Consider the following 144,179-nt stretch of genomic DNA (forward strand, 5'->3'; position numbering starts at 1 on the left):
CATACTGTATCAATAATTTCACAGGCATACAGTAAATTAAAATGTTAATATTTTATATTTTAAATGGTACATTCAATTAAACAAACAGTTCAATAAATAGACTCTTTTGTTATATCTCATAAGTCTTAACATTTTAATTTAAAAAAATGTGTGGGTGGTTTGTGCTATCAACTCCTGTGCTGAACAACTTTAGTAGTGGTGCTTTTGAAGATGACGTCCTCCATACAATATAAGACAAATTTTCAATTGGCTTTAATGATCTGAAAAAAACTTGTCAGCATAAAAACCTAAGTTTGTAGAAGGAAATCATGAGTGCACATGAGTGCATGTGCAACAGGGACGCTTTTTTCCCCTTCATCTAACTTGCACACAAAAATTTTGTAGGTATAATTATAGGTTCCTCGTTGAAAATTTGGCCTCAAATGTAAAATTTATTTTTATATAGGCAATGCCAAAGTATAGTCTCCATTCATTATAAAAGTGTGATTAAGATTAATGGAGAGTATGAAGTGAAAAGTACAGGCCACTTCTTTCCCTTTTCCCAGTTAGCTAGAGTCAGGTCTATGGATCAATCTTTTCCAGGCTTGCCAGTCTAATGTTCACTCTGTATGTATTCTGCCTTCCCATACACAGTCTATCCACTGTTTTCTTGGCCATCCTCTTGTCTCTGCCTGCAAACTCTAGTCTCAAATGCCTCCTGAACAGGATTCTCTTTATCCATCTTTTGTAGAAGGCCATATCGTCTCAGCCTCCTCTCGCTGCTCTCTGATACCACAGACCTTGGTCTCACCCCTGTCAAATGCTTTCTCCAAATCAAGGAAAGCCCAACCATTCTTGATGTATCCCTCCAGCTTCTTTTCCACCAACTGTCTAGCAATGACATACCATCTGCTTTCTTTTTTCCTTTTCTAAAACCAAGCTGCTCTTTTCCTAAAATGGCCTTCACTGTTCAGTGAATGCAACTATTTATGATTCTCTCTAACAGTCTCATGCTGTGAAACAGCATCTTAATTCCTCGGTACTTCGAACAATTATTGCATGTCTCCTTTTTGTTTGTATAGCAGTATTAGCATGGACTTTCTCCATTGTCTTGGGATTTTCTTCTCTTTCCAATCTCTGCACAGGACTCACATGAGCCAGTGTACTCCAACCTCTTTCAAGGATTTAATCATTTCCACCATGCCTTCATCCAGATCTGCTGTGTTTCCAGGTACCATCTTCAGCAGTGCAGCCTTGATGTCTGCATCTGATAGGTCAAAGCAAATTTTGTGTCACATTCACTTTACTTTTTCTTGATTTATCTCATGTAACATGTTTTGTTTTTTTCTCCTGGGCCAGGATTATGTGAGTTTCTGTGTACCCTCAAGTCCCAATGAAGTCCATCTAGTAACACCTGATCATCAGTAATAATCAACATTTCACCCTCTGCAGACAGCCAGCACAAGCCCTATGCACCATTTAAATGTCATTTTAAGGGCAATTTTGAGAACTTCAGTGGGATGTACATTTTGCATAGGCCTTGGTCTGACCGTCTGCACAGGGCATAAGTTTCACCCTTAGTAGCTGGGCCTAATCCAAGGCCTGCTGAAGTCTGTGAAAGACTTTTCATTGACTTTAGTGGGCTTTGAGCAGGCCCACTATGCACTTTTAAAAAAAACCTCACCATGTAGAGTTTTCTTCTTGTGAAAGAACTGATACATAATTCTGAACTATGTCTTTAAAACTCTGGTCTTTTTAAAGATCACAGTCTGTGTGTAAAATTAAAATTAAAAATACATTTGCTTCAGTATACCCAAAGCTCTGGTAACCCATTCCTCAGAACTTTGCCAGTCTTGCACGAGCTTCCACAGTGCAGACTATGCAAGGCTTTTTCTTACTTTTCTTTGTGGATCTAGTCTTATCCACTCAAAACCAAAAAAATCTGTGTGTGTGTGTGTGTAAAGGAGTTAACCTGCTTTCGAGGGTAATATCATACATTCCTCTCAGGGTTCTTTCACCCCAAATTCACTTATCTTATTTCTCTCAAGACATTTATGATAAGTTGGTTTTGATCTAGTGCTGTAGTACATACACAATGATCATACAGCAACCTAACTGAAGGTAGAAGCATAACCATGGGCTGTGGGGAAATGGAGGTGACATTTTATTTAGTTTGGTGAATTGATCAAGCATCCCTTTAACCCCTCCCTGCCTCAGAGAAAATGGCAAAATAAAATTGCCCTGAAAACTTTTGTGAGTAAATACCCTCACCCCCATCCGCCTTTCACAGGGATATTAACAGATAATTGGCAGTGTCTGACCAAATATTCCCATCTTTGTGCTGGGCAAAAACATAACCCATGTACCCAAATTAGCTCGAGAAATTTCCCATTTCTGAAATGATGGGAAGGCTTCCAATTCTAAATACAATCCCTGCCATTAGTACATGGTTCATTACATATCACTAAGTACATATGCAGAAATCTGAATAATTGCTGTGACCTTAAGGAATTACTCTTCACATCACATAAACTCTAACTTTGGTCAACCAAGATCAATTCATATTTTGTCATCCTACTATCAGTCAGAAAGAATGCACTTACCAACACAGTGAGCCAAAACTGTGTTCTCACCTATAACTACGTAATTCCACTGGGGTCAATGTGCTCACACAGGCATAACTGAAGGCAGAATTTGGCCATGTGACTATGTTAGAAGAATCAAAAGTATATTGAATTAAAAAAAATCCATGCATTGCAGATTATTCACACCTGCTTTCATAAAATACTCTCATCTATTTACCTCTATTTTTACCTGGTTATCAGTCAACACTGTAATAGCAAAATCCATTCCTTAAATGTTTCCTGCCTTCTGAATGAATGAAAATGTGTTCATTATTTCTGTCGGATCAGGGACCAGGTTGGTAATGAACTAGCTTTCCATGTCTGGATATGTGGCTTGTAGATATTTGTCCAGATCAACACCACCATCAAACACCCATTGAAGGTCTTTGCTCAGGAGACGCCCAGAAATAAAAGAGGTTAGAGCAGGAAAAAGAAGGTGGGTCTCCTCACAGGACAATTATGGGGGGAAGGTCTGGCAGTGTCTCCCCAATGAGTTAGCATATGACTTTTATTAAAATGTATCTAAAATTGTTTTAAAATTACAAAAAATACAATATAATTAGTCTGGACAATAAAACAAAACAGAGTTTGAACAAGGCTAGAAACTAAACTGGGTGATCAGTGGAAACAAAATGGCCAGCTCTGCAGTTCTCTCAGGGGAAGCATTAGGAAGATGATATATGGGCTGAGAAAGGAGAGTAATCTGACATGTGACAAACTGTGGACAACACATGCATGGGCTGTAATTTGTTAGCACTTTTGCATAGGATTTTCAAAAGCGCTCAGTGTAGTCATAATTCTGCTCCCATTGAATCAGTGAGAATTGTACTGTTAATTCCAGTGGAGTGGAGTCGGGCCAATGCTATGTGCTTTTGAATGTGCTTTTGCCAAAGCTGTATGGGCCTGATAGTTTCTTGCACACTAATTCTACACGGGTGTAACACCAGTGACTTCAGTGGGGCTATTACTAATTTGCACAGATGTAAATGAGAGCAGAATCAAGAAATCTAATAATAGCAGGGGGAAAATCTTTAAGATTTTCACTTACTGTTTGTTTTCATGCTTTAAATGTATTTCAATTACTTCAAAAAATACTTCCAAAAAGTACTGGTGGCAGTAGGGGCCACAATGATCCTAAATACTGCAATTTGAGCTAAAACTGTCGTGTAGCCTTGGGCACAGCTTTAGCAGTGTGTCTCCTGCCTTTGAAGTATTTCAAATGAATACTCTTAGAGCAAAGAAACCACTCATAATTAAATAGTAAGTTGCTTTAAAAGATATCTTACAAAACTGGTAAATAATCTAGGTTGAAATTCAAAAGAGGGTTAAGTGATACTGAAGTAGTGCATAGGCCTTGTGCTGAGGCCCTGCACAGAGGGGAAATTCACCTTTTGTAGGGAGTGGTTCTCATATCTACTTCAAAGGCAAGAGAAACTAGACTAAATTCCGTGTTCCACTCTGGCATCTCAATTTAAAATTGAGTTAGTTACTCCTGTTTTACACCCACGTGTGAGAGAGGAGAATCCGGTCCTCTGCCTAGCAAGAATTTTTTATAGTTGTAAATGCATGTGTTCACATCAGAAATGTCTGCTTCCAACTAGAGAACAGAACAATACCATGATCTAAATCAGGGGTCGGCAACCTTTCAGAAGTGGTGTGCCGAGTCTTCATTTAGTCACTCTAATTTAAGGTTTTGCATGCCAGTAATACATTTTAACATTTTTAGAAGGTCTCTTTCTATGAGTCTATAATATATAACTAAACTATTGCTGTATGTAAAGTAAATAAGGTTTTTAAAATGTTTAAGAAGCTTCATTTAAAATTAAATTAAAATGCAGAGCCCCCCAGACTGGTGGCCAGGACCCAGGCAGTGTGAGTGCCACTGAAAATCAGCTTGCATGCCGCCTTCGGCACGCGTGCCATAGTTTTGCCTACCCCTGATCTAAGTGTTCAAACAAAACTCACCAATAGTTCTTGAATTTCAAATATTTACAATACATTGCTTGTGAATGATCAGCTGTCCAAGGCTAATACTGTACATTGAAACTATTCAGTGAATAGTTTTGAATGGTAAATAAGCTTGAAAATCCAGTTTCATGACAGCATTCACCGACAGACTTTAAGATGAAATAGGATCCTGAAGTATAATGTAATCTCTCTCTCTCATCAATATCATGAAAATGTCTTCAGCACATTGTCCATCCTGTTTCCCCTGCTTTTCATAAGCAGAAGGAAGAATGGCCTTGTGATTAAGACATGATGAGGAGCTTGGAGTTCTGGGATCTATTTCCAACTCTTCTATAGCCTGCTCTGTGATCTTGAGCAAGTCAATTAACCTCTCTTTCTTTCACTTTCTCTTCTCTGTTAAACTGGGATAATAATACTCACTTACTTCAGAGGGGTGTTGTGAAAATAAACTTCATTCATATTGTGAAAGTGGATTGAAATCCTCAAATGGAAGCTGCTACATAAGTGCATGTTGTTTTGTTGTGTTGATTTATTATTTTATTGTTATATGAGGAAGGATTATATGGTTATGTGATATATCTGTGCAGATATACACTTATGACAGTCAGACGGTTCATAAATGTTGTTGGCCACTTAATTTTTTCTTTTATCCATTCCATTTATAACACCATTTATAAACCCAAGAAGCACAGTCCTGTTCCTATTAATGGCAGTGGTGACACCTCCATTGACTTCAGCAGGAGCAAGACCTAGCAGAGTAGAATATTGGATTCTTGAGTTCTTATGTAAATACTACTAGTCTCACTCTATCAAACCCTGGTGAGAGTAGGATTTTATTTGAACATGACAAATATGGGTTGTGTGAATGAAACTCCTAGATCCTAACATATGTACTTTCTGATGAATAAACAGGGCAAAGGTCACAGCTGTTCAGTAGGCAAAAGAAGACAAATGGGAGAAAACAAACAATCTCTTATTGTTCATATCTCAGTTCCTTTTTCATTTATTTTGTAAGCACTGAAAAAAAATACATATTTCACTTACGCACTGAAAGTGCAGTAAAAGCAGATAAAGATAACTGAAATTATTTTTAATAATTATTCATTCAAATCCGAATACAAGTGAATGATTCAATGAAATACATAAGGGTCTGTGACAGAAAGAAAATATTAACAGACATCAGGGAATGTACTGAGAACTGATCTTGCACCCACTGTCATCAAAATCAAAACTCCTGTTGACTTCAATTGGAGCAGAGGCAGGCCTGAATTTGTTTAATTTGATTCATTTTTTTAAAATTTGTGACCTCTTCCGTCACCAAAAAAATCGCTGATGGATAAATTCATGGAGGATAGGTCCATCAATGGCTATTGGCCAGGATGGTGTCCCTATCTTCTGTTTGCCAGAAGCTGGGAATGGGTGACAGGGGATGAGTCACTTGATGATTACCTGTTCTGTTCATTCCCTCTGGGGCACCTGGCCACTGTCGGAAGACAAGATACGGGGCTAGATGGACCTTTGGTCTGTCCCAGTATGGCCATTCTTATGTTCTTATTCAAGATTCTGTAAAACAACTTTAAAAGGCCAAAAAAGTCATTTCTGAAAATATCATAATTATAAGTGGTATTAAAAATGAAAAACAATCATTAAAAATGTCAGGGTTGTTTACTTTTCACAAGATTTGAAACTTACCCATTTTTCATATTTTTTTCAAAAGTTTTACTGAGATTAATATTAAAATCACTATCAAAATGGTTATCAAAAATTTTCATTTACTAAGAAGTGAGTAATTAGTAAACATTTTCTATAACCATGTCTGTAAAGATTTTGACAATGATTTTGATAAAATTTTGATATAATTTTCACAAAAAATAAATTTTAAAGAAAGCCAACAGTTTTTCATGAATATTTTTGTTTTGTTTTTTAAAATGCTGTTTTGTTGTGAAAAATTTCAATCACTTCTACTCATAATATACCATACATATTGTAAATGATGTAGTGCACAATGAATGTTTCAGGAGCCAAGTAGCTAGTTACTGTGCTAGCAACCTTGATGTAGTTTATGCGATGTATAGTAATATTTTTTTAAATGTGTATTTCAGCCACAGAGCATATTTTATGTGCTCCCGGCCACTGACACAAACTTTGACCAGACTGGGTGCAGGCAGACTGTATCCAACCCACACCATATACTAACAGTCTAGGACAGATCCTGTCAGTAACAGGTTGGTGGGGCAGACCTTCCTGGGTCTTGAAGCAGACACTATAGACTTTGGGAAATGCAAGCAAAGGCAGAAAGCCATTTTGGTATCCATCACTGGATGGACAAAAGAGACAAGAGCTCTTGTAATCTGAGAAAGATGGATCCTTCAGTTAAGGGGGTAGAAGTCTCTAGGAACTGACTATAGGTGAGAAACCTGCTTAGACAAAGATTGCACCTTGCTGAAGTTAAGTTTTAGTCACTAGATAGCATGTTTTGTTTTGTTTTACTTGTAACCATAGCTGTGTCTTCTATTCTTATTGCCACTTAAGTATCTGTTCTCTGTTAATAAACTCACCTTGTTTTATTACAAAACCATCTCAGTGCTGTGTATTAAACTGAAGGGTGGATCGTCAGTTAAACTAACAGGCAGAGGACTTCATAACTTCTGTGAATATCCAGTCAGAGAGATTGGATATTGCAGGGGAGATGGTTTTGGGGAGGCTCAGGATTGGAAGGGTTGTTGGTGTCACCCTGCAAGGAGAAACCAGGCTGGTGAAAGCCAGGGTGAGGCCACTGTGCTGAGAGCAGGCTGCTGATATCAGGACTCTGAGCCAAAGCTGCACAACACAAACACCCAGGTTTACAGGGCAGGCAGTGAGAGAGCCCCTTACTTTATCTGGGTGAACCCCCAAACCATCACAGTGATATTCTTCTGTTTTACATGGTTCGTCTGGGCAATTCGTTTCTGCCATAATTTTTTTTAACTGTTGTTTAGCACCTATATGTGCTTTATAAATTGACATAAATATTTGAAAGAATAGCACACGTATTAATATGTTTTCATTAAACTAAATACGGAAAATATCAATTTCCCTTTGAGCTCTCTTGCATGTTTAATTTTAGAATAATGTTTCTTAGACTAATTCTAGAGAAAATGGCAAAAAATATTGTGTTTGTTTCTAAATGTCAGGGGAATGAGATTACGTTTTATCATGACATATTTTACTTTAATTTTTTCTAGTAGGCCTTTACGACAAAGTATTTTAAGAATCAATTATTGTACGTATCATCAAAAATGCAATTTATTATTAAGAAAGACTAACAACCTTTCTAGCGTTTATTACTTCACATTAAATATTTATTAGGGGAAAAATTAGAAGTAGTAAGCACATTTCATTTCAATAATAATGAATAAAAGTATACCTGAAGTTAATTTTTACAAGATAGAACTAGGAATGCTGACATTTGAAGCCTGGACCTTCAGCACTGCAGGACAGATTGTTACTATTGAACTACTTGAACTACAGGACTAATAACATTAGTAGTCAGCAGGAGAAGGCTGTTTTTGGGGTGGGGAGGTGGAATGGGCTGCACCTAGGTCTGGGAAATGGTTGCAAGAAGCTCACCCTGATGTGATTTGCTCTCTCTTCCCTTCCCCATACACCCAGGGAATTTGGGGGAGCTGCCACCCTGGAGACTGGAGGGAGAGGGAAACTGGACCACTGATGCCATTACTAGGTGTGCTACAGCTTCTTTGGTAGCTCCCTGTGACCCCAAAGCAGCATCTGCTGCTGCTGCTTTGGTAGTGGCATGAGCCCTCAGCCCAGTCTAGAAACAGTCAGTGATTTCATCAGAACAGCAGTGCTGGAACAATTTTTATTGTGGGGGTGCAGAGAGTCATTGAACCAAACTGTAAACCCTGTATATAATGGAAACCATTTCAAGACAGGGGATGTGGGAGCACCCCCAGCACTCATAGTTCCAGCACCTATGTATCAGACTGCCAAAACTGCCCTGAGGAACACAAAAGAGGAGAGGAAATGGTGACTTATCACAGCCAAATCTGAATGGAATTATTGCATGGACAAAGAAAAGGCACATCTAAAGGGAACTCACCCTGCCCTATGGCAAAGGTTGGCTGCAAACAGAGATATGAGAGCCAGCACTAGGCATAAGCAGGCAAAGCAATTGATTAAGTACCCAAAAAGCTCAAAGGGACCCTGATTTAGTATTGCAACAAAATACTGTTAATTTAAGGTGGACTTTTAAAGAAGTGTATCAGTATGCGTTGGGTTGGGGTTTTTCCTTTGGTTTTCAAAAAGAAAAGGAGGACTTGTGGCACCTTAGAGACTAACCAATTTATTTGAGCATAAGCTTTCGTGAGCTACAGCTCACTGCATCTCACAAAATCTTATGCTCAAATAAATTGGTTAGTCTCTAAGGTGCCACAAGTACTCCTTTTCTTTTTGCGAATACAGACTAACACGGCTGCTACTCTGAAACCTTCCTTTGGTTTGTGGAAATAATGCAACAGGTATTTTTAGGGGGTAGGTGAGGGGTAAGGGGCCGGTCACCAAAAATATTCCTGCTCAGGGCTCCCAGTGGGCTGACTCTGACTCTGGTGAGAGCTGTTCAAAGGAAGGCCACAACAATCCTTCGCAGTTGAAAATGTGAGGCCCTCTAAGTTGAGGAGTCTCACTGAAGTGGCACTCGCATCCATGCCACACTACTAGCTGCCTCCGCTACACAGAGAGAGGGACGCTTTTGTTGATTTAGTGTGGACAATGCAAGGATGCCTGGCCAAGTCCGGCTTAGCTCTAGCTGCCTCCCTCCAGTCATCCCATCCCCGCCCCTCAGCTCAATGCACTGCCCCTACCCCAAGCACTGAGCACACACACACACCCCCATGGCTGCCCCTGCCTCATGCAATGTGCACATCCTGCCATGGTTGCTCATGCACTGCACATGCCCCACACCCCTCCCCGTTATCTCCATCCCATGCACTGTGCACATCCCGCCCGCCATCCCACCCCAGGGCCGGCCCAAAACATTTTGGCACCTGAGGCAAGGAGCTCAAATGACGCCCCCATGCCCCCTTGTTTGGCCAAAACTTTGAAAGGTCTCAATTCTGCCTACTTCCTGTTCTACTCCCTCATGGTACTGCTCTGCTACCTACCCCAATAAAGGAGAATTAACAACTTAAAATGCCTCATTCAAAAATTTTAAGTTACAGTTAACTTTCAAATGTCTGAACAGCAAATGTAACTTTTCTTGTCTGCATAGTAAACACTGGCATTTTTATCTGTTTGAATAATCAAAGTGGTGCTTTCCGTGCCTTCTTGGTTGCAAAGATCTGAACTGCTTCCTCCTGAAGGTCCACAGTCTGGGCCAGCTCATGCTCTATTGAGATAATTGCAAAGCCAACCAACCTCTCCTGTGTCATTGTGGAGTGTAGATGTGTTTTTTTTAACTTCAGCTTGGAGAAGCTGCGTTCTCCACTGGCAACTGTTACAGGAAGTGTTAGAAGTATGCGCAGAGCAACAAAAGCATTTGGAAAGAGGGTGGTCATCTTATTTGTGCACATACATTCCAGAACAGCCTTTGGAGTTGATCCTGCTGAAGTGTATCTTGAAAGGGCTTTCAGTTCATCACCTAAATTACTCGCATCAATACTGCGCATGTCATCGTGTGTCAACACTGTCTCTAGTGCCCTGCATTGCTGGGGTAGGTCTTTTTCAGGTATACTGAGGAGTTTGGGAATATCATACAACATCCCAAATATACTGCTGTGTTCCTTGAGCTGCATGAAATGTTCTTCAACTGACTGTGCTGCACAATCTAGCACCTGGTTAAAGAATTCGATTTTGAATTGTTGTTTGGGGTCTCTTATGGGATTATCCCGTGCCTCGTAATCAAAATGTCATCTTCTTCGGTGACTCTTTGTATTCTTGAATGGGTGGGAAAATAGCTTCAGTGTGTAGTTCCTCTGCCAACTTCTGTGCACTCTTCAGAACGTTTTGAAATCCCTCATTTGACTGGTAAGACTATAGGCATGACTTTGTTTTGTCCAGTTGTTCCATTGCTCCAGATATATCAAGGTCAACACCTTGGAGTCTCTTGCTTACAACATTTATTTCAAACAAATTTATTTATGCCACAACACTAAGCCACACAGAAATTTGAAGTTATGTATGTTTCAGGTGATTCCATTTCCCTCTGCCACTGCTCTGCCACAAACAGTTCCTGTCATAGCTTTATTCTCCATAATGGCAGCTATGGCATCATCTATCTTCCCAATTTGGTGTCTGACAGGCTTTATTGCCTCCACTTGACTTTCCCATCGTGTGGCACTCAGTGGTTTCAGTGTCAGAGAGGATGTTCCCAGATGTTGCTTCAAAATTTGCCATTGACGAGTTGATGCAGAGAAAAATACATAGATGCTTTGAATTACATTAAAAAATTCAGCAGCCTCACTAGAAGCTGATGCTGCATCACTGACCACCAAGTTCAATGAATGAGAACTGCATGGGACAAAAAAAGCTTGAGCGTTTAACTCTCGGATCCGTGTCTGCACTCCTCTGTTCTTTCCTCTCATGTTGGCACCATTATCATAGCCCTGACCTCTCATGTCAGCTATTGCAATTCCCATATCTTCCAGCTTTTTAAGAAGCATACTTGTCATACCAGCTCCTGTAGTATCATCAATGTCAATAAATTCTAGAAAATGCTCTCTGACAGTCACCATTGCAGGGACTTTTTCACTAGGTTCTGCTGCTGTTACAAAACGCACCATTAAAGCCATTTGTTCCGTATGGCTGATGTCAGGTGTGCAGTGCAGAATAACAGAGTAATATCTTGCTGACTTCAGATCTGCCACTATCTTCTCTTTGACTTTTGTTGCCAGTAACTGTATGATCTCATTTTGAATTGGTTTTTCCAAGGTAGTGGTGTGTGTACATTTCTTGGGTGGTGACTCTTCTTAGATGCTCCTGGAGTACAGCATCAAACTCAGCCATCAGCTCCACAGTTTTCAGGAAGTTTCCATTGTTTGGCACATACAGCTGATCTGAAGTGCCACGCAGTGCTAAGTTTTGGGTAGCAAGCATTCTCACAATGGCAATGAGCCTTTTCAGAACATTTTGCCAGTAAAGGGACTCTGATGCAATCTTCTCTTGATGCTGATCATCTATGGTGGCCTTTAACCTTAGTCTCATCTCAAGCTCTTTCCACCTATGGAATGCTCTCTGGTGATTTGCTGCCTTCTCATGGCATGCCAGATTTCTAGCCAGATTTTTCCAGTCCTTTGTTCCTGTAGAACCCAATGTGGCTGGAACATTAGACTGGAAGAATTTGCAACAAAAACAGTATGCAGCATTCTGGGGTTTTGAGTACATAAGCCATGGCTTCTCCACTTTGTCACCATTGGGGATTTCATGCCTGTAGTCTGTTGGACGGAAACTTCTATTTTCATTGTCTTTGGGGAACATGAAGTTTTTCACTTGCTGTGACCCATGCAGTACAAGGAAGTCCCTCAGGCTACTGCTCAAGTGGGTCCACAGTCCTGGATCATCTAGACTTAAGGAACTAAACTCAGCAGCAGCTGTTTCTTGTGCCTCCACCAAACTCTTCTCTGATCTACACTTTTCTTCAGGAATGTGCATGGTTACATCCATTTGAGATGACAAGATGGATGCTGCAGTAGCTGCCAGGTCACCTGCACTCTGACTAACTGGAAGATCAGGCATCTCCTCACCACTCACATCCTCACTGGGGCCAGAAGGCTCACCATGAATATTTGTGTTTATGTATCTCAGAAGAGCGCCTTCCTGCTTAGACAGAAAAGCTTCTGTTGCTTCCTTTCTTTTTCTGAATGCTGCCCCAGAAGGGGCATTTTCTTCTTTCACTCATGACTGCTGTTCTGTGCCAGCTATAAGAAAAGGAGTACTTGTGGCACCTTAGAGACTAACCAATTTATTTGAGCATGAGCTTTCGTGAGCTACAGCTCACTTCATTGGATGCATCCGATGAAGTGAGCTGTAGCTCACGAAAGCTCATGCTCAAGTAAATTGGTTAGTCTCTAAGGTGCCACAAGTACTCCTTTTCTTTTTGCGAATACAGACTAACACGGCTGTTACTCTGAAACCTGTGCCAGCTATAGTGGCTCTCAACACTCAACTGAATGGGAAAAATAAGCAGGTTGGTAGCAGGGCCTCAGTGAGAGGAGATATCAGCGTCTGAAGGGCCTAACTGGCTCCTACTACTTCAGTTGACTGCCTGTTCTCCTCAAGTGGGTTCAGGGAAGCAGCAGGAAACAGGAAGCTCCCTGAGAAGCTGGTGTTTAGCACCACCAGGAGCCTGGACTGATTGAGAGGTACATAAGAGGCTCCTCTTCCCCTCTCTCTCTACAGCGCCTGCTGCTTTGTTATTCCCTCTCACCTTCTGTCCTGCCTGTTATGTGTCTTGTGCCCTCCTTCCTCCAGCACAGCACTCCACCATCTCTGTGCATCTAGAGCAGAGGGAATACACATGCACCAGCAACAGATAAAATTTTCTACACTCTAGCTCCTCATGGCACCACCCCCACACTCTGGCACCTGAGGCAGCCGCCTCAGTTCACCTCAGGGTAAGGCCAGCCCCATGGCCACCCCTGCCCTACGTACTGCGCAAACCCTGCCCCCCATCGCTGTCCCTGCCCCATGCACTTCGCAAACTCAGTACCCATGGCCGCACTGCCCCGTGCTCACCCCGCCGCCCCCTTCCCGCGGACACCCCTGATCCCGCCCCTCCTCCATCGTGACGATGTCTGTGAGATGACGACTTCGCCACTCTGCACACGGCCCCCACCCTCCTCTCTCCACGGCTTCGGTGACGTCACGAAGACCCCCGCCCCTTCCTGCCTCGCCTTCTCTTCCTCCCCACCGCCACCCGCGCGCCACTGTGATTCCAGAGAGCGCGGGCGCCGGCCGCAGCTGCAGCGTCATCGCTGGCTCTGAGCGGCCGCTTCGAGTCCAGCCTCCTCCCTCCCGGAACAGCGCGCGGCGGCACCGACCGACCGACCCACCCACCCCAGCGCCGGTTTCTGCGCGTGCGGCGGCGCTTCCGTCCGGCCCCGGAGCCTCGCGGCGCAGCAGTAGCAGCGCGAGCCGGCGCGCGTTGTGTAGCAGGATCCGCCTCCCCCGCTCCCACCCCTCCTCCGCGCGGCGCGTCTCGCTCCGCGCTGCTGCAGAAACAAAGGAGAGGAGCCGCGGCGGCGCGAGCTCCTTGCCGGGCCGGGACTTGCCCCCGCTCGCGCCGGGACAGCCACCCCTCCCCCCACCCGCCGGCGCCTTTGTCTGGCCTCAGCAGAACCGACCACTCGCCCGGGGCCCTCGCCAGCGGCCTCTTCGAGCAGGTCAGTGGCGCCCCGCGGCCTTTGTGTCTCGGCCGGCCGGCCGGCCTTCGTGGGTGTGGAGGGGCCGAGCAGCGCGCGGGGGGATGGGGCTAGCGAAACGCTCCGGCCCTTAACCCGAGCTAGGCTCCCCCGCCTGTCCGGGGAGAAGGGCCCCCAGCCCCCGAGCAGAGGGCCCGGCCGCGGGGAGGGGGGTAACGAATGGGGCCCTTAGCCGGCGGACCGCGGCTGCTGGGAAGAACAAAGAGCCGGAAGGGGCTGAGGAGGCCGGCGGCACCGAGCGAGCGGCTGGGCGGCGTGACTCGGGGCTTTTGAGAGGGGCCCAGCAGGCCTGGGGCTGCCGGTGGCCGGGCGAGGAACAAGGCACGTTGCCGCTCTCGCGGCTCGGGCTTGAACAGCGCTACCCCCGGCGGGTGGCTCCTGCCGCGGGAGGCTGGGGGCGCCCTGCCCTTGCCTTTGTTTTTCTGGCCTGGCTCAGTTTTGTCTTTGTCCGTTTCGATCCATATTCTCCGCGTATCTAGGGAGCGCCTCAGCTCCCTTTCTAAAGCGCAAAATGCCCTGGGTCAATCCCGCTTCTGGGGGTCTCCTCTGGAGGAGGATGTCAGGATAAATAGAGATTTAGGTCAGCCGTCCCTTTCTGCCCTATCATTGACGCAATTCCCATCCCTGGGTTTAGTATTGATTTCGGTATAGCTTTGTTTTTTCTGTTCTCCTTTCCCCCTCCCTAAACCCGTTTAAAAATGTGAATGTATCTGGTGTGAATATTGCAGTTTGGTTAAAAAAGCACTTTTGCGTGGAGAACTAAAGTTCATTGCTGCTGTTTTATGGTATTTTGTGAAGCCCACTCCAAATTCATTGTTTGTTATGTTATTAAAGTGGCCTTGAGTTTAGTTGTAATTCACAACAAAATACCTCCTATGTAGTCTTCAGCATATAGTTATCAAGTATTTTCCTGCCCTGGTTTAACTTGTGTAACTAGTAGCTATCCGGGTTATTGTAATAGAATCGCTAGCTGAGCTAATGCAAGTTGCAAAACATAGTTCTTCCTGTAAAAGGAAACAACCAGCGAACAAGAACCTTAACCTTTTAATCAGTGTCTTCCTTCCACCTAAAAAGGAACAAACTGATATGCAGGCAAATGCTTCTGTTGAAACCACCCACCCAAAAATGCTGAGTACTGTATGTGTGTGTGTGCAAAGGCAGTGCAACAGCAGTCATCTTTTGGGCCTCAGATCATACTCAGCTGTTTTGTCTTTATGCTGTATGTTAAAAATGGTAATGGCTGTTTGAGATGACTAGCCCATGATGCTGCATTTTCTAAGTATAATTTAAGAATGTCTCCCTCTCTCTCTTCAGAGAGGAAGCTGTAATCATCCTGTTAATTGGATTTTATATTTCTCCATTACAGTGGGTGTATGCTTTGCTGCTTCAGTTCTGTGGGTTGTGTAGGAGTTGGCAACCTTTTGAGATATAAATAGAAGCTGATTTCAGAGGCCCCTGTTGACGAGGTTGTGTGTCTGAGCCTCTTGCTCAGCCTGTCACATTGCAGCCTTGTGACAGGCGGAAGCTAATGCATTCACCCATGTGACCTAAGCTTCTGAGAAATATTAAGGAAAGCAGGCACACGTGATGCTATTATAAGCTGGTTTTCTAAGGGAAAGACAGAACTGAATGTGTGACATTAAGTGGATGACTGCTAAATTGTGAGGTCCCATCCTAGTTGGGAACTGCTGATGTATGACAAGCAAAGCACTTCTGTTAGGTTTATGAAACCCATAGTCATCTCAAAAAGGAAAAGGAGTACTTGTGGCACTTTAGAGACTAACCAATTTATTTGAGCATGAGCTGTAGCTCACAAAAGCTTATGCTCAAATAAATTGGTTAGTCTCTAAGGTGCCACAAGTACTCCTTTTCTTTTTGTGAATACAGACTAACACGGCTGTTACTCTGAAAATAGTCATCTGAGCTTCCAAGTACATTAATCCAAAGGTACAAATAGCATAATTTAGTTTCTGGTTGATAAATACTTATTAAGGGATGATGAAGGTATATTTGTCTTCATACTGGTGAAGTCTTTTAAAGGACATGGTTAGTCAAGTGATACTTGGACCTGGTACAAGAAAAATGAAATGGTGCAATTTCTTTAACAGTCACTGTAAAATAACAATTTGTCCTTTTTAATTAGGGGCATGTATTTGTAGTAGGGAAAGAATGTGCTGACAGGAGCCATGAAAGTGCTTGTATTTACATTATATTCAAAACAACAATTAAAACCTAAAGCTAGATTTAAATAGCAAGTGGTAAAACATGTCTACAATATCTTCATTTTTAAGAGGAGCAAGTTGGAGTACTGGAGACTCATTCATGGATGCTGACATGTTTAGAATTATTAAAAGGAACACCACTTAATGAAAATTAGAATCATAAACTTTAAGGTCAGAAGGGACCATTGTGATAATCTACTCTGACCTCCTGCACTATGCAGGCCACGGAATCCCACCCACCCACTCCTGTAACAAATCCCTAACCTATGTCTGAGCTATTGAAGTCCTCAAATCATGGTTTAAAGACTTCAAGGTGCAGAGAATCCTCCAACAAGTGACCCAGGCCCCACGCTGCAGAGGAAGGCAAAAAAACCCCAGGGCCTCTTCCAATTTGCCCTGGAGGAAAATTCCTTCCCGACCCCCAAATATGGCGATCAGCTAAACCCTGAACATGTGGGCAAGACTCACCAGGCAGACACCCAGGAAAGAATTGTTTGTAGTAACTCAGATCCCACCCCATCTAACATCCCATCACAGGCCATTGGGCATATCTACAGCTAATAGTTGAAGATGAATTAATTGCCAAATTTAGGCTATCCCATCATATCATCCCTTCCATAAACTTATCAAGATTAGTCTTGAAGCCAGATATGTGTTTTGCCCCCACTGCTTCCCTTGGAAGGCTGTTGGTTTGAAACCTTTGTCTAATTTCAAGTCTAAACTTCCTGATGCCCAGTTTATATCCATTTGTTCTTGTGTCCACATTGGTACTGAGATTAAATAATTCTTCTCCCTCCGTGGTATTTATCCCTCTGATATATTTGTTAGCACTTATATCCTCAGAATATCTAAATTGTAGGGCCTAAAGTTACTATAGATTAGAAGAAAATATTTTCTGTATTTTAGTTCATCTGGCAGTACTTTGTATAGTCCACTGTTTCTGCTGTTTAGCTGATCAGTTCCATCTGCATGGGTCCTTAAAATAAATGAAAAATGGTTGTAAAACCACAATTTGGTAGAAGCCTATGACAGGTGTCAAAAAGGCAGGTCTTGTCAAGGTAATGAACTAGAGATCTAGATCAAGAGATGTCACTAACTTTCTGAGTGACCTTGTGCAAGTCACCTAATTTCTTTGCTTCAGTTCCAAAAAGGGTACATGTAACTGTTCCTTTTTGCCCCTTGGTGTGCCTTATCTAGTTTGTAAATTTTCTGGGTCAGGGATTTTCTGTGTATTTACAGTACTTACTCATAGTGGGCCCTCAATCTCCCTTGGAGCCGCACAGTGATATGATACTCCACTGTAGTTTCAGCTACTATAATATCCCTAAAGAAAGGCTTATCTTTGGGAGACGCAGACCTTTAATTTACAGAACTATGTTTTGGTCCATAGCAAGCACCTGTGTATCAACATATGTATATTGGGTTGCTGTGAACCTTAAATGAGTCTTTTCAAATATCTGTAATTCACTTTGGATGTAACTAGAGAGGGAGACACTAATATGGAGAGGCTGTTTTGTCAAAATATCTAGCTCTCCAAGTTTTAAAAAGTTCATTGTGCCCCAAAAGGTGTATTGTTTTAAAACACAATTTTTCTAGTGGCCCAGTCTAATATTTTAATTTGCCCTGGATTTATAGGAGATCACTTAATTATACTGTGCCCCTGTTATAATAATGCTCTTGGGAGCCAAGGGTTCCTTGCTATATCAGGTTTTCTACTAAACTTGCATTGCAGAGATAAATCACTAGTGAAGGTGAGGTATTTGTATTGTTAATTTTTGCTGTTTGTTATGCAGAGGTGAGGACTTTTATTATCCAATGCCAAACATGGGTACCTTTCTATAAATTCTTGAGCCAGAGTACTTTGCTGAGCTTATGGAAATGAGTAGGCTGTGTAAATGGGTGTATTTTAGCAGCCAATGCGTTTCTTGCAAGAGTTCTGTTCAAGTTTGTTGCAAATGCAACTTTTAAAGCACCGAAAAATAAATTCGTGATGTTTCAGGAATGCCTGCTGACCCTGTATATGGAAGATTCTGCACACATGTTGCTGCCAGTTAACATACAGTGTCAGCTTTCATACAAACAAGACTTGCTCTGTTTTGGAAATTACTTCTATAGTTAAAAGTGCATATTGAAATTGACCGTTGGCTAGTACTTGTAGTAAACTTCCCCACTCTGCTTTATTGAGTGTATTGCCAAAATACAATTTGTTAACTCTGAGTTGAAATTATCCAGGACCCGCATATCATATAAGCAGTGAAGGCAGTTTATTTGCTGCCTAGTCTGTTGATAAATAGATGATATTGATTTCCAGAATTGATTAGTGTACACAGATTTGGTGTGGTTTATTCAGCGGATCTGACTTCGGGAATAGAAAATACTCAAAATGAGTGACAGTGACACAGGTTTGTTTTTTTTACTGCTCAGTGATGAGTGAAGTGAATCTGTTCATAAGGGTGCATAATTACATGTACCCTTCTTCCAACCTACGTGATATCATTGAAATTTTTCTACTAGGATTTTAGAAAGGTATAACAATATCTATGCTTTCCATTACTGCAACTTTACTTTTTCTACAAATATCAGCATTCTTAACAAAGGCTACATTTGTGTTATGTAAAGATACTAATGACTGTCTCCTACAAACTATGATCGATTTTGGTTACATGCCAACTTTTAATGCAGTTATCTGGTTTTATTTACAGCACAGAGATGGCTCAGGAGACGAACCAGACCCCAGGGCCCATGCTGTGTAGTACTGGTTGTGGATTTTATGGGAATCCTAGGACAAATGGAATGTGCTCCGTCTGCTACAAAGAGCATCTTCAACGACAGCAGAATAGTGGCAGAATCAGTCCAATGGGTAAACTTCTTTATTTGGAGAAATGTCTGAGAAGATGGCAGGAATTGTAGGACAAATGTTGGAGGCAGGAACATCTGCAATGGCTATGCTGAAAACAAAATTATGTTGATTTGTACATTCTGGACAACACACTATACTTGGTGCCCCACCCTAAGTTTCTGCTGAGCACTTGATCCATATATTTAGATGATCGCTTTAGTTGTATTTCATTGGCATGCAGTTTTAAAGACACAGCAATCTAATCAAATATCAAGTAATTGGGTGAGAACAGCTAAACTAATATTATACATAAGTGTGCTTGAGTAGTTATTAATTTATATTCTACACGTTTACTTAACTTTCAAATTTCTATTGCATAGGAACAGCCAGTGGTTCAAGCAGTCCTACCTCAGACTCTGTATCAGTTCAGAGAGTAGATGCTAGCTTAAACTGTGAAGGTGCTGCTGGCAGCACATCTGACAAATTAAGGTAAGTTGTAGATTACTGTTTTGAGGCTAACCTGAGTTAAATCCATAAAACAAATAGAGGATTTATACTTAAAACAACTATGGTGTAGGTGAACTGATATCACCATTGTAGTTAGTTTCTGGAGGAATAAATAGCTGACAAACTGTCTCATGGAGAACTATGATTGACCGATGCTTTGTGAACTTAATTGAAGATTGCTGATGTAAGTGGTATACGATGTTTGGTATTAGACGGCTGGATATTGCAAGAACGCTTTCTTGATTCTTAGCTGAACAGCAGTTTGCTACATGGCTTCTTCAGTCTTCTAGAGCAGTATTTCTCATCCTTTTTGATACCAGGGACCAGCTTGCTGCCTTCCTAAACTGTGTTGGGGAGATCTTTGGGACCGGTACTGGTCCATGGACCAGCTGTTGAGAAATACTGCTGTAGAGTGAGTGAAGTAATTATTAAAAGAAGCATCTTTCATTACTTTCTTTAAATATGGTAGAAGCTATCTCTGTAGTGGCAAAACAAATAGTTTAAACTGCTGAGAATATTTAAGTAGAGTTTAGACAACACATACATTTAGTGTAAACTCAAAACTAACATGAATTGCTTTTTCTCATTGAATGTAACAGAAATGTACCTGTTGCCGCCTTGCCCGTAACACAGCAAATGACAGAAATGAGCATTTCAAGAGAGGAAAAAGTAACACCGAAAACAGAGACAACAGAGCCAGGTGTGCCATCAAATTAACTTTGAATACAACTAGTGGATTTTAGCAGAAGTTGACAGTTTATATTTTACCGTCTCTTCCCTCACCATCATAATACTGTCCTAGGAAAAATATTAAAAACTGAAGGTGGTGGTTCTGAATATTTGAGTGTACGTTTGTAGTGCAGAGAAAAATAGCTGGGGCTAAATTTCACCTTTGGGCATGCACACAATTCCCATTGAAGACTCTGACAAGAGAGCAAGTTCGGCTCTTAAACTTTCAGTTTAAATTTTGAAACACTTAGAATTGTACACTATTGTTTTTAGAATTGTAATTTTAGCCCTCCGGTTCTTTTCCCTTACAGGGCTAAAATGATAGAAACCTCTGTTGAAAATCTAGGAGAACCTTTGTCTCAAATTTCTGTTGGCTTGTGGACATAAATATGGCTTCTTGTATTCAGCCATATTAGAGAAGGAAACACAGCATTTTTGGAGGATAAATAATTACTTGAGCTTACTGGCTAAAAATTTTTAAGACTATATATTTCTTTTATAACTCTGTCCCAGGGCTGTGCTCTTAGTTTAATGCATGTGACAGACAAGTCTGTTGAAGGACGGACTGATCAAGCACCTGTGGAATAATTGATCCATTGTTCTTGAACTGGAGTGAACTTAATCGTTGGGCCATATTATGTTCATAATCCAAGCGGATGCTTTAGAAGTTGTACTTTTACGTTGGGAAGGTTACAGATACTTTACAATGGTATTATTTAAAGAAAAGTTAGAGCATTAACTTCTTTGTGAAAAGCAGGTCTACACCAACAGATACCAAGTTCTTGAACCAATATTTTTGTTAAACTGTCACACACAAGTTTGAATAATGTGTATATTATTCTACAGCTACTAACACTAATGTTGTCTTTTCCTTTCTCCCATTTGGTATGTGTCCTTCAAAACACTTCATTTAAATAGCTTTATAAAATTGGTATTTGTTTTGTAAATGCTGCCATAGTTTTAAACTATTTTTTCTGTGATACTTAGACAAAATTACCATTTTTCAAAACTGGAAAAATCTGAAGGTGAAGAGTCGCAGGAAGATTACATTAACTAGCCCTTTATTTCTGTCTAGGTTTTTTTTCCTGTTTGAGCTGCTTTGATGTCTTGCATTAAACTGTTTTGTATTCATACTTTGGCTCTGGCTATTTGGGATGTAAAAGAGGTGTATCAGTAATATGATTCTGTGACATGGATTGATAAATACAAGTGTATGTATTGCTCTGATGCTTTTTGGGGTGTGTACAGAGTTTAAGGAGACTTTTATAAGCTATGCAAGTTTCAGATTATCTCCTGTAACTTAGTCGTGTCCCTTTTTAACAATGCATCTTGAGGTCATGTCTGAGAGTGCCAATGAGGAAGGAAACAGTATATGTAAAATAAGGTAGTAATGACAGTGTGGCAAGTGAGTCAAATTGAAAATTCTTAACCATTTAAAATTAGTTACCAAATTGCAGAAGTCCTCTTTGAAACTGATAACTTGTAAGCTTCTGATCTCATTGGGGATGAACAATGACAATCGACACCAAAAACTATGCTATGCAAAAGAATACTTTAGTCTTTCTATGCTAACAGAAGCTGCATGGCGAAAGTTGCTTATAACCATTCTTAATTTAAAATATTTGTTATTAATTACCAGGCTAATAGCAAATGCCTCTGTGGAACTCAAAAGCCAGGATTTTTTTTGCAGTTTAGATGGAAAGGAACAGAAATTGCATACTGGAAGTACATGTAAATACCTGGAAAACCTTAGGTTGATTTTTTTTTTTTTTTTTTCCCTGGCACGCTTCCAGCGTATTTGGCTCTTTAGGAAAACTGCTCTCTGCTCCAGTGTTTTGTCTCCAGTCTGTATTCCTTAAACTCTACATATGGCCATTCAACGGGTATCTTAAAGCCAGTTTTGCCAGACCATAGAATCTAGCCTCCCTCTAATTTTTTGTTTTTTATCAAGTCTTTATATTGTGCCTACTATAGTATCTGAGCACTCTTCAAAACTGAATAACTTATGTGTAGACTGTTCACGTCTTTCTTTTCTTCTTCCATCTGGCAGCACCTAGGATTTCTTAGATTCTTTCCTCAGAACAGGAGGAGGGAAAATCCTGGGGGAAATAGTCTATGATAACACTGTATCAAGGAGAGAGGATTTGTTCATCTTAAGTCATGACCAGATTTAGGTTTATTGTCATCTGCCACTCTTTAAGAGAACATCACTGGGCAGGCTTGCTGAAAAGGCTTTGGCTGCTCCTCTCACTAATCTTGTCCTGTTTAAGTTCGATAGTCTGCAAGTATCACAGTTGTTTGGAGGGTTCATGATCACAAAGAAAAAAGATGGCCTTTGAACAGATTTGGTCAAAGCCCATTTAGCATCTTGAGGATAAATACTAAACTTAGTGGGTAGTCATTAGAGACCTGAGCACTAGTGTCATGTCCTTCAACTTTTATCGCATGTGGATTTGTGGGTGCGTGCCCAAATACAACAGTCTGTGGTCACAGATGCATGGAATACCATGGCGTGGGTCAGACTTGTGCCTGACAGGATGCAGTCTTCTGGCGAGCTATAGATAGAAAGGTGCTTTTCTTGCTCCTGTTGCTATTTGGAGGTCTAGTTTGAACTCCAAAACCACATACCATTTCATGACATTAGGAAAGAGAATTCTGTTGGAAAAAAACTTGTTGATATTCTCATTATTTCCCTCTACCCACCATCACTTCAGTTTTTCCAAGATTGAACTTCAGCTAGCTGCTCCTCCAGAAATAAATATATCCAGGTACTGTGACAAGTAGTGTGGCTATTACTAGCATTTGGGATGAAGATATTTTGAGTATCTGTGTATTGTAGGCTCTTCGGATTATGGCACCTGGCAATCTCTCCCAGAAGCTTGTAGATGTCAGAGTTGGGGAGAGAATGTGTAACACTCCATAAACAGTCTATCAAGAAAGGGTAAGCAAATAGGGCTTACCTGCATCTACATGTCCTAGTCTTTCAAGTAACTGAAACTTTTATCTGTTTCCATCTGTTTAATTTTATCATTCATCTAGACTGTAAACTGTTTAGGGTGGGAACTGAACGTGATGTATATGCTTAGCATGTTGTTTTCAGATGTCTAAGTGTTTGTTTAAACGAAGTCAAAACATACCTTCGTCAGACTTACTGGGTGTGAAGGGGAACCTTAAAAAAAGACATGTTTAATCATTTAAAAGGGGTGGTTTGCATTAAAGTCACAGAGTCTTGACCCTTGTAAAACTACATTGCACTTTTGGATTTACAGTCCAAGAAAAGCTTCTTAAATGAAACTAGACTCAACCGGGACCCCAAATGTTCATGGGAGAAACCACTGAAAACTAGCTTTAGAATGAGTCAGTTTAGCTATGCTACCTTTACTGCCATACTGAATTTACTGTAATACAAGAATGTCTAGGTTTGGCATAAATGTGGGCTGTTGCTCTTTTCTAAATTACTGTAGGAGTGTTCGTATGGGAAAGTGGAGAGCACTCTCGTAGGCAAAGGTAACTCTTCTCTCTCTGAGAATAGAGCTCATAGCAGGGAACTGTGTGAACCAATGATGTAATAGTCAGAAATGTAGCTGCTGTTGCAGTCTTAGGTCTGGCCTACACTAGAAAATTAGGTTGGCGTAATTGTGACTCAGGGATGTGAAAAATCCATACCCCTGTGCAGTGTAGTTAAGATAACCTAAGTCCCTGTGTAGACAATGCTAGGTTGACAGGATTCTTCCATCAGTTTAGCTACCACCTCTTGGGGAGATGGATTACCTACACTGACAAGAAAATCCCTTCCATTGGTGTAGGTAGTGTCTACACTGAAGCACTACAGTCTCATCTGGCTATTGTTAGATTGGAAAACCCATATTAATCTCATTTTATTACAAACAGTAGTGCTTTAATCTGGAATGTGTTGTTTGTGCAGTAAGTATTTTATAGCTCAATGCTTTTAGGGTTTTTCAATTTTTTTATTTCTGAAATCAAGTAAACTTATGTACAATTTAGATTGTTTAAAGAGTAGGTGGTCACAGTGCTTTACCTATTAAACACTGGGGGGAATCTCTCAAAGGAATACTAACAAACACAACTATATACTTGGTTTACCATGTGACCTTAAATTTAAACTTTCCTGTATACATTGATATTCAAAGTAGGTCTTATGACTTACATAGCACTTACCATGAACTTATGATACTTTCTATTCATAGTTCTTTATGAAGGTAGGTTAAATAACGCTTACCCTTCTCTCCATTTTTGCATTTAAATGGTGAAGTGGCCATATTCCTGACTTACTAGCACGTGGTGTAATAAACACAGCTGTAGGTTTATAGCTAAAGATTTCAGTATTAATATAAAACCTTAAACGTGGTATTGTATATGCTATGAATTTTGCATAGTTTCTGGGAAAGGAATGCAGTGTCTTGGGCTGTACCTACATTCTTGAACAAATGCTCGTTGTTGAATTATTCAAATTTAATCTGGAGCCCTCATTTCAGTTTGTTTTATTTTTTTGCTTTTTCCATAGTTGTTACTCAACCAAGTCCATCAGTATCTCAGCCCAGTACTTCTCAGAATGAAGAGAGTGCTCCTGAATTGCCCAAACCAAAGAAGAACAGATGCTTCATGTGCAGAAAGAAGGTTGGCCTTACAGGTATATGAAAAGGCTTTGTCAATACTTAACAGCTTTTGTTGACTAGCATTTGCATTTACTAGTCCTCTGGATGGAACATTGTATTTGGTATTTTCTAAAACTCACTTTGGGTAGGAAGCATTTCAGAATTCATTGGGATGAGACCCTGTGAAACAGCTGTGTTTTTTGAAATGCATGGAATCTTTCTTTTTTCATGTATTGCTCTTACAGAATAGTTGTAGTAAATACTTGGTTCTTTGTCTGTAGTGACTAAGCTTTAAAATCATAGTTTAGCTAGAGCTGAAAGTGACACTGCTTCCTTTTGTTTGTACAGGGTTTGACTGCCGATGTGGAAACTTGTTTTGTGGACTTCACCGTTACTCTGATAAGCACAACTGCCCATATGACTACAAAGCAGAAGCTGCAGCTAAAATCAGGAAAGAAAATCCAGTTGTTGTGGCTGAAAAAATCCAGAGAATATAAACTAAACTACTTGTGAAAAGACTGACTTTGTTTTTATTTTAATATATCCTAGGAAAACATTAAAGAGCAGGTGCATGGCCATTTTCTTTTGATGTTCTCCAGAGTTTTACTTTAGTCTTGTCTGTCTTACTGATATTTCAGGATGTTTGGGTGTTTGTTACAGGCAGAATTGGATAGATACAGCCCTTTTAAAATGTATATGCCCTCCCCAGAATAAAATTGGATTAATTAAGACCTGCACAGAACGTTATAAATGCACAGAGGACAAATTGTCTAGTTCACGTGTGCCAAACAAATGTATCAAATCTGCATGTCTGCAGCAGATCTGCCTTTTGGGAATGTAATTGAGGTAGATCATCTTTAGCTAGTGTTATGTGCCTGTTTGGGGGAAAAAGATACACCAGAAAAAAGTTGGCAGTCTACTTCTACCATAGTTAAATCTTCTCCTATCTTTAATTTCCACAGTTCATTGTTTTGAAGCAGAATGTGAGCTCACATGGGGGATCCACCTTACATAGAGGAGTGTTGGTGCCATATTTAAGATATAGTTAATGTTTAATAAATGCAGCAGGAAAAGTGAGAAATTGATACTTAAAGGGTGTGAACGATCCTGGAAATGACTACATTATATAGTTCAGAACAGGTTCCCAAAGGAAATGCCCTCTTAAAAACTTCATGAACTGGCCTGCAACAGAAGGTTTGTCTGCTTTACTCTTGCATAGCTAAAAATGTTGTGTAGCAGAATGCTGTAAGATTTTTATTTACAAAAGAAAAAAAGCTATTTGTTTTTAGATTTACCACAGCAGCTATATCAAGTAACAATATGTTGGAATCTAAGTTGCAAAGATGTTGGAGCAGTTTAATTTTTCATGTATCTTCATGTTGGGTTCAAGAGAATAAGAGCTTTTTTATTTAACAGTTTCTTAAATAAAATAAGGTGGCACCATTCTGCATGGAAAACCATACCCAACGTGGCTGCTGTAGACTTGAGTGGTACCTGGCACCACTCTGAGGGCTGCTTTATCATTTTTAATTGTATTTGGGTGTAGGACTGTAGTGTTCTTGGGTGTATTGCATGGGCTGCATTATCTACAGCATTGTACAATAACTCTAGAAGAGGCAGTATACTTCACTGATGCTTGTCTGGTAATATCACTTCTGTGTTATAATGGAAGTTTTTTGTGATGTATGAAACTTGTTTTTTATATAAACCAGTACAGTTTAGACTAGTGTTGTGGTAATGCCTGTTCTCATCTGTAAATAGTTAACTATGTACACAAGGCTCTACTTCTGATTTTTATTGCAGTGTTCAGTCTTAGTTTTTACTTCACTATTAAAAGCATCAGGTTTTTTGCTTTAACTTTGTCCTCCAGTTCTGAGTTATTAGATATACAAATGTGTACAGATAGTTCATATTTATGTATTGCACATAATCATGCTACCCAGCATCTATGCTATGTTGTATTATGTAAATAATAAAATCATGTACAGAGGGAAATAATTCCTTTTGTTATAGTTCATTGGGTTTTGAGTTACTGGATAACCCGAGGCTGTCTTATGGATGGGGGAAGAGCTGCAACTAGTTTCTGCTCTGTGGACTTTTTTTTTTTCTATGTGCCTTAAGTCTGTATATTTCTAACCTGTTTGGCTTTCATTTACCAATTTAAGATGGCTTCTTTGCGTGAGAAAATCGTAGCAGATGGAATACAAACTAATTTTCTTGGTGGCCAGATTATTTCAGCATATAACACCAACATCATGTCTACAGGGAAGGAGGAGAGCATTAGCTGTGAACTCAAAGGCTTTTTTTTTTTTTTTTGGCTGCTTTGCCTACGAATCTATTTCCAATGGATCTCTGGGACCACATAACTAGTATACTGTACAGCACCATTTTATCCAAACCTTTGAAAACAGGAGCATTTCCACTGGGCCCTTCCCTGGGATCTTTACCTAAATGTGGATTTCAAATATGGGGCTGTGAGAGTTGCCCTTCCCAACTATGCAAAGGAGCCACAGGTTGGTGTGCATGGCACATGGTAACTTGTTGGAAAGAGGCAGCCTTCACCAATGGATAATACATGTGAACTTGTAATGGAAACTGAGATAAAAGTTGTCGTCCATCCAGTCTACTGATTCTGCATGTGCTTGCTTATTGTCACTGCTTGTTCTTATGACATGGGGAAAGGGCTTGCTCGGGAGCTTCACATCCCAAGATGAGGATAATCCATATTCGTATAAGCCAAAAGGAACCACACTAAAAAAGTGAAAAGTACCGTTTCTCCAACCCTGGAATTTAAAGTAGAAAGCATAATGAGATCTGTTACCTTCTGATCCTGAGAAGTAGAGATTTGCACATGGATATTTGAAGAGAATTCAGGTTGGGAGTTTGTGGATAGAGAACCCTAACTATATTTATGCCATCAAGAACAGTTTGTGAAAACATGTCAGTGATGTCATGGGTTAGTATGACTAAGGGGTTATCTGAGGAAGTATGGGACACTTGAATTAAATTTCACGAGTTTAAATTCATGTGGTGTTTCTCAAAAATCCCTAATTGACAGCTATAGTTTACATCACTTCCATCCCTTTCTCAGACAAATGCCCATCCCCAGGACTTGTAAGATAACAGAGTATATTGTGTGGGATCTCACACACTGCTCCATCCAATCACATTTAATCTACATGTAAGCTTGTTACAGGTGAGGTTTGAGTATATATGAAAATTTTTCATTTAAAGAAAGCAAACAGGTGCTTAACATAGCACTTTAGATAAAATTAACTGCAAACCAAATGTGCTACCCCAATGAATGTGATTTTAAAAAAAATCACACCAAAAACGTGGAAAGATTGTGTAAATTTTTGAAAATTGCTTAAGTCATGTGTGGATGGATGCTTTAAAACAATTTACATAAAGCTTTGCATTACCACACAGGTCTAATTTATTGCTGAAATTCTTTTATGCAAGAGTCATGCTTAGCATGGCAGGGGCCAGGCCTTTGGGAAGGTGAATGTGGCTACTTAATTGTCTGCCCTGTCCCAGTGCAGTAGCTCAAGCTATTGGATACTAGCTTGTAGCAGATAGGTGTACCCACTGAGGAAATCCTCAGCAGTACAGGAAGTGTCAGTTTCTCTGTTTTTGGAACAAACAGGTACGATATCTGGTCTGCTCTACTAATGAACCCAAATTCAGGCATATGGGATGTTGGGTATTAAGACCTCTTTATTTTAATTGTACTGGTACTGAAATAACCATACTGCTGATTTTAGAGTTGTAATACCACTTAGAGCTGGTCTAACAGCCTAAGCTTTCATTTCACATTCTCATTGCAGTGTAGCATGTTGCATCATATCATGGTTTATGAAAACTGAATTTCCTTATAAAGTAACCTTTTCCAAAAGCATGAATGTTCATATTCCAACCTAGCCTTCAATGGAGACTGACATGACTGAGGCCAGAGCTATTGGCTAATTTTTATGCTATGTATATTCATTGTGTACTTATTTTACATGTTAAAACCTCTAAATGTAAATTCAGAAGACAAATGCCCAAGTGAAGGGAAGAACTGTTTAGCGTGCAACATTACTGAGAGGATGTAATTGTCTACTTGTACTAGTGTAAACACCAAGGTTGGAGAAGGTATATTGTTTAGCTTGTTATGAAGGGTACAACTACAAGAAGGGCATTAGTTCAAGAAAAGGTAACTTCTGTCTTCTATGATACTGTGAGTATTCCACTTTTAGAAAAAACTGGTTTTAAGCACCTCAGTCAATGGACTGACAATCTCAATAAATAGTTAGAAAATGTACTGTTGAGCAATCTGGCATTGGGAAAGGGATGAAATAGTTGACTTCCTAGCAGTGTATGTCGTCATATGATCCAAGTACATAAGAGCAATCCACCTTAGTACTTTAATAGATGTTAGTTATTCTAATTAGATGGCTACTCTGACCATTTTTCTGTATTGATGGGTCTTCAAATTTGAAGTGGTAGATTGTTGACAGGTGGTTTTCCTGTTTCTAACTAAGAAACCTGATCACTTGATACTAGACCTCATTTAACATTAGACAACTATGCTGAGATGGTTTTTATCTAACTGCAGAGTACAATAAAAATATGCAGTCCTGGAGAAGTGTTTTTTTAAATGCCCAATGATTTTTCCTTACGATAATGACCAACACTTGCTAATGCTGTACAAACATAGGAAGATATGAAGGAAGAATGTATAAGTGTAAATGGTCAGTTTTGAAGACGAGCACATCTCATTTTTTTCCTTAAAGCAGCCACATTATGGAAACCCTCAGATCTTTTAAATAGTCTTCACTTGGCAAACCCAACTATGGTTGCTATTCCCTAGATGGAATGGGCAGGACAGGCCCCTACAACACTTCCTTCCAAGCTGCCACCATAAGATGTCTGTTTTTCCTAAACCTTGGTGATAGCAGAGGGCAATGTTGGCCCTTTGGGGCTGCTAGGCACAAAACAGGGCTGGAAGGCCCTGACTTGCTTCTGGCAACCTCTTCTGTACTTGGTGCTTTGGAAATGCTTCCTAATCTGATTAGGATACAGATCCTAAACACAGATTCACAAATACTGTAGATATAACCCACAATAAGTATAACTACTGGTTTAGGAATTGGTTGGTTGCTTAGGCACCAAGGAATAGATTTGGTTTTGCTCTATGTATATACAAGGATAATGACTGGATGTACTTTCCTAGTTTGCCAACAATTTAGGTTTTTCTCTCCAAATTTAGAATGAAAGATCAATGTCCTAAATTCTTAGAGAAATTTGGCCTTTAGACTGCTGTGATTTAATCCTCTGATTTATACTGTAGACAGAGGTGTAGGCGCTGCTGTAGTGCTTTAAATGTAGACACTAGGCTTCTGACTTTTTTCAAAAACTCCCATGTGTAACACTAAGAGAATAGCCTCCTAACATTATACGCTCTTATACAGCTTTCTAGAAATTTCTCACACTAGAACCAATTTTAAAATTGCAAAAATTGGTAACTTTTTAATTTATAAATAATATAGCTGTCAAATATTTCACTAACTACCTTCAAAAAGTACTTTGGGCATTTTTTTTTAAAGAGTTCATGAATGGATGCTAGTCTTAAAATGACTGAGGCAGCAGATTTGACTACTTCAATAATCCATTTTTTGTGTTAGAAAAATGAGACATCATTAAGCCCTGAAACTAAAAAGTAGGGGTGTGTGGAGCAATGACCAAGTTTAAAAAAAAAAATGGAATATCTTTGGGTCTGATAAATATATTTTAAGCAAAAGTTAATGGGATATAAGTTCTGCAGTATAATGTCTGTGGAAATGGCAAACTGATGGAGGGGAAGCCTGCTTTTCAGTTTCATTATTGCCTACTGAGCTTTATAGTGCATTATATTCAATATACCAGAGATACAAAGGAAAACTTGAATGTTTTCAGGCATCAAACATTTGGGTTCTGGAAGATGTACAAAAAAGTTTATAGATTGCAGCACTTAAGTAATCCCACACATGACATTTTAAAAGAGACCTTTTAAAATTTTAAATGTCCTTGTTAGCCTGAAGGTATGCATTCAAAGAAGTCCTCTGTCCTCTACACTTTTGGTTGCAGAAAAAGGGACAAAAAACATACCAGTTTGGCCTAAATTTTTTAGAGGTAGGTGGGAGCCCACATGCCCTTACTCCTCATCTCATTTCCAGTACTGCAAACAGAAGATTTAGGACCCTGAACTAATCAAGAGGGAGCCATGGTGCCAGAAAGGAAGGGGAAGCCTTAAGTCTGGTCTTAACTTGAAAGTTTTAATAGTCTAACTATTTCAGTTAGGGGTCTCTCTTCTTTTTTTTTTAAGTGACCAGCTATAATGGCAAAAGCCATAGTATGAATGCAGTTATATTGGTCTGAAGGTGACATATCGGTGGTGATCCCCTTTCTGTACAGTATCTGTATATTGGTACAACTATGTCCACACTAAGGTATTAATATCACTTAAACTATACCAGTATAGTTAAAACGGTATAGTTTCCAATGTAGACAAGCTCTTAGGGACTAAGGCAGAGGCACTAGGTCTTGTGTCAATGCTTCAACCTTCTGCAGATGTCTTGAGAGCTATGGGAGCTATCTGCCTTTGACCACATGACACAAGGGCAACTATGCCTCTCAAGACCAATGTCGGTCCATAAATTCAGTAGTGATTAGTTTGTCAGTCCCCCTGTGCTGCAGGAAGCAGAGTCAGATGTTTTTGATTGACTGGACTGACTCACTCCAGATAACTCCTCCCATTACAGAGCCCTGCCAGAATTTGCCCTGCCTCTAATGTTGTAGCAGTGTACTCAGGTGCTCTGTAGAATGACCATACCATGATTAACTGTTCTTTTTCCCTTTTTTCCTACAGTCTTTTTTCTCTGCTCTCCACTTTGTAATGCAGAGCTATTGCCTTGGGAAGGGCCATTAAAATTCACTTCACAGTTGCCTGGAGCACCATGGGGACTTTAACTAAAATCTCCCTCCAGATTAGCATTGGTCATGGCCAAAAAGCAAAGTAGGGAAAGGGCAGGGTGTCACGGTTCCTCCCCCACTCTGAACTCTAGGGTACAGATGTGGGGACCTGCATGAAAAACCTCCTAAGCTTATCTTCACCAGCTTAGGTCAAAACTTCCCCAAGGTACAAAATATTACATCCGTTATCCTTGGACTGGCCGCTACCACCACCAAACTAATACTGGTTACTGGGGAAGAGCTGTTTGGACGCGTCCTTCCCCCCAAAATACTTCCCAAAACCTTGCACCCCACTTCCTGGACAAGGTTTGGTAAAAAGCCTCACCAATTTGCCTAGGTGACTACAGACCCAGACCCTTGGATCTTAAGAACAATGAACAATCCTCTCAACACTTGCACCCCCCCTTTCCTGGGAAATGTTGGATAAAAAGCCTCACCAATTTGCATAGGTGACCACAGACCCAAACCCTTGGATCTGAGAACAATGAAAAAGCATTCAGTGTTTTACAAGAAGACTTTTAATAAAAAATAGAAGTAAATAGAAATAAAGAAATCCCCCCCTGTAAAATCAGGATGGTAGATATCTTACAGGGTAATTAGATTCAAAAACATAGAGAACCCCTCTAGGCAAAACCTTAAGTTACAAAAAGGGTACACAGACAGAAATAGTTATTCTATTCAGCACAATTCTTTTCTCAGCCATTTAAAGAAATCATAATCTAACACATACCTAGCTAGATTACTTACTAAAAGTTCTAAGACTCCATTCCTGGTCTATCCCCGGCCAAGACGACTACAGACAGACACAGACCCTTTGTTTCTCTCCCTCCTTCCAGCTTTTGAAAGTATCTTGTCTCCTCATTGGTCATTTTGGTCAGGTGCCAGCGAGGTTACCTTTAGCTTCTTAACCCTTTACAGGTGAGAGGAGTTTTCCCCTGGCCAGGAGGGATTTCAAAGGGGTTTACCCTTCCCTTTATATTTATGACACAGGGTCTGTGCACAGCATCCTTGGCTGAGTTCACTGAAGGAGGAAAGAGTTCCTTTTATTCCACTAGTATTGGTACTCCTGCAGTTACAAAGCAGGCTGCCAGCATGCCCCATAGGACAGCCCAGCAGTATCTACAAACTAACAAGAGACCCAGAGAGGACAGGTGTTGATACCAGGAGTTTAATATGTGGCTACTGGCATAGACCATGCCCCATCACTAGGTGAACTACAAAGGTCTCAGGAGCTCCAGCCTACTGATCTGGCACCGTCATCATCCCTCCCCTCCCCTCCACCAGCCAAAGAATCATGATGGGGCTACATATGTTGCCAAGGACTCCTCCTTCCCTCCTCTCTTCCCCCCACTACTGCACGTGTTGTGGTCAGGACATCCCATCTATTTCTGAGGGGTGCTAACAACCAGTAATGGCACAGAGGAAATCAATTTCCTGCTACTGCCCCTTCTTCCCTTTATGGCAGGGTCATAGTGACCATTTTGGAGTCAAAATCTTGTGCACCCCAGGTAGCCATTTTAGAATTAACTCTCAGCCTGCTGCCTTAGTGGTCATCTTAGAGTGCTTTCAGCTGAAAAGTGCAGGCATAGGGCTTCCTCTCTGAACTCTTATGACTTTGAATCCTTGGCCCTCTATCCTGCTAGTCATCCCTTTAAGTGGAGTAAGGGTCTCTGACACAAAAACCCCTTAGGAAAGGGTCCCCTGTTCTTTGTGAACAACTCTCACCTCAGATCTGAGAAACTCACTACACCAAATGTCTTACCCTTCATTTTACTCTTTATGGATACCCTCTATCTACAGAAAACTCGTAATTTGTCAAGATTCATAATCGTGAGATGTATGTACAGGTAACATTTAAGGAATAATGTACTGAAAATATGCTTTATGTACTTAAAGTAGAAATTAGTCACTAGAAGATAATGTGATGGCCCATTTGGGCAAGGAGGAGTTGTCACCCCACCCTGTCTGGTTGGGGATGCAATGCAAGGTTCAATGGTTTAGCCTTGTGCAATATTAAGACTCTGAATGGGAAACCATCAAAGGCTATGACAGACAATCAAAGCCACTTAAAGGTAAAAAAGAAACTTTACAAGACAGCGGTTTGCCTGATCTGTGAATGGAAACAAAAGGTTGTTTCTGTATAACACAGTGGCGAGAGAAGTACTCTGTGTCCATGCACTGAGATAACCCCTGATGGAGCATGGTCTCCTTTTATGAACATTTGGATCCTGAGAAACCAGCTATCTCTGCAACAGACTGAACTTTGTGGGGGCTGGGAGAATCTACTTTATGAGATGGGAAAGGTAACTTGATAAGCATTGATCTAGGTTCAAGTTTTATGATTTTGTGTTGTATTTATAACTTTGTTTCCACCACTCTCTCATTTCTAGTTTAAATCCTTCTTTAATAAATCTACTTTTTAAGGTAAAACTGGTAAACTAGAGTACACTGCTCCTTTGGATGTAGAGGATCTGGAATTGCTGTTTGTAGCCTCAGGTTGGATATCAAAGCGAGACTGTTCTAAGGGACTCAGGCTTGGGTGGACCCGTTGTTAACCTTCAAGGTGAAGTTAGGACTGGCATAGCCCTGAAGACACTGTGTGAGTGGCTGAAAGGCCGGTGGTGGGAGGGAGATGACACCAACTTACCACAAGAAAAAGACTCCCTCTTGCTGGAGGCAGGGGATAACATGGTGAACCACCATGTGAACAGTTTTGCAGGTTAGCAATCTTGGGCATCACTACATACCTTCACAAAACTCAATAATGTGGATAGACTTCAAACAGGTGAAGCAGACCATGTCAGGAGGGGGCTGCAAGCCATAGCTCATCCTTAGTCCACCCAACAATTGATAGTGATGGGGGGAGGGTACTAAGACAAAGAACTCCCATCACTAATGGATTTATGGACCCATCCAGGACAGTCAATGAGAAAATTTGTCTCACTTACCCGGAAATTTTCATTCTGGGTAGGGAGATAGTCCACAAATTCATCCCACCCTGTACTTTTCATCTCCTTCTACTGAGAGAGGTTTTTTCAATAGTGTTGCATTGGGTTCCCTCCCCCACATTTTAGAGAACTTCGATGCATAATCATGTGCTTACATTTAATCTATGACCCAGTTAATATGTTTTTGTCAGGTTGGACAGCTCTACTTCCTAATGGATGGGCAGATTTATGAGCTATTGTGAAAATGTTTTTTAAATAATGTTTTATTGAGATAACAGTTATCAGCTTTTGGAAGTGACTCTCTGGAGGGACTCTTCAGTGAGAGGAGTTATCTGGAGAGTCAACCCAGCCAATCAGAAACATCTGACTCTGCCTCCTACAGTGAATAACCCATAACTCCTGAATTTATGGACCTATCCCCCTACTCAGAATGAAAATTTCTGGGTGAGACAAATGGTGAATTTACAGCGAAACCCTAATCAAAGCTTAGCTGCAATTGTGTCAGAGAGAGAGACAATATGCATATATATGTATGTACGTATATAGAGTAAGTGGAGTTATAGTATAAATAGTCTATTAGTATGAGTTTGGGAAGGCCACATTAGTCACAAGTGTAAATAAAACTTGTATACTACAACACACTTTCATGTATTCTGTACAAGTCACAATTATAAAATCCTGTCCCTACACATGTCATGTCCCTTAGTCTCATTCTACCAAAGATCAGTTGCAGGATGGCTGACATATAATGTGAGGCAAATGATGCAGAAACAAACTCTGTGACAGTTGCTCGGCATTCTTAAGAAACCCTACAATAACAAAGCAGCATAGGCCCTGGAAGGAAGAAATATACCCTGAATAATGGCATTCGTTTCTGTTTTAAGTATCCCAGGGTGTTATTGAGGGCAAGTTCTATTGAAACTTAAGTAGGAGGAGCTAGTGAGTTATAGCCCCACAAAACTTCAGTGTGCTCTACATAATGGACAATATGAAATTACCACTGAAAATAATAAATGACAGATTTGAACAGTCTACTAGGGGAGCAGTCTAAAAAGGAAGCCAAATCTGGAGGAGGGGAAAGAGAAAGACAATGATGACATTGTCAGGGAATTTTAGAAATTACAAAGATCAAAGTTCTCTGCTACAAGTGCAATAAGCATCAATTACTGCAGTGATGGGAAGGTCAAAATCCACCAGAAGAAAATGTTATATGTAGTTTTACTTCTCAGAGCTTTGATATGAATAATGATTATTTCCCCTTGGCATTATATGATATGCACTTCAGCAGAATGTATTTTGGCCTTTAAATTGCCAATTGAAATTTAACCTGCTAGAGGACAAGTCCTAGTTTTGTTTTAATTTGCTGTGTTCAGTTGAAGGGAATATAGAGACAGTTACTGTTTTCTGCTGAGCGCAAATTCATCCAAGGAGACAGCAGTGTAATCAATGGAAAAGAAAGGAAATAACACCAAGGTCCGGATTCTTCCCTCAGATACCCACCCACAACTCTGATCTAGTTCAATGGGAGAAGCACGTGTCTATGAGTGAGAATGAAAGTCAGAAGAATTTTGCCTGAAGCTTTTAATAAGAAAATATGTAGTGAATGATTAAGGAAAAGGAGATAGTCCAAATGCTTAAGGGCGTGGGCAGATTAGAAGGAGTCAGCGTTACCACAGTGCAGACAGGCTATAACAAATAATCTTAAATGCGAGTGGATGTATGTGCTGGGTAACACCAAAGAGGCGACAGGAGGGTTTGCTATAAAGGGGAAGGGAGTCATAGTGAAAAATTTAAAATCTCTTATGAGAAGTGAGAATACAGATTTGAAAACTGATATATAATGGGATTGTTGACCCAAAAGGCAAACACATAATGTACATAAGAATCATGGATGGAGGGAAGAAATCTCATCCAGTACATATCACTCTCAAGTGAGCCAGCATTCTAGACTCTTAGGCTTATTCATGAGACAGTGAATCACAGTAATAATCACTTTGCATGAATTAGTTTGGAGGGTGCACAGAATGTGCTTTCTTGCATAAATTACCATTTCTATTGTACATTGTTTTTCTCATGCATATTCTCCTTACAGGCCCCTCAGGGGCATAGTACAGGATTCCTAAAGCAAGCAGGCAGCTGAAAACATGATGGTTTGAGTATTTAAGTGCTGAATCTATATTCTAAATCTCTATCTATTTTTTAAAAAAATAAATGAAATACTTGTGATGATTTTCAAAATGAAGCGAGTCCATACATTATTGAAACCCTGGTCTTTCTGATGTCTTTTCAGATGCATCATGGTGTACATTATGTAAAGAATTTTTTAATGTTATCTCCTTTGTCTTTAAGCTTTCCTATACCCCAAATAACCAGAATTGTCTATATAAGATCAGAAGTTTGGGTTGTGGTGGAAACCACCTTTTTCACAAACATCACATGTAGTGTGTGAGCTGGGGCATGGTTTCCTCCACTCCTTCTGCCCTTGCAATATAGTTCATTAATTCTTTTTTAATAGTGTGTCAAGAATTTTCAAATAGTTTTTCATCCTGCAATTTTACATAGGTGTATGGCCTCCATTTTCAAAAGTGACTAGTGATTTTAGGTGCTTCTTTTGTTGAGTGACCAACTTGAGACACCTTAAAGGGGCCTGATTTTTCCGAAAGTGCTGAGCCACCTGCCCTCTAAAAATCAGGTCCTTTTATGGTGTCTCAAGTTGCCCAAAAACTGAGTCATCCAAAGCTAGTGGCACCTGAAAAAATTGGCTCTATATTTGTTTTAGCTCTTCTTCAGTTATCACAGACAGACAGCCTAGGCAGGACCTGAATTTTATAAATATTTTATTTTATAAAATCTTTCTGGTCCTCTTTGTATGTCTAAAGAAACAAAAAAGGACACAAGGATTTGGGGAGGGGTGGCCCTTAATAGATAAATTGTTTACCTTCAGCCTCTGCAGGTTCGGCAAATCATAGCTCCCACTGGCCACGGTTCGCCATTCCAGGCCAATAGGGGCTGCGGGAAGGGCGGCCAGCACATCCCTTGGCCCGCACTGCTTCCTGCAGCCCCCGTGGGCGTGGGACGGTGAACCACGGCCAGTGGGAGCTGTGATCGGCTGAACCTGCGGACGCTGCAGGTTGACAAACCAGCCTGGCCCGCCAGGGGCTTCCCCAGATGGGCTGTTTGCCAAAGGTTGCCGATCTCTGGTCTAACAGATTCTTTTGTTGCTGCCTAAGCCAGTGTCCATTGTTCCTGTGAGGCTGGGCTGGGTTTGTCCCATCTTGCACATCACTTGTATCTTGCTCTTTCAGGTTCAGTCTCACAAATTTTGGGCTTTTCCTATAGCACCCTCTAATGGTTCCATCGTAAAATTAGGATAAGTGATGGAGACAGCATGTCCCAGAGGATAGGGTATGTGAGTGGGAGTCAGGAGCCTAGACTGGGGTTTGGTTTTCAAACTCATTGATGTTAGACAAAATCACTTCACTTCCGTGCTCTTCATCTTCCCTATCTGTAAAAAGAAGATTAATGTGCTTAGGTACGTTTTAAACAGTATATCCAATGACAAAAGTGCTATAAACATATGAGTATTTTAGATTACATATTTACACTTTTGCTATTTGGGCCTCTGGCAATTTTGGGATTGATTTCACTTCACATTTAAAGCTTACGGACAACAGTTTTCACACATATTTTATTTATCGCATGTCTCTTTAAAGGGTTTTTGTTTTTGTTTTACAGTTTGTGGGTGAACTGAGCACTTGGAAAAGAGAGAAACTAGAAGCACAAGCTAGAGCTAAGCACAGTGCAGACAGGAATTGCGAAAGCTTCCCTACATGGCTTTGACCATGCATCTTAATCTGGACCTGCAACACCTCTGTTTTCATACCAAATTGTGTGGTTGTGACATTCCCGTCTGGTATTATCTGGATCAGTGATCTGCTAGGCGACTCCAATCCTTGACTCTGGGAGCCAGCCTTACGCTGCTCTGCTGTGAGAATCCCCACTCCTGGGATGTTCACTTACAGTCTCTGGCATGTAAGCTGCTCCCAGCTACTTGCAAGTGAATGACACTAGCCAATATCTCTGGTCCCAGACGCAACCCTAGGAACCTCCGTCTTGCAGTGTCCAGTTATGCCCGATGGACGCACTACAAACAAAACACACTACTTCAGGTAGAATAAACAAACAAATTTATTAACTATAAAGATAGATTTTAAGTGATTATAAGTCAAAGCACAAGTCAGATCTGGACAAATGAAATAAAAGCAAAATGCATTCTAAGCTTATCTTAACACTTTCAATGTCCTTAAAAACTTAGATGCTTCTCACCACAGGCTGGCTTTTCAGTCAGGCTCTCCCCTTTGATCAGCGTTTCAGTCGCTTGGTGGTGGTGGTGTCTGTAGATGTAGGTGGAAGAGAGAGAACATAGCAAAATGTCTCTTCCTTTCTTTCCTCTTGGCTTTGGGCTATAATGATTTGGGCTATAATGTCCTCACTATGTGGATGGTACACAGCTCTGTGCCTCTTTGTCATCAAGCCGAAAGGAAATGCTGTAGTGGTTTCCCATTGGTTGATGTAACAGGCACTTTGGAGAAAAAGCCCAGGCTGAATACTGATAAAGAGAGAGGTGGTAGTCGGTTGGCTGGGGGAAGCATCCAAAGATTATGAGAGAGGCGGTGCCTAACATTGTGACTCGAGGGTTTGTCAGTGTGGTCTGCAATATAGGGGTACTCATGCAATCCCAGCTGGTCCTGTAGTTCCTGGTGGCATCAGGAGCTGGGATTGTTGAATTTCATTTGCCCCGGCTCAATGACTGACACTGTTTTTCTCATATGTGGAGCTTGCTATTGTCTTCCATTCCTTTGTCACCTCTGTCATTGGATTATTGCAAAGTATTCTGTATGGAAGCTGTGAAGCATACTCAGAAGATACAGCTGAAGGAGAATGAAGCTTAATGTGGCTGGCTGAGGGAGCACATTACACCAGCACTCCAAAGCCTGCACTGGATCCCTATTAGCTTTCAGCTGCATTGATCTTTTAAGCGCGATCACATGGGCTCAGATCCTCAGAGCTGTTTATGCACCTCACTCCCACTGAAATCAAGGAGTATGAGGTGCCTAAATACTTTTGAGGATCTGGGTCATGGTGCCTAGGAGACTGTCTCCCCTTATCCTCCATCACAACAGATATCAGCTAATGAGTTGGGGCTGCTATCAAGGGTTGGTGGCAGGAGGGTACCTTTGGAGGGCACTGCATTTCCCCATTTGTTTCAGATAGCCTAAGCCCACTGATCTTTGGAACATATCTGTTTTCTCTGGCTTTTGCCTTAGGCAGTGGAGACAGTGGGTACTGGTCTTATGTTTACCTTTGATCTTGAGGGTGGCATTGTAGCTGACTTGGGTGACGACGGTTGTTGTTGTTTTTTTTTTTAAAGTATATGCACCCAGATACAATTGAGAAAGCTGCATTTTTATAAATATAGCAGTAAACAAATGACTGACCAGAGGAATAAAAGTGTTTCTTTGGCGAGCTTTTCTAGACCTTTAGCATTTGTCTCATTGGGAACTTACATTATGTTACAAAGTGGCCCTGAGGAGTCGTGGTAACTTACACAATGCTAAACGTTCAGCGTAAACTGTGATTGTATGTTTAACAATGCATCAGGTGGTGGCAGTGAACAACCAACCAACCTAAAGTAATTAGTGTGGACAAGCCCTAGCCAGTACTGACGTTTAAATCACACATACAGATCATGAAGGAAATTGAATGGACAGGCTAGTGAATAATACTTTGTATTTACACAGCCCTTTTCATCTGTACATTTCAAAGTGATTTACGAGGATAGGTAACCTTTATTGTCCCTATTTTAGGGATAAGGAAAAAACTAAGAAACAGAAAGGTTAACAACACTTTAATGGGGGAACTAGGACTCAAACCCAGCTCCTTTAACTCTTAGATGGGTGCCCTAGCCATTAGGCCACATTTAACTTCACACTAGTCTTATCTGTCACAACTGTCTCTGAGCTGATCTCCTCAGATGCCTATATTAAATAAATAAATAAATAAATAAATAAACCCCACCTCCCTCTAGAGCTACCCAGAATTCCACTGCTGCCTTCAAGACACCCCACCCCACAGACCCATCTTCCACCAAGCTCTTGCAGAATAACAGCTGCTTTCCAAGGTCAGGATGGGATTAAGGTAGGTTGTACACCACTTGTTGTCATTGAGCAGGCCTCTAAACTGCAAGTCATGCTTCCAAGACATGCCCTTAATAGATAAATTGCAGTCTAGATGCAACTTTCCCCATTTGTAGCAGAAAGTGTACTGTTTTTCCATTTTGTCTCACCAAAAATAGCCATCTGCTCCAGTGTATTTTAATGAAGGCTAAAGGTGTGTCCCTAATTCTCCTTTTCCCCCAAATATGCCTGTGAATAACCTTCAATTGTTGGCATTTATTGTACAGGAAATGACTGGACCATACCCCCACATAACTATGAAAACAGCATGCAGCAGTTCTCTTACTCTTGAGGTTTTTGTGTTTGTATCCCAAAATACCCCCCCCCGCCCTTCCCCAAAATGTCCATCTGTGCCCAGCCTGTTTTCCTGCTTGCCCTGTTTGTACTTTACTCCGCTGTTCAGATCTCCTTGGTAGCAGATTAACACTGTCTGGAGCAAATTTGCCAAGACTTATTTAAAGCAAGCAGTCACCTGGCTTGAAAAGCTGCTGAGTGGGTTTATTTTTTAACTAACTAAACAGAAACAGAAGATTATGCCAGGAAATTGATTAGTACTGGAGAATATATGCATCGCTTGCTTCTAAGTATAAGTTGTATGCTGTTTTAAGCTAAAAATACCAAGATATTTAAAAATAAACTGACACAAGAAGATCATTACTGGTGGTAAATGCGGAGGGGTTTTTGTTAGTTTCCCTCTAATTCTGTATAATTTTCACATTTCTTACTGGTGTTTCTTAGTTGTTGCTAGGTTTGTCTTGTTTTTCAACAAAATATAGTTTTTGCTTAACCTAATACAAAGTGCTCAAACATGAGTCCATATATTCTCCTGAAAAAACAAACGTTTCCTATTTCTTTTTGTAAATTGTTAAAAAATTGTGTGCATTGTCTCTGTTGCTGTAGTACTTGTCTTCCTCCATTTATGGGATAGTTCTAGATGAACACTGGTACTGAAAGTCCCTTTTTTTTTTCAGAGTATAGTCTTTCTTATCCACTCGAACTCCTTCAGTGTCAATACTCATTGCTTCCTATGGAGAGCTAAATCATTGGATTTCAAAACTTTGTAGCTTTTAAAAGTTGTAGCTTTTAAAAACACTTTCCTGGGCAGTAAGTGATAGCTGTTTCTGTTTGAGGGAAGCTCTGTGCAATTGGCTACACTAGCTAGTTTTTTCCACAAAGGGAGAAACAAAAGCAGAGTAGAAGCCCCACAAGCTAAAATAGCTCCCTTGTGGCCAAAGTTTGTTGCCTCTGTAATGCCACTGACATTTCTACTGGTGGAATTGAAGCATTGGGGGCAGATGCAGAGGTGATTATATGATAGGATTGCCTGTGATAGCAGGAGACTGAACCCAATGACCTAAGAGGTACCATCTGTGTTTTCACTTGTACTGGGGACATAGGCGACTTTCTTTCACCTCCTCCTTTTATCCTGGGGTGCAAGTTAGAACAGCCTTGAGCCTGCACTAACTTGCCCTGGCTGAAAAAGTCCTGTAGGGACGAACTGATAGACTTACAAGCACAGTGATCTTGTCCCTTCCTACCACCATGCCCCTTACAGAGGAGTGGGGCAGAGTGCAGAGCTGGGGCCATAGTCTTCAGCATGGACCACATTTTAAAAGGTATTTAGGCACCCAAAGATGCAGATAGCTACCAAGTGGGATTTTCAAAAGTGCCTAAACACCGAATTCCCAAGGAATCATCACTCCTGATCCCAAAGAGCCAGGTATCTAGAAACCTACTGGGATTTTCAAAAGTACCTATCTGCATCTTAAGGTGCCTAAATACCTTTAAAAATCTGGCCCTAAGGTCAGAAAAGAGGTCTGGTTCACACTCAACTGCAGTAAATTGGCATAATTCCATGGAAGTCAGCCCAGAGAACTCCATTTGATCTGCCATTGGCTGGACTGTTAATGTGGTCAGTGCTGGTTATCAGCACAAGAGAAATCAGTTTAAACAACATGACACGGAGTTTGAATCATCACCACAATGATTCAGTCTTAACTTTATTTCCTCCAGTGACTTGAAAGCAGCCCCAGTGGCTGCAGCCTCTGAATTTAGCCCATGGCACCCTAGCTTAGGAGAGGCGCTTTTTATTTACACTGAAAGAGAAATTAAAGAAGACAAAAGTGATTCATGAGTTCCCTTTGCCACAACTGCAAGTTAAATACAAAGTTGATCTGCTTGCTTGTCAATTAAATTCACCAAGAATAAAACCTGTAATTCCTATTCACCAAGAAGTATCAAGCACATAAAAAAATATTCTTTTGTGTATTTAGGTTTGATGCAAGTGTAGCCCCCAATATCATAAAGTTTGAACACTCCTGCATCCACTTGAATCAGCAGAGGAAATTCAGATAGGCAGGACAAACTTGCCTAAGCTGAAATTTGACCAGAACATCCGGTTTATGTGCTTACTAAAATTGGTCATAACCTTTTATTTTACCTGTCATTCAAAAGCTAGTAACCTCAGCAAACAGTGCTCCCTGACACCAGGCTGATTTATTACAGCTGACTCAGAGGGAAGAGTGCCACCTATTGAATCACCAATTTAAGTGCATATAATTATATGTTGTTGTTTTTTTTCAATTCAGCTGTCAGACACAATTCTTTGCACTTAATTTCCCTTTATATCCCTTTGGCATTTTATTTTCTGTAACAAGCTTTTTACCTATATAACTTTCTGCAACACCTAGTTGTCCCTTGGCATTCTCCCATCCAAATACTGACTCAACCCAATCCTGCCTGTGAGATTTTAAAGCCTCACAGCACAAGATAATATAGCTCTAGGTAACCTAAAAGGGAGGCAAGATAATGTTTTGAGCACTTGTAATATCGTGTTAGGGAATTTTGCAACTGATATTCTAAACTGTTTTGACAATTTGATATGGAAACAAAAACATGAAGACTTGTTCTATTGCATGATGGTGGGATAAAATATTAAAACAATATTCTAAAAGCCCATTTTGCTAATATGTCAGTCAGTGGTCAGCATTTAATTGAACCTGGATTTTTGAAAAAGGCAGTGGTTATTTAATTGGGCTACGGAATGTGCAATCCCTCCACCGAGTCATATGGGGATTGAGTGGAACAATTTTCCCAGTTCTTAGTATGCAAGAGAGTGGGCTGTGGAGGAATTGTCTTATTAAATCCTCACTGAACCCATTAGCTCAGCCCCCATCTTTGGGGAGTTAAACAAGGGGAGATTTCAAGAGTTAAGTGAGTTGTCATCTAGTGTACATAGAAGAAATCAGAACATTTCGCACTATTGTCATATACAGAATTAAGCTTGCAAAAATCTAACTAAATATTAAAAACACCCAACGTAATTATTTATTAGGATGTTACAATCAGACTGCGAGATCACCGAGCACCATGTGCTGTGCTGGAACAGGCAAGGGGGGGGATAATTCCCTTAGTATAAATCTTTCCATAGTGTTAAAAACAAAATAATAGCAAAAATAAGTATAATTAGGGCTGCAAAATTATTCATTTCCTCCAAAGTAGCATGGAAATTTAAGATCAAAACTGTACTCTGTTTATACAGGATAGGAAAAATGTATTACAATGCTAGTCATTCTACTCTAGGCCCTGATCCACCAAGGCACTTACTAATTACTATTTATTATTATTATTGGTCTATATTGTGATAGTACATAAGAGCCCCTGTCATGGAATATAATGCCATTGTGCAGGGCACTGTACAGACACACAAGAAAAGATGGTCCTTGCCCCAAAGAGCTTACTATTTTATGTTTAACCATGAATTTAAATGTACATGCATGTGCAGTCCCATTTAAGTAAATGTAGTACAACAGTTATTTCAAGTAAGCCATGGTACTACTAACAAGGGACTTGCTTCTATAACCCGTAATCACAGAAGCCCTATTTCAGAGTGGTAGCCGTGTTAGTCTGTATCAGCAAAAACAACGAGGAGTCCTTGTGGCACCTTAGAGACTCTTAGTCTCTTAGAAGCCCTATTGAAATCAATGGGACCCCTTGTGTGGGAAAGGATTGAAGGACTGGGCTGTAATACTGCACACTGAAAAATAATTATGCAATCCTATTCTTGTTACACTCTAATATAATGCAATTAACATCTATGTATGTACAGTATCAGTAGATCCACCGTGCTCATCACCATGGTTCTTGCCTAGGTGTGCTTTTGGAGGACAATTTAGAAAACAAAATGTAATAATTCCAAGTGTTTCTATGAATAATGGTCTGAGGGTATAATTTGTATTTTGTGCATCTATATGCAATCAACTGCTTTCATAGCCAGAGCAAAATAACGCTGTTCTCTGTTGGAACGACAGCTCAGCTGGAATGATAGTATTGTTTCAAATATTTTGAGTTGCCCCAAAGAGAATTCTATATTTGGGCTAATTAACTGACCTCTTATCAACTAGAGTTCTTAACTATTCTGAGAATGGTATGTGAAGAACAGTGATAATGTTAAAGAGAACTGGTTATGTGTGTGTAATTTTCACACTTGTTACAATCATTTCATCGTCATCAGAATGGATGAATGTAGCATCGTTTTCTATTTTCATTAAATTCCTTGTCACCAAAATGGGATCACTGTTATCTTGCAAAGAGGTAAATATTAATTAGGCTTCAGACAGGTAATGTGCATGCCGGAGAAGGAGAAAAATCCACCCGCCGACCTGAGATCAGCATTATGGGCTGTTGCATCGCTCTCTTCCTCATAGCTGTTCTCTCCTGTGTTGGAATAGAAGCTGCTTCCCTTTCACTCTCCTCTTTGTGGGCTGTTAGAGCCATAGGGTTCTTGCTAATGTGGTGGCCTTTCCCCTCTCTGACTCCGGTTTTCCACCTATGTGAGGCTGACCCAAAGCTCCCCTCACCCCTTCCCCTGGTACTAGGAGGATGCATACACTCCCCACCCCATCCCTCCCTGCAGCATCTGTGCTGGCAGGCATCTTGCACAGTCCCACTGTGAGGCTTAAGTGGTATGGAGACTTTTACATTTTACCCATTGTGTGTTAATGGTGAGGATGTGTTGTTCCACTCTGACCTTTTCATATACTGTAGTTACTCTTTCCTGCTCTCTGCTCCCTTACTGTCTACCCCTGTTGCGTGTGATATTGCCAGCCAATCCCACATTACTAATATTTAGAACGTCAGAGCACTGCCGTTGAGTTTCACCGAATGAATTGGCAGCAAAATTCTGCTAGTCTTGTAATTTGTGTGAGAAAGTCTGGGGTTATGGGTGCTGTAATGACTCATCACAGCCAATACAACATTTGTGAAAAAATCCATCTTGCTTAATTAAATATGAAGTAGGGATGGGCATAAGTTTTGGCCTAGACCCATTTTAGAGATAAAGGGCAGGTCTACACTTAAAATGCTGCATCGGCGCAGCTGCACCACTGTAGCGCTTTAATGAAGATGCTCTATGCCAGTGATACTCACACTAAGGCTCGCAAGCCACAAGTGGCTCTTTAATGTGTTTCCTGTGGCTCTTTTCAGCACATGATATTAAAACACTGAGTGCCCCCCTGACAACATGCCCTTAGTTTTCCCATGCGTGAAATGTGCATGGGAATTATCAACGTTCATAAAGTACTTTGAGAACTACAGATAAATGTGATGTATTATAGGCCTAGAAACAAAAAATAGGGAAAATATGGATTTATAGCTATCTAACAGTGTAATTATTTGTGCAGGCATGTGGAAAGACCTGCCACATTTTCTTTTAAAGTATGGTTTCCATGAAGGGCCTAGCAATTGTGACTTAAACTTCCACTCATTCGTATTCATAAAGCACTACATATTCTATGCAGGAGCACCAGAAAAGTTTCTTGAAGTCCTAGGTGTGAAGAAGTGAATGAGCACATAGCTATCTAATACCTTCAGATAGGCAAATAGGAGGTGTAAGCAGACACCACATGTCAAGAGGATGAACGCTCTGCTGATCAGGTTTGCATTTGGGTCAGGAAGATAAGCTACATAGTAACTGAAGCTTTCTGAAGTCTGGCCAAACCTGAATCAGGTTCACCCCTGCTTCTGAGTCCTGGCAGGGTCTGCTCAAAGGTTTTGCTGTGGCAGGCAAACTGGAAATTGTCTGCCTCTTGCACAACTAGCCGGATCCCAATAGGACAACTAGCACAAGACAATCTGAGGCACCTAGCCGCTGCTAATGGCTCCCATCTGCTCTGCTTGTGTGGCAGAGCTGGCTGTTATTCCATGTCTAATATGGGAATGAGCTCATTCCACTTCCTTTTTTGCTGATCTGGATCAATGAGCTTTTTTCCTAAATGAATTGCAAAATAAAGGTATGAAAACACTCTTTTGCTAAATCCAAATCAAAACTACAACAACCCCAAAATATTCTCAGTATTTCCTTGCAGCTGATTTCAAGGACAATGACACTAAAGAGCACAATCAGAACACTCTCCCCCCAGGAGGAATGGAGCTGTAAAAACCGGTTCATGTTGCACTAGCATGTTTGAAATCTTCATTCTCAGTGTGAAGAGGGTAAGACTGTAAACAAGTTGTCTTTCTGGGGTAAACAGCTGATGTCACTTTCCACTGGCTTTTCAAACCAATTCTTTGTTTAAATGATATATTGGTTAATGTTGAAATGTGAAAGTGCCAAACAGATCACAGTGGTGATTGAAGTCCCCTATTTATGCACGGATGATATACAGCATAGGCATCAGTAGCAAAAAAGGCACCCCTGCAAGTGTGCCAGGCACTCTGCCATTTGCTTAATCTTATAACAGCATAATATATCCAGCAGCATTATTTAAAAAACAAAACAAAAAAAACAAACCAACAGCAACCCAATATTCAATAGGAACGAGGCCACTGAACAATCATCAGATGGCAACAACTTCTGATTACTGACATCCATGGCTATATTCAAACTGATAGCCTAGATGGGGAAGTCTCTATAGTTTAGAACCAAGCCCTGAAACCACCAGTCACTCCCAATGAGAGTTTAACAGCTGAAGAGTGTGGCATGTTGACAGGCTTTCAGGTCAAAATGAACTAGGCAAAGAGGAGCATTTTAGTGGTGAGCTGATTGCTGTTGACTAATGTGCAGAACTGGGGAATGGCCAGTGTTAGAAAGGAATTCAGTAATTAGAGCCACCTGCTTTTGTCTTATTTTACCTCCCCTTCCTATCAAGAGAAGAACTGTAGTTCCATCTTGAACTACTCAGGGCTCAATTCCTGGCAGAATTTGAAACTGGCAATGGCCTTCCAAAGGTGAAACAGTCTACTTACTTACTGACATGTTTATGTCAAAGTTAGTTAAAGAGAGGGCTCTGAGATCTCACAGATGCTGCACTCAAGTTTCCAGGTTTTGACCTACACTCCTTTTCTATGAAGAGAATTAACATCAGCTGAAGATTCTTCTATGATTGAGATGTCTATACCTGGTTACCCAGTACTTCACCATTTTGCTCAGTGTATGACAACATCTTCTCCACCAGTAGTTAGAAATGTAGATTGTGTTGAGGGTCTTTTGGTTGCAAATGGCATGCACAGCATGTCTCAGTCTTAAGGTGGCCATATTTTCAAAATAAAACCCTGGGACACTTTTGTGGCAACACTTTTCAGTGTCATGAAATAGTCAGACAAAAGGCACAAGTACCCTTTTTAAAATCTGTGCTGGTGCCCATACAGCCAGCTTCTGCCTCAACGGTGACGCAGGCATATTTCTCAGAGTGGACGATTTTTTCCAGTAACTTAGTGCTCTGAAAGAGTTTCTCACACAACACTGAACAAGTGTCACTAGCACTCGTTCTGAACAAACACAAAAAACACTTTACCAGTGTCTATGCTAATTCAACTTTTTTCTTAAAACATTATTAATCACATGGAACACTCGTTCCACTGGCTGATTCCTGCCTGCATTCATTTATCAACGAGTATTAAACAAATAGTCTTTAGTTATAGAAGAAAACAGACATGATTCGTGAGCTGAAAACCTGTGGCATTTCAGGTGTTCTGAATGAAGTTCTTGGCACACAGGGACATCATATGAAAAACTAAGACTGTCCCAGGAAAACTGGGACACGTTGTCACTTCACCCAATCTCCCAGATGTCTTCCAGATTTTAATTATCATGTCCATGAGCTATGCAGTTGCAGCATCATGAACCTTCATTAAACATTTCTAAACTTAGTCTTTTTCTTAAAATACAGCTTTGTAAACAATAATTATTTGTGCACAAATTGTGACCTTTTGTGGAAAATGCCATGGGAGAACTGGGAAACTCCAGACATTTCAATTTGTAGAACTTCCTCTAAATCATTTTGTCAGGTGGTGAGATACAGCTGCCCCCACCCACCAGTGGTCAGATGCATACTTCCTTTAATCTGCAGATGCCTCAAGATCCACAGGGAAATTCCATGGACCTTGGGGGATCTGAAGAGAGCTGGTGCATTTGTCTGGAGACCCAGTCGCTCCATACTACCGTTCAGCTTCCTCTGATTTCCTGTAGCAGCAAAGATAACTCATAAACTCTGCTCCCATTGATTCCTTGCTTGCACCTGTCAACCTCATCCACACAAGGAGGGTGACACTCTAGTGCATGAGTCTCTGTAAGATAAGTCTACCAGAGAAGTGGAGTAATCCCTGTGAGTTTGGAGAGTGGTTGTCTCCTGGCCCTGCCCAGTGCTCTCCATAAACCTCCATCTTTATCAGCAGACATTGCACAGTAGAACTTCAGAAAAAGGAAGGTTAATGCTGCATTAACCTAAAAAAAAAATGAGCCCAAGGTATGGGTTTGCTTTCATCCCTCTGGGGGCAGGAAGGAAGCACAGTGGATTTTTTGGCTCTTAGTACAGAGAGGGTGTGAACTGAAGCACTTGGCATTGATAATGAACAATTTTTCACATGAAGTGAGGTAGAGGCGATAACTTTGTACCTGACATACTGTCCTTCACTGCCTAGGTGTACAATGTGTCTGTGTAAGTAGCACTGATATTTTCTGCATTTCCTCTCCTGGAGAGCTGCTTTTGGTGACCTCTCCAGCATTGCTCCAGTTCAACGCCAGTTCATCCCCCCGAGCAATGAACCAAGGAGGAGAGAATGTTCTGAATAGTTCCAGTGTGGACTGTGTGTTGTCTGAAGTGCACCTGTCACAGCCTTACTAGTGAGCTGTTTCGGGAATTGAATAATGTGCTATGATAGCACAGACATACGTTTGCCTGGCTCTTTCCCACTTTCCGCAAGGTAACATTTTTTAATCTGGCCAGTCCTGTCTCACCCTCTTACACAATCAGCTGTGAGAAGACATGTGTGGCTTGCATTATTGCTTGCCAGCAAGTATGGCAACTAAAGTCACAGCTGCCAGCATTAAAGTTAGATGCCCTTTCTTTGTCTTTGGGAGTTAGAGATACACACCTCAGAGGTGTGTAGGAAAGATGTAGGGATGACCACCGTGCCTATACCAGAGACAGTTCTCATATCTTTGGCTTATTTGAAATTCCGCTAAGTGGCTAAGTGACACCTCTCCCTTGTTCTCAAACCTGCCGCTGCCGCCATCAGATATTTAACTTATTTTATTTTCAACAGTAATTAAACCATACAGCATTTAAAAAGAAATCTTAGAGACTGTGATCATTTCCATACTGTTAGCATCTGGAGCCAAAGCTCATTCATAGTTTCCCTGTTAAAAATCTTCTGCATTAACTTCTCTTACTAGTGGGAGCCAAAGAATGAGTGGATTATAGCTGTGTGCGCAATACAGTCGTGCTGTTAATAAGGAACTTCATGGAGCTCAGGAGCCCCGACTGAGTAGCCTTATGAATAAAAACTCTAAAACACAACTCCCTGAAACAGTTTTAATTTAAAACACTGCAAAGGAGTGTTTGCTGCTCCCTACTCCACCCCCTCATGGCATCTTTTCAGATGAGGATTGCAAATCCCTTCTCTAATTATGGGCTGCTCAGACGATTACTTTATTCCTCTGTTCACCCCAGGAAGGTCAGACGTCAGTTTCCTTTCCCTCCAAGCAGTAGCCTCCCTGAGCTAACAGTTTAAACAACCCACTTCAGACACCACAAATGCAATCAATTTACTGATGGAAATAGAGAGAGAATCACAAAATACAAGAGTCAAATGCAAATACACCTTATAGTCGTACTGTTAAACACATTGCTAGCGGAGTCAGAAGTTTAGGTTACAAAGTATGGCCCAGACTCTGCAACGGCTGCTAAGCAAACTTTACACAAATAAGAAGTCCTGGTGATGTCACATATACAAAGTTAAGCACGTGTCTAAGTCTTTCCGGGACTGGGTCCTATGTTGCTTGCTGTATCTTTTGCTTTTTACACCATGGACATAAAATAATGAACCAGGTGAGCACAGTGCGGACTAAATAATTGTGTTTATTAATTATAGGCAACTTGCAAGGCCTAGCTACCTATTTATACTGCTTCTCTGGTGGGCTTTTAGTGGCTTCCAGAACACAGTTAGTGCCACTAGAGGGCTGAAAAACTATTGGAAGAGATAGTATCCAATTCTTTAGTTTCAAAGTAGCAGCTGTGTTAGTCTGTATTCGCAAAAAGAAAAGGAGGACTTGTGGCACCTTAGACTAACAAATTTATTTGAGCATAAGCTTTCATGAGCTACAGCTCACTTCATCGGATGTGCCACAAGTACTCCTTTTTCTTTTATACAATTCTTGTACATTAAATTAGCTAAAATTCTTAGGCTTTGTCTGCACTGTATTTTGAGCCACTGGTGTACCTGTAGGACATACCCTCTCCCCTAAACTAGCAGTTTTTAAATGAATGGTTGAAAGTGGCTAACAAAAAGGTCTAAAATAGTGGTAAATTTTTGGTAGTGGATATATATTTTTTCTTATGTATCTTATGCACCATTCATCTGAGGATTTCAAAGTTCTCCACAAACATTAATTCCACATAATGCCATTATGAAATAAGGTAGCATGAACTTTATTTTGCAGCTAGGAAGTAGAAGCACAGAGAAATTAAATGAACAAACGCAAATCTAATGACTTCCAGTACCCTGCTCTAGCCATACTCCTTACTATCTTCTGATAACTGTTTCATATTTAAAGTCAAGCAGAGCCAAAATAATCCCCTAACTCTGGATTCCGTATACACCATGACGTGTGTTCCGAGTTTCAGAAAGAGGCTCTTTATTTGTGAGAGACAGAGGAAACATGCCCATTGGTCCTAACCACTGTCATATCTTCCCTAAATATGATGTCCTAAATACTGAGTAGATGAGTCCAAGACTACATGGAGGAAAAGAGCAATTTCTTCTGGGAGGAGTGAGAGTTGATTTTTTTTTTTTCATATTCAGACAGCACAGATAAGAATTTGCCAGGGTTTTGTGTCTGCCAGCCAAGGAGCCCCAGAATACACGGAGACGAGCTGCTGTGCTCCAGGTGGAGTGAAGTAGTTAAAATCATGGGAGTAAGCCATTAATTAAACTGTCACATGCAGAAATCACAGCCAAATGTCACACACAGCCAATAACCCTGTTGTCCTCCAGATGCCTTCACACAGTCCATCATAACTGACTTTCTTGCAAAAATAACGTATTTGTGCAGCCGAAATATAAAGCCCAGTCCTCCCAGAGAGCTTCAGATTCTTTCTAGTGGTGAAAAAATGAGGGAAAGAATCAAAGAAGCTGTAATAATCAAGTTGTAAAATGCCCATCCAAATACAGGTAGTGGGCCTCAATTCTGAACTAATGCTGAACGAAGCTATGCTTAGCTTGGGGGTGGGGATGGGAGCACAGGTGTTACATTTATGGCCTCTGGGCTGACTGGTCATAAGTTAGAGAAGCCAGAGGGTTGTGTTAATGTATGTTAGGTGCTATTGCAGGGGTGGCTATTGAACCTGTGGCTCCAGAACCACATGTGGCTCTTCAGAAGTTAATATGCGGCTCCTTGTATAGGCACCGACTCCGGGGCTGGAGACATGGGTGCCAACTTTCCAGTGTGCCGGGGGGTGCTCACTGCTCAACCCCTGGCTCTGCCACAGACCCTGCCCCCACTCCACCCCTCCCCTGAGCCTGCCCTGCCCTCGCTCCTCCCCTTCCCCTGCAGAGCCTCCTGCATGCCACGAAACAGCTGATTGGGAGGTGCGGGGAGGGAGCAGGAGGCACTGATCGGTGGGGCTGCTGGTGAGTGGGAGGCACTGGGAGTGGGGGTTAGGGGGAGCTGATGGGGAGGCTGCTGACATATTACTGTGGCTCTTTGGCAATGTACATTGGCAAATTCTGGCTCCTTCTCAGGTTGGTGAGCCCTGTGCTATGCTTTGGCTATTCTTGGTCATTTTCTGGTCAAGAACAGCCAGAGGGTCGCAGCTCCCCAGCCATGTCCCCCCACCCCACCCCCCCAAACACCTTCTCAGCATACTCCTATTCTGGGGACTCTGAGGGTGGGGGAGGGGGTAGCAAAGTGCTTTTTCAGAAGCTCTGTGCTACCCAAGGAAGCCACTTTCACAGCGGTATTTCCCAGGCAGAGCCGAGATCCAACATGAAGGGATTATAACAGAGGCCAGAATCAGAGCCCTGAGTCTTGAATTTGGACTTCAGAGGGCAGAATCTGATCTGGATCTGGTTCAGAACCTAGAGCATAGATTCTGTCAAGAGAGAAATATAACCTACAGCACAAAGAGAACTACACAGTTCTGTACAACTCCATCAAAAGTTTTTGATAACCATGAGATAGAAGCACAAGTGGCTTGCAGCTGTTACATGTAACATCTAAAAAGTCTGTTACACTATCCAGTGTATGAAACATCTGTATCCTAAGTGTGAGATGTAACATTTGATATATTTCATGTACCCTGTTGTGGAAGGTTAACACTTGTTGTTGGTTTTTTAAAGTCCTATACAATCCTTCTGTCCTGTTCTTTCATACCAGTCAGTAAGAAATATTTTATTTCAGGACCTTTTCCTGCTCCCTTTTATCTCTTTCCCATTATATTTAGGGGAAGCCATTGCTGCAGCTAGAGATGCAGATATGTATTCTGGCCGACCCTGATAGCACCAGCCATGCCATCAATTTGTTGGTTAAATAAAGATGTCTTACCGGGGTTATTTATTTATTTCTCCCATTAAGTTGTTTGTTTTGGTAATGGGATTAGTTTTATAACTGAACTATAATAATGTCTGGGAAAATTTATATATGGCTAGATAGTGGCAAATACAGCAGGGCACCTCAAAGCAGCACTATGGGGCAATAACTTTGGCTTTTTTTCCTGCCAGTAACATAAAGCAGCAGATGCTTAACCATAAACACACTTAAATCTATCTGCTCCATTGCTGAAAGGAATGGAGTGTGTGTGTTTATGTGGAGGGCTGTGCTCACATGATGTGCTTCACCTAACTTACAGCTGCTATTCTAGCTGATGCACTGGGGCTGAAGTGTCCTGGGCTGAGCAAGTGTTCGTCCTTAGTGTTATTTCTTGCTGCTCTGAGTTTTCTCACTTTAAAATTGTCTGTTCTCACCTTAGCGCTCCTCCCTCCCCCATTCCCCCCTTTGTGAATGAGAAGGAAACGTTCACTCTGTATGAAATTCTCCCATGGTACCAGTGCCAGGCCCTTTACACTGCTTAATCCAGGACTGAGGCTGGGTGTGAAAACTCTGGATGAAACAGCCTCTGGGGAGCCTGTGCATTTTTGGGGTGGTGGAGCTTCCATGCTGGCCCCATATTGACCAGAACTAGGGACTGCAATGGGGGTAGGCCAGAAGATGGGCCATGGGGTCCTTGATGCACATCCAGCAACGTTTAAAGCGGGGGAAACTGAAGTGCGGGAAGGTTAAATGACTTGCCTGTGTTCATGAAGAGTCAGTGACAGAGCTGGGAAGAAAACCTAGATCTCTTGACTCCCAGTGTGGGAATGTGACCACTGGATCATTTTACCTCTTTTTTGGGGGGAGGTGAAGAGAGGCAACCTGAGCCTCACGTCTATCCCTTTCTCAGAGTGTGTACATGTAGCTCTCATGGCTGAGTCTTAAATAAAGACTCCAGCTTAATGCATCCCAGAATCAACTCCAGAACAAAGCCAACATTAAATATAAGGGACAAGCATGGCAAGGGTAGATTTTGATTCATTAAAATACCCTTTTGGGAGCAAGGAGCTACTGAGAAAACAGCAAAGGAGTTAAATATAAGTCATTTATTACTGTATGTCGGGTGAGGTATTATGGAGGCCTTGAGTGAATCGTGCCTTCTTGGTAGAGTGGTTATATTAATCAATAAGGTTAAAGAGGGAGCTGAAGGAAGGGTTTTCTAGTGATTAGTGCACTAGCTTAGAACTTAGAAGACCTGGGTTCAATTGCCTGCTCCACCACGAGTTTTCTGTGTGACCTTGAGCTAGTCAGATTGATTTCAAAGGCAGTTAGGTGCCTACGTATTTTTAAAGCTCTGGCTCAGAAGTTTTTGGTGCCTCAGTTCCACATCTGCTATAGCCTCTGTTGTGGAGGAGATCAGACTGCAGGATCATAACGGTCCCTTCTGTCTTTAAAATCTCTGAATCTCTCCTTATTTAATGACCTCTTATTGGAGTCTCGATTGGAAATGCCCTCTTCTATGCAGCATCAGTTCCTCTCTTTTCTCAAACATTTTTGTTGAGGGCATGAATTTTATCATGATGCTGGAAATGATACCAGCTTTTTTAGACTCATAGCTCTGGTATGCAGCAACATTCAGCAAGGTCTGGTTTATTCAGCATTTCAGCTTGATTCTTGTTTTTCACATCTGTTTGCAGTTTCATCAGTCATAAAGTATAACAATGGTGAACGTTAATTTTAAAGGATGCTAGAGATAAACCACACAGAAAGAGTGAGAGGCAGTCAAATAGCCAGAGAGTGACTGAGTGGTGTCAAGCAGAACTCACTGACAGAACAGAATTCTACCTTCACTCAATAAGAGTTTCACCCACATATCTAAGAGCAGAACTGCTCCCCCCCCCCAGCAACGAGTTATTATTTTTAGACATTAATGCAGAATATTAGGGAAATATTTTTGTTCAAGATATTCATGATTTTCTGTAATTTTATATGCTGTCAAGACCAATTAAAACTCCTGCCCAATTCCAGTTGGGAAGGAGGATGTTTGTCTTGGTGCTGACATATTGTTCCCTTTTGGTTCAGGATAAAAAGGAAGCTATTAACACAACCAAAAAGGAAAGTGTCTCTCCTAGGTAGGTGTGAGGAATTTGCATGTCTTCCATGTAGTTCAATGGAAAACTTGCAAGATTTTCCACTCCTTCCCTGCAGGAAGACTTCATGTTTTAGCTGCTTAAACACAAACAGTGGTGTGCTTTTCACTAATGAGTGGGTTTGGTGAGAGATGGTTTACGGCACTTGCTACTGGAGACAAGATAGAAAGCGACTAGAGTCCAAATTCACCTTTCCAGTTAGGGTGGTGGCGGCTGTATAACAGGAGGGCTAGGTCCCCTGCAAGGGGATGCTGAGAAGGTGTGGCCACGAACAGTTATCTTTTGGACTCTGAACACAAATCCATTCTGAATGAAGGAGCTGCTGCTGCTGAATCTTGTATCGCACTTGGGAAGCTATCTAAAAGATGACTGTGCTTGCAATTAGCTACAAGGATGCAGTTGTGAATTCATTATACGTACATTGCTCTTTCAAACGGAAGGCTTTCACAGAAGGAAAGAAGAGTGCGAGCAGCATGCTTCTTGCATTATAACTGTGCCCTTTATTCACAAACTGTAAACCAATAAGCTAATTTATAAACGATGCAGACATTGGACCTAATCCAAAACTAATCGAAGTCAGTGAAAGTCTTTCCTTTCACAGCCTTGGGATGAGGCCCATGAATAACATACTGGTAATACTTTCATCATGATTATCTTTATTTTGGTTAAAATTCAACAGATAATTTTAAAAAATAGCTATTCCTAATTTTGTGCTCATTTGTGTTCTTAAAATGGGCTTTTACACGACATCTGTATTGACTCACTGTAGTGAAAAATCTAGTTGTATCCCCAGATTTACTGGGCTACTTACCAGGCCTGGTCTACTCATAGTCTAAGGCCTGGTCTCAGGACTGGTCTACTCATAGTCTAAGGCCTGGTCTACAAAACAGGGTTAGGTCGACAGAAGGTGCCTTGTGTCAACCTGGCTGTGGAAGTGTCTTCACTTAAATTTGGCTCCCGACGACGAAAGTGCCTTTCTACACCAATTTAGTAACACCATGTCCCTGAGTGGTGTAGAGTCACAGTCGATGTAATTAGGTCAACACGGTGTCAGTTTAGACACTGCATTGTTTACGTCAACTGTTTCTGGCTTTCAGGAGCCATCCCACAGTGCCCCACACTGACAATACAATTGATAAAAGTGCTCCTAGTGAGGACATGCACCACCAACACAAGGACTCAAGGGTGTGCCCACACAAGTGATTTAATAACTGCAGTGGCTGTATGCTGATGTAAGATAGGTTGATATAATTTTGTAGTGTAGGCATGGCCTAACTGTGTCCACCACTTTAACTGTACAAGCAGTACAACTTTTGTATGTAGACAATCCTTTAGAAAAATCTTTACATAGCACCTCCAACAAACATTTATCAAAACAGTTGTCACAGCTATTTTCCAAAATGAAGTGTTAAGCATTTACAGCAGGAGAATTCCTGTATTGCAACGTTTAAATGGGCTTTTTTTATTAAGAATTATAACAAATAAAGCAGTTTAGTTTCAGTATTTTTCTGACCAGTTTGCATGACTTCTATCAACAAGCTGCTTGATTGGGGGGAAAAAAATTCATCTGCACATAACTTTGCATATTTTAGTAATCACTTGTGCATAATTCTCAAAACCTTGATACATAATTCCTCAGTGTGTAATTAATAGTTCTCCTATGGGATTTTTGGTTTAAGGAAATCCACATCTACTGTGCTTTATATCTGCTGAGATATGAAACTCTTTTACGTCTAAGCTTTGCAAAATTACAAAGCAGAAAAAAATATGTTAAAAAAAGAAGTGATTCTTTTCTGCAGTTGTGTACTTGCTGCTAAATGCGTGAAAGGCATTTCAGGATGGTCTATTTAAGCACAAAATAATAAGTGTCAGTGAAGCAGTTATATTGATTTATCAGGCCTATAAACGTGGTAATAAAGTCACACAAAGCGCAACTAGCATTTTGATTCTAAAAAAGATTGCTGGCTCCCATAAAACAAAGCTATACATACTAAGCAGGCTTTACAGATTGTCAGAGATCCACAGGGCAAAAGGTAACTTCTGTGCAACTCACTAATACTTTGCACTGTATTATGATCCTCACCGTATATGTTTTACACAGTTAGCTGGCCAGGTTTATCAATCAAACGCACTGAATCAGATGGTGATTAATGTAAACACAAGGCCTCTTTATTTTGTTTCAGCAGTACATGGGTGTTCATTCAGCACAATCAGAAACAAGCAGAACAGTGCAAAAAGCAAATACCATTATTCCAAATTCCCCCCTCCAAGATACACATAATTAGAATAGAAAGGAGGAACTGAACAACATTATTTCTGTTAAGTGTTTTCCTCAGAACAGCTGGAAAGAGAGAACCGGGACCTACGTATAACAGGAACCAGGCAGATGGGACCATTGGCCAGTTTCAGCAAAACTGGCCCAAGGAGGTGTAAATTACATGCTGGGGAGGAAGGACAAGGTGTGATCCCTAAGGAGAGCAGCCAGTATTGCTGCCATAACCCTCCCTTAAGTTGCACAAGACCTTCCCCACCACGCCCTGTTAGGGGATGTGCTGAATCAGAATGTTGCCCATACTGCCTAGCACTGCTTCTTGTGCTGTCCGTGGCTCTGCAGACTAGCAGAGGTTGTATGACTGCTTTGCACAGCTGCAGCCTGGTCCCCTAGTGAATTTTCTAGTGTCAGTGATCTACACTAAGGTTTACATCAACATAGGCCATTGTCACCCTGGAATGAATCTAACCCACTAGCTTAGAACCTTACTGGACATGGAATGGGAACATAAAGATAAAGGGGGAAAGTCTTAGTGCAGATTCTCTGGGATAGGCATCCACCTCACAAAACCCACCACCATTCCCTGGTGGCAGTCTCAGCAGACAAGCTATTGAAGGCTCATCTGCATTAGAAAATGTTATTGTGTTTCAGCATGACTGGGAACCCTGGAGTTAGACGAGATGATGGTGACCATGACTTTGTGGTCAGGGTAGACTAGGACAAGCCATGTTAGGGCACTCGTCTAAGATGTAGGAGACCAAAGTTCAAGTCACTGCTCCAATGACTATTTATAACAAGTGAAACAACTTCAGCAAGAGAAAGTGAGAGCTGCCCCATAGCCCACTGGTCAGGGCCCTCTCCTGCACTGTGGGATACCCAAGTTCAAATCTCTTTTCCACATCAGACATAGGGGAATTGAACCTGGGTCTTGCCCGTCCCAAGTGAGTACTCTAACCACTGAACTACAAGTTATAAGGAGGGCACCATCACCGCCATCTTCTAACCCTGTCACCATCAGCATTTTGTGAATCTAGCCCTTCAAAAATATCTGAAACAAAACATTACTAAATGTATTTTTTTTGACTTATCAAAATTTTTTGAAGTTTCTGGGTTTGGGTTGACTGAAACCATATTCTTTTTATTTTTCAGAACTGCCAGGGAACTAAAAAATCCGTTATTCACCCACTGCTAATTATAATTCTCTGGATATTCTTGATGTCTATATAAATGTCCAGTCCCCTTTTGAATCTTTTCAAGTTCTTGGTGTCACTAACATCTGTGGCAATGAGTATCACAACGTATGAAAAAGAATGACCTTCTGTCAGTTTTGAATGTCCCACATTTTAATTTCACTCAATGTCCCCTTGTTTTTGTTTATTATTTTATATTCTGGTTTCATGTTCCCTCTTACCACCTTTCTATGGAAAATAATCCCACACTTTTCAGGCTCTCATCATATGAGAAATTGCAAGCCCATTAGCAAGAATTTTTAATGAATCTGTAAACTCAGGGGTTGTACCATATGATTGGAGAATTGCTAACATAGTTCCTATTTTTAAGAAAGGGAAAAAAAGTGATCCGGATAATTATAGGCCTGTTAGTTTGACATCTGTAGTATGCAAGGTCTTGGAAAAAATTTTGAAGGAGAAGGTAGTTAAGGACATTGAAGTCAATGGTAAATGGGACAAAATACAACATGGTTTTACAAAAGGTAGATCGTGCCAAACCAACCTGATCTCCTTCTTTGAGAAAGTAACAGATTTTTTAGACAAAGGAAATGCAGTGGATCTAATTTACCTAGATTTTAGTAAGGCATTTGATACCGTGCCACATGGAGAATTATTAGTTAAATTGGATAAGATGGGGATCAATAGGAAAATTGAAAGGTGGATAAGAAATTGGTTAAAGGGGAGACTACAACGGGTCCTACTGAAAGGTGAACTGTCAGGCTGGAGGGAGGTTACCAGTGGAGTTCCTCAAGGATCGGTTTTGGGACCAACCTTATTTAATCTTTTTATTACTGACCTTGGCACAAAAAGTGGGAGTGTGCTCATAAAGTTTGCGGATGATACAAAGCTGGGAGGTATTGCCAATTTAGAGAAGGACAGGGATATCCTACAGGAGGATCTGGATGACCTTGTAAACTGGAGTAATAGTAACAGGATGAAATTTAATAGTGAGAAGTGTAAGGTCATGCATTTAGGGATTAATAACAAGAATTTTAGTTATAAGCTAGGGACGCATCAATTAGAAGTAACGGAGGAGGAAAAGGACCTTGGAGTACTGGTTAATCACAGAATGACTATGAGCCGCCAATGTGATATGGCTGTGAAAAAAGCTAATGCGGTTTTGGGATGCATCAGGAGAGGTATTTCCAGTAGGGATAAGGAGGTTTCAGTACCGTTATACAAGGCACTGGTGAGACCTCACCTGGAATACTGTGAGCAGTTCTGATCTCCCATGTTTAAGAAGGATGAATTCAAACTGGAACAGGTACAGAGAAGGGCTACTAGGATGATCCGAGGAATGGAAAACTTGTCTTATGAAAGGAGACTCGGGGAGCTTGGCTTGTTTAGCCTAACTAAAAGAAGGTTGAGGGGAGATATGATTGCTCTCTATAAATATATCAGAGGGATAAATACCAGAGAGGGAGAGGAATTATTTAAGCTCAGTACCAATGTGGACACAAGAACAAATGGATATAAACTGGCTACTAGAAAATTTAGACTAGAAATTAGATGAAGGTTTTTAACCATCAGAGGAGTGAAGTTTTGGAATAGCCTTCCAAGGGAAGCAGTGGGGGCAAAAGATCTATCTGGCTTTAAGATTAAACTTGATAAGTTTATGGAGGAGATGGTATGATGGGATAACATGGTTCTGGTAATTAAATATTCATAAATAGGCCCAATGGCCTGTGATGGGTTATTAGATGGGGTGAGATCTGAGTTACCCAGGAAAGAATTTTCTGTAGTATCTGGCTGATGAATCTTGCCCATATGCTCAGGGTGTAGCTGATCGCCATATTTGGGGTCGGGAAGGAATTTTCCTCCAGGGCAGATTGGAAGAGGCCCTGGAGGTTTTTCGCCTTCCTCTGTAGCATGGGGCACGGGTCACTTGCTGGGGGATTCTCTGCTCCTTGAAGTCTTTAAACCATGATTTGAGGACTTCAATAGCACAGATATAGGTGTGAGGTTTTTTTTGTAGGAGTGGTGGGTGAAATTCTGTGGCCTGTGTTGTGCAGGAGGTCAGACTAGATGATCATAATGGTCCCTTCTGACCTAAATATCTATGAGAATTTTTCTAGGCCCTTGATCATTCTTGTTGGTCCTCCCCTCTAATTCTGCAATATCCTTCTTGAGATGGGGGTGACAGTACTGCATACAGATGAGGCTGTACCATTGATTTATATAAACGCATTATAAATTTCAAAAGCTACACATCTTGTCATGCGTTATTGATTACCTATAGGAACACTTAAAACTATACAAGTTTTGAAGTCCTTGTCTGATTACGCTGGTAAAATCTTTGATTTTTGAAACTGAAATATTCTTTAAAAGAACTCCAATTTACTTTTGTCCATTTATGTTGCTTTTTGTTGTGCTTTGCTGTCCACACTACAGGCTAAATTTAAAAGCCTGTTTCCACAGAACTTTTCTTAATTCAATGAAAATATTTCTATTCATATCAGGTTTTATAAATCCATTAAAGGACCCCCTCCTCCGGTCCCCACAACCTACACTTGAGCATAAACTACTTGACGGGGTTCCTTTAACTCTTTCCTTACTAACAGAAATTACACTCCAGCAATGAAAACATTCAGTACAAATGAACAAATACAGAATCTCTCTCTTCAGTCTACAATGCCTTCTGCTGGCAAAAATCACAGAATAACTATAAACATTAGGCCAAGGCAACATTTTAAAGTGCAGATCACCACTTGCTACACATGAATAATTCAAATAATGCTGCATAAAGCATAGGCAATATTTAGGAGCAATTTCATTAATAACTAAAAGCGGAAGTTTAACAAGTGACACAATAAGATAAAGACATAAAATTTCAAATAGATTCCATTTATAATAAATAAAAAGTGCTGGTCTTAACATAGTATACATTAAGCATATTGGTCCAGCAAGCTAGCCTCCCACAGCCCATCTTTTTTCTGAATTGCATGCTGGCATTGAACATAAATGAAAGACACAAATAACATCAAAGATTCCATCCAGAGTCTGGGTAGACAACTGGAAGCAGTTGGTTATATGTGCTTCAGAGGTTCTCTCTCCCCCATTTGTACTCTTTGGGCCAGATGCTCAGCTGAAGTTCATTGTGCTATGGCAAGTTACACCAGCTGAGGATCTGGCTTTGTCCTTAGTTCCGTTTCGTATCTTCTCTTTATGCCTTGGGGCCAGCTCATATTTTGTTTGTGGTGTATTTTTTTTTGGGGGGGGGGGGAGAGGTTGTGCTTTGATTTGTCTTTATTTAGGCAATTTTGTGCAAATGGTGAGGGGTGCAGAATTTCATAGAAAACCTTTGGGGGAGTAAAATTCCACAATGGGATCCTCAGTTACTTTTCCCCAAATGGTTGTGCTGCGTTTTGGCTGCTATATCTTGCAGATTTTTAGGGATCCTCTGGCACTGTAATGGGCAACCTGCAGGCCGCCGCTTCCTGCAGCTCCCATTGGCCAGGAATGGCGAACTGCGGCCACTGGCAGCTTCATACGGCCGTGCAAATGTAAACAAATGGTTTGGCGGCCCACCAGCAGATTACCCTGACGGGCCACGTGTGGCCACCGGCCGCAGGTTGCCCACCACTGACCTATGCCAATGGGAGGTTTCTCCCATCAGCATAGGTACTCCACCTCCCCGAGAAGTAGTCATTATGTCCACAGGAGAATTCTGCAGTTGACCTAGTGCTGTCTATGCCTGGGATTAGGTCTTCGCTCAGGGGTGTGGATTTTTCACACCCCTGAACAATATATAGTTATACTGACCTAATTGCCTAGTGTAGACCTGGCCTAGAGGAAAGGTCTCTGAGGGTATTTAAATTCAAGTGCTCCTCCATTGTGTTACAAAGCAATCATGAAAAAGAGGCATTAGGCCAGCAGGAGGTAAACCAACTGCCTAACCCCAGAAGCAAAATGGCAGAGCTAAAATGTAGGGAAATGTGCTCTTCAAGGGAAGAGTTTAATCACTTTTTCAAAAATTAAAAGGGCATCTTTAAACTGGAAGCGAACCAGACTGGGATTATGCCTGCCTCTGTGCTCAAACACAGATAATAGTTCCTGACAAGCACTTGCAGGAACAAGTAAATTCTATAAATTTTAAACTTCTCTGGTTTTACTATTAAAAATCTATCTCAGTTCAAAACTATATTCTACAGGAATTACAAATACTGTGAACACACAGGGAATATTTATGGATCCTCTGTTTTTTAGCCACTCATTTCTCTCATAAAAAGGAAAAGCTTTTTATACAAAGCTTCTTGATCATTTGGAAGATATGACAGTTGGGGTGGGAGAACTTTCCCTTTCTGGCCTTAAAAACTATAAATTTTCTTTACCAAAACTTGGTTTATGCAGAAATCATGGGGCCTGAGTCTGATCTCTCACCAGTTTAAATCAGGAGTAATCCCACTGAAGTCCATTCAGTTAACTGGTATAAACTGCTGTGTGCGAAGAGAATCAGGCCCAGAACACAACTAAAAACATGCAAGGTTTGAATTCCATTTGGCTCTGGCAATCTGTGAGCTTCAGACAGCTGCACAGTATTCATCTGGAACCTCTGCTAGAGTAGGTATACCACACTAGCTTTAATCTAACTGCCCCTGCTTTCTCTTCCATCCACCCCCCACTGCTCATGGATGTGAATTGTAAAGATGGACTTAAAAGCCTTTTTCCTTATTCAAATGTGATCATCTTGCTAAGGTAAACTGTAATCTAACAAGGCTCGTAATTATTTTGCAAATTCGTAGCATTAAACAAAGAAAGTGAGGTGTCACTCTTGACAATGAGGCACTGCATTTAACCAATCCCTTCAAACTTAGATGCAGAATGATCCATAGAATGTTTTGCAGAAGGGAAATGAAATTATACTGAACTTGAAAAAGGAACCACTTGCTTGCCTGCCACATATACTTCATTAATATTCCGATCATCACCTGAAACAATAAAGCCAAAAGATTTTTGCATAAATCTATACGTCTTATGCAACTAGTGTAAGTGACACAATACTCAGCATCAGGTGTGGAACTGATCACTTCCACAGACTGCAGCACCCAGCCCCCTCTTAAACTGGGAAAGGGTTCATGTGGCATGGGCCTTCTATTAGGAAGATTTCCCTCCTCTACACTAAATCTTAAAAGGATGAAACTGGCAGTGCTAGTCCTGTAGATCTAAAGGCTGGTCTACACTCAGTTTTTGCACTAATTAAAAAATTTGGTTATTCAAACAATTCCATTAAATTGATGCCAAAATTGAGTGTAGACAAGCCCTTAGTACAGCCAATCCCAATTAAAGAGTGTGTATGTTTTCATGAGAAGTGACTTCCCATCTTTCTTGCTGAGAACAAAGGCATACTACATGAAAGGGCATTGGCTCTTTATAGACTGGGCAAGTAATTTGTGTTAGCATTAATACACTGTTAAACACCACTTAGCTTCCAGTGTAGACACAAATGGTCATGGTTAAAAACCTGCTAGCTGGTTGGGTTAACCTTAGCCTAGCAGATCATAGGATTTTGTGTAAAACAAATGTTGTGTAACCACATAACAGCAAAAATGCTGTACTTCTTAATTCTTATTTAAACATTTGTGATTTTAAAAAAACAACAAGGAAAAGCAATCAATCTCTATATTATGTCAGAAGATTATCTAGATAAGTATGAGATGAAAAGAATTTTTCTGTATAGTGAAGGTTGGGACATACCTAGATACAGGAACTTCTGGATAATATCCTGAAAACATGGAAAAAGCACAAATTTCAGAAAGCAGTTCCTCTCCTCCAAAAACACACCTGTATGAAACTAAAAAAAGACTGCAAAAACAAATTCACATAACACATGCTTTTTAACTGTAAAATCAAATTTTGATTTGTCTATTTGCTAATAACTATGTATCTTTTACATAAAGAGGCTATATCTCTTAGAAGAGCCAATATCAGAAAAATGTGGCACTATAAGTTAGATAACACTTCAACAGGTATATTGTTCAAGTCATAACATTTTCCTCTCCCCACTCTTTTGTCTTCCCACTGATCAGCTAATAACCTTGTTTAATTCTGCCCATTAAAATCTTTGTTCTTTTCTCTTTACTAAATAAACCCAGCTAAAAGGTTATGCTAGCATTAAAAAACAAGTTTTATGTCACTGGAATCAACAGGTTCAAATTCATGACACTAGATTTCAGTGGAAGAGTCCTAGGGATTAATCTGGCCTATTGTTTTTACCAGAGGTAATGGGATAATGCCAACATTCAGGAGCAACTGGTCATTAGGGACTAATGGGGCTAACCCTCACGCATATTGTCACTGAGTAGTGTGGCTGATATACTGTAGGGTGCAGTATCCTGGCTGTCACTTAGGTACTCCTGGAAGAACTGGTGCTGCTTTAGCCCCTGAATGCTACAGCATCCTGTCACCTTCCTGGATCTGCAGCTTGCTGTTTTCAGTAACTTTTGGGAGCATTTCAATAACTCAGTGCTTTGATTACCTCAAAAGTATCTGCAGCAAACAAGTCAAAAGGACTGTCTGAAGCCTTGGGGTTGATCAGCAGTGCATCAAATTCTTTGCCAACTTCAAAGTTTCCAATCACATCATCTAGTCCGAGGACTGTGAAACAAAATTAGTTAATAAACAAGCCTCTGGTCTTCTGCACATTCCACTTTGTACAAGTGTCTGGCAACTTGTTTGGGATCTATGTCCAGGTGGAAACCTGCACATGTTTAGACTACTATGACAAAAAACAGACCTTTAAAATAGTGATATAACGTAACATCTGAATTCTTAAGAGACTTTTTTCATACAAAATGTCTTTCTTGGGATTAGAGAGAAACGATAGGCAAGTAAGGCAAGTGAGAATGAAATTTATGGCACTTTTAAATTTTCATTAAATATCTTTTTGTTTTACCTTTTTTACATCATCCTATGTCTAGGTTCCACTACGTCATAAAGTGATTGATTATTCTAATTTCAAACACCTAGGATGAGCGATCTCTTACATTTGCAAAAGTCCTTTCATCCTGAAGAATCCAAAAGCAAAAGAATATAAAACTACATACTTATCCCAAAATGCAGCCACTTATGGGGATAACATGGACATAATATTTGCCTACCTCGCAATGGGGATGTTAGGCTTAGTTCATTAATATCTGTAAAGTCCTTTTGAGGGTGACGGAGGGTTATATATACTAGAAAGTATTTATTATGACCATAATGTAGGTATGTTTTATTATTCTGGAAGGTGTAACAACCAATAAGCACCCAGAACGTTATTAGGGAAAATTTTGGGACAGGACAATGGAGCAAACCCCTAACTTTTTATTAAAAATGTCACGGGATGTCTAATGTCCACACAGTGAAATTGGTTTACATAATTTTACGCAATATGAACCCACTCAAGCATCATAGGTGCAAATTTTTTTTTTTAAATTAAATAACACTTGCAATATAATGGGCTTAAACTATAAATAAAAATTTGTTTGTGTACTCAGACTAGCTTTGCAATCCCCCAAAAACTGTCCTAGCGGCTTCCACAACCTCACGCTTCAGAAGGTTCACTCTATCCTGATTTTTTTTCAAGTTCAGGATCTAACAGATCCTCACATAAAGTCAGATCATGCACAGTGCTGAGTGCCCTTAATGGCAGCTGAAAGTGCTGAGTACCTCACAGAAGGAGTGAAGCTCTAATTCTTTGGTGTGAAGGGTGCAGAGCTAAACTGACCGTGCCAGATTTGAACATGTGGTGTGAATAGTTTAGCTAATGCAACCCTGAACACAGTGTGGCCTCAGTCCTGCGCCTAGATCTGCCTGGGCAGTGCCCGCATACAGCCCCACTGATTTCAAGCATTTGCCTGTGCAGAGACATTTGCAGGATAGAGGAGATGGCTTAGGCTCCAAGACAACTCTTGGGCAAATTCCAGTTATGTAGTTATTACGTTTTGCCTGCAGACCTATCGTTCTATAGGGCCAATCAGATAAAGCATTCTTCACTTACAGGCTGATTCAATGTCTAATGAAGTCAAGGGAAAGACTCAAATGGACTTTAATGGGCACTGGATTAGGTCCTTTAGTTTCAATGACTGGTGTCTACATAGATTGTCTTAAGGCGGGCATGGTGTGCAGACTGCTTTGGGATCTCTTGGTGAAAGTGCTCTTTATAAAGTCATTCGTTATCAACTAAAACACAGCAAAAATTCTGTTGTGATGTTACTGAGTCTGCAACCAGTTTATATTTTTCTGGTTCATCTCCAACTGATCTAGCATTCTGCTAATTAATTCAACTGGGTAAATCTCACAAGAAAGTACTGGATATGAAGCCTTGCTGAAAAGAACTCCAGAGTCTTTAAGGCTGTATGTTGTCTGCAGAATTGTTCCTTGCACTTGGACAGCAGAGCATGAAATGAAGGCCAAACAGAGGGCTGAAAGGCTTGTTTTATTTTTTAGCAGGGTCTCTTTCCCTCCCTGGCCTCCCCATCCCCCCACTTTTTTTTCTTTATTATTTTGAGCCTCATACAGTAGTATAAAATGACAGCCCTTTGGGTCTGATTTTCAGAGGTGCTAAGCATCCACAGTCCCTGCTGAAGTTAATGGGATTTGCTCAGCACTTCTAAAAATCAGGGCTTTTGTCATTCTAGTCTCCTTTGAAATGATCTAGGATAATTTTAAGTTTGTATGAATAATTTGTAATGTGATATAAACTTTACAAATACCCCAAAATTGTCTTAGAAGGCATTGGGATTGCATAGGGTGTAATGTCGAAGCAGAATTTGCTCTTTTGGTTTTTTAGATGGTTAATGGGTGGCAATGGAATTTCAGTCTCTGAAGAAATTTGAGAGCTACAGACATTTCACAGCATTCTAGAGACGTTTTAAAGAAATACCAGAAATGATAAAACGTTAGCTTTGTGGAATATTAGGTTTGAATGAAATTAAACACCAAAGGTATGTCTAGACAGCTACTAGACAACTGCGGCTGGCCCAGGCCAGCCAACTCAGGCTCACAGGGCTTGGGCTGCAGGGCTGTTTAACTGCAGTGTAGATGCCCAGGCTTCAGACTGCAGGCCAGGATCTAGGACACGACAAAGTGGGAGGGTCCCAGAGCTTTAGCTGCAGCCAGAGCCCGGAAGTCTACACTGCAATGAAACAGCTCTGCAGCCCAAGTCAGCTGTCATGGGCCAGCTGCGGGTTTTCCTTTGCAGTGTGGACATATCCCTCATTCCCCTGACAGGGTATAGTGAGATTTTTCTCTAGTGTGCAGTTTCTATGTTAAACACAAGAGGGTGTTAAAAGATCAGTAGTCAAATCTAATAATAACAGCACATGTCAACAAAAAGAAATCTATATAATCCACAGTTTCCTAAACTGCAGAGGTCTAAGAGAGATAGGGGAATGTGTAAATAAGTAATTTAGAAAAAGGAGATTCAATAAAATTAAAACAGTTTTAAAAATCGATATATGATATAAGCCAGGGGTCTCAAACACGCGGCCTGCGGAGTTATTTCCTTCGGCCTGCCATAGCTCCCCTCACTCCCCGCCTCCACCCCCCCAAAGCGTGCCACGTCCCTGCTCCTCCGCCTACCTCCCAATGCTTCCCACTGCCAAACAGCTGTTTGGCAGCGCTTAGGACTTTTCAGGAAGGAAGGGGGAGGAGCGGGGACGTAGCACACACAGGGGAGGAGGCGGAGACGAGGCAGGGCTGGGGTGGGGACTTTGGGGAAGGGGTTGGAATGGGGGCAGGGAAGGGGTGGGAAGAAGTGGGGCAGGGGTGAGGCCTCATGCAAGGGGTGGAGTGAGGGCAGGGCCTGGGGAAGAGGGAGGGGCTTTTGTATCTTTGTATGAAAAGATGTCAGTGATGAGGCCCTCAGGCCAATATACTAGTCCTCATGTGGACCTCGTGGTGATTTGAGTTTGAGATCCCTGACATAAGCTCTATAATGGTGTGTCTCTTTAAAGACACCATATTGCTGGAACCTGAGAACCTCAGTTAGTGGCAAATGTAGAGTAGTCCAAAATGTGACTGAGGACAATGCCTCTGCTAGTTAAACAGTATTAAATCTGTACCCGTGCTTGGATTTGCTTTCCACTGAACAGTAGAAAGTACATTAAATACCTTATTACAGAAAACATGAAGTGTAGGTATTCATTCAAAACATATCATTCACTGGAACACTGGATGTGCTGGCTATATTCCTATAGGTTAAGGATGCTACTGAGTCTCACAAAAAACATGTTGTATATGTTGTTTATACTTTCTTGGAGCTCAAGTCTGGCTGAGAAGTGATTTGGCAAGAAGGACTGTTTTGTGAAAAAGACTGTGGCAGGACTCAAAAAGAAGAAAGAAAATCATGAATGTGATGACAAATATAAGATACATGGTTTTGCAGTGATTGCGCAGTGTTTTGAAGCATTGGCTGCTGAGAATACAAAGCATTTTAAGTTACTGCAACATTTAGAAATCCATCATCCGCAAGTGAAAGAAACATCTGAGGGTTTTAAAAAAATGAAGAAGCACTTAGCCAGTTTGAGTAGTTGAATCTTGTTAATTTCTACCTCCAACATGAATGTCCTTCTGACATCATACGTTATCTCCATGAAACATCCAACAGTGTTAGGTTTCATGCAGAAAATCTTATCCTTCTCTGCACAATAGATGTGATTGTAAAAGTAAGAACCAAAAAAATTCGACCAAACTGAAAGCAAGGCCATTGTCAAATAACTCCATGTTGGTGCCAAAAGTTTTACAATGGAGGGATCCTAAAATCTGGCCCCATTTTAAGGATGGAGGACAGTATACTGCAAAGCTGTAATCAAAGCATGACATACATATTCTAGAGGGGAAAAAAAAAAGTTTCTTTACCTTGGCTCCCTCCAAGAGTTGCTAGTCTGAAAGCTTCTTTAAGAGTTAAGCCTGTCTCGTTCACTTTATTAATTTGAAAGATATTAGATGCAGACATCGATTTCCTGATAGCATCAAGCATGGAGGCTGAATACCCACCAGCAACATCTACAATAGATCAAAATCTTAACAATTAGCTTTTGTTGGGGATAATGATCTGGGTGGAAACTGTATGAGTTTTAATTTAATATTACATAATGGCAGACAAGCTAAAAAGAAAAAGGTTCATCATGATGCCATCTTCAATGAGTCTATTGCCTAATTCCTAAAGAAGGTTTTATTATCTGTGCATGAGCATCTCTGTAAGGGTAATAGAGATCATAAACAGAATAATATAGATTATCTTCCTACAATCTAGAAAATAATTCCAGACCCCACTCCTGTTCTTTTTTGACTAGTAGAACAAAACTAGCTTCCTTCACTTTCAAAACATGTCTCTAAAATTTTTTTTGACCCGTTCCAGATGCAAGGCAATGGAAAATCAGGTCCACTGGTTGGGAGCATGTTAGTGCTTTGACGTGAAAATGTGGCAAGCCATTTGTGCACTAAATGGGCTCTAAATAAGTGATTCTGCAGTAAATTACTAACCTGTGCCAAGACCAATCTTCACATTGTGCTTCAGAACATTTTGTATGTTTAAAATGCCACTGCACAACCTGGATTGGAAAGAAACAGATCCTCCATGACAAATACAGAAAAGGACTTAAGGCTCATTCTTGCATTCAAATAGTATGTAGGGGGGAGGGAGGGGTTTCCAGTGACAACAGAAAAAGAGGGCCCTAACACAGTTCCATGGCAATGTCTCTTCTGTATACTAAGCACTTCCCAAAATGTATGTAGTGGATGATGCCTACACAATAGAAATAAACAATTTGCATTCATAAACCTGAATTATAAAACCTTGATCATTAAAAGGATAAAGTAAAATTAAAATAAAAACTCACTATGCTACTTTTGTAGTCTTGTATTCATTGAGTGCCTCACTTACTGAAAATCAGGGCCTTAATATATTCAGGAAAGAAGACGGCAAAGAAGGCCAAAAATCAAAAGCAAAGATGAAGATATGCAAATTACAAACTGGCCATGTGTAACGTAATGCCATAAATGAATCAACTGAGCAGGAAGGGAAGGTTCCATGGGACTTGGAAGGTGGTTGATGGGGTTACTGGGCGTAAGGTACATTGACACGATTGCTTGGATACTTGGCATGTTACCAGGGACCATTTTGGGGCTGAGATTGGTGACCACCAGACCACCAGAGCTCTCCAGAGACCCCATGAAGGGAAAATGGTTACATTACACAAGAGGGCAGGAGCTAGAGGAGAGTAAGTGGTGGGAGAAGCCACTGAGGAGGCTATGAGTTAAGGCAAGGAGGGGGGCTAAATTCCCTGCTTCTTTAATTTACGTCTTCCAGCCTTTGGCATGAAAATAATACCAGTAAAATAAGACTTCTTTAGGGCCTGAGTTTGATCTTGCTCACACCAGTGTAAGTCAGGAGTAAATACACTGAAGTCAATAGAAGCGGTTAAATGCTTTTGAAAATCACGTCACTTATTTAGTCACCTAAATAAACACTAAGAGCTTAGCTGCAGGCTTCCATTTTTAATATCTTGGCCTTCTTTCATATATAATGTGATATGTTGATGTAGAAAGTCAAGATAGTTGATCTATAAATATGAAAAATAAAAACAAAATCCATTTTATGATAAAATCTGTTTCAGGAAAACAGTTTAAACAAATCTGGGATTCCCTATGGAGCCAATTAATTGAGGCTACTGGGTTGCAGGGCTTGTCTAGTTCTAGAGAAATTATGCAACACTCTAATGTAAAACCACTCCACTAGAGCAAAATGGGGCTTGCCCCAGTGTGACTTATCTTGGTAACATGCAGTGACAGGTTTCAGAGTAGCAGCCATGTTAGTCTGTATCTGCAAAAAGAAAAGGAGGACTTGTGGCACCTTAGAGACTAACCAATTTGTTAGTCTCTAAGGGGCCACAAGTCCTCCTTTTCTTTATGCAGTGACAGTGTTCCCAGGGTAAGTCACACCTGTGCAAACCCTAATGTAAACAAGCATGGAACTAGAGCTGTGCAAGAACTGGAATTTCAGTTTCATGGGCAATTGCATGATTTTGAAATCTGTTTTCAGTCCAAATGAGAACACAATCAGAAAACTGAGAAATTTCCTGAAAAGTATTTTTGTTTTGAAGTCAAATGTTTAGTTCAAATGTTGATATTTTTATATTATAATATAAAGTAAATTTTGAAACAAAAGGTTGTTTTGAAATGGGAAATTATAACATTCCATTCCAATGAGAACACTGTCAGAATGCTTTGTTTCGCTTTTTTAAAATAAAATTTAATCAAAATCAACACATTTCAGGAAGCTTCAATTTTGACAAAACAGTATTTTTCAAATGAAAAATGTTCCATTGGGAAATTTTTGATCAACTGTACATAACACAAACCTCACTAATCTGGACAACCCCTCAGTATGCAACATTCTTCCCTTGTACCTTCCCCAAACTGCTCGGCCATGTCAGCTGGGTGCTATTCAGTCCTACAAGGAATATGTGGTGAGAGTGAGGGAACAGTAGACGGGGATTTCCTGTAAACCAGAGGTGAGACTGGGGGTTTCCTGCTAAATCTGTAATGTGCTTCAACAAGGGCAATGTACTAAAAGGGGAGATATCCCAATTCTTACAGTTCAATGTATGACCAAAGAGCTCTGTCAGCCCAAAGCAGTTCCTATTCCACATCATGCAGCAATGGAACATGAGCGAGTATTCCTCACTCTAGTGCAGGGTAGTCAGTAGGCAGACTGAGGGACAAATCTGGACCCCCAGATGCTTTTGAATGGACCCCCAAATCTTTTTATTTACTTATAGTCATGATTATTGGTGTTGTTTTATTATTTTATCTGGAGTCTGGACCTTGACCAAGAAATTTGGACCTTGACCAAAAAAATTGACTACCCCTGGTTGCCCATGGTCCTATAAATCCTGACATCTAGTCACTACAGGTAGAAGTAATGCCACTGAACCAGAGCCCTGCCTATTGTATCTCATTAGCTATTTCTTTACTTACATAAAGTTTGAATTGGGGCAATGGGCAATTGCAGCTCCTCGAAGACTAAAAAGTTTCAGCTCTTCGTCAGAGAGATGACAGCCATGGGCCATCACAGTCTGGAGAGAAACATAACACAGAAATTACTTTTTTTTTTTTTTGCCTGTGAATTTATTATTATTTTGTTTTTATTATCCACAATGCCATTTCCCATTGTCAGAGGCAAAGCGTGTATTAAGGACTTCATCCAAGACCTATTGAAGTCAGTAGAAACCTCCCATTAACATGAGTGAGCTTTGAATCAGGCCTTAAATGACTAATCACTTCCCTTGGCTTTCTCTCCTTGCTTTAGATGAAAAATAATGGAGCTGATTCTTGCCCTGGCTCTATAGCTGGTCACACAGAAGCCACAAGGGACTGAGCAAGAATTCCCCAGGTGCATGAGCAGTGTACGTCTGATTTATGCTGCACCCCACACAGCCCTGAGATAGGGAATATGCTGGGGTACACTGAGGACAAGAGGATAGCACTAAACACTACAGAGATTCTGGGTTTGTTTCCTGCAATCCCGGTTTATGTTTTGCAGAAGTATATCGGCTCTCGAACGTTTTTAAATTAAAGTTTGGTGTGGCAATTAAGTTTTTTTTTCTTTTTGTAAGCTCCTACAATGTGGATTTTAAGAAAACACAATTTATAACATACTATATATATATATATATATATATAAGATCCTATACCTATATGCTTATGTTATTTAACATGGACATAAACCCAGTGCTCTCCAACCAGCAGTCTGACATTTCAAAATATAACAAGTATCTCTCCCTTGCCCCAAATAAATCTCAGTTATTTTTTTAAAGTATTTGGCGTCATCTTTGGAATGATCAGATTTCCTGGAGGAGCCAAAGGGCTATACTGTTCATTTCACTGTTTTAGAACACAGTATGTTAGGGTGCCCAAAAGCTTAAAATTGCTTTTGTAATTTGGGTAAAGGGCTTGCAGCATTTTGGATCACAGTAGAAGTGTGTTGATGAAGTATTTATCTGTCACACACTACTTTATGACTGAGGCATGCTACCTAGCCTGTGAAGGTGTCAGCATCTAGAAATATAGTAAAAGTTTTGGACAGTGATATTTTGCACAGTGAACACTCAACGTTTACAGGGACTTCAACTCAGCAGAAAACTTAAGCATGTTCTTAACTTTAAACACTTGAGTAGTTCCACCTGGGTAGTCCCATTGGAGTCATGGGCTGGATTCTCTATTCTGCGGAGTCTACCTTGCGCCACATAATTATGCCAGATGCCCCCTCCATACCTGGTGTAGGAGTGAGAGTGGCTATGGCAGAGTGGAACTCTGCTAGGCCCAATCTTCTGCTGACAAATAAGTTACAACTGTTCCCTTAAAGCCCTAACTTGCACAAGGGCCATCTGGCTCAGGACTCCCTAAATTCAGACTCAGTCGAAAATCCAGCCCAATGAGACTGGTCACATTTAAAGTTAAGCACATGCATAAAGTTATCCACTGAATCAGGTGTTAGAGAAGAAAAACCCTTCATCTCCAAACCTGCAAATGTGTATTTTGAAATGTTGGCATTACTTGTTAAAAAGTAAAACACAATGACATGTTGTTTTAGAAATTTTTACTCTTTAATTATGATTAGTTTTAAAGGAACAATTTATAGAGCAAGGAGTCTTGTGTCAGAAAGCACTGTTTGGTTCCTAGATTTTCCATAGGAATGTTCAATGCTTTACATAACAGTACAACAGGGCAGGGATATGTACTTTAGTAAGTCCTGTTTTATCATTAGTCAGCCTTGATCTGTGGTATTGTCAGGTGCATAACAGCTTATTGTGCATAGACTTTATCATTGTATGATAAGGGATGTTAATACTGCATTATAAACTAGTAATTTTATATTTTATTGTCTAATAAAAATGCTATGTAGATGTGTACACTTGGAGGAGGCTTCCCAAGGCACAAAGTTCAGTGCCTCATTCCCAATGTCTTTCCAACTGCCCTTTGTGCCTTGGAAAATCTCCCCCTAAGATTTTAAATGTTTGACAATTTTAAGAAACATATGCGTATTTCTGCCCCAAATGTACATGTCAATATAAACCTAATAGTAACACTAAACACAATTGTATCCACTGATAAAGCAGAAGTTGACATTGCACCCTTAAAATATAGTTTGGAAAACATCACACACTCAAGATGTGTGTGAAAAACTGGGGATTTATATTGCCACTAGTTCAAACACACACGTAGACAAACAAGTTTTCATGCAACTTATTAGGAATTTGTAAACATCATTTGAAATATCTTGAAATTGCATGTTTACTACTCAGTGGGGAAAAAAAGCACGGGTGGGACAGGAGCTAGTAATAAAAATTAAAAATGTGCAATTCATATAATTTTAAAATGAAGTGGATCATACACAAGTCAATAGGCCAAACCCTCAGGCAGCAGAAAGGGGTAGGAAAACTACAAGAGCAGGGTAGCTGGAGATTTCTCTGGGGAAATCCCCAAATGCTGCACAGACAGTTCTAAACCATCTGCTCCTGTTCCTTCTCCACCCCACTTCTCTAGGGGGCCATTACAAACCAGATTGGGAGCACAAATTGTCTTTACCTTTGTCCTCTCCTAAAGAGTGCTGAGCATAGCTCTGGCATACCTGACTATTTAAAGCTTTTATTGTCTGTGATCAGTAAGTATCCCTATAGTAAATCATAGTTACATTATCTTCTCTCAGATTTCATTGCATCTCCTTGGATGTACAGCAATGCAACTCAGTCAAGCCTGAGGGCAGTGAATAAAATTCATCAGTATATTGTCCATATTGATAAATCTCATAACCTAACTATAGAGTGTTCCATAACACTACCTTGCTTGTAAGTAGCTTGTTTTTATCATATAAATCAGCATAATTTTTATAGGCAGGAAACATTTGCTCCACAAGTTTGATTTCTCCATCATTCTCGCTTATATGACTCTGTAAGGGGGGAAAAACAGTAATCAGTATTTGCTTTTTTATTTAGATTTAAACAATACAAACTGACCATACAAATACTCTGGGTGGCCTAACAGTTAACTAGACTTGCAACTGTGATGCTGGCAGATCAGGTGTCGGCTCATGCCAAAGCCCTAAGCCTCAGTGAACACTGACAAAGAGATAGCTGGAAACCAGGCTGGCTTACTTGTGCGTTAGCATTGTTAAGATAAATATTAGAGTTGTAAGAATGTGTTTGGTGATTAGGTCTTATGAATAGTGCAGGATGCTGCATGTATTGATCTCTCTCATAACCTCTGTAGTACATCCTTTGCATTGTAAACGTCTGTAATTGTGTAACTCACCGAACAGGAAAGAAGCATTAATTCGTGTAAAGTGCTGGTCATGCAGACAAGAGGGCCTTTGAAACCAAAGGAGCCATTGTAAGACATCACAATGCCAAAGACTTTGTTGATTGCCTTCCCCACTCATATGAAGAGGAATCAGGGGCCAACACTTGTTCTATCAGTTTGGACTCTGGGGAAAAGGGGATGAAAATCCCTGATAAGGAGAAACTGGATCTTTATGCTATCTAGAGTCTGAGGAGCAAAGATTCCTAAACATAAGCAAGAGATCCCCATGCTGTTTGGCATGGGTCAGCCTCAAAGGACATGTAGAGCTGCTTATTATAGAAGATCATATTACCTTTTAAATCTAAGACTGGTACTCATTTGTGTGCATTTGTTTCCTATTTTAACCTTGTAAATAACAATCATTTATTTTCTTAATTAATAAATCTTTAGTTAGTTCATTACAGGATGAGTTACAAGCATTCTTACTGGTGTGAGATCTAAGGTGCAAAATTGACCTGGGCAAAGTGACTGGCCCTTTGGGACTAGAAGTAACCTGAATATTTTTTGTCGCTGGTGTAAAAAGTGACTATCTGTCACACAGACAAGCTTGCCTGGATGGCAAGAGAGATCAGAATGCCCAAGGGTACTGTCTGCGACCTCACGTTAAGGCTGTATAGTGCCTGAGGAGTTTACACTAGTTACTGGGTGGATGAAATCTAAGTATAGAACATGCAACCATTTGGGACCTCTGTCCTTTTTTGAGGGTCTGCACTGACATTGGCACTCATGGTCATGAGCCACTCCAGACAGCATGACAACAATCACAGAACGATGGCTAGACACTTTGTCCTGCTCTACTAGTGCAAAGCAATTCTAAACCTGTGGACTCTGTCCCTGGAAGGTCTCCCCACCACAGGAGAAATCCTCAGATGGCACAGCATCAGTATAGCAGCTCCTACACTCCTCTTTTCCTAAACCTGGCATGCGTGGGACCAGGAAAAGGGGGTATGGCTGGGGTATCCAAGCACCAGGAGCGCAAGTACGGTGGAACCCTCCAGTACCACAAGAGATTTCTATTCAGTATGGGGTACCGGAAAGATGTGGGGCTGCCGGATGGCCCCACGCCGGCAGCTCCACACCTTCCCCCCACCCCCACAGACCTGTGTAGCCCTGCTGGAGGTCATGTCTGGGGTGGGCAGGGCTGCGCAGACAGGGAAAGGAGCAGAACGCAGCTATGGCATTCATTCTTAACAGCACAATACATATACTAACAAACTGAAACCAAGGCTTTGTTTAAGTTTGTTAGCATATGTACTGCTGTTTTACGTTGGTCAGGAACAAATCAAAGGCACAGGAGTTGGTCATTCGTGTCCTCCACCCACAAACAGTGCTATTAAGAAGCTGACTGAAATCAGTATGGGCACAGAACTAAAGGACTTAAGTGGCCTGGTTGATTGGATAAATGAAAGATGCACTTCTGGGCAGCAGCTCTTGTGGTTTTGCAGGCTGAGCAGCCTCTGTCCCTCCATATCTGGCTACATGCCTTTGGGGTTTGTTTTCTATTCCGCATGTGACAGCTGCTATTGTTTCCAGATGTGACCTTCATGTTCTGGAAAAATGTCTAATGATGAAGCTGGCACTACAAGATGAATCTAATACCAAACAATAAAATAGGGGAAAGATGTAGGTCTCTGTCCAGAATAATATACAAGGGAGTTCAATCTAATTATGCAACAAGAAAATTTAGCTAACCTGTAGTGAAAAAAAATAAATTTCCCCTTGTAACACTTGGAGCTATGTTAGACCAAATATAGGGCTGAAACACTGGGGGAATTATTGTTTATAAGCCACTGTCTAGAAACAATGCACTATACCTGGCTAAAAGAGAGAACTCAAAGATCAAGAATGATTCTCCTATAAATCTTTCCTCCTTACATTTCCTCTCCTTTTCTCCATTCATATCTTCCTTCCCTCTCTGCTCCTTCCCTTATCTGTATCCTTGTGTGCGGTAGATGTGACGGTTTTATGTTTTGTGTGTATTGTATCTTTCGATTTCTAGGAATTTTTCACATCTGCAGAGCTCATTGCCTGTTTTGTTCCCAGAGGTGCTCAGTGTCCATAAACCAGGAGACATACAAAGACTTTGTTCTCCCGTGAAGATTTTATTTTTGTTGTTTTCCTTTGTCAAAAGTAAAACTCATTTGAGGTTGAAAAAATTTATGCTTTATTCTTTGTATGTGGAAGCATAGTATCCCCTTTTATAGTGGAGTGAGATTTGAACAAAGTTCCGGAAAATCAGTTGCATTTTACAGCTGGCCTCAGTGTGTTTAAGCATTAACCTGAATGAGTGCCAGTATGCCTTCACTGACTACGTTCAAAGGTGCAGTCACACCCGAACAGCTAAAAATTAACCTTGCCCTTTTAGGCTAAACAGAGTCATGTCATTGGCTCCATCTCTGTTGTTACATAAGAAATATCAAAACTCCAGTGGGGCATGGTGCTGGCACATAGGGTCTCAGGTACATGGTGTGATTTTTTTCAGAATCACTTTTAGGAATAGTCATGTACGTGAAACAGCTGGTACTTATGGTTGTGCTATTTCTATGCATGTATATTCATCTTGGTATCTGAAGTTATGAATATTAGCTATGTTTACTACATGTTTGTTCCTGTGGTAATGCCCACAAGGTATTTAGCCAGCACATGAAGGGACAAGTCAAGTCGAATGGCCCATTAAGGAACACTTAGCTCAAAATGGACCCTGGAAAACACCTGTCTACATTTAATGGTCTTTTCCTGTGAATGTTGTAACTACAATATGGTGGGGGTGATGGACATGTAACTTGCCCATGTGACTCCAAACACCATCTTTCACAGTGAGAACAGATTTCCCTTCACTTGGCAGAAGCTAAAAGGTCCTGAAAACATCTCCATTTTGCCTCTTTCCTGCTCAAGCCTCTGGATTATGAAATATACTAATGGGAGCATTCTAACCAAGGGACTGAGGTCCTTCCAATGATTTGGAAGCAACCAGAGACAGATTAACAGATTTAACAGATGCAGTTGTAAAACAGATGCAGTTGTTTAACAGATGCAGTTGTAAAATTTTAGGCAGGTATGGGGGCTGGCAGAGGGGGCAGGAAGAGCGTGGGGGCCCCAGGCTGGGGGTGGGGAGGAATCACATGGAGGGTCACGTGGGGAGGTTATGTGCCTCACTCCCTGTATCCCTTCCATGAGTGCAGTACCGGCAAGAAATGATTTCTACTTGCACCACTGCCCAGCACAGCAATCCCAGATGCCACAATAGCCCCTCAAGGTCACTGGTGGTTGGCAAATGTTAAAGCAGCACTTTGGACCAGTGGGATAAGGAGTGAAGTGCCAGACCAACACAGACTAAATCCAGGTTCAGGGCAGCACAAAGGAGACCTTTGCCCCCACTTCCTCTGATCTGCTGTGTACTCCTCTGGTGTGGCTAAGAATCTCATCCATTCTGTGCTGTCTCTGGAACATATGTTTCCAATATTTACAAATATCCCTTCTTGGAATGTTAAATAACCCAAAAGTAGTTTGAGTATAGTATGTAATTAAGACTGTGTAACCAAAAAGTGTCTGCCAGCTGTAAGCTTCAAAAAGCACTTTAATTCTAAATTGCAGGAACTTAATGACACAGTAAGATGCACTTCTCTTTTAACAATGTTAAATTAAGATGCTTTGAATACAAAGGTTCATTCTTTTCTGTGCTGAGATCTGCTTTGTGCAGGAGAAATGAGGAGCTATTGGTTATAGTTCTCCAGGATGATCTCACCTATGCCAGAGCTGGCATAGCAGCAACATTAAACAAACAATTGGTTATGGTCCCCAAAGACCATGCACCAGCTGGCATTGCTGAAGCACACAGTGGTCCAGCTATGACTCCCCCTCCCCGCCCACTCCCTGTGTTGGAGAGTGCAGGGGGCTGACAACTTCAGTGGAATTTAAAGACAGACTCAAAGTTAAGTGTTTTGCTCAACTGGGCAGTATGACAGATATGGCAATTTCCTGCAATATCTTGGGGAGATCTTATTGAATTAAGTTTATGCATCTTTGAAGTTCATTGTGTTAAATGCAAAGGTTATGTATGTAAGGGCCTCAGTGATCAACAGACTACATTGAACAATGTGGCAGACAAGAATGAACTTTCGAGAAGATGCATGTGAAGTGGATTTCCTGGGAAATATCTAGGGGGAAGTTAATGAAAATCCCCACCCCTGCCTCTGGTTATGCAAAATCCCAACCCTGTGAAGCTATGCCCTGAGGAAAGAGAGACTGTCTGCCTATTACCTGTTCACAGGGTCCCAAGCTCAAAGGTCCAAACTGTATAAAGGAGTGACTCACATATTTATAGGTGTGCTTGTTCTGAGCTAACAGCTGAAAACCCTTGGTGGGGTTTGAAGGACTGACCACTGGCCAGACCCCATGTTGGAGAAGGGGGGTGATCTTCGGTAAGCTTATCAGTTTGCGTGTATGTTCCTTTATTGTTTTAATACATTTTCCCTGTAATGCTTTTACCTTAAGAATAAAAGTGCTCGCTTAGAAAAGGCGATTGGTAACTTCTAACTGTGGGCAATTACACTGTATATAGCCTTGGAGGAGAAATCAAAGCAGGCCTCGTTAGGCAATCTGACTTGCTGGGGAATTCACGGAGTAGGCAGGGAACTGCACAGCCTGGTAAAACCCCAGTCAGGAGAGACAGACACACATGTATCCATCCGAGACAGGAGAGATGAGGATCTGGGAGTCTAGTGTGGGTGCCCTTGCTGGGCCGTGAGAAGGAATACAGGTGTAGTTGCCCTGAACTATAATAGGCAATATCAGATAAACAGTGAAGCTTTTGAAACTGATTTCTCATGAATGTTTCCTGACCTGTGAGTTTTCTCCCAGTGAAAAATGTTATTTAGACAGCTCACAAATCCTACCTGCACGTGAATATCATGAGCCTTCGCAAAGTCACCAAGTCTACTCAGCAACTCCTCAGTGCAGGAAGGTCCAAAACGAGGCGTCACTATGGGTTGTACCTTTTGATACTGAAAATATTCAGATTGCATACTTGAGATTGCAAATAAGAATCCGTATATCAGGGCCAAGAGTGCACTGACCCGCTAGCTTATATGATGATGAAAAAGGAGTGGGCTTTATTTTGTATTGTTTTCTTTTCCTACTGCATCCATTGCTCATATGAATGAATCTCTATACAGCAATTTTCTGATTTTTATTACAACCATTGTCACAGGAATAGAGAATCAAAGTTTTTTCAGTAAGTCATTTTAGTGGACTATAAAGATTTTTTCTATAAGCAACCTTCCCTGAAATCACTGAGATTTTAACTGGACTGGAAGAATATATTCATGTCCCTTGTCAAAAGGCAGCCATGCATTGGCCAGTAAGGGGTGAATTAGGTAATTTAATAGGCCTTTCCCATCTCTGATTTCTATGATCCAGATTGTGCCACTAAGTGTGTCTACACTACAATAAAATACCCGGTGTATGGCCCCTCAGGCTCGTGAAGCTTGGGCTGTGGGGCTATAAAATAGTAGAGCAGACATTTGGGCTCAGGTCGTGGGGTCTCAGAGCCCGGGCTCCAGCCCAAGCCTGAATGTCTACACTGCTATTTCTAGTCAGGCAGCTTAAGCCCTGTGAGTGCAAGCCAGCTGACTCAGGCTCTTGGACTTGGTGCCACAGGTTTTTTATCACCGTGTAGACATGACTTAAGACACAGCTTGAAGTAGGGGTTGATGCAGGTTGCAGGTAGTTCCAGGAAGCACCGGATTTCCTGTGCCTTCCTCTTGTTCCAGTTTCTCCACTCTATGCAGGTGTATTGGCTACAATCTGGCTCCTGGCTTCCATAGACAGGAAGATTAGTGAGATGACCAGACATATCAAGCAAGGAAGGCATTTGTGACCTATAATATACAGGAGGTCGGACTATAATATGATCTACTGGTCCCTTCTGGCCTTAAACTCTAGGCCTCTAAGATAACTGTACTCAACAAAGTAGAATTAGCCATTAAATTTAAGCACGGCATTTTGGGTTGAAGATTGCCAACAGAATAGCAAATAGCATAACATTCACATAACAGTCAAACTGCAGCTGGTCAAGTGCCTGGCAACTACTGTTCTCCCTGATGGCCCTCACGTGCAGCATGCCAGCCTGTCGCTGTGCATGTGACACCACTAGAGAAAGTGCCCGATGTTTTGGCCTGCAGTCTCTTCACCTCAGCTCCCAGCTGCAGTTTGAAAATCAGGTCACTGATTTCATAGAATCATAGAATATCAGGGTTGGAAGGGACCTCAGGAGGTCATCTAGTCCAACCCTCTGCAAGAAGCAGGACCAATCCCCAATTTTTGCCCCAGATCCCTAAATGGCCCCCTCAAGGATTGAACTCACAACCCTGGGTTTAGCAGGCCAATGCTCAAACCACTGAGCTATATTTAGGTAAGTAAATATGGATTTAGGTGCCTAACTTTAGGCATCAAGCTTGAAATCTTGGCAACAAGTGTCATACAAATGAAACCACTGAAAAAAGAAATGTAACAAGGAAAAGCCGTAACATTCCTTGACTATAGTAACAGTGCCATAAAATATATCTGCAGTTTTTCTTTAGAATCTTCTACACACGTGACTGAATGTACTGATCCAAAAAACTAATGTGGAAAAGGATTATTAACTTCAGTGTAAAGTTGTGGCACCATACTGCCATTATCTTAAAACACAACTATTTTTTTCTGAGTTAAACAAAGATTTCTCTTCATAGCATGGTTTATAAACAGTGAAATAATTTATTAGCTTATTTCTTCCTATGACCATAGAATTGTTCTTTATAGGAAGCTGAGCAGTTTTTAAGAAAATAAAAATTATATTTCAAAGTATAGTATTCTGCAGTGCTCTGACCAAACAATATTGAATGTATGGTGTCACACTGACATTTGCCAACTCAAACCCACAGCTCCAAACAGGTTTGTGCAGATTCAGGATATAATTGGTCAATGAATCTATCTTTACTGATTTGTCACTAGCGTTAACAATTTTATTCATTCAAACTGGATTGTTTTCTTCCAAATCTTCATTTTATTGCCATAGAAAAAACGGAATGCAAAAGTGAATATAAACAAAGAAGTGAATTTTTGCCATTTCATACAGAGCAAATAGGGGAAAAAAGTACACGACAGTATGTAAGTTATGCTGCTGATAAAAAAAAAAAGCAACTCTACTTACTTTCTTTTCTAGTAGTTCTCTAACAAACCTGAAGGGGAAAAAAGTAAAACCAGTATAATAAATTAAGAAATCTAGGAAAAATATTTACCTTTAATGTTTAATTAAGTGCTTCACATGTGAATCAGTTTTACGTAGAAAGTTGAAAATGGTAATGGCCACTTTCGGAGCAAGTGTAAATCAGCATAGATCTATTGAAGTCAGCAGAACTACACCAATTTTCGCCAGCTGAGAATCCGGCCCTAAATATGCAGAAGTTTTATCACTTGTAGTAATTAACCCCAGACATGTGGTAATTACTCTGTGTTCTCACTGGAAACCAAATACATGTTATACTAAATCAATGGAAAGCATGATTATATGCTATAGCAGCCCTATTAAAAAAAGACATCTTAATTTTGGCTGCACATGAATTTAAATCAGAGCATAGAATCTATTCTATTATTTAAAATCCTATTTTTAGAACATTGCAATATTTTATGCTTCATTTACAGTAGTTACATATATTGAGACTTAAACTGATAGACGGTCTATCCTTCATTCACTTAACATGCCCAGAGGGGTATCCTTTTATTTTCCAGGGAGCATTTATGTACATTTTAGAGTGTGCAATATTTACACATTTGAAAACATAATGTGGATTTATTTGTTCCATTCAAAACAATAGAGTAAAGCACAAGTGTCTCTACAAATATATATACATTTTTAAAATCAGGTCAGGACATTAGAGTTGAGCAAAAGCTGGCCCCCAGATCATACCATGTCCCCACATTTTGGAAGGTGGGAGTATTCTGAGGGCCTGTGATGCAGGGAGACAGGATTTTAATGTTCCTGGGGACCCACCCAGTGGGTGTCAGGGTGGCGGCAGAAAAGGTCCTTGGTGTCTAGAGGTTCACCAGGGACAGAGGTTCTTGCAAATCTTGGACAGTTCAGGGGTTTACAAGGAAAACTGAAACGAATCAGTTTCATCTACTGTAGTTTCAGGTTTAAATACGGGTTTTTTTATCAAGACTTCAGACTTTCCCACCTACTTTCCTCCCAGTTCTGCCCACTTACCACTTTCTCTCCACACTTTTTGGTACAAGATAAATGCAAGGTATTTATATATCACCTCCATATATGCGATCGAAGCAATTCGCTGTAAGTTATTGGAATTTATGTGATAAATTATGGGACTATGTGGTAAACCACATTTATTTCATTCTTTTGACTTCCTAACCTAACTATGCTCAGGAATTTACCGCTAATATTCTAAAACTCTGAGCAGTTCTCAAATCGTGACCATATTTTAAAAAAAATTAAGTTGAACATGCCAAAAAAGTTTCCTTTTTTAATAGAAAGGAAGAGTTTTTTTTCCCCCACAGTTCATGGCTGAAGTCCAGGTCACACAAAAGCAAACCTTCCAGGCTGGACACAGCTATCTTATCCATGAGAGTTGGAATTCCTCTTTTCCAAAATTATAGAGTATCCATTCTTATTATAGTCTTGAGATACTGAATCTCAAACATGACAGAAATGTACAGAAAAGCCGTTTTAGATCATTCTGATGTTTTAAACAAGAACCGGAACTAAAGGTCCTCTCTCTCTAATGCAGCAGTTCTCAACCTGTGGCCCAGCTCAGCTGGGTGCTCAAGGCAAACCCGCATGGCAGAGTCCGGGTTCCTGGCTGCCCAGCACAGTGGGGTCCAGGCTGCCCCGCCGCCCAGCATGGCGGGGTCAGGGTCAGGTCGGGGCTGCCAGCCCGCCCCACATGGCGGGAGTCCAGGGTTCAGGCTGCCAGCTGGCCCCATGGGGTCGGGGGTCCGGGGCAGCCATGGGGTTGGGGGTCTGGAGCGGCCAGCTGGCCCCACATGGTGGGGGGTCCGGGATCTGAGGCAGGCAGCCCCCCGGCTCTACACAGCGGGGGTTGGGATCCAGGCTACCGCTGACCTACCACTCAGCCCCTGCGGCCCAGGTAATACAGTGTGGGACACATATGCAGCTCACAATGATAAATAAGTTGAGAACCACTGCTCTTATGCCTATACTTCTGCAGTTGGTATTAAGGAAACCTGGGTGAACAGCCAAGGGGAAAAAACATTAGTACAATACTAACACCAGTTTTTAAACCTTTTTTTAAAAAATACTTCTTCTTTAAATATATGCCATTAAAAAAAATCCATGAAAATTTGCAGTGGTAAAAAGATTTTACTAGCATTCACCTGGGATAACCTACGTAAGTAATGTGGAAATTCCAGACTCACTCCACAAAGTATTTAGATTGCTGTATGTTACATTATCCTGTATTCCCAATATGGTCCTGATCCTGCAAAACACTTAAGCATGTGTGTGACTACTTATAGGAGTAAAATTACACATGTGCTCAAGTACTTGCAGGGTAGTGACCTGTATATTCACAAAATGGCTCCCAGATCAGCATTCATCCATTTTCCCAATCTGGTGCCCAATCTAATTCATTATTCTCCGGGGGAAGGAGACCAAAGCCCTGAGGTAAGTGGGAAAGCGGGATACCGGGAGGAAGCACAGGCAGGAATGTCTGTGAGGGGAGGGCTCCTGCCTCATACTGAGAATGAGGGGCAATCAGCAGGTTATCTCAAGTGCTTATATACGAATGCACAAAGCCTTAGAAACAAGCAGGGAGAACTGGAGGCCCTGGTGATGTCAAGGAATTATGACGTGATTGGAATAACAGAGACTTGGTGGGATAACTCACATGACTGGAGTACTGTCATGGATGGTTATAAACTGTTCAGGAAGGACAGGCAGGGCAGAAAAGGTGGGGGAGTAGCACTGTATGTAAGGAAGCAGTATGACTGCTCAGAGCTCCGGTACGAAACTGCAGAAAAACCTGAGTGTCTCTGAATTAAGTTTAGAAGTGTGAGCAACAGGAGTGATGTAGTGGTGGGAGTCTGCTATAGACCATCGGACCAGGGGGATGAGGTGGATGAGGCTTTCTTCCGGCAGCTCACAGAAGCTACTAGATCGCATGCCCTGGTTCTCATGGGTGACTTTAATTTTCCTGATATCTGCTGGGAGAGCAATACAGCGGTGCATAGACAATCCAGGAAGATTTTGGAAAGCGTAGGGGACAATTTCCTGGCGCAAGTGCTAGAGGAGCCAACTGGGGGGGGAGCTTTTCTTGACCTGCTGCTCACAAACCGGGAAGAATTAGTAGGGGAAGCAAAAGTGGATGGGAATCTGGGAGGCAGTGACCATGAGTTGGTTGAGTTCAGGATCCTGACACAGGGAAGAAAGGTAAGCAGCAGGATACGGACCCTGGACTTCAGGAAAGCAGACTTCGACTCCCTCAGGGAACGGATGGGTAGGATCCCCTGGGGGACTAACATGAAGGGGAAAGGAGTCCAGGAGAGCTGGCTGTATTTCAAGGAATCCCTGTTGAGGTTACAGGGACAAACCATCCCAATGTGTCGAAAGAATAGTAAATATGGCAGGCGACCAACTTGGCTTAACGGTGAAATCCTAGCGGATCTTAAGCATAAAAAAGAAGCTTACAAGAAGTGGAAGGTTGGACATATGACCAGGGAAGAGTATAAAAATATTGCTCGGGCATGTAGGAATGAAATTAGGAGGGCCAAATCGCACCTGGAACTGCAGCTAGCAAGAGATGTTAAGAGTAACAAGAAGGGTTTCTTCAGGTATGCTAGCAACAAGAAGAAAGCCAAGGAAAGTGTGGGCCCCTTAATGAATGAGGGAGGCAACCTAGTGACAGAGGATGTGGAAAAAGCTAATGTACTCAATGCTTTTTTTGCCTCTGTCTTCACTAACAAGGTCAGCTCCCAGACTGCTGCGCTGGGCATCACAACATGGGGAATAGATGGCCAGCCCTCTGTGGAGATAGAGGTGGTTAGGGACTATTTAAAAAAGCTGGACGTGCACAAGTCCATGGGGCCGGACGAGTTGCATCCGAGAGTGCTAAAAGAACGGGCGGCTGTGATTGCAGAGCCATTGGCCTTTATCTTTGAAAACTCATGGCGAACGGGGGAAGTCCCGGATGACTGGAAAAAGGCTAATGTAGTGCCAATCTTTAAAAAAGGGAAGGAGGAGGATCCTGGGAACTACAGGCCAGTCAGCCTCACTTCAGTCCCCGGAAAAATCATGGAGCAGGTACTCAAGGAATCAGTCCTGAAGCACTTACATGAGAGGAAAGTGATCAGGAACAGTCAGCATGGATTCACCAAGGGAAGGTCATGCCTAACTAATCTAATCGCCTTCTATGATGAGATTACTGGTTCTGTGGATGAAGGGAAAGCAGTGGATGTATTGTAACTTGACTTTAGCAAAGCTTTTGACACGGTCTCCCACAGTATTCTTGTCAGCAAGTTAAAGAAGTATGGGCTGGATGAATGCACTATAAGGTGAGTAGAAAGTTGGCTAGATTGTCGGGCTCAACGGGTAGTGATCAATGGCTCCATGTCCAGTTGGCAGCCGGTGTCAAGTGGAGTGCCCCAGGGGTCGGTCCTGGGGCCGGTTTTGTTCAATATCTTCATAAATGATCTGGAGGATGGTGTGGATTGCACTCTCAGCAAATTTGCGGATGATACTAAACTGGGAGGAGTGGTAGACACGCTGGAGGGCAGGGATAGGATACAGAGGGACCTAGACAAATTGGAGGATTGGGCCAAAAGAAATCTGATGAGGTTCAATAAGGATAAGTGCAGAGTCCTGCACTTAGGACAGAAGAACCCAATGCACAGCTACAGACTAGGGACCGAATGGCTAGGCAGCAGTTCTGCGGAAAAGGACCTAGGGGTGACAGTGGACGAGAAGCTGGATATGAGTCAGCAGTGTGCCCTTGTTGCCAAGAAGGCCAATGGCATTTTGGGATGTATAAGTAGGGGCATAGTGAGCAGATCGAGGGACGTGATCGTCCCCCTCTATTCGACATTGGTGAGGCCTCATCTGGAGTACTGTGTCCAGTTTTGGGCCCCACACTACAAAAAGGATGTGGATAAATTGGAAAGAGTCCAGCGAAGGGCAACAAAAATGATTAGGTGTCTGGAACACATGACTTATGAGGAGAGGCTGAGGGAACTGGGATTGTTTAGTCTGCGGAAGAGAAGAATGAGGGGGGATTTGATAGCTGCTTTCAACTACCTGAGAGGTGGTTCCAGAGAGGATGGTTCTAGACTATTCTCAGTGGTGGAAGAGGACAGGACAAGGAGTAATGGTCTCAAGTTGCAGTGGGGGAGGTTTAGGTTGGATATTAGGAAAAACTTTTTCACTAGGAGGGTGGTGAAACACTGGAATGCGTTGCCTAGGGAGGTGGTGGAATCTCCTTCCTTAGAAGTTTTTAAGGTCAGGCTTGACAAAACCCTGGCTGGAATGACTTAATTGGGGATGGGTCCTGCTTTTGAGCAGGGGGTTGGACTAGATGACCTCCTGAGGTCCCTTCCAACCCTGATATTCTATGATTCTATGATTGTATCAGGTCCTTCATGTTAAACCTCAGCCTTTTCAGAACAGTCATTAAAAGAAGCATGTGTACTCACGAATTCATACATGTGCACTGTATGGATCAGATTCTTCTCCCATTTACACTGTTGTAAATTAGGAGCAATTCCACTGACGCAGATTTGTTGCATTAGTGGAAAACTGGTATAAGAGGAGAATCGGATGTTTGTTTTTGTTGTTTTTTTAAAGGATGAATAAAAGTTACTTCCTACACCTTAAAGTTTTAGGCTTAATTCTTAACTAGCCTTCCTGTGCTCTCTCACTTTTATTAAAAATACAATTTTTAAAGATAATACTATCAGTATAATCATTTTACCTTTCTGTCTCCTTGACAGATTCATCAGTGCTTTCCTTGTATTCTGGAACAAATTCATTGAGATCCATGCAAACTTTGCCAACAAATGCTCGCTGACCAAATTTATCTGTGAAATGTATAACAGAATAAAACTCAAAATCAGTTGTTTTCCAAACAAACTGCTAGCAAGATCTGCACTTAAAACCAGAGTAACAAATTCTGGCCCAGATAACTTCATTTAAGAGTGAACAGTGCCCATGTTCTTTTCTTCATCTTTAGACTGAGACTTTTTAGCCTAAAAGGAAAATATTTTGATAAAGTAATGAGCAACAGAGATTTAAATGGAAACTCTGAACATTACCTTAGTACTCGCTACTGAAAACATTATAAATAAGGGCTAGATTGTGCCAGTTACACAGAGTCCAGAGTGCAAAACTGCTGAAGGAAGAGCACTGGCAGGCAGACTGCCTCCCAGAATTCCCCAACCCACACAAGGATCGTGCATGCCACCACACCCTTTTGTGGCTTGCAGCCTGCTCCTTCCTGTATGTCATCTGCCTGCACAGGTCAGTTGGAGGTCACAGCCTACCTTCCTGTCCCTTTTGGGCAGTGCTTAATTTGTAATGAAAGAGATGCTGGGGCTCAAGCAATTTTTTTACATTCATAACTGGTGCAGCAAGCCCAGAGGTGCCACGGCTAGGAATTGCCAAGCCTAGAGGTACCGGGTTCACCCCTGGCAAAAATTAAGCACTGCTTTTGGGGCACTGTGCATCCATTAGGAATTGGGGAATGACTGTAATCCTGCCTGGATTTTCCATGGGCCACACCAGGGTGGTTGAAAGAGTCGTCTTTGTCTTCCCCCCACTGCTGCACACTTCGAAAAGAGCCAGGCAGAATCTAGTCATTAGTGAATACGCTGTTGCTGTCTTCATAGGCATGTGGCAATTCTCCAAAGAGGGCCATATTATTGGAGGTTAACGTGCCCCCCCATCCATATTACACATCATTTGAAAGCTTATTTTATGTACATTTAAAAGAGGTATAATGTGGAACTGTCCAGCTGTGCTGTAGGCCTGTAGGTGAAGTGAAACAATGGTACCCAGAATGAGAGCGTGACATTTTTGCACAGTTCCAGAAACACTGCAGCATGACTATGACTACAGTTTTTCTGTTTAAATTAAACACCAGATTAAGGTGTTAAAATTATAGGTCAAAGATACCAAATGACAATAGATTAAAAGATCTTTTTGGGTTTTTGCATGGGCAAGAGTTGTTGTTTGCCAGAAACGATGAAGTTGTTTGGCATCTGCAATATGCAATTTTGCAATATACTAATACAGTGGTTCTCAACTTATTTATTACTGGGGGGCCCGGAACTCAGACCCCACCACGCAGGCTGGCCTGTAGCACACAGCTGAGCTGGGTCACAGCTGTGTGCTAATTGGGCCACATGCAGCCTGCGGGTTGAGAACCACAGTATTAGCATGAAATGTTTTCACATCATATATTCTTAATTGTCAAAGTACCTCACAGTGATTATAATAGTTTTCTATATTTTCAGTTGATATTTTCTGACCAGATCAGTCTCATACTGAAGGTTGTGTACCCATAGCAGTAGATTGTGCTCCGACAGTTTGTACTGCATAGTGGGTAGATATAGATGTATGTGAATTACTAATGCAATGCTTCCATTTGTAAGTTTTTGTACATATAATGTAGCATCTAGTCTGCCTAATAAAAGGTTTTAAACTGTAATTGCCTAGGCATACAAGACTAGCCTTTGAAATATTCTAAAAAATTAGCTTTTTAGTTCAATGACACTTATGCACAGTTCAGTATTCGTATTAGAGATGACAATACACAGCTTCAGTCAAAGTGCTCACTAATCAAAAATGACCATTTTGATACTGACATAAAAATGTAAGAATGGCCATACTGGGTCAAACTAATGGTCCATCTACCCAGTACTCTGTCTTCCGAGAGTGTCAAATATCAGACACTTTAGAGGGAATGAATAGAACAGAGCAATTATCAAATGATCCACATTCCCCGTTATCTAGTCCCAGCATCTGGCTGGCAGAGGCTTAGGAACGCTGACAGCATGGGGTTGCATCTCTGACCATCATGGCTAATAGCCACTGATGTACTGTATCCTCAATTAACTTATCTAAATATTTTTTGAATACAGTTATAGTTTTGGACTTTACAACATCGTCCAGCAATGAGTTCCACAGATTGACTGTGCATTGTGTGAAGAAGTATTTCCTTTTGTTTGTTTTAAACCTGCTACCTGTTAATTTCAATAGGTGATCCCTGGTTCCTGTGTTATGTGAAGGGGTAAATAACGCTTCCTTATTCACTTTTTCCACATCCTTAATGATTTTATAGACCTCTATCATGTCCCCCCTTTGTCGACTCTTTCCCAAGCTGAACAGTCCCAGTCTTTTTCATCTCTCCTCATACAGAAGCTGTTCCATACCCTTAATCATTTTTGTTGCCCTTCTTTGTAACTTTTCGATTTCTAATATATCTTTTTTTGAGATGGGCTGACCAGAACTGCACACAATATTTAAGGTGTGGGCATAACATGAATTTATATAGTATCATTATGATATTTTCTGTCTTATTATCTATCCCTTTCCTAATGGTTCCTAACATTCTGTTAGCTTTTTTGTCTGCTGCTGCACATTGAGCAGATGTTTTCAGAGAATTATCCATAATGATTCCAAGATCTTTCTTTAGTGGTAACAGCCAATTTTGACCCAATTATGTATGTATAGTTGTGATTATATTTTCCAATGTGCATTACTTTGCATTTATCAACATTGAATTTCATCTGCCATTTTGTTGCCCAGTCACCCAGTGTAGTGAGATCCCTTTGTAGTCTGCTTTGGATTTAACTATTTTGACTAATTTTGTATCATCTGCAAATTTTGCCACCTCACTGTTGACCTTTTTTTTCCAGATCATTTGTGAATATGTTGAGCAGCACTGGTCCTAGTACAGACCCGGGGGGGGACATCACTATTTACCTCTCTCCATTCTGAAAACTGACCATTTATTCCTATCCTTTTGGTTCTTGTCTTTTAACTAGTTTCTGATCAAGGACAAGATCATCCCTCTTATCCCTTGACAGCTTAGTTCGCTTAAGAGCCTTTGGTGAGGGACTTTGTCAAAGGCTTTCTGAAAGTCCAAGTACACTGTATCCACTGAATCACCCTTGCCCATGTGTTTTTGACCCTCTCAAAGAATTCTAGTAGATTGGTGAGGCATGATTTTCCCTTTACAAAAGCCATGTTGACTCTTTGTCAACAAATCATGTTACTGATGTCTGATAATTCTGTACTTTATTATAATTTCAACTAATTTGTCTAGTACTGAAGTTAGGTTTACTGGCCTGTAATTGCCAGGATCACCTCTGGAGCCTTTTTCAAAAACTGGCATCACATTAGCGATCCTCCAGTCATCTGGCACAGAAGCCGATTTAAATGATAGATTACATATCACACTCAAATATGAAATTGCATGACTACTGAGTTCTGTAGCGAGGAAGTGTGGCCTCCCTCACAGGCAGAAGTGGAGGGGACACCACAAGCCACCTGGTGCGTGGAACGAGGAGGGCCACGCCCTACATGCTAGAAGCAGAGGGATAGGACAGGAAGGGGAAATATAAAAGGCCAGCCCAGCCCAGCCACTCAGTCTGGAGGGAGCTGCCAAAGGAGACAGATGCATCTTCCCCGCTGCTGGAGTCAGAAGTCAGGGAGAACTGCTGCTGCCGCCATGAGGACCAGTCTGACCTTCCAGAGAGCCCTGTCACTCCCAATGCTGAAGAGCTACTACCACTACCCTTGACAGAATATCTTGAGGAGACTGAGGGGGAGAATAGGAAGCAGCCCAGGGGAGCCAGACTACCATCTGGCTATGGTGATGCCAGAAACATGGTCCGCGTGTTTCAGGTGGATTCCCGGCTGACCCAGTTGCAGACCACTCTTCCACTGTTAGGGCCCTGAGCTGGGATGCGGTGGAGTTAGGTGGGCCCGCATCCCCACTACTATCCCACCCCTAGGGTGGCAGTAATCCCCCTCCTTAGCCCAAGATGCCTGTGCTCCTCGAGCGTCCCTACTGGAGCCCCAGCAACGGTGCTTTGCGTCATACTTGAGCCCCACAGACTGTGTTTGGTGCTCACTCCTGCTGGAGCCCCACTTAAAGGCGGGGTGAATAAACTGCTACAGCTCTGCCTGACTGCAGGCCACAGCCCAGCCTGTTTACAGCCCTGCCCTGCTTGAAGGCCAGGCCCCCTTGAAAATCAGTAATTCTCACCTTTTTTTCTTTGCTTGGAAAAGACGCTAGCAGACTAAGGAGGAGGCGTAGCCTCTGTCAGAGGCAGAAGCGGAGGGACAGCCACGCCAGCTTACAAGTTCCTTCAGAACTCTTGGGTAAATACCATCTGTTCATAGTGACTTATTACTGTAAATCAATTTGTTCCAAAATATCCTCAATTGACACCTCAGTCTGGGACAATTTCTCAGATTTGTCACCTAAAAAGAATGGCTCAGGTGTGGAATCTCCTTCACATCCTCTGCAGTAAAGACTGGTGCAAAGAATTCATTTAGCTTCTCCTCAAAAGCCTTGTCTTCCTTGAGTGCTCCTTTAGCACCTCGATCATCCAACGGCCCCAGTGATTGTTTGGCAGGCTTCCTGCTTTTGCTGTACTTAAAATTGTTTTTGCTGTTTGTTTTTTAATCTCTGGCTAGTTGCTGTTCAAATTCTTTTTTGGTCTGTGTACTTACCACTTTTACATTTGACTTGCTAGAGTTTATGCTCCTTTTCCTATTTCCTCAGTAGGATTTGATTTCCAATTTTTAAAGGATGCCTTTTTGCCTCTAGCTGCCTCTTTTACTCTGTTTACCCATAGTGGCATTGTTTTGGTTCTCTATTTTTTTAATTTAATTCAAGTCTCTATTATGGTGTTTATAAAAAGTTTCCATGCAGCTTGCAGGTATTTCACTCTTGTGACTGTTCCTTTTAATTTCCATTTAACTAGCTTCCTCATTTTGGTGTAGTTCCCCTTTCTGAAATTAAATGCTATCGTGTAGGGTTTCTTTGGTTTTCCCCCCTCCTCAAGAAAGATGTTACATTTAATTATTGTATGGTCACCTGTTGCTGAGCGGTTCAGCTATATTCACCTCTGAACCAGATCCTGTGCTCCTCATAGGACTAAATCAAGAACTGCCTCTCCCCCCTTGTATGTTCCATGACTGTTGCTCCCCCAAGAAGCAGTCATAATGGGGTCTGGAAACTTTGTTTCTGCATCCTAATGTGAGGTGACGTGCGCAGTCAATAGAAGGATAATTGAAATCCCCCTTATTATTGAGTTTTCTATTTTTATAGCCACTCTTATCTCCCGGAGCATTTTACCATCACGGTCAGATGGTCTGCAGTATACTCCTACTACTATACTCTTATTATTCAAGCTTGGGATTTCTAACCATAGAGATTCTATGGTATAGTTTGATTCATAGAGATCTAACTTAGCACAAATCTCTATGCTTGTATAAAAAGAAGAATAGTGGTGGTGGTGGTAATGCTACCAATATACTTTGGGAATTCTACCTCCACAAGGAATTACAGTCTATGAAGACACACAGGATACAAGCCCCTTAAAAGCCTAGATCAAAGAGAAAAGATTCCCCTTAAACTCTGGAAAAATGTGTTTTTCAAGAAAATCAAAACAGTGAAAAACTGTCAAAAGCCACCAGTGCTGGATAGAATTCTGACAGGAGAAACCAGGAGACATGAATTGTATTGGCAGCTACTGAATGAGTTTTCTAGTTTAGATGCTGCATCATCAAGACTTTGTCACAGGGGCTGCTTTCAGAAATACACAAGTAGTTTGTATTTGGCACATGTCAGAATTGAACCACTGAGGGGAGGAAACAGACTCTGAATCTGATCAGAGAGCATCACGTTCATCTGCTTCATGGCCACCAGAGCAAGCACATCCTCCAGCAATTGATCCTGTTGCATTGTTTGCTTGAAAAAAACAGACATAAACGCCATAAAATTGAAACACTTGAGAGAGCAATCTGAGGGAGGTAGCACTTCAAAGAGGAGATGATATGTTCTGCAGAATATCTATGGAAGACTTGTTTGCTAAGGATGCAGTTTATCACTCAGTGGTTTTCTTCCTACTTAAGTAAAATGAATCTTAAAGCAAAATCATCTAATTACACTGCAACAATAATCACCTTATGGCACTGAATTTATCAGCTAATGACAGACGTACATAAGATCATTGTCTAACTATAAGGTGGTTCTTCTGTCTATGCTACAACAAAGATATATAAAGCCCTACTTTCCTCAGACAACAGTAACTCTGTGAAAACAGCAGAGGGAGACAGTGCCAGACAGGATCTAAGTTTGGATATAAGAAATAACAGGTGAATGGTAGGTGCCCTGTGCTTCTATGGAAAAAGTTTCTAAACATGGCATCCAACAAGCAGTCACTTGTAAAATTCCTCTGAATATTTAGTTCAAAAATGCACCTGAGAGTGTAGGAGCACATCCAACCCAAACACTTCTCTTTGTTGGAGGCTTTTCCAATGGTAAAGTAGCAAAGTCCATCACTACTAGAGATGCTGAAGAAGCCCAAGACTTGTACAGTACTCAACAGGCAGTGGACACAAGGATGCTTCTGCATGCTATATGTTCCAATATGGCTTTTGGGTCTCTTGGTGTCAAAGGGACCATAGTGATTATTAGGTCACCTGACACAGATGGTTTAGTGCTTCCAGGTCACTACTTTCCAAAAATGGAACACATAGATAACATGTGTATTGAACCAGGCACCATTACCAGCACAATTGACAAGCATCACTTCATACTTGTGCATGCAATTTGTGACACATTCACTCCTGATTTCTGCAACAGACTTCCTGCAGTACACTTCTCCATCATCCCTATTTGGTATTGGGGGGGTGGGCAGGGAATTGTGTTTAATGTCAAAATGAAAGGAGCTTACTGCTTCTGAGATCTTGCCAAATCGGGTCAGAGTGATGGACAAGCTGCACTTTCTGTAGTGAGGAAGTAGGTAGTGGTGACTACAGCAAGAAAGAAAAGGAGCTCCACAGGGACCTGAATTGCTTGCGCCTCAATGTAGCTGCCAAAAAGGACAAGTCACTGGCCAAACTCCCACCACATGAGGACAAAAAATTATCTTGGCAAATACCAAATATGGTAGCCACAGTTCTGGTTCTGTCCTTTTGTATTTACAGTTTGTTTTTGCAGCCATGATCACTATTAAAGCAGATCTTGCTCAAATCCCAACCCAAATGGCCCTTCCTAACCATTAAAAAACTCACGATTTCCATGAGGCAGATGGCACTCTAAGGGCTTGTCTACACGTGAAATGCTACAGCAGCACCACTATAGTGTCTCACTGTAGACACTACCTACACTGAGGGGAGGGGTTCTCCCCTCCGTGTAAGTAATCCATCGTCCGAAGAGGCAGTAGCTAGGTTAACAGAATTTTTCCATCTACACTTGGGGTTAGATCAGCTTACCTACGCTACTCAGGGGTGTGGATTTTTCAAGTCCCTGACTGACACAGTAAAGTCAACTTACTTGTCTAGTGTAGATCCGACCTAAGTCAGCAAAATCATCTTGGACTCCCACTGGTCTGTTTCCATCCAGTCTTTGCCTGTTTAGACCCCAGTTCAGGAAAGGATTTAAACATGTGGTTAAGTCCATCCCTATTCAGCATAGCACTTAATCAAAGACTAAACTTCAGGCAGCTGCTTAAGTCCCATTGAAGTCAATGGAAGGTAATCATGTGCCTAAATGTAGCATGTGCTTAAATGCTGTGCTGAATAGGGATGGCCTGATCTCTGCTGAATTAGGGCCTTAGATTGTAAACTCTTAGGAGCAAAAGACATGTCTCTGTGTGTGTCTTGTACAGCACTGAAAACGGTGTTGGTGCTTATCAAGTAATAATGAGATCAAGAAAACCCTCTACATCATTGTCATTTTGAGCACTTACATTTTCACAGAGTAATACCATACAAATCCTATATTTCGTTTAATATATAGTTTGTGATGTAAAAGTAAATGTAGCATCTGCATCCTCAAACAAGACCGTATTTAAACATCTCTAAAAAGGTCAGCCATAACAGGGCACATGACTTGTTATATACCTTGAGTCATTTTCAATTAAAAATGAAACAAGAGCGTTCATAACTGGGTTGAAGTCTATGCCCCTTTTTTGAGGGGCACTCAAACTTAAGATTTCACAAAATAATGAATAATCAGATAAGACTGTGGGTCACATGAGTCTCTTGTTTTACTCCACTGTCTTATCTTTGACATTGCTCCTGGAAAATTATATTAATCCTTTAATCCAGGCCAAATAGCTACACATATTGAAAAAGGGAAGTTGGACATTGATATGCAAAAATGAGCATACAATTGTGTGCTGATATTTGCGTGTGCAATTACCATAAATGCACATATAAACAGGGCATTTGTACAGATGACTCGCCAGTTAGGGCCTGATTCACCAAAGTTTAACATATACAGTTTCACACTTGGTTACCAAAATTTTGTTGGCTCACATTATTTTGCTCCATTTGCATGGGATCTCTACTTATGCAAAATTAATGGTAATGGCCCCTTTCACTCATTCCACTAGGAATATGTTCATCATGGTCACAAAAGTTCACATGCTTAATGTTCCTAGGTGTTAAGGAAAGAGCCAAGAGTATATTCCACATTTATTGCATGCAAACTATATCAGAACAAATCTATCATGCTGTCTAAAGTGTTCAATTCATACAAAGTCATTACTCTGATTTGTTTTGAACTGGAACTGAGGCTGAATTTTGTCCTTATGAAAAAAGAAGACTAACACCACCACAGGATTTGCACGTCATCATATGGGCAAGTGTTATACAAAAGTGTCAGCCCAAAAACATTTCAGTCATGGGCCTTTAGAGCACAGAGAATCAGTTCTACGTTTGATTTACACATTCACATAACATTTACAAATGAAAACCAGTTTAGATTTTGTTTGCATGTGCAAAAGCACAGCTGTAACTTCAGAAGTCAGCCTGAAGGCACACTGAAAATGTGCTTCTGCACAATAAGCCACCTCACAGGAAAAAATATGAAAACATTACAAAAACAAGGAAGTAAAATATTTATTCAGACCATTGGAATTTGTAAACTTGTATTTCAGTAACTGCAGTCAGGTAAATAGTTCTCCTTTGCCCCAGCTGAGGTTTCCCCAACACTGGGCATCCTGGTGGCAGACATATGCACTGACCAGTGCCTCCTGTGCATGGGAGCTCCTTAGCCAAGAGGCTAAGTACACCAAGGCCAGTACACCAAGAGACATAACTGATCATTCTCACTTGGTGGAGGAGGGAGTGAAGATCCCAGCAAAGCCCCTCTCCCCGCTAAGCCAAGGGAAAGAATCAAGATCCTGCCTCAGCTCCCCTTCCCCAGGCCTAGTTGCAGGGGAGGGAAAAATCCTTGTGCACCTCTCACTTACTCCCTTTCTCAGGATTGATGACTCCAACTATTCAAAAATCATGAGTACAGTCTAAACCCACCCACGAGATTGTTTTAAAGCTAGTCAATATTTTTAACCCAATGAGACTTAAACAAATATTTGGTTCTTTTTTTTCCTGTCTTCAGGTTTCTTAGCCTTCAGGGTTTATTCGTGTCAAGTTTTCTCCACAAGCAGAAGGGCTAGAAACTTACTTTTTAAAAATGAAAGCTGAGATACTCACAAAAATCACTTGATTTTGGAAACTGAGGATTTAAGAAAGATTCCAAGTTATCGCAAGCCATGCAATAACATAGTGGGAGCTGACAACATTGCTTTCCCTGTGGATTGGAGAGAAGAGCTTGGTGCAGCTCCCTCTCTCCAGATTTGAGGCGTGAGTGAAGATCTTGGCACTGACCCCCACCCCAATGCCTGAGTGGGATAGGGAGCAAAGATATTGGCCCTTTCTCCTGCCGTTTAGGCATAGGATCTTCCAGTACCCAAGCAGCAACAGAGCAGGAGCAGCAGAGCCACATAAAGAGATGAGTGATGTACTAGTTGATTTGGGAGCTACAATTGTTTACTGGGACATGGGGTGGCACTGGTGGTAATTAATGGAGCAGAGGGTAAATGGGAGTCAATGAGTGGGAGAGGGATTGAACAATTGAGCAAGGATAGTTGGATTTCAGGGAGAGAATAAATAGAGGGGCAGATTCTTAACTGGTGTAAATCAGCATAGCTGCATTGATTTGAACAAACTCACTCTTACGTTCTTACCTATAATTTCAGCAAGTAGCAAAGAAGCAGCTGTGTGAATTGTTGCAAAGTAGCATGCTGTAGTCGTGCCATTCTTTAGCGTTCTTCTCTATAAAAAGAATTCAGTTTTGAGCTGTATGAAAAAAAAGTGTCACATTGCCAAAATGACAGAACATGCAATCAGTGGTTTTAATCTGCAAGATGGCTCTACAGAATTTTGCACTGACTTGGACTGAAAGAGAAGTGAGGAGCAAAAAAATACTAATTTTATAGCCAATTCTTATTAATGTATTTAAAGGGAAAACTACGGCTGATATACTTATCAGTTCAAAACCGTAACAGTTCCCTTCGTCCCACAATGTGTCCTTTCTCTCGATGGTAAACTGCAAGAAGACTATAAACATCTGCTTCAGGGAGTAGGTATCTCTTAAGGAAACTGCAGTGAGGTGAGGCTTCTACTCAAGAAACCAATGTGTGATGCTGACAATACACTACCTAATCTTTCATCTTTGGGTCAGATCATAGAGAAACCATATCCAGGTATAGTCTCCCTGAAGTAGATGTTGATAGTCTCCTTTGGCTTGGGGTTGTGCAGCAGTCACTGGCTTTACTTGTGTTGATTGCATTTTAAATTTTGGCAAAGGTGCCTGGAGCCTAGGATAGGTGATATATATGTTAATTGCTGCCTATCGTGATAAAATGAGTTCTGATGTAAGCAACTAGGCAAAAAGACATATATACATTATGGATAATTTGAGTGAATTTATACTTAGACAGTCTTAACTGAGAAGTTCACAACTATTTCATATTAATTTTATGGACTTTTACAACTGTTGAAGTAGGAACTATCTTGGTGATGCACATTATAATAAAGGGCTATCTAGATTCTTATATTGGTCCCCATCACAGTAGCATCTTACTTTTTAGCAAAGTACACATTTAATAAAGGTGAGACAACATTGTCAATTAAATGCTGTTTTACTGAGAAACACAAATTGACAAAGTCCACAAAGCTGGTATTTTCAAGTAACAGACTTGTGCAATAAGTTAAACTGTAATATGAATGAAAAAAGTTAGTGGAACTACATCATAGTTATACTTGTACTAGATTGCTAAACTTGAACCAACCTTGCAAGCCACTAAAACCCTAAAAAACAGAAGCTAAGAACTTTGCTGAATTCACACAGCTCTAATCACACTCCTAGACATCAGAATTAGAAAGGGATAATCTTGAACAATGACAATATTCCCAATTTATTTAGTTCCTATTTTTCATAATATAAATTTTAATATACTTCCTTATTATTTTTTTTAGTTGTACTGTCAGCTTCTGAAAGCTGATATAGTTCATTAATGTGCACTTTACCTTATAATAGTATGCAGAAGACACTTGCTGTACTTACAACAACTCTGGTGTATACTTCTTCAGCAAAATCATTATCTTTGTATTTGGCTTCTGTTGGAAATGTATATGCGTTTAACCATTCCAAAAGAGGTAGATCTATTCTTGATCCAGCAAATGCATACTGAGGTGCATGGATATGAGTATCAACCATTCCTGGCATGAAGAATTCACTGTTTAAAAAAAAAACCATAGTAGTTTGGGTTTTTAAATAATTGCTCTTAAAGAATAACTTTTATGTTTTTGTTTTGTACAACATGCTTGTGTGATGGCCCCCAGCATGAGTGGTCTGCAGGGTTTGAACCCCAGATCTTCAGCATACAAAGTACAAATGTCTACTAAGGAAGTAAATCCTTTTACTGTGTGCAGCATCAAGTACTCCAGGATGCTGCCTTGAGTCACCACAACTACCCCTCTGAGTGGATTTCCAGCACCAGAAGCCCTGGGTCATGGGCTCCGCCAGGAATTAAAAGTAAATATGATGTCAAATATTTTTAAAAACATAGAAAATAATAATTTTCCCCTCTTGTAGTCTCACAAAACTCTTATTCTCATACTCTGAAGTTATTTTCTTGGAAACTAATTTCTATGGCTATAAATATTTCTTCCAAATGTGATGAGATGTCTAAAAAAATGCATTTGGCAATGGAGCTGAGTGAATCGTCCATAATAACGTATTTGCTGAATTTTACTTTTTTCTGTTTATGAAATGATAAACAAACCATGAAAGTCTCAGATGTATTTGTTCAAAATTATTCACAAATTTCTTCATGAGTTTTCCTGTATGAAGTTTGTGCATTGTTAATTAAGAACATTTTATATTCAAACTTTTGAAATTTGCTCCATAAGTCACATGCTACAGTTTCTGCCCCCTGATTGGGTGACATATGTAACTAACCTACACAGCATGTATTTTGAATATTACAATTAAGTATACAACTCAAAATTCACATTTGCCAAATATTCAGGCATTTTTGTTTCAAATTTGCTTCTTGTTACTATTTTGATAATAAATATTGACAATTTGAATGTTCTCAAAGCACAAACACAAGAATTGTAAGTATGGTTGAATCAAAATTCATTTTTGAATTTGGATTAATATTGGCAGAATTTTGTTTGTATGTGTTGTTTGCTCAACTGTTCAATAGTGTGAAATGTACAAATGTGTCATATTTTGAAATCTATGCCTCAGTCTTATCAGACAGGTAGGTAACGCAAACAGAGATCATGCTAACTGACAGCTCAGACAGAATTTTAAAGTGAAGTGCTACCCCAATTTATTAACTCAGCCATGGAGTTTTCCGCCTGCTGCCAACAAAATGGACAACAGAATGTAAATTTACACCTGTAAAAAAGATAGCGAATATTGTTTACAGTGATGCAAAAAGAATAGGTTATTTGTCAAGCCTAAATAAGGCTTTACAATCTGAGAGTTATGAATCAGGTAGCACAATTCACTCATTGCTAAACTCCCAACTCATGGAATGAAAAAAGCGTATTCATGGTCCACATTTAGGGCCCAATCCACAATTCCTTGCACAGGCAAAACCACAAAGGACAGAATAGAGTCTGGATCCATAAGTGCAAATACATATATAATACTTCAGTCATCCAGGGAACAAATTGAAACCAAAATGACTAAATGAACTTAAATACAATACCTACTGATTACTAAGCTCTCTTATATCAGATGCTTTGAAGCCCCACTTCTTAGCTAGTTGCTCTTGCTGATCTGCTTGCTCTAAAAACACAATCTAAGGAGAAAAACAAAATAGTTAAATGTTTTAATATTGCATTTAAATATATACACAACATTAACATCACATGACGACAAAATAGTAATCATTTTACAACATCTGATTTTAAGTGCATACTTCTTTACAGCACAAATGGGCGTGTATTAAAACACGTTCTACCTCATTTCCCAGGTCTGACTTTGAAATGCCTATTCACGGTCCTAAGCAAACCAACCCACGAAACTAAGGAAACCAACCCACCTTGTACCTGTAACTTCCTATGGGAAGTGAATCCAGGCACTATATACACTCAATAACAAGTCCACCACTATGTGATTGGCATAGTTCCAGCATCTACCTTCACACTTCATAACAGCTGGTGTACAATAATTCTGCTAGTAGTACTGGCTTTCCCAGTTACAGCTCTATGGATCTGTTTTAGCGGCTGCACTGTTCAATCTCTATATCAGCAACACTGCAGTCACATCATCCTGTAAATTCATCTAGGCAGATTATATTGTGTTAGCAACGCAAGCATCCTCTCTGAAGGCCACAGAGAAGGTTACGAAAAATGACTTCCAGACACTGGAGATGTATTTCAAAGCTTGGCAACTGAAACCCTTCGAAAACACTCATCTCTGCCTTCCACTTGAACAACTACGAGGCCAACGTGCCGTCAAAAGTGGACTTTTCTAGTCTGCCTTTATTGCATGACCACAATCCATGGTACCTTGGAGTTACCATCGATCGGATGCCAAGCTATTGCCAATACCTTGACACCACCAAAAAGAAGGGTTAACATCATTCAGAAGCTTGCTAACATCCTGGGAATGTGATGCCTGTGTTGGGATGGTGCCAAATTGGTATGGCCATACTGAATGAATGGTTTGAGTATAACTTGGCATGACTTAAACATGGGTGAATGGTTGCAGAGGATCCTGGGAGCAGGTTCCCTTTAAGCAGAAGCAAATTTGATAAAGAACTGGCAAAGTCTGCATGTACGATCGATATCGAACCTATTGGTTGGCAAATATGGGCCCATGCAAAAGTAAATATCACATGTATAAAGTTCCAGCGTGGAGCGCAGGTCAACCTCGTTATAATGACCATACAGCAAGGACACCATGCAGAAAGCCAGAGCGAATGATTGATAAGTGTGTAAATGTGGGGTGATCTTCATTCGGTACCACCCTCCCCATCCCCTTATAAAACACTAATTAGGTAAACTTAGTCACCACACGCCCACAGAGAATGCTTTTAAGGCATGAAACTCCTTTGAGGAAAAAGAGTGTAAGAATGAAGCAAAGTAAATTACTGTGGTTGGTATTCCTTAATTGACATTTGAAGCAGCAACGCTGCTAGACAGAGAAGCCAGAACTCTGCTCCGTGAGCTCAAGTAGGACTGTGAACCAGAGGGGTCTCAAGGCAAGCAAGGCCTTGCTTCGAGGGAATCCGAGACAGACCAGAGGTCTGAGAAGAACAGACCAGGAGGGAAGAAGCCATCTATGAAATTGGAAATCACCTTCTCTGTTTGCCAAGCAGGAACTGCGTGAGGCTAGTGCAGGGTCTGTTTCTGTATGTTTGTGAAAGAGAGACTTGTTAAGAGAAATGTATTGCTCTTAATGTATAGCTCTTTATGTCTAACATAGGAGTTATGTGCTTCATATAACCCTTTACTGCTTGTGTAATTCCTTCTCAATGAACTGCTGTGTATTGAAGATAATTACTGTGGACCTTTTTCACTGGTATGACAGTAATCTGCTCCACCGGCAGCCCATAAAGATCCATTTCAGGGGTAGTAGCGCCCTCTGTTGTCAACAGCATGCAGACTTTGAATGTCAGTACAAGCCCTTGTTTTGTCACCGGTGGAGTACTGCACACCAGTTTGGTGCAACAGCTCCCCCACCATTCTCGTTAACACTGAAATCAATGCCATGCTCAGGATTGTTAGCAGCTCTCTCAAATCAACGCCAACACCATGTCTACCAGTTATGGCAGGCATCATGCCTGCCAACATCAGGCAAGATGCTGCTGTGGTCCAGGAGCACAATAGGATCCTGGCCGCTTGGGACTGCCGATACAACAAGATCTCAATTTGCTGCTACTCTCCCGATCCAAATCCAGGAAGCCTTTCTGGATCCATGCATCACCACTACAGGCCAACCAAAAGGATGCCAGCACTCACTGGCTTGAATTGTGGGCCACTTGTGATGTCCCAAACAAAGACTTGGTTGAAGATCCAACAAAAGAAGTCGCAGGATTCTGCCTTCCCTGTAGGAAGGGGCCTGCACTAAACTGCATTCAGGCTATGCAAGGAAGGTGTGGATATTTCCTCCACAAATACAAAATCCAAAAACCACCAAATTGTAACTGTGGTGAAGTACAAATCATGCAACACATCCCAGACAACTGCCTCATTCACACTTACAGTGGTGGTACAAAGGGGATCCACCTAGCTACCCCAGAAGCATTAGAATGCCTTTGAAATCTTAAAATTCAATTATAATCCCAGGCCATTGCTTTTCAAATGCCATACGAAAGAAGAGGCAGCTCTACGGTGGCCTTACTGGAACTCACTTTTACAGTATCCAGCAACATAAGGGTCAAAAGAATTGCCTAGCATAAATATAAGGGAATAAACTATAATGCTATAAGCAACTTTATACTGGCATAACTGCATCCATACTAGGTGTAAATATTAACTATTCTAATTTCTAAACACATATAGTTATAGTGGTACAAAAACTGTACATTGATCAGTCCTTAGACAAGATTTAACAACTGATGTAACACATAATAAGGTGGAGCAGGGATAGGGAAGACAAGGACAACAAAACAGCAAAAAAGCCACCCATAGTTTAACATGGACCAGCTAGGTACCTGGATACATGGTGCTTATAAGTTAGTTTTATTTAATGAAAAGATATAAACAAGGGTCTCCATGAAGAAAATCTAAGAAATTGTAAACAATAATGAAGACTAACTGAAAAAGCTGATTTTTTTTTTCATAATGCTGCATATTTTTGAATAGTGTGTGATTGCAGATTTTTCACTAAGTTCCTCTGGAACCTTAGGACACTACAATAAAATAAATATTTAACAATAATCACAGAAGTGTAATAATCCATTGACGCTTCACACAAGGCAACATCTCTCTCTCTTTTTTGAAAGTGTGTTTGGTGTGTTCAGTCAGTTGAACACCTTCAGGTGTTTTATAATCCAGACCTACTGGAATTTGTGATTGAGCAATAAAGAAAATATCACAGAGATACTGAAGTAAAAATGGGTGGGGAATGACTAACGCTAGCTATTGAACAAAGTAAGTGAGAGAGAGACAAACATGAACTACCAGATGGCAAATGCTGGAAACAGACTTGTTGCCATGGAACAGGAGTGGGTATTTTATTCATAGCAAACCATTACTGAAGATGTTTTTGAAATGATTCAGTTCTGGAACAACAGAAAACCTTACTGTAATCAGTCATGCAGAATTCATCCTAACAGAAATATACAGTCCCTAAAGACAGAAAAATTAAGCAATAACATAGGGCTGAGTGAAAGATTAGTCCAGAACAATGAATGAAATTAAACCAGAGTAAGGGTGGGTTCTAGTACTTCTCCTGAAAATCAACCTAGGTCAATGAACATTCATAAACATGGGCTCATGCTGTTCACACAAACGTAGGTTCCCCACAAGGCGTCACATACACAGCCTTCAAGTATCTTTGCTTTTGAGTTGTATGTTCCTGTGTATAACAACTGACACCTAATTAATAATGGTCGCTGGGTCATATTTTTCATTACTCATTGACATCAATGGAAAGTGGATGCAAAATACTACCATATCAAAATGGTAATGTATTGCACTCTTCTTGCACTGGTGCAAACAATTACACTGGAAAATCAGGGCCTCTGTGTCTGAGAAAGAACTAGAGAACAACCAGGGACTTTATGATGCAAGAAAAGTTTTTAATTACTTCCTAACCATTCAAACAGGTGACTGCACCATAGAAATTAATTCAAACTATGTTATTTTCAGAGGAATCAGATAAAATCCCTTTTCCCACGCAAGTACAGTTACATGATCTGGCACTAGTTCTCCCATATGACCAGGGTGGATTGGTTGTACCAATGACAGAATACTAAACGGGCACTGGTGCCCAGTTTCCATCTAGTGCACTGTAATAGCAAGAAATGGAATCTTCAGATTAACCCAGATACCAATGGTACTTCTGATCAGTACTGAGAGAGATTGCCAGTACTCGTGAGTACCTTTTGTCTTTCTGAAGTTTATTAAAAACGTGGAATGAGTTTATACAATTCTGTATAATTCAAATTAGAATTGAAGTTCTCCACATCAATCACTCACCCATAATTCCTGGTAGCCTAAAGCACTTGTGACCCAACTTTTGCAGTGTGGGAAACTAAGAGAAAAACTGCTTTACAGGTTTGTTTGTAGGTGAAGCTCTTATTTCATGGAAGCAGTAAGTTGACATCCCACACACTTCTACCTTTTTCACTACCTACTACTTCATATGTAGATACAAATCAGAATAGAAACATGCCCAAACTTCATTTGATTATATTGAAGTACAGTAGTAACTGACTCTCCACTGCTGAATAGAGGTGATAAGTCATTTATGTACCTTTTTTTTTTCTCCTTAGTGAATAAACCTTTCTAAATAAACTATGTCACCAATGAGAGATGAACTTAAACATGATTTATTTCAGATCATAACTAGTCTGAAATTTGCAGTCACGTTCCAACTCATTTTCAGTATGGTCATTAGTATTTTTATTTACTGTGTTTAATTTATACAGCATCCGAAACCAGGCTTGGCACTTCACGGATGAGGTTGCAAATCTGAGAATCCTAATCCTGCAAAGATTTGAATCCCATAGAAGTCAATTAGGATGATTCATATGCTTAAAGTTAAACATGTGTGTAAGTCTTTGCAAGATCGGAGCCTAATTTTAGACAGAAAGGGACAAACCAGTATAACATACAGAAGAGGTGGGATGGGAAAAAGGTCAACAGCAATAAGATCACATGGTTATTCAACCGAGGCAAGTTCACATCTAATGGTTTAATTAAATTACTATCAATTTATGGTGTTACTTACAGAATCTGTTTTACCTCAACCAAGCTAAATTAGCTTCATCTTGGCAGATGCACTTTGCACCAAATGTCATTAACCCATCTTTATATGGCTAGACTTTTCCCATCTTGGATTTTATATATTATAAATGTAAGTATTTTTTGTTTTGTTAAAAGCCCATAAAATTGTTTCCTTCTTTCTTCCAAATGTGAATTTTTCCACAAAATTCTACTGGCCCAAGGCTCAATATGGATAAGATTCAGTCCTGGTCCAGTGCATACATAAGTTCTATTATCTGGCAAAACACCAGGGCTAGTATTTGGTCTTGAGACTCCATCCTTTCTCATGCTTCTATCTTTGAGATTATCAGACTTTAAAATTACAACATTAGAAACAATTATTTTAGAGCAAAATATAAAAACTATTTTTAATATCTTAAATTTTAAGTGATAATTTTTCTTGCCTTCCATGGGTCTTTACAATTATATGAATGATAGTAAGAAAAAGTAGTTTTACAGGTTTCTAACCCTCAGAGGAGTGAAGTTCTGGAATAGCCTTCCACGGGGAACAGTAGGGGCAAAAAACCTAACTAGCTTCAAGACTGAGCTTGATACATTTATCGGGGGGATGATATGATGAGACTGCCTACAATGACAATCTGCGACTGCTAGCAACAAATATCTCCAATAGCCAGTGATGGGATGCTAGATGGGTAGGACTCTGAGTTAGTACAAAATGTCTGGCTGGTGGGTTTTGCCCACATGCTCAAGATCTCACTGATCACCATATTTGGGGTCAGGAAGGAATTTTCCATGGGTCAGATTGGCAGAGACTCTGGGAGTTTTTCGCCTTTGTCTGTAGCACAGGTCACTTGCCTCAGTGTAAATGGCGGATTCTCTGTAACTTGAAGTCTTTAAACCAGGATTTGAGGATTTCAGTAACTCAGCCAGAGGTTCGGAGTCTATTTCAGGAGTGGGTGGGTGAGGTTCTGTGGCCTGCAATGTGCAGGAGGTCAGACTAGAGGATCATGATGATCCTTTCTGACCTTAAAGTGTCTGAGTGCAGGGAGATGAAAAAATTAGGACCATCAAAAAAACAACCCTAAAACCTCTGTAAAATATGAAATAAACAGAATATAGGATGATTGGTAAGAAAGAAGTGGATTTCTTGGTACTTGTTTCGGATGACTTGTATAACTACTGCAAAGCAGTCATTCTAAATTCATGCTAATAAAACCATCATAAAACCCCACACTATCATGTTTAATTGCAATACACATTTGAAAATGCACAGCTGAGCATGCACAGTATTACATTCCATTAAATTGTTAGCTGCCCACTTAAAGATCAACATACTGACATCTTGCATAGCCTGTTAAATAAATCTTGCATAGCAACTGGTTAGATAAAAGAAAAGGAGTACTTGTGGCACCTTAGAGACTAACAAATTTATCTGAGCATAAGCTTTCGTGAGCTACAGACTAAATGTGTTAGTCTCTAAGGTGCCACAAGTCCTCCTTTTCTTTTTGCGGATACAGACTAACACGGCTGCTACTTTGAAACCTGGTTAGATAAACATTTGCTGGCTCAACGAAGTGATAAACTGAGATGGTCAAGCCAGCAGAGCTTATATGCTACACAAGACAAATAGCAGAAAACGGCCCTCACAAAATTGTCTGGTGAAGACAGAAATGTCTGTGAATTACACAAGCCAATTATGGTCCACTTTTTATTATTTTTAATAAACCATAGGAACTTAAATGCAAAAGAATGTTTACTGAAATATGAAGGTTGTCAGTAAACATTCAAAGGTTAAGAAATTACAAAATTAAGGTTGCTCTAGCTATGCTAAAGTCAGCTATCTATTTAACTATAAACATTAATGCATTACTTTTACTATTAACTTTTAAAATACACAGAATATGTAATAAAAATGAGTTAATGTTGCTGGAGCAACCTTAGCAGTGGAGTTTCTAGAGCATGAGTGCTTTTTGTGTGCCTGATCTCGCAGCTCTGGGGCTTAGTTATGACTCTTAGAAGCATTCAGGGAAGGAGTGAGCTATAGGGCCTGCATGGCAGTAGCTGAAAGCATTATGCTTGCATAGTGCAGAGACAGACAGGATAATACCTCCCAGGAGGGAGGAGTTCAGCAATGACATGGCTAAAAAAAGATGTAGTATCTCCTCCCCTAACGTTGACTTCTGGGAATTGGCTGTGTGTAGGAAGATTAGGACCCTGCCTATGACCCAAACCACCCAGCCATCGCCCCTCTGAGTATGCCGTGTCACTGGCAAAGCTAGGTGTGTCCCCCATTGATGCAAAGGGCATGCAAACTGTCATTCTCGAGGGTTGCACACTTCACTGCTTATGGAGGCGGAGTTATACACCCAAAGAGGGAGAGCAGCATCTTAAGCAGCTGCCTGCAATATGTGTAGGCCACAGCAGGGGCACCACAGGTATTACTTTCACTCAGCACCAAAGGGGCACTCTGTGGGCCTGATTTTCCTCTCACACCAGTGAAAAAATCAATCTTCTACGGTTTTCTGGTTTTCACCAAAATCATTAGGCTTCTATTGGTGCCTTGAACATCCCTGGAAATTTTGGTATTGATTGCACGTGCAGTGCCACAACCCTTCCCAGGCTAAAGTTTGTGATTGCTTAGGAACCACCAGAATTGTCTGTTACAGTAGAGGGTGGGAGGGGCAGGAACTTACTCTCTATCCTGGAACCAAAATGCCCCGTCCTTCTATAGCACCACCCAGCTGAAGATCTCAAAGAGCTTTACAGGCCTCAGGGAATTCCCCTTCCCACCCCACCCAGGCCAACTGGATGCAAAGAAAAATAAGATTCATTGCCATCAGTTCGTGCTGCCTTGATCCCCTCCTTCTCTACCGCTCTGTCCTACACCTCCCCAGCATGCAACCTCCATGATGCCCACACCCAAGTTGCCATTGAATACTCTGGTCTTCTAACTCTACTCCCTTCTTAAGTCATCTCTCCCCTTGACTCCTGCAACCGCCTTGTCTCTGGCCCGGCTGAGACGTGTTCCCACTTGGCTCAGCCAAAGTGCTGCTGCTAAAATCATTTTTCTCCTCTGCTGTTCTGTTCATATCACTCACTTCTTCAGAGTCTCCAATGTCCTCCTCCTGCTTTCTGCATCCGGGTCAGACTTCTCCTCCTCTCTAAGACCCTACCCAGCTCCTACCCTCCTGCTTCCACTTTGCTCAGCCCAAGCCCTCCCTCTCACCACCCCTTTGTAACCTTCTCGCCATCATCTTTCTACTGCCTTTCACGCCTTCCCTTCTGCATGGGAGTCTCTTCCTCTTCCCATGGGTCACATGACTTCCAGCTTCTCTTTCACATTCCTCCCCAGGACTCACTCCTTCCTGCAGTGACCTCTATGAGATTCCTGCACAGACCCCTGATGTGCTCTCTGAGTCTGAACTGTCCCATTTTAGAGAGTCTTATATTTTAATTCCTCAACAAAAATATTGAAATATTTCCCGAAAATACAGAATATATTTGAATGATAAGGTGTAGCCAGACAGACAGCCCCCCCCCCCTCAGACCAGCATTGCTGGAAACACAGGAGGAAGCAGGAACAGGGCACTTAACATATATTCCAGCACAGCCTTTGAAGCTGTGAAAGCACAGGTGTGCTGCTACAATGTGCCTCTGGGAACAGATACAACGATTAAGCTCACAGCAGGCAGAGGCCCTGTGACAGACATGGCTCTTAGCCCCAACTAAATAGTGTGATGCACACACACCAACATCCTAGGTGGGAAAATATTTACCCTGATAAAAGAAATGTCCAGTAGTCGAAACTTATTGTTTCTCTCCTTGCAAGTGTAAACTACTCTTGCAAAAGCTGGCGTCACCCCGACAGACCAGCCTCAATTTGGCATAAGAAAGGAGAAAGAGAATAAAGGAGTACAGAGGTATAAGTAGGGGACCTACAGCACCATGATTTTTGAGTGCTTTTCACTATCTATCTGCTGGTCAGATAAGTGACAGCCTCCCAAGGCTTCTGCAGCTAAGAGGGTCCCTACGCCTTGTCCCTTACTCGTCTTTCCGCGGAATTGAGTGACCGATCCTGGCTTGGCACCGCTGAAATCGAGAGATGCAAGGAGGGTAAGACGCACCCACACCTGATCTCCTATCTTTAGTGTACACATATTTTGAAATAGAGCTCTATACTTTGTTTTCTTTCTTTGGGATTGTGGCTTCAGTTTTGTAACTTGTTTGTGTGTGTAACATCTCTACATTTAAATAAGTAGGCACTAGCAATTTTGTAACCACATGATTAGAATCTAGCTTAATAAATTTTGGTAACCATTTATTCATAAGCCTGACTTGTTTTCTCTGGTTTACTGTAAAGCAGCCAACACAATTAAAGAACCTCAGCCGTTTTGGCTCTAAAGCCTGGCCATTAGGTGAGAGTACTAAGAGCCTAGCGTTGAGTTGTGCCGCCTCCACGGGGCAAACTCTTGGGGCACCTGTCAGTCAATCCTGGCTGCCCGCTGCGAAGGAGCTCTGAGCTCTAGCAGTTAAAGTCACGGGTGTGGAGAGGCTCTTAGTGCTGCCATTGGGGCACCTGTCAGTCAGTATTGACTGCCCGCTGCGAAGGAGCTCTGAGCTCTAGCAGTTAAAGTCACGGGTGGTTAGGACCTTGGGGCATCCGTCAGCCTAGCCCGGGCTGCCCACCGCGAAGGGACAGTGCGTCCTAGCGGTTAAAGTCACGGATGGTATAAACGGGCATAGCTGGCACCTCACCAAACATCCTTGGCCGTCGGCTAACATAAGGCTAATCAAGTTTCTAATCTTGCAGTCTTCACACAATCACTGATTCCAATGGGAGCTCTGCATGAATTAAAACTACGGAATCAGGCACTATGTGTGGGGAAAATACAGTGATTCAGTGGACACTGCAATAATAAAATATAACAGTAGAGTATTGAAGTATTGAACTCACTAACCTTGAAATATATTAAGCAAACTCTTTAACCATTCACTCAACTATGTTGTCTTTGGTTGGCAGCCACCCTGATGTATAGAAATTTAACTTTTTAGCCAGAGACCTTTGAAGTTAAGAAGAGTCTTTCCATTGACTTCAGTGGGTTTTACACCAAGCCTTAATGAGCCATAAGAAGGCTCCCACAATGGCTCCTGAAAGAGGAAGTTAGGTCCTAATCCTGTCATCAAATCTGTATTTGATGAAAACCCAGTCAGATCAAAGTGCAAAGTTCAGGTAATAGTGAAAGTAAGAAGGGGGAGGAGGGGGAGTGTGTTTTTAAGGGCTTCAAAGTCTGCGAGTCATGCCTGTCAAATTTCATGCAAGCCAGACATAAATTGCTGTATTCCTCCTTATAACAAAAAGGGGAAATGGTGATGAAAATGATCTTTCTATAATTTATCTACACATGAAGCTACATTGAAGTCAGTGGGCTTCCACAAGGCTCAAGGATCTACCTGTGCAGAGCTCATTGGAGGATTGAGGCCAACATTTAGTATTGTTAGGGCAATAACATAGCTTCCCCGTCATATTTGATCTTGCACAATTAATAAAAATAATTTTCTTTTTTTTTAATTGGCGCTCAAAACTGAATCAGTAATCTATCAGTTATATTAATAATTCTAATTTTACAGAGTACTTTTTATTTTCAAAGTTCTGTATAATCACCAGTCAATTATTACTCTGTATATACATTTTTGTTTCTGACAAGAGAAAATGTCTAGGGCAGGGGTGCCCAACCTGAGCCTGAGAAGGAGCCAGAATTTACCAATGTACATTGCCAAAGAGCCACAGTAATACATCAGCACCCCACCCCACCCCATCAGCTCCCCCACTCCTAGTGCCTCCCGCCCACCAGCAGCCCTGCCGATCAGCACCTCCCTCTCCCTCCCCACACCTCCCAATCAGCTGTTTCGTGGGGTGCAGGAGGTTCTGGGGGGAAGGGGAGGAGCGAGGGCACGGTAGGTTATGGGGAGGGGGCAGGAACGGGTGGAGTGGGGGCAGGGCCTGTGACAGAGCCAGGGGTTGAGCAGTGAGCACCCCTTCAGCACACTGGAAAGTTGGCGCCCATGTCTCCAGCCCCGGAGTCGGTGCCTATACCAGGAGCCGCATATTAACTTCTGAAGAGCCGCATGTGGCTCCGGAGCCACAGGTTGGCCACCCCTGGTCTAGGGAGACTATTCAACACTACACAAAGAGTTATGTGCTATTCTAGAAATAATTTAAAAAGATATATTCTGAATTTTATTTTTACTGAGAATGGAAAATCAAAATTAAAAACTGGAGGAAACATTTATGGTCCAAATTAACTGCTGTTTTGAAAACAGTGAAAACAAAGTAATCTATACATCATGGGCAGGTTCCTCCAAAGATGCCAAGTAGTTTATCCTGTCTGTGAAGCTAACTCTTTGAATTACCAGTTACCTCTAGCCTACCGATAGCCTACCGATCATAAAATATTTGCTTCTATTGCTGCCCCCTATTTACTTTGTTTCCTAAAATATTTTCAACCGCTTCCTAAAGATTTGCAGCAAAAATGAGCCTGAACATCTTTTCTCCCTCCTCCCACCCTTTGCAGAGAATTGACTCAAGAAATCAAATTACAATTTCAAGCCACAAGTGAGAGCAAATTAATACTTTGGGCGACATCTGTGTAGCTGGAAATGAATATGCCACAGCATTTCAAATCTTCTTAAAGAAAGGCAGAGATCCGCTAAAAATTCATCCACATCATTTATGTCTGGTTTTTGACAGCTCTTCATGCCCCTCCTCGGCTAAAAACCCCACTGCAACATCGCAAGGAGAGTCACTCAAAAACACAGCATGCATGCGCCCACGTTAACCACACACCTGTTAACCTGACAGGTGACAGGCATGTACATGCCCCCCCTAGAACACACAGATGCAACGCTACAGAAAACCCCTCTCGCCCCCCACATGGTACCACATGCAAACCCCTCCCCCCCAGGCTGTATCCTCCCACTATTATGCACACCCCCACCGAGGCACCCCAGGATGACATGCCTCCTCTCCTACTCAGTGCAATACCGTACACCCCTCCCTGCACACCTCGAGATTACCGAGCCCCTCCGCGCCCGCCAACAGAACGCAGAGCCGCCCCCCCCCTTCCCACACGTGCCCCCGGGATGACAGCCCCCGCACGCCGCCGCCACGCCCTTCCCCCCCGGCCCCGCGCGCCTCGCACTCACTCGCCCGTCGTCGCCCACGCCCAGCAGGTGGCCGTGCAGCACGGTCATGGGCGAGGAGCGGTTGGCGTGCACGAAGGTGCCTTTGAAGAGGTGAGCGAGGGGCGGCTTCTGGGGGGAGCCCATGGCGGTGCCCGGAGGGAGGCGGCCGGTGGCGCTCAGACTTGCCGCGGGGAGAGGAGAGACGAGGCTCGGGCAGGGGGCGGGCTGCTGCTGCTCGGGGCTGCCGCTCGCTCTGCCTGGCTGCCTCCTGCTCCCAGGAGCTGGTGTCTATTCCCTGCGTACCAATAGCAGCTCCCCCTGCACCGGGCGCTGTCTCTCCACCCCCTAATGACTTTCCCTTTGGGGAGTGGTTACCGGCGCTGGAAGGCTCCTTCCTCCTCCCCGTTGCTGCCGAGTCGGCGTTGAACGCTACAAGTTGCCGAGCTCCTCCGGCCTGTAGAGAACTCAGTCCGCTTACTTGCTGAGCACCTGGGCTGGGCGTAGCATATTTTGCTAATTAGGAGGAGTGGGAGCTGGCAGTGATCCACCCTGGGGCTGCAAACGCATTCCCAAACACGCACACATACAGCTGCTACTGTAGTAGCAGCGCTCAGCGAAAAACACGTGTGGAAGCTGCACTGGCTACATGCAGTGATGAGCTGCCAAAATCTTAACAACTGCTTCCCTCCTCACCTCGTTGCCCACCCCGCCCCCTGGAACTTGTGCCCCATCCAACCCCCCGCGTTCCTTGACGCCCTCCTGCCAGGACCCCTGCCCGATCCACCCACTTCCCCTGTCCCCTGACTGCCCCCAGAACCAGGCAGGAGGGTCTCGTGGGCCACCGTAGTGGGTGCCATCCCGCCCCTAAGAGCCAGAGGGACCTGCTGGGTGGCGAGGTGGGGAGTCCCGGCAGTGCTTACCTGGGGAAGCTCCCAGGAAGAATCTGGCAGGTCCCTCTGTCTCCTAGGGGTGGGGGAGCATAGCTAGGGGGGAGCAGGGGAGGCCGCTTCCCCCACTGATCACATCAAAAGTGGTTGCCTTAGGTGCTGACTCCATGGGTGCTCCGGGGCTGGAGCACTCACAGGGAAAATTTGGTGGGTGCAGAGCACCCACCAGCAGCTCCGCGCCTGGCCCCAGCTCACCTCACCTCCGCTCCGCCTTCTCCCCTGAACGCACTGCCCCACTCTGCTTCTCTGCCCCCCTCCCCGCTTCCTGCGAATCAGCTGTTCAGCGGGAAGCCGGGGAGGGCTGAGAAGCAGGCAGCAGCTTCCCACTCAGGTTGAGGGTGGCAGAGGTGAGCTGGGGTAGGGACGGTTCTCCTGCGGGCCCCCCCCACCCTGGGTTACCTGCTGCGGTGCGAGTGGCCCTCCTCGCGCCCCCCCATCCCAGCTCACCTCCGCCTCCCTGGGCCTGAGTGCGAAGCCGCCGCCTGCTGCTTGTATTTAAGAGCAGCAAGGATTTCACTGTTAAGCCAAGCTGGTTGCCTGCCATATTTACTATTCTTCCTTACACATCGGGATGGTTTGTCCCTGTAACCTCAATAAGGATTCTTTAAAATACAGCCAGCTCTCCTGGACTCCTTTTCCCCTCAAGTTATTCTCCCAGGGGATCTTGTCCATCAGTTCCCTGAGGGAGTCAAAGTCTGCTTTTCTGAAATCCAGGGTCTGTATTCTGCTGCTCTCCTTTCTTCCTTGTGTTAGGATCCTGAACTCAACCATTTCATGGTCACTGCCTCCCAGGTTCCCATCCACTTTTGCTTCCCCTACTAATTCTTCCTGGTTTGTGAGCAGCAGGTCAAGAAGAGCTCTGCCACTAGTTGGTTCCTCCAGCACTTGCACCGGGAAATTGTCCCCTACATTTTCCAAAAACTTCCTGGATTGCTTGTGGACCGATGTATTGCTCTCCCAGCAGCTATCAGGGTGATTGAAGTCTCCCATGAGAACCAGGGCCTGCGATCTAGTAACTTCTGCGAGTTGCCGGAAGAAAGCCTTGTCCACCTCATCCCCCTGGTCTGGTGGTATATAGTAGACTCCCACCACGACATCACCCTTGTTGCTCACACTTCTAAACTTAATCCAGAGACACTCAGGTTTTTCTGCAGTTTCATACTTGAGCTCTGAGCCGTCATACTGCTCTCTTACATACAGTGCAACTTCCCCACCTTTTCTGCCCTTCCTGTCCTTCCTGAACAGCTTATATCCATCCATGACAGTACTCCAGTCATGTGAGTTATCCCACCAAGTCTCTGTTATTCCAATCACATCATAATTCCTTGACTGTGCCAGGACTTCCAGTTCTCCCTGCTTGTTTCCCAGGCTTGGTGCATTTGTATATAGGCACTTGAGGTAACCTGCTGATCACCCCTCTTTCTCAGTATGAGGCAGGAGCCCTCCCCTCTCACGTGCTCCTGCTCGTGCCTCCTCCCAGTATCCCACTTCCTCACTTACCTCAGGGCTTTGGTCTCCTTCCACCGGTGAACCTAGTTTAAAGTCCTCCTCACTAGGTTAGCCAGCCTGCTTGCAAAGATGCTCTTCCCTCTCTTCGTTAGGTGGAGCCCGTCTCTGCCTAGCACTCCTTCTTGGAACACCATCCCATGGTGAAAGAATCCAAAGCCTTCTCTCCGATACCACCTGCATAGCCATTCGTTGACTTCCACGATTCGACGGTCTCTACCCAGGCCTTTTCCTTCCGCGGGGAGGATGAACGAGAACACCACTTGCACCTCAAACTCCTTTATCCTTCTTCCCAGAGCCACGTAGTCTGCAGTGATCCGCTCAAGGTCATTCTTGGCAGTATCATTGATGCCCTATCTAGGGTGACCAAATAGGTGTGAAAAATCAGGACACTTGCAGGGGGGAGGATAGTTGCCTATATAAGACAAAACCCCTAATATTGGGATGGTCCCAATAATATCAGAACGTCTGGTCACCCTACTTCTATCCCAGTTTGCCAGACTACCAATCTCTCCCCTCTTAAACACTCCTTTCTTTCCAAAGTACCCACACAAAGTGAATTTTTCATTATTTAAAAAGAAAAAGTTGAAATGATCCCAACTTCTGGACTCCCCTTGAATCCGTCCTTCTGTGGACTAGATCCTCGGCAGCTATGATACCTTCAGGGCACAGTGCAGGCAAGGGGGAGGTGAGAGGGACAAAGATGTTTCTAAGCCACCAGGAACCCCACAGTATCAATTTAAGGGTTCCAATAAAATAGTATCTGAATTTGTATCAACCCTGCTTTTGCTTTATCAGCATGAAAACTCAGCCAACAAGATATTGCTAAAAGGAAACCACAGCAAACCACTTCTGCTGTGGCACTTCTCCAGTGTGCTCATGTACAATGGCGACCTGACACCATCAGATAAGAAAGGAAGCCTGTGGCTATTTTAATTCTGAAAAGCGTTGTGTGTGTCCTCCTTTTTTCTTCAATGTACAAAAAATGATCTATGGCTAGATAGAAAAAGATCAAATCAGTGTATTTATATTATGTCACAGAGAATTCAGTTTTTTCAAACATACTATTCACAAAGTACAAGATGATAGACAATCATAGACCTTGTTAACTTGGTTACACACTGGTTTTGGTCCTTAATAAATTGCTTTAATTTAAAAAAAGGAGTTGCAAGGTTTCAAGAGATATATTCGTTTAATGTGGGAACACAGTAATGGGGTAGGCTACATACTTTGCATGACAACTGGAGTTTAAAACATATTTTGGACGCTTCCAGTGCAAGTTATGAGAGAACTGCCAAGGAGACAACAGTTTGTTGGCAAAGCGTCTAGTAAACAATTTGTAGAAGGCAAGAACAGTAACCAGTATAAAAAGTACTTCTCATATCAGGTTTGTTTAGTAGGTCCCAGAAGGTAAATTTGGGGCCCCAGCCTGCAGCCATGAGCCATAACCAGTAGGACAGCAGTTGACAATTTTAGTAGAATACACCCAGTTTTAACGGGGCTGTGATTCTTACACTGAATATGCTGACTAGCACCTATGCTCTGTTCAAATTCATACCCTGCACTGGAAGACATTTTTGTACCCTTGGTAAGCTGATAAGGTAGTTGCCTTCCTTAATATGGACTGGTTGCTACTTCCTTAGTTCCTATGCCAGGGGTGAGCAAACTTTTTGGCCCAAGGACCACATCGGGGAATAGAAATTGTATGGCAGGTCACGAATGCTCACAAAATTGAGGTGAGGGGGGGTGCGGGCTCTGGGGTGGGGCTGGAAATGAGAAGTTTGGGGTGCAGGAGGGTGCGCCGGGCTGGGATTGAGGGGTTTGGAGAGCGGGAAGGGGATCAGGGCTGGGGTAGGGGGTTGGGTTGTGGGGAGAGGCTCAGGGGTGCAGGCTCCAAGCGGCGCATACCTCAAGCAGCTCCCGGAAGAAGTGGTATTGTCCCTTCTCCAGCTCCTATGCGCAGGCGTGGCCAGGTGGCTCTGCACGCTGCCCCTATCCGCAGGCACCGCCCCTGCAGCTCCCATTGGAGTGCCAGAAGGGGCCATTGGAGCTGGAGTGGGGCCATGCTGCAGCTTCCAGGAGCCGCGTGGTGTGACCCCAACCCTGCTCCCCGGCTGGAGTGGGGACGAGCCACTGGTGCAACGCCCAACCCAGCACCCCAGCCGGAGCGGGGCTGAGCCGTGTGGTGTGGCTCGCAGGCTGTCTTAAAACAGCTTGCGGGCCGGATGTGGCCTGCGGGCCATAGTTTGCCCACCCCTGGCCTATGCTGTATATGAGTGTGAATCCCTCATTGTGCAGGATATAGGACCAGAGACAGTGATGCCAACAGGCAGCCTGAACTGTAAGAAGAAAGCAGTCAAGTCTAGACCATATAGAGAGGGTCTATGGGAAGGGAGAAAAGTGAGGGAGAACTTCATAGGGAGTGAAAGATGAAAAGCATCTTGAGATGGGAAAAACAATGTGGGACATGGAGAAGGCAAGAAATAGAACCTTAAGGAAAAGGAAAGACACAAATCCAGTGGAGGTAGAAAGGATAATTGCTCAGGGGAATTTTATTGCATTATATTCTGTTAACAGATATCTGCACTGGATCCTTCTTCTTGTCCCAGATGTCATTGCTAGGAACCCAAGGAGACTCTGCCCTCTAACAAGAATCCAGGGTCAACATCAAAAGTCTGAAACGTGATTTCAAAATCAAGTGGCAAGTTGGACTTTTTATAAATAAAAAAATAATAATAGATATCTGGGGTTCTTTACTGTAGGGCTTTATATTTTTGCAAAGTTGTGGGAGTGGTGAGAGCAACACTTTAAGAACTCCTTGAGTGCAATATGCTAAAAAGTGTGAACTGTCAGAGATTTGTTACCAACAAAAGGCACCTCATGCTCTGGGCCTGCCCCTCCTCTCATTTAAGTCAAAGGAACGGTTTAAGTAAGGAAGGATATAGATGTGTGTTGAGTGGAGCTTTAGTGAGAATGTTGGGAGCACAGTCCATAGGGCATAAGCAAAACCTCATTACAAGAAAAATCAGGAATGTTATACTAGAGCTGATCAAATCATGGAATTTATGTTTTGTGGGAGCACATGGGTGCTCTGCGCTACAAAGTCTCTTTTTCGCTCTGTGACCCAATGACTATTAAGTGAAACAGTCATTGTGCCAGAGAAAGAGAGTGAGAATGACTCTGTAGTCCAGTGGTTAGGGTACCCACGTGAAAGACCTGGGTCCAGTATTCTTGCGCCAGTCACTCTTTCATTATTTATCCACAATGGAACAACTTCAGCAGGAGACACTGAGGAGGCTCCCACATCAGAATGTCCCACAATTTAGTGGTTAGAGCACTCTCCCTGTTCAAATACGTTCTCCTCCTCTGGCAGAGGGAGAAGTTGCGCATCCCAAGTGAGTGCTCTAACCACTGAGCTAAAAGTTATAAGGTGGGTACTCCAGTCACCCCGTTTTGTATGGAGTGAGGCAGGCACTTAACTTGTTCCTGCAAGAAATGGGTTGGGAACCTAAACCATCTGACTGTTCCTGGACTCCTAAGCAGAGACAGGTTCCTGTCTGTGAGAGAAGGGTGAGGCTTAGCACACTCCCCGGTTGTTGGCATAGCTAAGATGGCTCCCTACCTAGCCTGCTGGCTTTTGTGGATTGCATTTCTAGGCGCCTGTCTCTCCCTGGGCATTGTACAGTCTAACTTGGCTTTGTGGATCGCAGTGTTGTTTCTGTGATTTTCAGGGCACTTAAAAGATAGGTTACAGCGTGTAACTAGATTCTATCTCTTTCCCTAATGTGATGGAATGCACAGACTCCTTACTGGGGTGAGGATAAGTTCCTCAAGTTGCAAGGATAAGTTCCTGGGTTAGTGGTTCTGTATACCACACAACAGAACCACTAACCCAGGAACTTATCCTTGCAACAAAGCCCGTTGCCAATTGTGCCCACATATCTATTCAGGGGACACCATCACAGGGCCTAATAACATCAGCCACACTATCAGAGGCTCGTTCACCTGCACATCCACCAATGTGATATATGCCATCATGTGCCAGCAATGCCCCTCTGCCATGTACATTGGTCAAACTGGACAGTCTCTACGTAAAAGAATAAATGGACACAAATCAGATGTCAAGAATTATAACATTCATAAACCAGTCGGAGAACACTTCAATCTCTCTGGTCACGCAATCACAGACATGAAGGTCGCTATCTTAAAACAAAAAAACTTCAAATCCAGACTCCAGCGAGAAACTGCTGAATTGGAATTCATTTGCAAATTGGATACTATTAATTTAGGCTTAAATAGAGACTTGGAGTGGCTAAGTCATTATGCAGGGTAGCCTGTTTCCTCTTGTTTTTTCCTACCCCCCCCCCCCCCGATGTTCTGGTTTAACTTGGATTTAAACTTGAAGAGTGGTCAGTTTGGATGAGCTATTACCAGCAGGAGAGTGAGTTTGTGTGTGTATGGGGGTGGGGGGGATGTGAGAAAACCTGGATTTGTGCAGGAAATAGCCCAACTTGATTGTCATGCACATTGTGTAAAGAGTTGTCACTTTGGATGGGCTATCACCAGCAGGAGAGTGAATTTGTGTGGGGGGGTGGAGGGTGAGAAAACCTGGATTTGTGCTGGAAATGGCCCACCTGATGATCACTTTAGATAAGCTATTACCAGCAGGACAGTGGGGTGGGAGGAGGTATTGGTTCATATTCTCTCTGTATATATAAAGTCTGCTGCAGTTTCCACGATATGCATCTGATGAAGTGAGCTGTAGCTCACGAAAGCTTATGCTCTAATAAATTGGTTAGTCTCTAAGGTGCCACAAGTACTCCTTTTCTTTTTGTGAATACAGACTAACACGGCTGTTACTCTGAAACCTGTCACTATAAACATGCTGTCCTGGCAAGTTCTTGGGTTCCTCTGAGTTAGGAACTTGGGTCTCCTCAGGGGAAGTAGAAAATTGCTAGCTGGCAAGTATTTCTGTTTGCTTCAGTAATGTCAATTTTTATTGCACAAACCCCTTTTTGGTTAAATTCATGTATCAGCCAGGGTGAAGGAAGTCCTTTTTTACCTCTCATTGCAAACCATTTCCTGTGGGGAGGTTTTGTTTGTTTTGATTGCTTTCCAGAAAGCGTGGTCACATAATTTATTTAGCCTTAAAAATCCTTTGGTGTCGTCACACATTCACTTTATGCTACACCACCAGTTTTGTTGGTTGAGGGCGGGAGGGGGGTTGGCCTACTGCTATATAAAATCTCAGTGTCTCAATCATTCTTCAGTAGCATTTCAGTCTCTCTTGCTCTTCTTTTTTTAAACCCTCTGCATCCTTCTGCTAGATTTTAACAGTGGGGCTAGAATTTGAATTCTGATGCTGGGCAGCAATAGGAGATGCAGTCAAAATAGTTCTAGGAACAGCAAGAGAGACTGCAGCAGCATTAGAAGGTGGTCATATATCCTGTCTGTTGCTTCTAGTTTTCAATCTCTCATTTCACTTAGTGCAATTTTCTCTCTTTATTGTACAACATATGAGTTGATTTCAATGTTTGAGAGCTACTCTGTAGATCGGAATAGCAACTGATCAGTAACCTGAGCAGTAGTAAGTCCTACCCTACTTTGGAAAAGCTGAGAAGTTGGGGAGTCTTTTTATCCAATTTGGATAAAATATACTACAAGTTCTGCGGCATTTGCTCAACCACTTCAATGATGATGGAAGGTTCAAAGGAATTCTACAGCATACAGATTTCAAGGAACAATAGTTAATTAACTTTTTATATGTGCTTGATTACAAAACATACACAAGATTTGCTTTGATAATTATGCAGCTAGGTCAATAAAGTTAGCAAGTTACAAAATGTCATGTGCTGCTTGGAAGATGAATGCAGTAAATAAATGACAAATATTATTAGGGCATTCAGAGAACAAAAAGAATGAGTTGCATACCATTTTTTGATTCAACATAGAACAATAGATAGAAAGATGTAGAATGTGTCAGGAACAAAGGTTGCACAACAATATCAACAAAGATCCTCACTGGCACCTAAGCTATTTTGGCACAGGATCAGAGCCATCCCTAGGACGGGGCCTGGGACACATTAGCCTCCCCACTAGTCTCCTTGCTGTCCACCCAGCGTGCCTGCCTGCCGCTCACCTCCTCACCCCCTGGCCACCCGTCACTCTCCTCCTCGCCTGCCTGCCTGCCGCTCGCCTCCTCCCCTGCCTGCCTACTGCTTGCCTCCCCGCTAGTCTCTTCACCGTCTTTCTGGCGCACCCTCCTCCCCCCCCCATCCGCCCAACTGCTGCTGTCCTCCTTGCTGTTCGCCCACCTCACGTCCCCGCCCACCTCCTCACCTGAATATTGGGACAAATGGCATCCCTATCGTACATCGGTCAGGACGCAGGACAAAGGGCTAAATATCAGGACAGTCCCGATTTTATCAAAGCACCAGAGCCCGGGCAGTTGCCCCAACTCACCCTACCCAAGGGACGGCTCTGTACAGGATGGCGGTAAATAGTTCAACAGTGTCTATACCTAATAGATTATTTCTCCAAGTACAGTAACTCCTCGCTTAATGTTATAGTTATGTTCCTGAAAAATGTGACTTTAAGCGAAATGATGTTAAGTGAATCCAATTTCCCCATAAGAATTAATGTAAATAGGGTGGGTTAGGTTCCAGGGAAAAATTTTTCACCAGAGTGAAAGTAGAATGAATTATATTGAAATTATAATTCATTAAAGAAATGCTACTTGAAGGGTTTGTTGAAATATAGTTGTCAGGAAGAGAAACATTAAGGAGTGTGAGACAATGGGTCCTCAAACTAATTAACTTAGAGCTCCTACTGAGCTAGGAGATTGGTAAACCTTAGTATGCAAATAAGATATGTATGTATATTTGTCAGTTTCTGCTTTCTTTTGTCCCTTATGTTAAATTGGCTTTAGCTTAGCTGTATAAATAAGTTATCTTGAGCCTCAGAGAGGGGCTCACATCTGGGTGCATTAGCAAAGCGCTTTGCTAATAAACAGAGTGGTCTGACAAATTATGTGAGTTCTCAATCTGACTCTGACAATTTGGAGGTTCCACCGGATGGCAACCGTCTTCTCTGGGGCTGTGTGACTCCTGACTGTTCTTAGGACGGCCTTGGCAAGCCGGCACCTGGGCATTTGGCCTGAGCGGTCCTCCGCCAGAACGGAAGGGTGCATGACCACAGTGAAGTCTACGCCATCAAACCTGTTAGTTCCCACTTTGTTCTGGTAGGAATCCCGGGATCTGACATCAGGAATCTAGTCAGGTAATTATTTCTGTGTTTTGTCCTGACTGAGGACTGTCTTGTCTCTGTGTCTATCCTTCCTCCCTGTGGTGTGTTTGAGTCTGGGTGCCATCTCCGTCCGGGGATCGGCTGACCAAAGGGTTCCTGTCCCCATGGTCTGAGTGAGTGAAATCTGCACAATCGCAGCCGCACCACGCCTTGGGTAAAACCCTTGTGTGAAAGCAAGGGCGATTGAGGCAGTAGCCTGTGGGCTCATTTTGCGTGTTGCACTGGGCATCGCTCTGTCAAACCCGACTTTCCTTCTTGAGTGATTGGTGTGTAAAGTCCTCCTGTATGGGTAACCAGAGGTCTAAGTCGGGACAGTTCCCTAAAGGAACGCCGGCTCAGTTTATATATTTTAGGAAGAGTCCGGACTCCTGTAAATTTCTGGAAAAATGGTCTAGGCTAAGGGGGTCAGGTAGAGTGGCTACTACCACCACTACGCTTCTGTCCCCAGAAGCCTTTACAGCTATTCTGAGGGAAAATGGGCCCTTTTCCCACAGAAATGGTCTATAAGGGACTGCTGCAGGCAGAGAGAGAATCTGATCAAAATTGTTTGACTGTTGGGTAATGTAATCAAAAGCACGAAAGGAGGTAAGGGGTTTCTATTGGAACTTAACTTGGATGCTCCTGGTTGTGTCTAGCTGTACAAGATGGAAGTGTAATCGGGGTACAGTTGTGTAAAAGAGTAATCACAGTGCAAGGGATGTTAGGCAAAAGAGAATTTTGTGTGTGTGTATAGTGCTAAAATCTGAAGCTGTGTCTCAGCTATTACCTGAGAATAAACTTATAGCTTGGTACAGCAGAGAAACTGTTGCAAACATGGTCTGTTGCACAAGAGGGGAAACTGAAGTACACCACCTCATGAATTTCATAAATGATCAGTGAGTGGGGTAATTCACTAGCCTGACTATAGAACGAAATAATAGTACAGCCTGGAGGTAATTCTTCTGTTTTTCCAGCAATTAGCAAGGAAATTTGTAAAAGGAAGTGGTATTATTATTAAGCAATAATCTGTCCCCACTAGGGGGTGGAAATTGTTTCTTTTGTTTTTAGACTCTACAAGCAAGCTGGCACCAGTGGAAGAATAACTCAGAATACCATGGATCTATGTTTTGTGTTGTTTGTCTGTGGTGTTTGTCTTGTTGCTAGCATTGTTGTGTTCTAATCAACAGAAAACCTCATGACATGGGTGGGGGGTGGCTTCAAAAGGCTGACTTGGGCGGGGGGGAAGGGAAGATGTGTATGGGAATGCAAAAGGCTAACTCAGGAGAATCCCAAAATTCAGTGGCCACTGTTAGGCTCTTGGGACAAAGACCGAGTGGACATCTTAAAAGACAAACTCGGCCAACCTAAAATTAAATTGGCAAAAGGAGAGGTTGATTGTTTCATGCAGTGGTGGGAAGAGGCAAATCATAGGTGGACAGAATCAAAACTTGCCTCTCTCAAAGATTCTGGCTTCTATCCCACCAGATGCAACTCATTTTACTGTTGTTGTTTTGTGCTTTGCTTTCTTTTCTGTCCCAGTTCACCCTGACTCCCAGTTCCTGTTTGCCTTTTCTTACAAGGGGCAACAGTACACATGGACCACACTGCCCCAGGGGTATACTGAAAGCCCGTCATATTTTTCCCAAGCATTAGCCCGAGACTTTGCTGACCTTGTTTTCCCATCCAGGTCCACACTAGTTCAATATGTAGATGATCTACTCCTCTGTTCCCCTTCATTGTCTGCCTCTGAAACTGACTCTTTAGTGCTCCTTACTGCCCTAGCAAATAAGGGTCACAAAGCTTCTCGCTCTAAACTACAACTCTGTCAAGCTTCTGTCACATACCTTGGCTTTCTCGTCTCCCAGGGTTCCTGTGCACTTTCTTCCACCTGCGTCCAAGCTATCCTTAGCTTTCCCCGACCCCGCTCCCCACGCCAGGTCCGGAAGTTTTTAGATACAACAGGAAAGTAACTGAAAACATACACAAATTATTAGGATTCCAAACAGGAGAGTTAGGGCTCCCTGAAACAACCAGTTTCCTATGCCAGAGAAATTGAAAAGGTTACTTAGCCACTTCCATAGAGAACGCCTCCACAATTTCAGGCGAAAAAGAAGGGACTTAACAGATGCCCAATGGTATGTAAATAACATAAGCCCCTTAACCTGGGAAGAGGCCATTGACGGTTCCTTAATACCATTGGGGGACTAATACATCATGCAAAAAGGCTCCTAAGGTTACAAGCAGTAGTTGAAATAATGGCAAATGAACCTGGAGAAAGTTTTAAACAAACAATTTAATACTGTACACAGCAATGATGATTGTGTCAGGCATACTACACAGATAGCTGCCCCAAACCAGAGTGCTAATTTGATGATTTTAAATATCACTGATGAACAAAGAGATAAAGAACGATTGATATGTGGAACCCAGTCATTGTTGGTCATTGCGTAGCTTGACCAAAAGGAGGGATTGTGAAAGTAGAATGAATTATATTGAAATTATAATTCATTAAAGAAATGCTACTTGAAGGGTTTGTTGAAATATAGTTGTCAGGAAGAGAAACATTAAGGAGTATGAGACAATGGGTCCTCAAACTAATTAACTTAGAGCTCCTACTGAGCTAGGAGATTGGTAAACGTTAGTATACAAATAAGATATGTATGTATATTTGTCAGTTTCTGCATTCTTTTGTCCCTTATGTTAAATTGGCTTTAGCTTAGCTGTATAAATAAGTTATCTTGAGCCTCAGAGAGGGGCTCACATCTGGGTGCATTAGCAAAGTGCTTTGCTAATAAACAGAGTGGTCTGACAAATTATGTGAGTCCTCAATCTGACTTTGACACCAGACAAAAGACTATATATATATATATATATATATACACACACACACACAGTATAAGTTTTAAACAAACAGTTTAATACTGTACACAGCAATGATGATTGTGAAGCTTGGTTCAGGTGGTGAACTCGGAGGGTGGAATACTTCCCAGGGAATGCCTTAGTGCTGAATGATGAACTAGCACTTGGCTGAGCTCTCAAGGGTTAACACGTTGTTAATGTAGCAACACGCTCTATAAGGCAGCACAAATGGAGGGGGAGACAGCATGGCAGACAGAGACCCACACCCTGTGTGTGAGAGGGAGAGAGATGCGCATTGCCCCTTTAAGTACACTGACTTTGCTCTAAGTACATTGCCTTTTTAAGTAGATCAGCAAGTTGAGACAGCAGCTGCTGCTAGCAAGCTTCCTCTGTCCTGAGCCCTGTCCTGTGTCTCCCCTGCCACCCCAGCTCTATGGAGATGGGATAAGTGGGGGGCAGGAGCGGGGGGAGGGGGACACCCTGACATTAGCACCCCTCTTCCACCCCTTCCCCCTGCCCCCGCACAGCAAGCAGGAGGCTTCCAGGAGCAGCTCCAAGGCAGAGGGCAGGAGCAGCACATGGCAGCGTGGGGAGGGACAGCTGAACTGCCCGGCAATTGATAGCCTGCTGAGCAGCTGCCACACAGTGAACTTAGGGGAGCAGGGAGCTGATAAGGGGGCTGCCGGTCCACCCTGATTCCGAGCCCCCACCAGCTAGCTGCAATGGGCTGCTCTTTCTGCAAGTGATGGACAAAGCAAGCGGCTGCCAAACAACGTTATAAGGGAGCATTGTGCAACTTTAAGTGAGCATGTTCCCTGATTGATCAGCAAAATAACAATGAAACAACGTTAACCAGGACGACTTTAAGTGAGGAGTTACTGTATCCAGAAATCCTTTGTTTAGCACACAAATCGGCCAATACTGTGATTACAAAATGAAAAGCCTTGTTTGAAAGGCATTCTACACCTGGAAAACTATTAGGTGTCACTCTTCCTTTTGCAAGCATAGAAATGTGTAATGTGGGATATGCAGCTCAGCCATTCCAGCCCAGGGTACGCACAATCTAAAATACGGGGTTAGAGAATTAGTTAAATCAGTGTATTATACAGTGTACAGTGTACAAAATAATTATATCAGGCAAGGAAGAGATTAGAAATGTGACTGCGTTGAAGCACTTTCCAGCAAGAGGTATTGATGGACAAAATGCTGAAATAGTTTCTGATATATGGTGCTACAATCCAGAACACTGCAAAGAGTTCATGCAAAACTAAGACTGTGACAGGGAAAAAATGGGTAAGATACTATGACCAAATGGCCAGGCTACTGCCTGTTTTCTGTCATGGAGATCCAGTATGCATTACAGTACAGAGTTGGGAGTGTGGAACACAGAGAGTCATGAGTCTACAGCCATGGTCATAGTACATTGACACATCTACAAGTGGAAGTTAAAGACACGTTAGAAGGCACTTATAAGCGGAGCACACATTACCAGTAAGAAAAACATAGCCTGCCAACTGTATCTGAATAGCCAGCTGAATAGTGTCATGAACCATCACAAAACATCCTGTTATCAGACTGTAACCCTCTCACCAGAGGGCATGTCAGCCACATCAAATATCACTGACATAAATTCACCTGAAGAGGGTATTGGCTATAGCTATCATTCACTTATAAATACTTTATATTGCATCAGCAGTAAAGGCTGAAATCCAGTTGATTAAATGCTAGTAACTTCTGACCCACAACTGTTAAGACTTTCATGGATCAAGTGTGATGCCAGAAACACTGATAGTTGATATACTGTCACTTACTGGAAATGGGGGAGAAGAGGGAAGTGTTTCGTTGAAATATAAGAGAGAGATGTGGTGTTGTGCATTACTACTTTAAAATCAAGGGTGTGGGGCCAGTATCTCAATGCATCCCGCTGATAGAAGAATCCAGATTCAGGAACAAAGAGTTTTGCTCCAGTTGAGCTCCTGAATTGACCTGTCACTCTGGTTCTAGTTAATAAAGTGTTTACTGTTTCACAAGTTGATCATGGACCTGAATGAGCACACACTGATGGGTTGAGTGACTGTGCCAAAGGAGTTCTCACAAAACTTGCTGGAATCAACTACACGGGTGATGAATAAAGCATATCATGTACATCAAGTAGAACAGTGAGGGTATGACCTCAGTGTTGAGGCCTTTGGTACACACACTTTCACTCCTACCCACATTTAGAAGTGGTAGTGTAGAACAGTTGTTGTGTGACTTTGTCACAGAGGCTTATTGTGGATGAGCAAGACCAGGATCAAGCAGCGGCTGCAAGGTACATGATCCCATGCACTTATAAAACTTACATGCAGTATAAGGAATAGAGAGAGCAGATTTTTGCCTATTAATGAATTATTTTATTTATTTATTTATTTGTCATGCCAATATGAACCACTATAATGAAATCTGTTACAAGCTTTCCTTCTAACCCTTTTTTCTCATATTCATAACTCCCACACAACCAAAATAACAGACTGGAAAGTTTGATAGTAATGTCCGTTTTCATAGTTTCTCTTTAGACATCTATCAAACTTTTAGTGTGCATTGAATTGCTAGCAGAAGTTGAAAACATTAAGACACATAGGTAAAATGAAAATATCGCAGGAAACGGAAGTCAGCAGCAGTATTGGTTTCCTCCTTAACGATTCATCTACAAATGAAACCATTTTCTGTTTTATGCAGAAAACAGTAAATATTGCTACTTGCCTTGCCAGATCATATTGGCAGCCTGTGATTGGCTGACGTTGGTGGCTCATGACTAGGAAGACTCATGAACATAGCACTCCAGCATGCTGAGAGCTTCTTGAACTAAATTCTTCAGAATTAATTTGTGCTTTATGAGCTGTACTGAAAATGTCTGCACTCCATGTGTAACTGCACAGTACCAACACCCAAATCCTCTTGCTATGTGCTGCTTAACAATTGTCATATCTCACCCCAGAGGCGGCTGCCTTTCAGTGGTGAACAAAGTGATTCTATATATGTAATTTATACTAACTGTTGGTAAAATCATTGTAAAATGTTTTAGGATCAGTTTGGATGAAGTCTACTTTAAATACAAGAACATTATCATTATAAGTGTTTCTTTGTCCCAGGAGGTGCCAAAGAATACACATTACCAAGATTTAAGAAAGCCCTGAACAATTATTTGAATTCCAATGGTATTGCTGGACATATGAACAGGAATAAATAGTTAACTATAGTGAGTCTTGCTCTCATGTACACGATTGAACTGATTACAGATTTGGAGACAAGAAGGAATTTTTCCTATGCCTTATTGGCAGCAGGCTTGTTTTCTCATCTGGAGAAGTGTTTCTCAACCTTTTCAGGTTGGCAGCACCTTACTCAAAGTTAAAAATTTTCATGCCCCCTTACATTTGCTATAAAAGTAAGAGTAAAAAATATATTGATTATAAGACTATATAATTTGTGTGTATGTTTTGAGAGGTTGACAGGTCAATCTTGACCTGTAAGGATAAAGATACATGGAGAGTAGGGGAGAACCACATATTTTTCACTTTAGATTGTCAATGCCTCGTGACCCTCCTGATTGCTTTTCCTGACTCCCACCCCTCCTAGGGTAAGGTTGAGAAATGCTGATCTAGAACATTGGTCATGCATCATCTGACAGCATCGTGAGGGTATATCAAAAACATGGTGGATTTCTTGAAATTACAAAAGGGTGGGCATTCGTGGACCTAGGTCTTTCCTGTGTCCTTTTTCTTATTTCTAGTTACGAGCAACTTGTTTGCCATTTGTTTGTTTTTCCTAGTGTTGCTATTTTCATCTTGCTTGTTGATGCTCAGGCATTCAGTGATAGTCCTGTGAAGCACCGTTGGGTACCGTTGATCTGTGCAGTGTTAGAATACACTGTAGATTATTAAACTATTTCTGAGGTATGTGGAGGCCATTCCTTATCTACTGAGATAAAAATAATAACAATAATATTTTTCACTTTTATATAGTGCTTTCTATCTGTAGATCTCAAAGTGATAGTCATGTGAGACTAACATATGGTAGGTGCTGCTGCTGAAGCCTCTAGGAGAGTAGGCTGATGGAGTTTACTGAAGGAAGAGAAGGCATGTTTCAAAGTCAGTGCCACAGGCTAAGTATCCCTGTTTACTTTGCTCGAAACACCACCAGCGAAGGTGCACAGACACCATTGTGGCAGGTGCACTATAAATGCATAGGTAGGTAGAAGGCTCTCAGAATGGTGGCATTGGAGAAGTATTCTTTGCAGCTGAGTATTGTCCTGTACTACCAAGGACACTGTTTCTTTGTGTGGTGACTGCTTTGTTGTTTTTTCCTTCATCTTTGTTTTTCAGTTAGAGAAGTAACTAACTGCTTTCTTTCATGTGTTATTTCAGTTCTATTTTTATCTGGCATCTATTTATATTACAGCTTTTCTGCAGTTAGATTCCACTTTAGGTGTGCCTCCAAAGTTGTTTGATATTTCAGAAAAGTAGAATTGGAGCATTTAGGGTTCATAAAATGTCTTCCTCTGATGCTCTTAGAACCTTACTAAGAATGCTCAACTTCACCTTTAGAGGAGCTATCCTTTTCAGTTTACTAGAATAATGACATTTAGAGACGTCACCAATGGTTCCCACTTTATGCTAAAACACACCCTCCACAAGGGGCTTGCGGTGCTCTAATTAATAGGCATGTCTGTGCTGTTCCCTTGACACACACAGCTAGAGCAGTGCAAACAATTACAAAAAGCAGGTGAGAACATTTGGGTTCAGCTCACTGTTACTGGGGTGGTCCTATTTGGTTTTTTGCCACTATTTGTATGACCACTGGTTCATTCATAACAACATCCACAGGTGGCAAAAGTTTTGAAAAATTTAATACAAATTAGATTTTGCCAGAAATGTTATACCAGAAATTCTCCATTATAAAAACCCTTTGTTGATTAGAAGGCAATAGAGAAATGAGGGGGGGTTAGGAGCAGAAGAAGAAATGAAGCTTTAAAAAATAAGACTGCAGTGAGCAGCTGTGGCAAGAAAGTGGAGTGAACTGTGCCGTGCCACCACTTGTGTGTATCTGTCTATCTCCATCTAGGCTTTTGTACCACACCCATCACCTCACTATCCGATTCACTGGGAATGGCAGTATCAGGGTGACTACTCTGGCAGTATTTCAGAGCCCATATATCCTGGATAATCTAGCCATCTGCATGGAATGGAGACTGGACCTCAGGAGGGGGAGTGATTTCTGTATCACATATGCACTCTGATAACACCTGGGAAAGGGGCAGCCAGAGGTGTATGCTATATACCACCAGGATGGGCAACCCCTGCTCTGACCTCTAGGAAATGTTGGGCCAGACTCTCTGCTGCATCCAGCATCTCCGGGATCCAGCTCTGGGGCAAAGGGCATACTGTCAGGGATGTGAATATGGCTTCCTGATTCACTTCCAGACCCCAGGCACAGATTAGAACAGTCATGGGGCTACTTTCACTCACACCAAGTGTCAACGGTCCCCAAAGAACCATCTGTCAGCTGGGCATGGCTCCATGTCTAGCTGGCAGCCGGTATCAAGTGGAGTGCCCCAAGGGTCGGTCCTGGGGCCGGTTTTGTTCAATATCTTCATTAATGATCTGGAGGATGGCCTGAATTGCACCCTCAGCAAGTTTGCTGATGACACTAAACTGGGAGGAGTGGTAGATACGTTGGAGGGTAGGGATAGATACAGAGGGACCTAGACAAATTAGAGGATTGGGCCAAAAGAAATTTGATGAGGTTCAACAAGGACAAATGCAGAGTCCTGCACTTAGGATGGAAGAATCCCATGCACTGCTACAGACAAGGGACCAAGTAGCTAGGCAGCAGTTCTGCAGAAAAGGACCTAGGGGTTACAGTGGACGAGAAGCTGGATATGAGTCAACAGTGTGCCCTAGTTGCCAAGAAGGCTAACAGCATTTTGGGCTGAATAAGTAGGAGCATTGCCGGGAGATAGAGGGACGTGATCGTTCCCCTCTGTTCAGCATTGGTGAGGCCTCATCTGGAGTACTGTGTCCACTACAAGAAGGATGTGGAAAATTTGGAAAGAGTCCAGCAGAGGGCAACGAAAATGATTAGGGTGCTGGAGCACATGACTTATGAGGAGAGGCTGAGGGAACTGGGATTGTTTAGTCTGCGGAAGAGAAGAATGACGGGGGATTTGATAGCTGCTTTCAATTACCTGAAAGGGGGTTCCAAAGAGGATGGAGCTAGGCTATTCTCAGTGGTGGCAGATGACAGAACAAGGAGTAATGGTCTCAACTTGTGGTGGGAGAGGTTTAGGTTGGATATTAGGAAAAACTTTTTCACTAGGAGGGTGGTGAAGCACTGGAATGGGTTACCTAGGGAGATGGTGGAATCTCCTTCCTAGAGGTTTTTAAGGCCCAGCTTGACAAAGCCCTGGCTGGGATGATTTAGTTGGGGATTGGTCCTGCTTTGAGCAGCGGGTTGGACTAGATGACCTCCTGAGGTCCCTTTCAACTCTGATATTCTATGATTCTATGATTGCTGGAGCACATTGCACTCTAGCCACACCCTCCACATGCCCCCTCTCTTCAGGGCTGCAAGGAGAATGACACAGGTGCTGGCTCTGAGGCCACTGGGGACTCCCCCAGGGCAGAGGAATTCCCAGATAGGAGCTTGCCATCAGTCTCTGCTCCCTTTGTGCTGCCAAACAGTGAATCTGCCCCACTGGGTCTTGGTATCAAATGGACTTTGTTTTGGCGTTGGGCGTCACTGTGGAAGTGAGGCCCTTTTTTTTTCTGTTTAAACATGTCATTTCACCATAACAATGGAAATCCTGATTTTAAAAAATGGTGGGGAAACAAGACCTCTTCATTCCTTTACTTTCCCTCTCCCTTCGGTATTTGTGGAGAACAACAGTGGCGCTTGTTGCTTCAGAACACCCACTTGCACCAGTTCGGTGAGCTCATGCTAATACATAAATGTCACTTCAACAATGCCGTCAGTATTGAGTTAAAAAATTACAGAATAGAGTTGTTAAGGAAGGTTGTTTCTGTGACTCATGGTTAGTGACATGACTCATAGGCCCTTTTGATATGTAGGTTGTGAGCTCTAAATAGTAAGCTCTAGCACAAAGGCGGAAGAAGCAGGAAATTGACTTATTTTCTTTGAGAACTCTCCTCTCAGGCTTGTCACACTCATTCACAGACTCCCTGTGTGAAAGTGCTGTACTTCGTGTGTTTTGGATCAGATACAAAGGACGCACAGAGGAATTATCTTATACTAATAAAATGGATGCAGCTCTTGTTTCCTCGTCACTTGCACAGCCACCATTGCACCTGCACAAGTTCTCTGAGAATGCTTCATAATGAATATAATGCTTGGATGGCAATGAATGGCATATGAACAATACGTCAAGCTGTTGCACTATGGCCATGTCTATGCGGAACCACTGGGATAGCACCAGTGTAAATACCAACAGTGCAGCATATCCACATGCTGCTTTAGGCTTAGGTCCATTGCATTTTTGCCCTGAGACCCACATTTTACACTGGTGCAGTTAAACTGCCCTCTGAATATCTATCCCCAATTCCCAGCTTCCTTGAAGTAGTAGGAAGACCTTCTGAGGTAATTTTGGAGAGGGGAATTGAGAGAGGAAATTCCCACAAGTCCCCTGAAGCTGGCACCCTTTCCTGGTCCTTTTCTCAAAATGGAGGCCAGGTTGAATGCTCAATGTTTGTTCCTTGCTCATCTGGAAAGGTTTCTGCAGGAACTTCTGACAAGCAGGCAGCTGCAGACAGGCAGTGGAAGCTGGTGTGCCTGTGGAGAGCCAGAGACCAAAGCAAGCAGCTCACAGAGCTATTTGCAACCGTCTTGCACCTCCCAAGTAGATAGCTGCATGTATTCAAAGATGATGTTCTTTGGGTGGAGGGCCGCTTTTGGGTCCAGACCACAACCATAGACTGGTGGGACCAAGCTGTACTTGAGATCTGGAAAGAGCAGTCATTCATGGTGAAGATGGAGAGTTTTCTGTAGCTTTAGTTAGCTGGTCCCAAAACTGCACCACCAGACCATGAGGATGAGAACCATCCTCACTGTGAAAAAGAGAATGGCAGAGGTCCCAAAGGGAACTGGCTGTCCCCAGTAGTTAACAACCTGTTAGTCACCATTTTGGGGATGGGAGATCTGCAGTAAGTTCTGTTGTGTTGTGATAGAGGTTTTGAGGACAATGCATAGTGTGGTGTAGCGGCATATGAACAGGGTGGCAAGTGTGCTGGGAACGCTGATTAAGCAATAGGGGGCTCCAGGATTACGTAGGAGCCACTGATCAAACCCAGGTGCCCACTATGGTGCCTTCCACCAACATACCCAGTATGGAGTATATTAAACAGAAAGGTTTTATCTAGTACTTAGTGGATCATCATGGAGTGTTCACTGACATGTATGTAAAGTGGCCAGGTAAAGTGCATGGTGCGAGAATTTCTGAAACTTCTGGACTTTTAAAGGGGGAATTCTATTCTCACTGAACAGTATTGGCCTCAGTGGTGTTTCTGTCGACACTGTGATTCTGGGTGACCTGGTATGCCTCTTTGGCCATGGCTAATGAAACCTCTTCCTGGTTAAACACAGATAGACATGTGCAGATTCAATTGTACATTCAGCTGTAGAACATGAGTAGATTTTACACTTGGGAGACCTAAAGCAAGATGAACTCTGAATCACGTTTAAATCACGAATAAACGTTTAGTGATGAATGTAAGTGATTCTCATGTATGCCTCCTGCATTCAGTTTAACATAGGTGAAAGAACAAGTGAGGTTTTCAGCGCAGACTGGACTGCCCAGGAAACCAGACTGGCATCTATCTATACATAGCTGGCAGATTCACCTGAATCTGTTCGTACAGCCAGTAGGCTGCAAAAATCAGAAATGCTTTATGCACACAGCCACACTGATAGTGGGGAACTGGACATAAAGCAGAAGTGTAACATATTTTGATGATCAAGGTCTCTTTATCTGTATGCTGCAGAGATTTCTGGAGGAGGAGACAGTGCCAGGTAGTGATGTATTATGATGGATGGTTTTATGATGGAATAATTTTGTACAGAGGATTTGTTTATGGAAGAGTGAACTTGTATTTCTATTCCCTTACAAAAACTTAATTAACTTAGAGTTAAGGTTGATCAGCGGCATTTCCAATCAGCATAATTGATACAAATCAAGGATATCACCAGTTTAAAGCTATATTAATATTCACAGTAACTTCAATTCACGTGCCTCAACACCCACAAGCATTCACAGACTCTTCACCTCCATAACAAACTTCCATTCACTGCCCACATACATCCACCCACACTGCACACGTCCAATTCCTTTAAATCACACTCAGAAGTACCAGTTTAAATACTGACTTGGAGTGATAAATACATTACTGTATATACTTTTACTGTGCAAGTGTATCTGCTAGCAACATATCTCCCTGAGGACGTAGCTAAGCTTGTGCATTTGAAAACAGTGGTTTGAACCACCCCCTCAGCTGGTGCAAATCAACATGGTGCCATTGAAGTCAGTGGAGCTATACCAGTTTATATCCATCTGAAGATTGAGCCCATGTTTCTGCTTGCTAAGTAATTAAAAAACACTTTGCTTTTTACTGTTTATGAGTGTATGAAAATGCATGTTTAGTACTGGTAGAATGGTATATATCGACTGCTCTGGAGAACGGTCATTATTGTATCTAGGGAAACGCAGTAGAAAGCAATTAGAGCGGCGTTCTGCACAATATGTACTAAAAGCACTTGTACAATACATTATGTGTGTACTTAAGCAGCACACTCAGCACAGCCTGCATAAAAAAGAATAAAAAGGAAAAACCAAATAAATAAAAGAAGATGTATTTGCATTGAATTGGCAAAGAGTCACCTGATCTTTTATCTAGTCTGGAGAGTCACGAGAACTGGATTGGCCTACATGCCAGTGTTCAGTATGAAAGCCCGGTTTTCAAGCCTGATGTGACTACAGATCTATTTTAATAGAATCGTCAGTTTATTGTATTACATGCAATTCTTGTTTTGAAGGTTTTATCAATGCTTCTTTCTCTATGGCAGCAAGCACAAACCCAGTGAAAATAAAGACACATATAATGTGTGAGGATCGATTCAATCTACAACCAGAGTGCACATCTGTGCATAAATTAGACAGCTATAAGGCAACTGGTATTCATTGCTGTGAGTGTCAAATCAGCAAGGTGCAGTACCTGTGCACACATGAGTGGGAGGGGCCTGATTTATGTAATGAGTGCACACAGCAACATCGCACTTAGGGATCATTCCTGCGCGTGAGCTTGCCATTGCTATGGAAGGGTGCCGAAGAGTTTCACTTAATAGGCTGATGATGAGGGAATAAAGGGATTTATGAAAGACACATTATTGATATTGTTGATCTCCACAGTGGACTTCAGTGGAGTCCTGGCTAACGACATACTGCCAATTCACTTTAAGATTTTTTTTTATAAGATAGTATTATGGGTTGGGTTAAATCTCACTGAAGCTGGTGGATGTAACAATCGCTTTCCATTCAGCATAAGTGTAAAAAAGCAATTGAGCTCCTTTATGGAAACAGATAGCTGAAACAATAGGAGTATCACCCCAAACACAGACACATGGCTAGGCTTGAGTTGAAGTTGAACCATGTGGCCCAAGGGTTTCCCTGGAGACTGATATAGCAAACGCAGAGGCTAGGGCATTGATTTGTGGAGCTGTGTGTGGGAGAGAGAAAAGCAGCGAGAAACACCACAGAGACAGAGCAGACACAGTGAAGGAGACAGAAAGCCAAGGAGACAGCCAGAATAAGCAGTGGGAGCAGAGATAAAGCCTAGGGAGAGACTATTTGGCTACAGTGCTGGCTGAAACTGAGAGCAAAGGAACTGTCTCATATTGTTTGATTCCTATTTTGGTCACGAAAATAGGACTTTGTGTACATTCTTTGTAAATAAACAAGATTGCATCAAAGAAATACCTGACAATATCATCAATTTCTCCTCCTACCGGAAACAACCTGCAAGACCCCAAATATTGGCTGACTTGGGTCGAAAAGCAGCAACAATAGCATGCTTCTGTGTAGTGGCTGTTTAGAGACCAACTTTCCATGGTAGCGGGCTGCAAATCTGGGTTTCTGAACTATTTCGTACACTGCATACTGCCTGAAAGCCAGTGTGATGTCAGAGTAAAACTGGGTTTTGTGTGGGCAGGGCTAATTTAAACACGCGTTAGTCATCACACTTATGCCACAAATGCAACTGCCAGAAAGACTGGTTTCATTGGCACCTACATGAGCCCTGGCCCTTTTCTAGCCTGCAGTCTTCCTCTGATTAAGGGGATTGCCAACGTCTCAGTCATTGCACCTCATTGTGTCACCCGTTACATTGCACCTCATTGTGTCACCCGTTACACTGAACTGAGAATTGCATTTTCTCCCAAGTTTTCTTTAGATGAGAAACAATTTCTGCCTAATGTACATAATAATAATGTGATCCTGGGTGAAATCCTGTAATTGTTTAACAAATTATTGCCTTGTATAGATTAGCTGAGCTAATCTATGATTTATATATATATGATATAATCTTGTCATTTATAGTTAATACTTGAGTCTTCAAATACAAATTTGAAACATTACATTCAATGGCAATTTTGAGATCAGATCGATTCTGCTGGACAATTAATTCTAAATAAGGGATTTAATTTACTCTCCTTTATTTTATTCCTGGAGCACTGCCTCTGGAATTAGTGTTTTAGCTATTGGTATTGCTTACTTTTTATAAATGTTTACATTTTAAAACTGTATCACAACACACACATTTATCAAAAACAACAACACACACTATTCTTTACAGAACAACAGCAGAGGAGACATGAATGTCTCAGAGAAGTAGTAACAGGTTACCATCTTTTACCCTAGGTCAGTAATTCAGTTCCAGGCTGTTCACAGATTTTTTTATTCTTTGGTGGTGGTATGGTGGCCCATGGAAAAAGAATTTGTGGTCTCATTCCAGTTCTTCCCAGAAACTGGCAACCCTGCTGATAGTCTCCATAGAGGGGCCAAGAACTGAATTCATGGATGCTATATGCTTTCACTCCAGGAAAGACCAAAACAAGGTGAGACGTATCAGTTGGGCATTGCTTTGCGACTACTCCTGCGGGAGACTTGTGAGCACCAGAACTAAAAATGACCAGTTCAGTACAGTGTTCAGTACTAACTGCAAAACTTATTTATTCAACTGAGTTTACAATAAGTTCTTCTCTCACCCACAACATTAATAATAACTTTAAAAAAACAACAACCCTGGATCATCTGATCATGTAACTGACTTTCATGTGCTGGAAGGAAATGAAGGAGATATTGTTTTGTTATTTCTTAGTAAGTACCTGAGAGGCATTCCAAAGCAAGAAAACCATCTCAAACACAGATAAATTAGGTAGCTAGATAAGATTAGGCCTGAAAGCACAAAAGAAACTGGTGTTGGGTAATCATATTTGGCCCAAGGTACTCAAAAGTGATACTATATTCAGTGATACAGTTGCAACTGCCTCAACATAACCAAACATGGGTTTGTGCAGTGTCCCTCTCCCAGACCTCCTGTCTGGGAAGCTAAAATACTTTGCTACAGTTCCCAATACTACAGAGCCTATACTCAGGTACTGTAAAAAGAAAAGGAGTACTTATGGCACCTTAGAGACTAACAAATTTATTTGAGCATAAGCTTTTGTGAGCTACAGCTCACTTCATCGGATGCATTCAGTGGAAAATACAGTGAGGAGATTTATATACATAGAGAACATGAAACAATGGGTGTTATCATACACACAGTAACAAGAGAGTGATCAGGTAAGGTGAGCTATTACCAGCAGGAGAGCAGATGGGGGAAACCTTTTGCAATGATAATCAAGGTGGGCCATTTCCAACAGTTGACAAGAACGTCTGAGGAATAGTGGGAGGGTGGAGGGGGGGAAATAAACATGGGGAAATAGTTTTACTTTGTGCAATGACCCATCCACTCCCAGTCTCTATTCAAGCTTAAGTTAATTGTATCCAGTTTGCAAATTAATTCCAATTCAGCAGTCTCTCGTTGGAGTCTGTTTTTGAAGTTTTTTTGTTGAAGAATTGCCACTTTTAGGTCTGTAATCGAGTGACCAAAGAGATTGAAGTGTTCTCCGACTGGTTTTTGAATGTTATAATTCTTGATGTCTGATTTGTGTCCATTTATTCTTTGACGTAGAGACTGTCCAGTTTGACCAATGTACATGGCAGAGGGGCATTGCTGGCACATGATGGCATATATCACATTGGTAGATGTGCAGGTGAACAAGCCTCTGATAGTGTGGCTGATGTGATTAGGCCCTATGATGGTGTCCCCTGAATAGATATGTGGACACAATTGGCAACGGGCTTTGTTGCAAGGATAGGTTCCTGGGTTAGTGGTTCTGTTGTGTGGTGTGTGGTTGCTGGTGAGTATTTGCTTCATGTTGGGGGGCTGTCTGTAGGCAAGGACTGGCCTGTCTCCCAAGATTTGTGGGAGTGATGGGTCGTCCTTCAGGATAGGTTGTAGATCCTTGATGATGTGCTGGAGAGGTTTTAGTTGGGGGCCGAAGGTGATGAGTAGTGGCGTTCTGTTATTTTCTTTGTTAGGCCTGTCCTGTAGTAGGTAACTTCTGGGTACTCTTCTGGCTCTGTCAATCTGTTTCTTCACTTCAGCAGATGGGTATTGTAGTTGTAAGAATGCTTGATAGAGATCTTGTAGGTGTTTGTCTCTGTCTGAGGAGTTGGAGCAAATGCGGTTGTATCGTAGAGCTTGGCTGTAGACAATGGATCATATGGTGTGGTCTGGATGAAAGCTGGAGGCATGTAGGTAGGAATAGCGGTCAGTAGGTTTCCGGTATAGGGTGGTGTTTATGTGACCATTGCCTATTAGCACCGTAGTGTCCAGGAAGTGGATCTCTTGTGTGGACTGGTCCAGGCTGAGGTTCATGGTGGGGTGGAAATTGTTGAAATCCTGGTGGAATTCCTCAAGGGCTTCTTTTCCATGGGTCCTGTTTTAAGTCGATGCCTTCACAGGCAGAATATTGTGTCCACAAACACAGAACAGACATGAGACGGGCCCTCAGAAAGTCTGCTTTATGCTTGTGCCCCATGCAGGTACTGTGTTTTGGCCGCAGGGACATAACCATCTCCTCCTTTTCTCTATTCAGCAGTTAAAAAGACCTGTTTTGACATTATAGGCCTAAAAAAATAGAAATCCAGGTAACATGTAGGAATTTTGTTTGATGAGCAGCCCAGGTATAGGACAAATACAAAATTATATAAATTTTATTGCTACAACTTAAACCTCCTTACGAGTAAGGTTGCAAGTGGACAAAAGCCAAGGTTTATTAATCACCATTAATTAAATAACTTTATGTTGTACAGATAGTTACACACACGATCACAGATTTCTGGTTGAGGGCTCAATGCATGCCCGAACATATCCATGTTCTGTAAAAATTATATTCTGTCCCATTGGCTTTCAGGGTGATAGCCCATTTCATGAGTATCTACTTGTAACTATCATAAATGAACTGCTGCTCCCGTGTCATAGAATCATAGAATCATAGAATATCAGGGTTGGAAGGGACCCCAGAAGGTCATCTAGTCCAACCCCCTGCTCAAAGCAGGACCAATTCCCAGTTAAATCATCCCAGCCAGGGCTTTGTCAAGCCTGACCTTAAAAACCTCTAAGGAAGGAGATTCTACCACCTCCCTAGGTAACGCATTCCAGTGTTTCACCACCCTCTTAGTGAAAAAGTTTTTCCTAATATCCAATCTAAACCTCCCCCACTGCAACTTGAGACCATTACTCCTCGTTCTGTCATCTGCTACCATTGAGAACAGTCTAGAGCCATCCTCTTTGGAACCCCCTTTCAGGTAGTTGAAAGCAGCTATCAAATCCCCCCTCATTCTTCTCTTCTGCAGGCTCTTCTGTCTCTCGACTCCCCTCGGATAGCTGATTTGTTGGTGTGCCTGCAATTTTTCTTTCTATTGGTGTCAAACAGAAGGAACTGACAGGACTTAGGATCCAGATATGCCATGGGCAGGTTATTCATAATTGTCCATTACTGGGTTTTTCACTCCTGCCTTTGAAATATCTTGCACTGGTCATTGCTAGAGACAGAGTACCAGACTATGTGGACCACTAATTTGGTCTGGTTTGGCAATTCCTGTATAACACTTACGTTTAACGCCCCTAATCACCTGTTTGCATAGTCCCAGCGAGTTGTGCGTGCTATAGCTATGTGCATCTTAAGTGCTGCTTTTCTGGGTCTAAGCCCGGGGTCAGCAAACTATGGCCCAGGGGCCACATCCGGCCCTCCAGACGTTTTAATCCAGTCCTCAAACTCCCGCCATGGAGCAGGTTCCAGGACTTGCCCCGCTATGGCGCTCCAGCTGGGGAGCGGGGTCGGGGGCTTGTCCTGCTCTGTGTGGCTTCCAGAAGCAGTGGCATGTCCCCCCTCCAGCTCCTATGTGTAGGGGCAGCCAAGGGGCTCCACACGCTGCCCCCACCCCTGCAGCTCTCATTGGCCAGGAGCTGCAGGGGACAGGGCAGTGTTCAAAACCGCCTTGCCGTACCTCTGCATAGGAGCCGGAAGGGGGAGACATGCCACTGCTTCTGGGAGCTGCTTGAGGTAAGCGCCACCCAGAGCTTGCACCCCTGACCCCCTTCTCCACCCCAACCCCCTGCCCCAGCCCTGATCCCCCTCC

The 144,179-nt window shown here is 41.9% G+C and overlaps 2 protein-coding genes across 2 annotated transcripts; one reads left to right on the top strand and one right to left on the bottom strand.

Moving 5' to 3' along the window:
• Window positions 1–13,480: 13,480 nt before the first annotated feature.
• On the top strand, window positions 13,481–25,478 carry ZFAND5 (zinc finger AN1-type containing 5). The gene is made up of 6 exons (XM_084629093.1): window positions 13,481–13,945; window positions 18,909–19,066; window positions 19,426–19,534; window positions 20,152–20,252; window positions 24,807–24,932; window positions 25,246–25,478. The coding sequence occupies exons 2-6, from the start codon at window positions 18,916–18,918 to the stop codon at window positions 25,392–25,394; spliced, it is 636 nt and encodes a 211-aa protein (XP_084485219.1). The 5' UTR covers window positions 13,481–13,945; window positions 18,909–18,915; the 3' UTR covers window positions 25,395–25,478.
• A 38,546-nt stretch (window positions 25,479–64,024) lies between these two features.
• GDA (guanine deaminase) lies at window positions 64,025–116,025 on the bottom strand. The gene is made up of 14 exons (XM_084629593.1): window positions 115,812–116,025; window positions 103,419–103,507; window positions 101,755–101,926; window positions 100,373–100,460; window positions 90,073–90,178; window positions 84,288–84,315; window positions 81,991–82,098; window positions 76,578–76,685; window positions 73,715–73,812; window positions 71,219–71,286; window positions 70,592–70,738; window positions 66,228–66,346; window positions 65,447–65,474; window positions 64,025–64,680 (listed from the first exon to the last, which is right to left on the bottom strand). Exons 1-14 carry the CDS (start codon window positions 115,932–115,934, stop codon window positions 64,610–64,612), a joined length of 1,353 nt encoding a protein of 450 aa, XP_084485719.1. The 5' UTR covers window positions 115,935–116,025; the 3' UTR covers window positions 64,025–64,609.
• Between the last annotated feature and the right edge of the window lie 28,154 nt (window positions 116,026–144,179).

Source organism: Lepidochelys olivacea (assembly GCF_965140295.1).
Source record: "Lepidochelys olivacea isolate rLepOli2 genome assembly, chromosome: 5".
NCBI classification, from domain to species: Eukaryota; Metazoa; Chordata; order Testudines; family Cheloniidae; genus Lepidochelys; species Lepidochelys olivacea.

Bases quoted from the DNA above. Each gene is read 5' to 3' on its own strand.
- ZFAND5 (XM_084629093.1), top strand. From the start codon at position 18,916: ATGGCTCAGGAGACGAACCAGACCCCAGGGCCCATGCTGTGTAGTACT. The intron at 19,535-20,151 runs GTAAGTTGTAGA...TGAATGTAACAG, and splicing joins AGCACATCTGACAAATTAAG to AAATGTACCTGTTGCCGCCT. The intron at 20,253-24,806 runs GTGTGCCATCAA...CTTTTTCCATAG, and splicing joins AACAGAGACAACAGAGCCAG to TTGTTACTCAACCAAGTCCA.
- GDA (XM_084629593.1), bottom strand. From the start codon at position 115,934: ATGGGCTCCCCCCAGAAGCCGCCCCTCGCTCACCTCTTCAAAGGCACC. The intron at 73,813-76,577 runs GTAGTGTTATGG...GTTTCTCTCCAG, and splicing joins ACAAGCTACTTACAAGCAAG to ACTGTGATGGCCCATGGCTG. The intron at 64,681-65,446 runs GTATGTCCCAAC...TTATTGTTTCAG, and splicing joins CCAGAAGTTCCTGTATCTAG to GTGATGATCGGAATATTAAT.